Source organism: Toxotes jaculatrix, chromosome 11, assembly GCF_017976425.1.
Source record: "Toxotes jaculatrix isolate fToxJac2 chromosome 11, fToxJac2.pri, whole genome shotgun sequence".
In the NCBI taxonomy this organism is placed as follows: Eukaryota; Metazoa; Chordata; class Actinopteri; family Toxotidae; genus Toxotes; species Toxotes jaculatrix.
This window is the reverse complement of record NC_054404.1, coordinates 11546348-11669181: the sequence shown is the minus strand read 5'-3', so window position 1 is coordinate 11669181 and position 122834 is coordinate 11546348. Positions and strand designations below refer to the sequence as shown.

General features: G+C 41.0%; 12 protein-coding genes across 15 annotated transcripts; 5 read left to right on the top strand and 7 right to left on the bottom strand.

Moving 5' to 3' along the window:
- Positions 1-4920: 4920 nt before the first annotated feature.
- LOC121189639 (cone cGMP-specific 3',5'-cyclic phosphodiesterase subunit alpha'-like) lies at positions 4921-10634 on the bottom strand. Its single transcript, XM_041049981.1, has 22 exons — positions 10167-10634; positions 9785-9937; positions 9223-9312; positions 8925-9065; positions 8681-8755; positions 8515-8579; positions 8328-8394; positions 8164-8211; positions 7902-8051; positions 7517-7660; positions 7366-7431; positions 7099-7245; positions 6826-6933; positions 6624-6733; positions 6412-6499; positions 6153-6253; positions 5906-6013; positions 5745-5808; positions 5570-5644; positions 5387-5470; positions 5062-5212; positions 4921-4961 (listed from the first exon to the last, which is right to left on the bottom strand). The coding sequence occupies exons 1-22, from the start codon at positions 10632-10634 to the stop codon at positions 4921-4923; spliced, it is 2544 nt and encodes an 847-aa protein (XP_040905915.1).
- Positions 10635-12039: 1405 nt separating this feature from the next.
- LOC121189913 (free fatty acid receptor 4-like) lies at positions 12040-13957 on the bottom strand. Its single transcript, XM_041050392.1, has 3 exons — positions 13421-13957; positions 13208-13339; positions 12040-12426 (listed from the first exon to the last, which is right to left on the bottom strand). Exons 1-3 carry the CDS (start codon positions 13955-13957, stop codon positions 12040-12042), a joined length of 1056 nt encoding a protein of 351 aa, XP_040906326.1.
- A 1462-nt stretch (positions 13958-15419) lies between these two features.
- On the bottom strand, positions 15420-19600 carry LOC121189327 (centrosomal protein of 55 kDa-like). Of its 3 annotated transcripts, none has more exons than XM_041049318.1 (10): positions 19494-19600; positions 18587-18753; positions 18177-18356; positions 17569-17625; positions 17158-17308; positions 16760-16886; positions 16479-16662; positions 16310-16384; positions 15877-15996; positions 15420-15682 (listed from the first exon to the last, which is right to left on the bottom strand). In XM_041049318.1, exons 2-10 carry the CDS (start codon positions 18731-18733, stop codon positions 15506-15508), a joined length of 1218 nt encoding a protein of 405 aa, XP_040905252.1. In that variant the 5' UTR covers positions 18734-18753; positions 19494-19600; the 3' UTR covers positions 15420-15505. The 3 variants fall into 3 exon arrangements, with proteins under 3 accessions (XP_040905252.1, XP_040905253.1, XP_040905254.1); XM_041049319.1 differs by having other exon boundaries at positions 15931-15996; XM_041049320.1 differs by having other exon boundaries at positions 15499-15678.
- A 90-nt stretch (positions 19601-19690) lies between these two features.
- Positions 19691-38703, top strand: myofl (myoferlin like). Its single transcript, XM_041049317.1, has 53 exons — positions 19691-20076; positions 20541-20596; positions 20719-20810; positions 23206-23314; positions 23482-23578; positions 23725-23894; positions 24267-24395; positions 24819-24881; positions 24983-25033; positions 25195-25225; positions 25328-25443; positions 25650-25776; positions 25868-25971; positions 26054-26122; positions 26209-26252; positions 26338-26420; positions 26674-26798; positions 26904-27017; positions 27227-27404; positions 27801-27925; positions 28033-28142; positions 28291-28483; positions 28645-28800; positions 28970-29101; positions 29226-29389; positions 29821-29935; positions 30844-30946; positions 31038-31177; positions 31272-31436; positions 31713-31800; positions 32030-32107; positions 32261-32442; positions 32586-32744; positions 32834-32935; positions 33147-33308; positions 33407-33572; positions 33666-33736; positions 33837-33851; positions 33936-34034; positions 34474-34602; positions 34957-35112; positions 35276-35367; positions 35507-35677; positions 35890-36038; positions 36139-36278; positions 36428-36516; positions 36595-36690; positions 36819-36960; positions 37073-37172; positions 37292-37485; positions 37574-37683; positions 37774-37921; positions 38076-38703. Exons 1-53 carry the CDS (start codon positions 19989-19991, stop codon positions 38112-38114), a joined length of 6126 nt encoding a protein of 2041 aa, XP_040905251.1. The 5' UTR covers positions 19691-19988; the 3' UTR covers positions 38115-38703.
- A 1529-nt stretch (positions 38704-40232) lies between these two features.
- parga (poly (ADP-ribose) glycohydrolase a) lies at positions 40233-63455 on the top strand. 2 transcript variants are annotated; one of them, XM_041050583.1, is made up of 18 exons: positions 40233-40378; positions 41104-41166; positions 41393-42061; positions 42217-42349; positions 43020-43142; positions 43275-43355; positions 43850-43924; positions 47415-47507; positions 48741-48895; positions 52436-52515; positions 52630-52690; positions 53240-53315; positions 54639-54786; positions 59035-59113; positions 59255-59363; positions 59991-60096; positions 61320-61448; positions 62185-63455. In XM_041050583.1, exons 2-18 carry the CDS (start codon positions 41138-41140, stop codon positions 62364-62366), a joined length of 2328 nt encoding a protein of 775 aa, XP_040906517.1. In that variant the 5' UTR covers positions 40233-40378; positions 41104-41137; the 3' UTR covers positions 62367-63455. The 2 variants fall into 2 exon arrangements, with proteins under 2 accessions (XP_040906517.1, XP_040906518.1); XM_041050584.1 differs by having other exon boundaries at positions 41101-41166.
- Positions 63456-66283: 2828 nt separating this feature from the next.
- ogdhl (oxoglutarate dehydrogenase L) lies at positions 66284-80196 on the top strand. The gene is made up of 22 exons (XM_041049678.1): positions 66284-66505; positions 66972-67142; positions 67882-67984; positions 69547-69662; positions 69754-69908; positions 70310-70456; positions 70560-70650; positions 70753-70932; positions 71034-71162; positions 71456-71635; positions 71721-71873; positions 72561-72663; positions 72753-72881; positions 73386-73536; positions 75658-75785; positions 75872-76050; positions 76180-76251; positions 76910-77035; positions 77795-77867; positions 77959-78122; positions 78226-78380; positions 78466-80196. Exons 1-22 carry the CDS (start codon positions 66284-66286, stop codon positions 78587-78589), a joined length of 3051 nt encoding a protein of 1016 aa, XP_040905612.1. The 3' UTR covers positions 78590-80196.
- A 686-nt stretch (positions 80197-80882) lies between these two features.
- c11h10orf53 (chromosome 11 C10orf53 homolog) lies at positions 80883-81371 on the bottom strand. The gene is made up of 3 exons (XM_041050428.1): positions 81278-81371; positions 81053-81172; positions 80883-80947 (listed from the first exon to the last, which is right to left on the bottom strand). Exons 1-3 carry the CDS (start codon positions 81369-81371, stop codon positions 80883-80885), a joined length of 279 nt encoding a protein of 92 aa, XP_040906362.1.
- Positions 81372-83148: 1777 nt separating this feature from the next.
- On the bottom strand, positions 83149-88862 carry chata (choline O-acetyltransferase a). Its single transcript, XM_041050168.1, is given in 15 exon segments — positions 83149-83186; positions 83189-83573; positions 84129-84266; positions 84368-84430; positions 84671-84812; positions 84909-85031; positions 85148-85276; positions 85395-85495; positions 85639-85808; positions 85928-86105; positions 86739-86919; positions 87012-87065; positions 87675-87793; positions 88188-88379; positions 88815-88862. Coding segments are annotated over 15 exon segments (2061 nt in total).
- A 1865-nt stretch (positions 88863-90727) lies between these two features.
- slc18a3a (solute carrier family 18 member 3a) lies at positions 90728-92506 on the bottom strand. Its single transcript, XM_041050320.1, has 2 exons — positions 92472-92506; positions 90728-92312 (listed from the first exon to the last, which is right to left on the bottom strand). The coding sequence occupies exons 1-2, from the start codon at positions 92504-92506 to the stop codon at positions 90728-90730; spliced, it is 1620 nt and encodes a 539-aa protein (XP_040906254.1).
- A 10774-nt stretch (positions 92507-103280) lies between these two features.
- Positions 103281-107662, bottom strand: rgra (retinal G protein coupled receptor a). The gene is made up of 7 exons (XM_041050240.1): positions 107532-107662; positions 107011-107167; positions 106337-106458; positions 105564-105717; positions 105326-105443; positions 103681-103794; positions 103281-103424 (listed from the first exon to the last, which is right to left on the bottom strand). The coding sequence occupies exons 1-7, from the start codon at positions 107608-107610 to the stop codon at positions 103281-103283; spliced, it is 888 nt and encodes a 295-aa protein (XP_040906174.1). The 5' UTR covers positions 107611-107662.
- Positions 107663-111002: 3340 nt separating this feature from the next.
- On the top strand, positions 111003-114596 carry lrit1a (leucine-rich repeat, immunoglobulin-like and transmembrane domains 1a). Its single transcript, XM_041050292.1, has 4 exons — positions 111003-111124; positions 111593-112053; positions 112948-113253; positions 113539-114596. Exons 1-4 carry the CDS (start codon positions 111003-111005, stop codon positions 114594-114596), a joined length of 1947 nt encoding a protein of 648 aa, XP_040906226.1.
- A 1489-nt stretch (positions 114597-116085) lies between these two features.
- On the top strand, positions 116086-119444 carry lrit2 (leucine-rich repeat, immunoglobulin-like and transmembrane domains 2). Its single transcript, XM_041050325.1, has 3 exons — positions 116086-116195; positions 116491-117281; positions 118624-119444. The coding sequence occupies exons 1-3, from the start codon at positions 116086-116088 to the stop codon at positions 119442-119444; spliced, it is 1722 nt and encodes a 573-aa protein (XP_040906259.1).
- The last annotated feature ends 3390 nt before the right edge of the window (positions 119445-122834 follow it).

Below are 122834 nucleotides of genomic sequence, written 5' to 3'. Positions count from 1 at the left end.
TAGCTGCAATCTTGGCACGGGATGTCCCACTAGACTTCCAACATGCTGCCATTGCAAAGCCTTCATGTAGTATCATTAGTAATGCGATTAACATTGTTGTGTCTTGTGTTCTCATAATTTTGTTCATTTAGGGCTCGTTTCCTGGTTTGTATGCGGTTTCCATGGCGACTGGTGGATGCAAAATGTGTGTGCACTGTGATGGAGGGGTGTGGGGAAGCCCTCCTGTCATCCTGACATCTGCTCTGCCTCAGTCAAATTAAACCCCGTCCCCCGCCCCCCAACCCCCATCCCCCTCGCCATACCTCTCACAGACAAAGGACAGGTTAACAGAGTCTCTCTTCTCCCATCCTGCTTTGCTGCATGACATCATGTTTATTTCACTTCAACAAAACCACATCAGAAAAGGCACGGCCCTTCTTTTTCTACATTTTACTGCTTTAAAACACTGTCCTCACAGTTTCATTGCAATGTTCTGCTCTCCTGTGCAGGACTTGACTGTGCACAGATCCACTGGGAGCCCTATAAGGTCTTCTTCTTCACAGTCTAATTTCTTAGATCTCTCCAGAGTTGTAAGATTAATGTTTACTCACTGTGCCTGGCAGGCCTGTATGCGTCAGACCCTTCTGGGAAGAAACATGTGCAGGGGGTTTTAAAAGGTCTCTCAATAAATATATGCTGCTCTGGACTTCCAGTCTCTCTGTCCCTGATGTGATTACTCCATTTGATATCCAGTGTCTGTTTACGGTGATAATACAATTTCGCCTGTAAAAATGAAAGCAGGGCATTTGGAGGAGCAGGGTCGTGATATGGGAGCTGTATTGTGGTATGCTGCTTCACTGTTTCAGAGGGAGGGATGGAAGAATAAAGCTTTTCCCAGTGAGAGAGATAATCTGAAGGAGCCTACTTATTTCTGAGCAGGAACATACAGAGAGAAAATGTGGACATGGAAAAGAGAGGGAAAGTAACAAACATCTTTTTTTTTCACAAGCAGCTCTTGGACCAAATGGAGAACACTAGATATTATTGTTGTCCTGCAAGATGATGGGTAGTGTCTGTGCTTCATAAATGCCATCATTCATCGCCCGAATAGAACACACACTGTGCAACAACTATTCGGCCACAGCGATGTCCACAGCTATTGATATGCCTGAGTCTGTAATTTCTGACTTTTGAGGGACTTTCAGGATCTATGTTATCAGTTTTCTGTAACTAACAGTCAACATATGATAATATAAATGTGCACGACTTCTATAATGTGTCTCTATAGCTGAAATGAAACTTTTAGCTCTTCACAAAGAAAACACTCACCTTTTGATGCATTGTAGGTGCGGAAACACCCGTGCTGTCAGACAGTCCTCTCTCATGGGCTGACCTCCCCACTAGAGGGAAATGTAGAGCTAAGGTATGAAGCCATGTCAGGGGCTGATTGATTTATGAGCTCTGAACTCTTTCAAGTCTTCTGATTGAATTTCTATCTCATAAGGAAGAGTTTTGTTAATCAAAATGGACACTGTCATTTCCATTAGAGAGACACGTATCTTTCTTCTTTCTTTTCTTGTTTTCTAATTTTGATTATTCAATTTTAATTAGTTGTGGTTGTAATATCATTTTAAACGTACTATTATACACAACAATTGCTATCTGACAGTGATACAAAACAGAGGTAAACATCCTCCTGCTCCAGTCTCCTGGAGAAAGCAGCACACCGAGTGAACACACTCTTGTTTTGGTGTTGACCTCTGGGTCTGCATGCTGTCTTAAGGGGACCTGTCAGTCCACAAAGCTGGCTTACCTCCTATGACGCGACTGCTGGGCTTTTGTAACTGAGATGCTGGTTCTTGTATGAGCTATGAAGTTTGCACACCACCTGCCAGTCACCTGCCTGAGCCAATCATATCAAAGGGATCATCACTGATGACAGTGACACAAGAACACGTGTCGTCTCAAATGTGCAAAATTATATTGTAATAATTACCTAACACTGTAATTTACAGTCACTGCAGAGAACACACGATGAATATCAATACACACGGTGTATTGATAAAAAAAAAAAAAAAGATTTTCTTTACATTTTGAATTGAATGTGAAACAATTTTTGCAGGGAGACAGTGATACCTTTGCCAGCATGGGATCTTCCAGGGATATTCTCCTATGATGCACCACAACATCTGCTAGCCATCCCAGCTGAGGTCAAACAACATGCCAAACAGTCAAAGGTCAAAGGTTGAAATGCATGACTATGTGTGCATATCTTTAACAGCCAGTAAACCCACAGGAAGACAGAAGAATGTTGACCTTTGTAAAATCCAGCATACACTTTTTTCTTCATGTATTCTGTGTCATCTGTTTACATACCTTGACCAGATACACACACATTTCTATTGTTCATAAAGCTGTAGCCTGCAAACATCTGATGAATGAATACAGTGGGTGCGGAAAGTATTCAGACCCCCTTAAATTTTTCACTCTTTGTTATATTGCCGCCATTTGCTAAAATCATTTAAGTTCATTTTTCCCTCATTAATGTACACACAGCACCCCATATTGACAGAGAAACACGAAATTGTTGACATTTTTGCAGATTTATTAAAAATGAAAAACTGAAATATCACACGGCCATAAGTATTCAGACCCTTTGCTGTGACCCTCATATATTTAACTCAGGTGCTGTCCATTTCTTCTGATCATCCTTGAGATGGTTCTACACCTTCATTGGAGTCCAGCTGTGTTTGATTATACTGATTGGACTTGATTAGGAAGGCCACACACCTGTCTATATAAGACCTTACAGCTCACAGTGCATGTCAGAGCAAATGAGAATCGTGAGGTCAAAGGAACTGCCTGAAGAGCTCAGAGACAGAATTGTGGCAAGACACAGATCTGACCAAGGTTACAAAAAAATTTCTGCTGCACTTAAGGTTCCTAAGAGCACAGTGGCCTCCATAATCCTTAAATGGAAGACGTTTGGGACGACCAGAACCCTTTCTGTGTTTTCAGCTGCAGGGACAGGAAAGATGAATGCGGCCAAGCACAGGAATATCCTGGATGAAAACCTTCTCCAGAGTGTTCAGGATCTCAGACTGGGCTGACGGTTCACCTTCCAACAAGACAATGACCTTAAGCAGACAGCTAAAATAATGGAGTGGCTTCAGGACAACTCTGTGACTGTTCTTGAATGGCCCAGCCAGAGCCCTGACTTAAACCCAATTGAGCATCTCTGGAGAGACCTGAAAATGGCTGTCCACCAACGTTCACCATCCAACCTGACAGACCTGGAGAGGATCTGCAAGGAGGAATGGCAGAGGATTCCCAAATCCAGGTGTGAAAAACTGCATCATTCCCAAAAAGACTCATGGCTGTATTGGCTCAAAAGGGTGCTTCTACTAAATACTGAGCAAAGGGTCTGAATACTTATGGCTGTGTGATATTTCAGTTTTTCTTGTTTTAATAAATCTGCAAAAATTTCAACAATTTTGTGTTTCTCCGTCAATATGGGGTGCTGTGTGTACATTAATGAGGGAAAAAATGAACTTAAATGGTTTTAGCAAATGGCTGCAATATAACAAAGAGTGAAAAATTTAAGGGGGTCTGAATACTTTCCGTACCCACTGTATGTGCAGTCTGAAAACAGATCAGTTCCCAATCAGCATCACAGGTCTCTTGTAAGCTTGTTAGCAGTTGATTAAAAGGTGGTGCTTGGTCAGTCCTGCTCTCTTAAACCCCTCTTCAGCTCATCTCAGTAGTGATCTGTTTACACAGATGCATGTGAGTTGGTCATGGAGTCAGTGAGGTTGCATCTTACCATCAGGAACCTCTTTCCACTCAATCATCCATGTGCTGTAGGTCATGTACCCTGTGGTTACACATGTGCTGCAGCTGAAATTGCTATTTGACCTATGCAGAATGGCTAACATGCACTTTAAATACACAAAGCGGCTGTGATTTGAGAATAAACTTTATTGACATTTTTCATGTCTTACACATCATGATGCTATTGCACATTTAATTATGTATTTAAAGCTATACTGGCATGACAGAGTCAAACTTCTTTGCAAAGGTTGCGATCACTGAGATTTAAATATTAAAATGGGATTTTTGAAAAACACAACTTATCATTTCAAGAAATCACAACATAATCACATAACAAATGTCATCTTGTTGTGTTTCACAGCCAAACAAAGCCATTGCTCCTGCACACTGCGGCTCGTGTCTCCATGTGCTGCACAGTGTTTCCAATTGACACCTTCTTGTGCAATCAGTGGCACATGTACTCTGGACACGCTGACTTATGAGCAGGACGGCAGTGTTTTTACTTTATGTAAGCAGGTGTCTTAAAAAGGAAAGCCCTGGGGCTCCAACTGGCTTATAACCAAATCCAATTCAGTCAAATCTTCTTACATCTCTCACCCATTTGCCAGGGACATATGCTTGAAATTTTGAAATTACTACTTGGAATTAAAAAAAAAAAAAAAAACGCAACTAGTAATTTTGTTTATAAAGTTCTTTCTCTACAAAATAAATATACTTTTACTGTAGTGTTTATATTCCAAAAATATTCAGATAAAACAGTTCAAACTGCATCATATTTGCAGCCTAATTTTCCTATTCACATAATGTCCAAAGCAAGAGAAAGTAAATATATTATATTCAGTATAAATATTCATAATAAAATACAGATATGTTCTCTTTTTAACAACTTAAAGTTCAGCTCAGTGGAGCATTACAAGATAACTGTATGTTCTCAATGGTGCCAAATAAAATTTTTCTGTGTGAGAGGATAGAAGAACTACACATTACAGTATATAAAAATTTTAGGATTTTTGCACATTAGAATTGCCTCGCCTGAACACATGCTCATGCACATACACACAAATACACATCCAGACAAACAGCCACAAGTACTTTGGTGATCTTGGAGGTCTAGCAGATAACACATGTCTTTGACTTCCCACCTTCTTGAGCTGAGAAAGGAGAAAGACAGTGAGACAGTGGTGACAATGCAAATGTAGAATGAGCACGAGGCACGTGACAGCGTGCTGGCTTTCAAACCCCAGCGCTCACCTTGTTCATCTCCACCTTCCAGCCTTTTCTTCTCATCTTCGATGGCCTTCATCTTGGCCTCGTGGACGTCTGCGAGAGCTCTCCATTCTCCTCTGTTGATATTCAAGCCATCAAACATGGGTTTGATCTCTACGTGGAAGCGAGAAAACTCCTGCAAACGCACGACAAACAAACATGCAGATAGACATAGGATGACGGTGTTGTATGAGAAATTGGGAAAAAAACAATATAAAGTATTCATGGTTTTACATATACATACATATACATATAGAGCATCTTTATTTCTATATAAACCCAAATATGTTTTTGTTGTACATCTGGGTACCTTGTACACAAAGGAGCACACAAAATCAATGAAACCACACTGCATCTTGGGAAGCTCATCAGCATGATTTCTGTCCATCATGGGCTGATGAAAGAAGAAATAAGAAGAGATGATGATTGTAATTATTATTATGACAAGATAAAAATTCAGACATTACAAAAAAACAATGTTTAAAGCTCTTACAATAGGCTGCTGGTCAAGAACTGTCCTTTCAAGGTCTCCCTGCTCCCAAAATTCAGCTGCCACCATCAGAGCGACCTAGGACCACCACAAAAAATAAAAATAAAATAAAACAGTTAGGACCAGTGTGTGACTGATGCTTTGTGATCATGTGACAAATCCAAAGAAGGGAACACACCTTGCTCTGAATCTCCCATGGTTTTGTGATGGCTGACAGGTCACAAGCTGTCATCATCATTGCCCTGCAGAAAATACAACGTGACTAATGGATGTTTTGATTTGAGCATCAAAACTATCTCTGGAAATAGTGACACGACAAATGATACATTATGTATTTACATGATAATCTCCTTTCTGGTCGGATTGTTTGAGATGTAGTTGACCTTATCTTTCTCTTCTGGAATCTCCTCCACACTTTCAACAATTTTTTGAAACATTGTTCTTTTCCTGAAAGACGAGAAAGTTGTCAGCTCTTTTTCTTCATAAGTCCTGGAAAATCCCTTACAGCTATTAAAGGTGTTGAATGTGGGACACACAGTCACTAAGCACAGTTGTTAGATGGATCAAAACTCCTGACATTTCTTACTTGAAATAGAGGGCGAGATCAGTGGCAATAATGCAGACTTCAAACAGATGCTGCACTGTTTCGAACTGACGCTTCTGGAGGTTTTGGAAGATATTCAGGTTCTGTGAACAATAGCAGAGGAATGAGGTTAGACAGCAGCCAAGATTTCAGCAAATCCCTGGTTACAGTACAGTATGAAAACATCTGCAAAAAGATTTTTGTCTATTTCAATCCACAGCTACTGTTAAACACAAATAAATATTAACATATAAAGACCCACCTCATCCTCCATCAGAGTCTTACTGTACTCAAGATGATGTCGCTCCATAACTGAGGTGCTGTGCAGTTTTGCCAGTGGGGATGCACTCCTACAAGAGAGCAACAGGGAAAAAAAGGACAATTTGGATAGTATTATTATGTTGAATTTGGTTCCTCAGCATCAATTTGCAATTGATATTAACTAGAAACCCCCCCCCCCCACAAAAATCTTACTTTGTCTGGTAGAGATTGTTGGTTCCTCTGTGGTCAATATCGTGGCAGAATCCAGCAGCAACCATGGCAAAGGCCTCCAGATCAGAGTAATACTTCTTCAGTTTACCTGTCTGTTGAGGAACAGAGAAGACAGCCCTGTGTTATGGCAAATAATAGAATTCATGATAGAAATGACAGAAATGTAAGCAGATGTCTGACTCACTAGCAGCAGAGTGAACATGGTTTGTCCAACATTGAAGCCGTGCCTCCAGTTGTGGTAGGTGATGTCACGGTATCCCCTGCGAACGGTGTACATCCACCGTGTCAGGATCTGCACGACACAAGTGATAAAACAGAGATGATTCTGTTTCAAGAAGTATATCCGCTGAACGGCTTTGACTCAGAACACAGAAGTGCCAGTTATCTCTCTGTACTCCTTGTGTTGAGTGTCTCAGGGGTAGTTTAGAGGCAGTTTCCTGACTGAAGTGTACTGTACCTCAGCTGGGACTTTGAACTTCTCCACCACCCCCAGCTCAAAGAAGCAGCGGATACCACACTTGATGAGTTCAAACTCTGACAAGGGGAAGTCGCTGAAGTGGAACTCATGCAGCTCCACGGTATTGGCTTCGGGGATGTTGGATCTCTGCATGGAGGAAACACGGTGCAAACAGTCCGAACGGCATCACAGACAAACAGAAGTTATGAGGAACACTGCAGTCTAAAAAGAAAAAAAAAGAAAAACTGCACACATCACAGCACGTACCAACAGTTTGTACATCTCCTTCTGGTCACAGTCCTCTGGTGCAGAGCCAAACTTCTCTTGAGTGCTCTGTGGGGAAATGATAGAGAAAAGGGAGCTTGAGTTACTAATCTGTTTTCAGTCTGGCTGAAGTAATATCATAGTCGCCTCTCACCAGGATGGTCTGCACATCAGTTGGTGTGGCCTTGGTCTGGTACATGAGCATTTCCTGGGCAACATCCTTCCTCCATTCTGTCCTGTTCAGTTTATCGTATGTGTCGCTATTCAGAGTGGACCAGCCAAGGAACTGGGTCAGAGCCTAGTGACATGGAGAAATACAAAACCATCAATTTCATAAGTTCAGTTATTAATAATTATATTGAATTAACCAAAAAATACTATTTATTTAACTTAGGAATTATACAGTTATACAGATAAATATAAATTACCTTAACATGGTAATGTTGTGAGTGTATTATAACAGTATTAGAAATATATAATGTTGTGAGGCTTAAACAGTAAAACAAAATGAAAAAAGAGCTAGATATAGTTTTCCATACTTCTGTAATTTGTTCATCATTCTCATCGAAGGGTTTGCCATCTTTTCTGTTGTAGAAAGTGGCAACACCAACGATTTCTTCCTTTTTGTTGACTATAGGGAGCGAGAGAACGTTCTTAATCATCCATCCAGACTCATCCACTGCTTCTTTCTGTCAAAGAATCAATAGAAAATCAAGATTATTTTAAGGATAATGAATGGTGTTGTAAAAAAAAAAGTAGAGAGTTTAGCTGAACTGATTGGTTTTCACTGGTGTGTCTCACCTGAAATAAGAAGTACTCATCTGCTGGTGCATTCATCATGTTGCAGATCTGGGGAAAGTGAACAAAGTTATTTCACGTGTGGTTGGAGATGAGTGGATCAGTATTCAGCTGGAGGTTTTGTAGGCAATGTTTGCACAAAATAATGTGACAAAAGTGGAACTCACAAATCCATTCTCAGCAACATACGTTGGGAGTCCGCTGACCAGAGCCCAGTGGTCTGCAGGAGGGCCGCTGTGAGTTTAGAGAGGAGTGATTAACACAGATTAGATTCCAATTTAACCTCTAAAAACATTCAAATAAAGCTGTATGATCTGGACAGATACCAGAGCTGCCGTACATCATGAAACTTACGGGATAACTTTAATCTCCTCTTTGTCTTCCAGCAAGTAGTCAATAATCTTGTAGAAGCTGATTTCCTGAATGTTTAAAATATAAATGAGTGTTTTTTGTTTATATTTTTAAAATGTTCAAAAATTGGTGCATAAGAATTATGATCCAATCACAGCCCCAGACTTACTCTGCCATCAGGGGTCTTGGGGCCCTTGTATGGCTCCTGTTCTCCTAGTTTAATTGCCCACTCATCAAAGAATTCCTGGTGAAGAAAAGGTCAGAATTATGTTGCTATGTGCTCTGTGAACTCGTGTAAATGCTGCAGCACATGTTGCTGCAGATACAACTGTAGGCAAATGAGGTTGGTGGCAGTGAAAGTGAAACAACCTGATGTTCAAGTTTAAGCTTTTTTCAGACTTTACTCTACGCACCTTATCTTTGGTCATGTCCAGCAGTCCCACAGAGTATCTCTCACACTTGATATAGGTCCTCACTGTGTACAGGGCTTTGTGAAACTGCCTCTCAATATCTGTCAACTCCTCAAAAACCTTGCTGGCTGACCACAGCAAAACCTATGGCAAGGAAAAGAGTCACTGCTTAAGATTTTGTGTTGGATTTGTTATTTGTAGTGCAGCTGGAAAATGAACTTCGAAAGCAGTCGAATATTATTCTACGTTTTTCTTGGGAAAACTAAACCAGACAAATGGATTTATTATTGTGTTATTTTACCTGGCTTCTCCTGGACTCTACATCCCACATGTAAGCAGTGTGAGCTTGGAGAATGACCACAGTAGCAAAGTTCACATATTTGTTGAAAAGCTGTAATGAGAGAATCACATTGCCTTATGAAATGCAGTCACATGTTTCCTTTCTAAACTATATGGCAACAGATTACAATCAGTTTCTCTGACAAATCTTCACATGGGCGACCGCTAGGGTCAGTGTCGCAAAGAGGCCATCGAACAAGACAGGAAAAAATGTCTGACCCCCCACCACCACCACCACCATCACCATAACAAGATTATATGTTGTGCTGTCATAAAAGGTGATCCAAAGACAAGCCTCTAAATATACAGGTCAGAGACAGGAAGCTGGTGTGCTAAAAGTGACCATTTTACAAAGTCAGGATAAGGATATGACCCTCATACTGATCTGTCAGTGACTACTACAAGAGGTAAAACCTTGCAGCCACAAAGACATATTCTCCATCTGTATTGTGTTTGTGAGCCATTCTGGCAAAATATTTTTTTTTTTCCTTTTTTAATTACAAATGAACATCCTCTCCACTCACCTCCTGATCACTTTTTGAGAACTCAGCGGCACCTTGCTTGTTGAGTGCCATGATGACACCGATGGGTTCCTTTCCACTCATGATGGGAGCAGTAAGCATGCATTTTGTGGTGTATTTGGTCTGTTTATCCACAAAGTCACTGAAGTGAGAGTCCTGAAAACAACACATCAAAAAACACGGGAGAGCTATTACAGGTTTTGTGCCAGTTACAAGAACAAGTTAAAACATGTCTAGAACAGATCAAAACTTGGGTCACGTATGCTGCAGCGAGGTTTAGCAGCACTATTACGTCACTGTTCAAGTTACAAATCAGCACGAGAAATGTTTAACATGACAGAATTATAAGCAGATTTAAGATTCAGCTGGTTTTTTATTCACTCACCTTCTTGACATCAGCAACATTCTGAGGCTTCTTGGAGTGTGCTGTCCATCCGACAATACCCATGTCGGTGGGGAAAACAATCTCTACGTTTGGGTTCACAAAATTTTTCTCAAAAGCAGAATTGTGTGTCACATCAAAGAGGATCGTGGACAGCTCAGGTGATCCATTACGAGACCTGGAGCCAAAGAAGCTGCAGCGATCAGCCTGGATCAGCAGAGCAATCCTCTGGAGAATTTTATGCAGGGTTTTCTCCATTGGGTTGTTGCCCTGAATCTCCTTAATAAGCTCGAATATGAACTCAGCCTCCTGGATCATGGAGATGTCATTGTAAGAAGATGGGTCCTTGACCTGTACCTGGTTGTTGAATGCAGAAGTGATCACATCTGGCTTGACTTTCTTTTCGTAGTATTCCTTTGCAAACTGTGGGTTGTTGTCAAGGAACTTCTCTACAGTGTCTTTGTCTCCCATTTTGTCCAAGTTTGGATGAACGATCCCTTCAGTAGCAGCACAAAGATGCTCCCCTCAGGCGGGCACAACTGAATGAAGGAGGAGAAGAGCACAGCAGTAAAGGTGGCCTCCAGAAGATGCGGCAGACCCTACTGAGACATTTCCCCGCCTCCTCTTTGCACTTGGGACCAAAGGAGCAGTTCCAACCTTCTCCCCGCTAACAGAAGGTAGTGAGTGGCTTACTGGGTAAGGGGATCCCAGGGGGAACTAATGACTGTGACGCAAGAGTCATAAAGCCCCTGAGCTTTCTTAACTTGTAAATCCAGCAACTTGTCATTTTAGTTGGGCCAATCCCATCACAGGTAATAGCTGAGTTATGGGATCTTCAGTATGACCTGCAATGTAAGAGGGGCCAGAGAGTTAGACTGGAATTATTCCTGGGGGGAAGGGGTTTCCTGAATCTGTGTGATAATATATTGAGATCACTGGCTCATCTCTTCTCTAAATATATTGTGTATACTGTATATTTCGCAAAGTAACATTAAAAATACTACTGACTCATTTAAAATGTAGCCAATACTATGGTGGAAAGGCACACTGTATGATTTCAGGGGATAAGGATAATACCATAACTATAACACCAAGCAAAGACGGCCAAAGGGCCACTTGATAAAAGCTGTGTTTAAGTGTCTTATGGTGTCTGAGAAGCTTTGTATGAGAGCAAGTGATTTGAGGACAGAATCCACAGAGAATTCAGAGTCAGTTTAGAACAAGTAATGTGGCCTAAATTTCAGAATTCGTCTGCGTTTCTTCAGAGAGAAATGACTGTGTTTAGCTCACAAGCCTTGCTTTTCCTGGCCTCACCTCTAGATAGCAGCCACATTTAACCACTGAGAGGATTAAATAGGATTGTTAACTGCTGCTTGGAGTTTAATTACTCTTGTTGGCAAGCAAACTGCCATTTGTTAGTACGATGAGACAAAAAGTCTTTCCTCTTTCAGATGAAAAAAAAAAAAGACAAGACTAAATAACATCTTAAAAAAAGAGTATTACAGACAATAAAAATCTTTGCTGTTACCACAAAAGATATCACACACAATATTTATTATTTGGCATTTCAAGGGAGGGCAATTTTTTGTAGATTGAAAAGAAATGACTGAACATTACAAAAAGGAAAAAAAACAAAAACGCAGAAACATTTAATAATGAACTATAATAATAATAATTATTATTATTTACTTATTATTTATTTAATTACTAATAATTAACTATCTTTACAATGAAAGATCTGTGAACGGTCTTTCAGTCTTTATGCACCAGCTCAGGAGTACAGCAAACATATAGAATAGTGGTATCTTACATGAGGGGAATATGTGGTCTGTCGGTGCCAGTTTAAATCCACTATTTGTCGAAACAATCATAATAATCATGGAGGCATCCCTTGTCTTCGACGACTGCCACAAGGTTCCTTTCGCTGTGGCACCACAGCAGACCCACAGCAGAGCTTACGCCAGCCGTTCTTAAACTGGCAGACTGAATAGAGGATGGGATTGAGAGCTGAGTTGGCCAGTGTGAATGTTACCACCCAGAAAAACATGGTGGAGGAGATATACAGTTGTCCAAAGAAGTTTCTGGCCAGGATGAGGAACGTGCTGATGAAAATGGGGCTCCACATGATTAAGAAAGACAGCACAAGGACCAGAAGAGTACGGAAGAGCTTCATATCCTGGCGGGAGACGTGGTACTCGAGGGAATCTCCAACTTGGGGCTGATTGTCACGAGTTCGGAGCCTTCGCTTACAGCTTTTAGCAATCTGTAATATAAAATACAATAATATTACATAATACTGTCACTCATGTACTGTGACATTATGTGATGTGGGCAGAAGAGATGAAACCATTTGAGCAACCTGATTGATCTACATATGGATTTACACGTGGGGCTTGAGGTCTTTTATGTTTGCCTCCAATGTGTCTCAAATAAAGTCCTCGCAGAGCTAAAATCAATTTGTGGCTTCTCGTTATTTGTTGTCTGTAACATGTTAATGTCCACAGTGATAGAACTGGTTGCCCAAGGTAACATTGACAGTTTATAGTACAAAGCTCTGAACCCACACACACCCACACTTTTTTCAGCTTCAGTAATTAAGAAAGAACACGCACCTCTGTTGCCACATTGACAGAGAAATGACTTTAACATTCACAAAGGGTACAAAGAGAAGGGTCAATATGTCTGTAACTGAATGGACAAGAGCTAGCACGAATTGTTGAATGAGTGGTTAATGTAGGTTTACAATGCAAGGGAAAATACTTAAATGTATGTTAGCGATCATTGTCAAGACAGTACAGCACAAGTACATATTTATGCAATATTAAAATGAGGCCAAAAAGAAAAAGGGAAGCAAATATCTCAGTCATCAGTCGACAGATGACAGATGATGAGTCTAACGGACTGAAATGTTTTAAAGTTTTAAAGGATAAGGCTGGCAATATTCTAAGCAACAATGAGCTGATCCAGTTAAACAGCCATCCTTTAAACTGTCCCTTCCTTCACTTCCTGACACTTTTGCAAGTCAGAGAGCACAATAAACCCACCTGTAATATTTTGCTGTAACTGACCACGATAATGAGTCCCGGGAGAAGGAAGCACAGGGCGGTAAAGGACACATTCCACACAATCTCACCAGTTGTGTCAGGCCACTTGAGTGTACAGATGTGCACACGTTCCTGTGGAGAAATGACAAAAATATACAGAGAAACATTCACTGATAGAAGGGAAATGGCGGGGAGCTGTCCTTTCATCCATACCTGCCCAGGAAAATCCACTTCCATCACAGTGAAGAACAGACTGAGGGGTAAAGTGGTGAGAGCAGAAAAGGCCCAGATGAAGATGAGGGTGGCAGTCACCATTCTAGGGTTTAGAGTGGGCGCAGTCTGCAGCCGAAGGATTGCCTGGACCCTCTCCACGCTGATGGAGGCCAGGGTAGTGATGGTGACACATCCGCTCATACAGATGACATACATCACAGCGTGACAGGCCGCAAATCCCAGTGTCCAGGACACAGTCCAGCGTACCGCCACTATCATTGGGATCATGCTGACAAAGAGCAGGTCGGCCACAAACAAGTTGAGGGTCAGGATGGTCTTGTTGGCCAGCAGTCTGCGTTCCCAGGTTACCAGGGCTGCAGCTCCCGTGTTTGCTGCCACGGATACCAGGAAGACGGTGGAGATAGCCAAGGTCTCGACAATAGTGGTAACATGATCAGGGTGGTGCAGCTCAGAGAAGAAGGAAAAATATGTGAAGTTTCTCAAGTGGAGTAAATGAGTGCGAGGGTCAATATCCATGAAGGCCAAAAAGGTATTTAGATGTAAGATGCTCCCTGATTTCACTGTGGTGACTACCAGATAAGTGAATGGGGAACAGAAGCTGATAAGGCATTATGTGATACAAGAGAAGGGGGGTGGGGATGGGGATGGGGCATGGAGGGTGGTGACTAACCTTTTTGATGCTGTTTGTTCCAGCTGCTACCTGAAGGCAAGTCAAACATTACAAGATGTTCTTTGTGCTCTTATCTCCTGCTGTGCAGATAAGCATAATTTTAATCTGTGCTACTTCAATGTCATATTACTGCAGCGAATCTCTTTTTCATAGCCCATTTTTGCACTTTGCAAACACTATGAAACACAGCTATACGTGCACACTGTGGTTCCTTAGAACAGCCTTAGATTTAATTACAACACGCTACAGTTGTCGGCTGATTGAGACGACTTCCCTGTGGGTTAATCCCAGTTCTAATCTTCAATCAGTGCACCTGTTGACAAGTAATACTGTGCAAATCACAAATTAGCTGTTGAGATCTAATTATTTGGACACCACTTTTATTTACTCTGTGCATAAGATTACGAGATTTACTTCTTGAGTTGCAATACAGTACCTGATCAGAGGCAGTCCTAAAAATAGGCTTTTCCTCTCGTGCCAACATTAAAGGAACTGATTTAAAAACAGGAAGAGGAGAGATCTACCTTATTAAAATATAAGGCAATAGAAGGAAATATTAAAACACATCCTACTTTCTCTGACGGAGTGTTTGTAATGTCATGTCTGGTGTTAACAATAATCTGCAGGGTCCCAGGGTCTGCACACCCTCTTGGCCAGTTCAAAGTTTTCCTCTCAGACAGGCTAAACTCATATTCAAACCTTCCATGAAGATGTTTCCGTGTGAAAAGTTCCTGAAAGGTTCAGAAAGTTAAAAGGGCTCTTAACCATATTAGCTATTAGCATCTTTTTTTTTAAAGCCGTTAGCCTAGGTCAACCCTTGCTGTCATGTTCCCTTTCAAAGCCCACAGCCACTGCACAGACCTCTGACTACCCATATTGTTGGTTAGCAATACTAATCCATGTCCTCAAATAGCACAGGAAAGGGATTAACTTACACAAGCTGTTTTGAGCTATTCATCTGATTTGACCAGTGTGAGACCTGGGAGAGGACGAGGACCTACAGCAGCATGATTTGACAAATTATCACACAAAATAGAGTGTAGTTAGCTTTTGAGGTAGCTGCTCATAAACTAATAAATTACTGAAATAAAAAATTGGACTTGGTGATGATGCTAGATGAAACGGCAAGGAACCAGTCTTCATCTTCTGTGGAACACACATCTGTACCAATTTTACATTCAACAGGTCAGATATTTCAGCCTGGACTGACCAACCACAGTCAGATGTTGCCATCCCAAGACCCAAACTGCTACTATGGCAAAGAAATCAAGAATAACAACCAGCAACTGAACACTGTAGTTTATTAAATTAACTTGTATCTCTGGTTAAACAGTGTGGATCAAAATCAATCCATATTAAAGAAGATACAGAACTGAAGAGGCTGAAGGCTCAGCTCAGTCGAGACAGATCTCCAGGTGGTTCATCAGTTCCCGGTAGTGACAGGCAGGAAACTCGGCCTGGCAGCCGGGACACTCCAGGAAGCTGCTGTGAGCGGAGGATGTCAGGCTGTCTCTGGAGAGCTGGGAGGGCGGGCGTGTTGCTTGACATGAGTTGCAATCCTGCTGGTCTCTCTAGCACAGTATAAATTGAGTCATCCGTCAGTTCTGGTTAATATGACTCTGGCTGGTTAAGTCTGATTTTCATTATCATTCTTAACCAACAAAACTTAAACCTGCACTAATAAATATATATATTTTTTCATTAATAGAGGATCAAATGACCACAGTCTAATTACAGTTCTAGTCCTTTGCTTATTCATGCCAACCTTTGACTTTGTCACATGAGCTTTAGTTTTTTGCAGCGTCTTCAGGACTCTGACCATTTGCTTCTTTAAATACGAACAATTCTGCCTCTCATCCTCGAGGTCTTGTGAGGAAATCTTGATCTAAAATTAAAAAAAAAAAAAGTTACCATTGCAGTCAAAGCTTTAATACTGCATAAGTGTGGGTGGCATGTTTTTCAGATAAAAAAAAAAATCTCTCCTTTGCTCATGTGAGGGCTGAGTTTCCTTTGGAAGGAAAGCAGAGGTAAGAAAGTATGGCATACCGTTCACAGTGTAATTAACCTGCGGCATCATTAAGAGTGGGTGGATTAGCAACATCCCTCAATTTCAAGTTAACACCAAGGATTTATTAAAGCAAGGAGTATATGGGATCAAATCTAAGATGATTCACTCAAAGTGAGTGTGCCTTTCATACCTGTCGCTCCAGGTCTGCAATCTTTTCCTGGTCTGCATGGTGACGATTTAACATAAACTTCTGAAAGAGATTTGCCTGAGAAGAGAGAAGTTTGGTTTTTCATTCAGCGGATTTCTTTCTTCTTTTTACTTTTCCTACTTACTGAAAAAATAGTTCAATGAAGACGTACCTGCAACTCAAAGTTAGCTGACCTGCGCTTCTCCTCATCCAGTCTGCACTGGAGGTCTTCGGGCTCATCCCTCAGTTCCTCATCCTCAGAGCAACAGTGATCTTCCGTTGAACTTTTTGGGTTCATTTTTTCATTCTGCAGCTGCTGCTTGAGCTCCTCCACCTCCACCTCCCTTTCCCTGCAACTACAAGGCAAGTAGCTGACTACCATCCTAACAGTCTCCAACTTTTCTCCAACTTTGAATGGGACCACTACAAAAAAAAAGCAGACAGCAGACATACCAGTTTTGAGTTATTATCAGGTTCTGGTGGGTGATGTCAACCTGCTCCCTGAGCACCTGCAGCTCGTCTTTGGCTTTCTGTAAGAGTCTTTCATAGTGCTCCTGCATCTGGCGCATTCGCTCCTTCTCTATAATGAGAGAAACAGACGACAAAAAAAAAACAAAAACGGAGAGATCTGCACATTCGCACACAAAATCAAGGATGTCAGATACAGCTTTAGACATGCACCATGTGGTAATAAAACACATGATTTTGAAAGTGCAGTGCACGGTCACAAACTCTGTCATAGTGGGCTACTCCAGGGCAATCTCAATATCTTAAAAACCTTGTTGTGACAGTCTGTTGCCCCTTGTTGCCCCAGTGCTGAGTGCCCACTGCCCACTGCCCCTCTGGCTCACCATCTGAATGGTCTTCATTGTGCTGCTGTGAGCGGGCCTGATTGGCTTCATTCAGCTGCTTCTCCAGCCATAACATTCTGGCCATAATTGCCCTCACATAGGCCTCTCTCTGCTGGTCATATTCCAGCCACTGCTTGTTCTTCTCCAAGGCCTCGGGGGATTGAATAAAAGAATGAGAAGCACATAACAGAGAAGGACAGAAACAGGGTTGTGCCAGGGGGATGGCTCAAAAGCACAAACACTCAGCAAGACATGTACACTGTACACAAGCTCCCCTTCTTACTTAAAAACAACTGCACAAACTCAAAGCAGAAAGCAAAAAGTAACTGAAAATAAAGAAAGGCGGTTTAGGCGTTTATGGAAAAATACAAACAGTCATTTCAAACTGTCTAGCAACAACAAGGCGCTTACATCTCTGAGGTGATTTTGGAGCTCTGTCACAGAGGTCTGTTCATCTGACTTGGAGCCCTAATAGACAACAAGTCTATTAGCCAGCACAGTCTTACACATATGTGAAAGAGCAACTGACCATGTCATGACATTGTGAAATGTCATAACAAGGAACAAAACACAAGATTTGGTAAATACAAAACACAAAGCGTTAGAACCTCTACACTATCCACAATTATACCACAATGATGGTATGCTCTGTGATGGGGTAATGGGTTTTAATGGAGTATGGCGCTTCTCCTCTAAATGGAAGACTGACATTTGTAAACAAGTGCTGCCATCTACTGGCATAAAATTGGTAAGAGACTAGAAAGGTTTGGTAAATCCAGCTCCCTAAGTAGCAACACAACAAAAGATCAGTATTTCTATGTACCGTCTAACACTTTAATTATTAAATTAGAAAAACCAAATCTATTGTGATCGTCATAACTAAACACATACTGTGTGTTGTGTCTCTAGCTTGTAAAGATGTGGTTTGTTCCCTCAGTATAGCAATCAAATGAGTCCTGCTGTACCTTCTTCCTTGCAACTTTGTTCTCAAGATACTGACACCTAGTTGAGACGCTCACAAGCTTATTCTTGATTTCTTCAATCTCTCTGGAATAAGTGGATATTCTCCTCATGGCCACTTCGTCCATCAGATTCCCTCCTTTCTTACTCAGCTGCTCTGAAGGCAAAGCAGTCTTCTCGTCTTTGGCCATCAGCTGCGGATAATTCTCCAGCCTTACAGTTTCAAGAGAGAGGAATCTCTGCCAAAAGACACAGAGGAAAAAGTGGTTTCACTAATGCTTAGCTACCATAAGACACTACCCTTAGTAAAACACACATTGTACACAGCTCTCACTGGAAACACCATTAGGTGGAGTTTACTGTACAGAGAGAACGACCTTGGCTAGTTGACTCATGTTGGGTTCACACTAACATGAGTCAACTCATGAGCAGTAGTGTGGTAGACTGAGCAATAGTTTGACTAAGTTACCTCTACTAGCTTGTAATGTTCTGAATGCTGACGAGACAGCTCAGCCAGGGTCTTCTTCAGATAGGCATTCTCCTTCCTCAGGCTGCTGACAACCATATCAGTGGTGTGCTTTTTCCTGAGGAAACGCTTATATTTGGAGGCCGCCATCTGTCATCTGCTCACAAATACTACACAAGACAGACACAAAAAATAATACATCTAAGATGTTATGTCAGAATATACAATTTCAAATATAAACATTCTGAATGGGTCCAAGTTTATAGTTTGTAGACATTAGCCTACAAGTGAGATTCTTTGGGCAACGGTAGATGATTTGTATTTTTACCTTTTAAATGCCTCTGTTTAACAGATGTTGTGACGGCTGGCTCAAGTTAAAAATAGCTAGCGTTAGCTTAGTAAATAACTAATTCACACTCAGTGGTGATTGGACTGGATTTTAAACTTGATATTGGACGCCCCTTTTCCCAGACAGTAACACTATGCTGCTCAGCAACAACAACAAAAATATTTTACTTGACGTTGTTTTTTCGTTAGCCAGACAAAACAAAGATAAGGCCAGGTAAAGTTAGTTAGACTAGCTAATGTTAGCTAGTGTTAGGTTATAGTATTAGGTTTAAATTAGTGTTTAAACCTAACACTAGTTTTAGCTACAGTAAAGACATTAATAATAGAGATTAAAATCAAACCTTAATAACTTTTTAAAATAACCGATTCACAAAGTCCATTCTATTGATGTCAATTTATATGTTGTTTCCTCTACATTACAAAGTACTGAAATCATAAAATGATCGTGTTGCCTTCAAAGCCCCGGCTAAATGTTCCGCGCCAAAACATTATTTGATCCCTTAGCGATCGTATTTTAGTTGTGTTTATATTATTAAGGTAATATTAAGGTGTTTAGGCTTACCTCTTGTAAAAAAAAAAATCTATTGGAAAATACACTGTTAACATATATTTACTGTTAACGTCTAGATCTGCTTGAATTTCCGACAGCACGGGAAGGAGACATTATTTCCACCACCACTTGGGGGCGCTGCAGTCCAAGAGAAGAGTGGACTGAATCTACCGGTTTACCTGGATGGAGAAGGTATGAAACCGTAGCTCTGCATATTGATGTCAAGTAAATTCGAGTTTTAAGTGTGGAGCATTTTGAAAAGGTAACGAGAAAGGTCGGCCATGCTGCACATGTTACTTTTTTTTTTTGTAAGTCTTTCTCGCCTGTTAATCCACAGCACGCAGGCTGGGAGGTGTATGTTTTATGCCCGTGACTCATGAAGTGAGGCTGCCCTGCGGTATCCGCTCCTCTCCTCTTAACGTCTGTGATTTTCAGTTCCCTTTGCGAGGACCCACCGTCTCTCAGCGGAATATGATTTGCTAGTGTGAATAAACTTGGACTTGGAAAATGCTGCGGGTCATTGTTGAGTCCGCCAGTGGGATCCCCAAAAAGAAACTTGGAAACCCAGATCCAATAGCTGCGGTTGTCTTCAGAGGTAAGAGATGGCACTGACAAATTTTTTTTTTTTTTTTTTTTTGACCTCGGTGAACAGTTTGACTGATCATGCACACAGTATTCAAATTATCATCTTTTCTGTCATCCTGAAGGTTTTGGACATCACTTCTCCACTTAAATATAGCAGAAATTTATGTATTATTCTTTGTATTTTGACAGTGATTCTTGTACAAAAGATTTCATCCTTATAAGGGCAGAATGACCAGCTGTCTCCAAAGGGAGGCAGCTGTTTGGACCAGAAGGCTTGGACTTTTTCTTTCTTTCTTTTTTTTTAAAAAATACTTTTACATTAGATGCTTCTGTGCAGCATGAAATGAAATGTTCCCAGGAAATTGGAAAATGTTTGTTCGGCCATTTCTTTTTGGATGGAAGAAGCTTGTTTGTGTGTTTATTATTGTAGCTGTAGTTTATGCCAATAAATATGACTTTCCTTTTTGCTTGCAGGTGAAAAAAAGAAAACCAAGGCAATTGACAATGAACTTAATCCTGTTTGGAATGAAGTAAGTGGGAATTAAGGTTAGCTGTAATGTGGTAGAGCTACAGTCTGTGGGTTTGCTTATTAGGGAGTGGTTACTGACCTGGGAACTGCAATTACCAGTGTTAAAATTACTGTACATTACAGGTGCTTGAATTTGATCTGAAAGGCTCTTCCTTGGATGCATCTTCATTCATCAACGTGATAGTGAAAGACTACGAAACAATCGGCAAAGATAAGTATGTGTATGAAAAGCATCACACAAAGACACAAAGAAATGGTTGCACTTGCATGTCTTATTGTAATTGTGTTACCTTCCAACATGTGTCCTGCTAAAAAAGCAATACAAACTTAATACAAGTGTGCTCATGACATTTTTTGTTTGAAGTGAATGAATACATGACCCTCATCTGACCTCCCAGTATGAGAAATTACCCAACACTTAAACACACTTCTGAATTTATGGAGGAGGACCACAAAGGCAGGAGTAACTCCCCTATGACAGAGTGTATGCGGTCACCACAGAAACCCCCCTCCCAAAAAAAAGAGAAACACACGTTACACCAGCTGGAGCAGGTGATGACTGAAAGTGAAAACCTCACTGCACCTCAGAGGTTTATCTTTAGAGAAGGTAAATGTGTGGTTATAATCTGTTAAAGTGACTGTTTCTCAGTAACTGTGGCTTGACTACCAATATTACAGCTACTGTACTGCAGTATGTATTCAAAACTGTGGTTAAAAATAGTTATTATGGTCTTTTACTAAGGAGCAGAGCAGCATGTTTTAACTTCACTGAGCTGCATCACCACTATAGGACTCATTGCGACCATGTTAAGACTTGCAGGGTTAGGAAAGGAGGTCCTTTGTCTCCGTCACAGTAGCTCTCCAGCTCTTACGGGAGGAATGTTGCCTTAAAAGGAAAAAAAAATCCACTTCTTCTTAAGTTTCTCAAACAATAAACTCAAACTCATATATGCTATTTATTACTCTGTTTAATTTTCTTTTTTTCCAATATGTTAGGTGCATATGTGCATGGTGTAACACATGTAACTGAGTCATTTTGTCTTTTTGAAGTGTTCGCAAGGTAGACTTAGTGATAACATTTGCGTTCAGTCACTCTAGTGATAATATAAATAATTTACAGGCAGACACAATGGGAGGGGTGAGGGGTGTCTGCCTCAGCCACGAATGCACTTGGATATTTTTCCATGATCACTGTCTGCAACGCATGAATAAGAGAGCTTGCTCCGGCTTGTCATTGGCACATGTTTAGCGACTGTTAGTAGTTTTGGCCTATAATGCTTTGCACAATTAATTTGATACTCAGATGTCCTGGGGTTGGGGTGTGGGGGGTTCGATTGGAAATAGAGGCAACACTTTGTGACCAAGTCTAGAGTCTAAGAAGATTTAGAAAAGCAATGTGACTCAGAGAGCCTAACGGCTATTTAATTTGTGGTACCAAGATAAGCTGTCCCCAGTTGCTCAGCTACCCAGTTTGTTTGGCAAAAAAAAATTGCTTTGTTTAAAAGTGAAATGTGTGTAGTGGAAAATATACCAGTATGCCAGGAAAATTATCCACTGGCTCTTTCTCTGCGATTAAAAAGTCTGTTTCTGTGTCTTCACTGGAACAGATCCAGACACTTGAGACTAGAGTCCAAAGTTTTGTTTTTGAGTTTTGTAAGAGAGTTATGTATACAAATGTTAATCTGTGTAAACCAGTCCTTGCATGTGGCATTTGCAATGTCAGGAGCAGTAGGTTGCTGTACCAGATTTTCCCTCCACAGCTGACCCTGCTTTCCAAGGACTGCCCACATTTTTTCAAGCTCTGTGTAATCATAAGCAGTGGCACAATTTTTGAGAACAAGAGAGAAGGAAAAAAGTCCCAGAGCATAATCATGAATACACTCTACTTTTCCCGTATTGCTTACTTAAAACCCGCCTTCTTGGTTTTATATTTGTCATCCTTTAAACTGACCACAGAGTGCCTGGCACATGCCTGTGGTACTGTTTCCATATGTTAACTGTTTCCACCTTCTTCATTTTTTTTCTAGTGCACTTTTTCCTTCCTGTATAACCAGCTGATCCTTGTCATAGAACAAAATCTGCAAGTTGTTCTCTTGAAAGATGCTATTGCTGCGCTGCCCCATAATGATTCTTTTGCCAAAAATGGCCATAAAAACTGGATTTTGTCAACAGGAAACCTGGCCTTATGGCTTCCATTTGTGACCACGCAATCAATTTAAATTGTGATGCGTCTATTTGGTTTGCAGTTGTTTTAGAAATGTGTTGCAATCTATCATTGTTATTAATCACTGTTGCTACGACTTGTGTTTGGTATACAAAGTAACAATGTAGGTGTTGGTGCTTAGTTTGTCATAATGTGTGAAGAAGTGAAATTGGGAAGTGGAAACTGTCAGCCAACCAGTGCTACCAGCAAACACAGTGACAAGGACTGGGTCCAATTCCCTCATTTCATAATCGCAGGAAAGCATCCTCCCTATTGTTTCTTTGTGCCATTTACCCTTGCTACCCTTTCAAACAAAGGTGATTGTCTCTGTCCAGCTGCAATGATTCGTTTGCTAATGACTGTATGATTCTCTGACCAAACTATTTATGTTTATGTTTGCTTTTCAGATTCATTGGCTCGGCAAAAATCTCTCTGAGAGACCTGGCCAGTGGTCAAGTGAAATCCCTCCCGTCCAAGAATGTGCCCTTGATAAATGAGAAACAACAGGCTATTGGGGTAAAAACCAATATTCTAAACATATTCTCTGTGCTTACTTATGACACCTGGATGATGCCTGGTGTCTGTATAGGTCTGCTGGAAGCAGTTGAATTTCCTGAATCCTCTGGTATATCATCTGGTACAGCAGCGATGATAATGCTAATTGAGAAAACATATTTTTTCAGGCAACCGTTAATTTGCTCATTGGCTATGAGCCACCCACCAACCCCACTCCGAACCTAAACGAGCAGCCTGAAGGAGACACGCCTCATGTGGATGGTGGTAAGTACACAGTTAAGTAGTAGATGGATGGTAGTGTCTGATTTTTTATTTATGCAGGCTTTTCCCCAGTCGGAGGGTGTTTGCTGTCTGTTTATGAGGGATATAAATCCTGCTGTTACAAAGAATGTTTGTGATAACTGTGACAGGAGGCAGCGATGAGGGTGATGAGGGGGAAGCAGACATGGAGGGAGGAGGTCAGGGTGGAAGCCCAGGAGCTCCGGCGTCACCAAACCAGCCTGGGAAACCGAGTCACAAACCAGTCCGTCTCAGCCGTAAGAGACACAGAGCCCTGGCCAATAAGCCTCAGGACTTCCAGGTATTGTTTGGGTTTTGATTGCTCTGTTCCTGGAATAAAAACAAATGCCAGCTTATTAGTGACCAATGTAAATATACATTGATGGCTGGGGCTGTGAAATATAACAATTATCCCTCATGTTAGAGAATTGCAAACATTTGAGAACCCTTTTGTTCTTGCATCAGGTCAAACAATGTCACACCAGTGATTTTCTTTAGGAGCATTTTTGTTGCTGTCATAGGCCCAGAAGTGTATTTGAGCAGCCTTTTGTTTGTACTGAATAAGCTGGTATTTGTCAACCCAAATGAACCAATGCTACCTTTTCAAAAAAGGATCCTGATAAATTGTCACGCTGTTTGTTCACCTGCCTTCACTGTTCCTTGCGATGTCCAGATTCGTGTTCGGGTTATCGAGGGTCGACAGCTGCCTGGCAACAACATCAAACCAGTGGTTAAGGTGAATACATGTGGACACACCCACAGGACTAGAATAAGAAGAGGAAACAACCCGTTCTTTGATGAGGTAACAAGTCCATCGCATCACAAAAACACTTTGCTTCTCTCTCTTTAAAGAAATGTGGAGGTGATCACTTACTCGTGCCCTTTACCTCGCTTTTCTGTTTTTAACATCCTCCTCTCTTTGCCACTTAATGCCCCACCAGCTTCAATAACCTCCTGAGGTATTTCTCTCTTTTTTTGGCAGCGGTGATATGATAGTGGCGCTTGAAGGCAGTGTCCTCAGCTTTCTCCTGTATCTAACTCATCTCATGTCCATTTTGTCTTCTCTTAGCTTTTGCCAAAGCATGAGCATCTCAGTTTCATAAATTGTAAGTCCTATAATGTTTGTCACAGCCACCATAACAAAGTGTGTTCTGACATCAAACTGTATTGTACATACAACGACAGGAGAAAGAGTCATTCATTTATGGGCTTTTCTGTCCCTCAGATGTTTTTCTACAATGTCAACATGCTCCCCTCAGAACTGTTTGACGAGAGCATTAGTCTTCGGGTGCGTAGATAAATTTCTTTTGTAAAAATCAAATGAACATGCTTTTAAAATTGGGGATTTTCTGCATCTGTTGAATCCGTATTGCTGCTTTTTCTTGACAGGTTTATGACTCCTTCTCCCTCAGAGCTGACAGTCTAATGGGAGAATTCAAGGTATGCCAGTTCAACTGCTTTTAAGTCATTATATCTGCTATATTTATCCCAGAATTTTGACCTTTATTGATTTATTACTCACTATTAGGGATTCGATGTAGCAGAGTTGTGGCTTTTATCACCAGCAGGCTGACAGATTTTTTTTTTCATGTGTTACCTAGCTGGATGTTGGCTACATTTATGACGAACCAGGTCAGTCTTTCCATGTAAAATGCATACTTTGTAAAATGGAAAATCTGTTTGTATGTATTATATGTAGGTATTTGAACATGTTGACTATTATACCATGTCCAGGTCATGCGATAATGAGGAAATGGCTTCTCCTGAGTGATCCTGATGACTCCAGCTCAGGGGCCAGAGGTTACCTTAAAGTCAGCATAATTATTATGGGGACTGGAGATGAGCCACCGGTATGAGTACCTTCTTACTCACCATCAGATTCCTCTGCTATATACAGAGCATAGATCAGCACTGAAAACAATCATGACAGAGTCTCCTCTCCTCTCCTCCCCTCCCCTCCCCTCCCCTCTCCTCTCCCCTCCTCTCCTCTCCTCTCCTCTCCTCTCCTCTCCTCTCCTCTCCTCTCCTCTCTTCTCTTCTCCTCTTCTGGCTACAGTCTGAAAGGAGAGAGATAAGTGTGGAGCAGGATGACATAGAAAGCAATCTTTTGGTGCCAGCTGGCATCACAATGCGATGGGCCACTCTGAGCCTTAAAGTCTACCGCGCCGAGGATATGCCACAGAGTAAGTAATCAAGAAGTTCATGACTTTCTGCAGCGTAATGCAGTCAAATCCCTTCAAGAAACTTTTATTAAGTGACTAATTTATGTTGCAGTGGATGATGCTTTTGTTCAGACGGTAAAACAAGTCTTTGGAGGGGATGGAGACAGGAAAAACTTGGTGGATCCATATTTGGAAGTCAGCTTTGCTGGGAAAAAGGTATTTCATGTTTAAGTAAAAAGAAAAAAAAATTAATGTTTAACTGAATATGGTTGATTTGCTGTCATATTTTTTGTTTTAGCTGTGCACCAAAGTCATTGAGAAAAATGCTAATCCAGAGTGGAATCAAGTGATCAATCTCCAAATCAAGGTATAAAAGATGCATATTAATAGGTATCAAATTTCAAAAATAATTTAACCTTCAGCACAAATTAACACACATATCTTTCCCTGTAGTTCCCGTCTATGTGTGAACGCATCAAGCTGACTATGTATGACTGGTAAGAGCTAAAAAATTCCTTCATACTGCACAAGTGACAGTAAAACTACAACCAATATTCCAACACTCCAATTTACTCTTGGCAGGGATCGTCTAACCAGGGATGATGCCATAGGAACAATGTTTTTGAATCTGAGCAAGATGTCTTCCTCTGGTGGGGAGGTTGAAGGTAATTGTGCCGTTTATATTTTTGTAATGATTGTTGTCACTTAGTGTGTTAAAAATTGATATTGGACAATAATATTCATAAAAAGACCTCACGATAAGCTACAAAGTAGATACTTAGATTTATTTGACCTTGATAACAAATATTTAACCCTGTGCTTTGGTTTGTGCATCCGTCTCACACACCTCATTGTTTTGTAAGCCTTGAAACTGTGTGTTTAAACTGCTGTTTAAACTGAGTGTCTTGTGTGTTACAGTGAGCAGCGCAGAATCAGAGGTGGGTTTTCTTCCGGCTTTTGGGCCTTGCTATGTCAACCTGTACGGAAGCCCACGAGAATTCACTGGCCTGCCCGACCCATACGAGGAGCTCAACTTTGGCAAGGTAACGCTTCCCAATCAGCTCGGTGCTGAGGGTTCAGCACTGAGTATAGACACAAGATATTTCATCCTCATCTACCTGAGATTTTTGCATTTGGATGTGTTGCAGGGTGAAGGGGTTGCCTACAGGGGGAGGGTTCTGGTTGAACTGTCCACTCAGCTGGATGGGAAGATTGACAAAAATGTTGATGACATCTCCAGTGATGACATCCTGGTGGCACAGGTATACACTCCATACTGTGCTGTCTTCTGGTATTTTAACTCTGAAGATCAAGGGTTTTAAGAGTTTCCCTACAGAAAATGCCGATCGGTAGGTCAGTTCCTAGCAAAAGTTTTGGTCTGGGCAAAAGTGAGTGAGAGAAAAAAACAGAAAACAAAAATATTCCTGCCTTAACTCCTAACACTGCCACATGTTCTTTTAATTGAATGCAGAAATACCAGCGGAGGAGGAAGTACTCTCTGTGTGCTGTGTTCCACAGTGCATGTATGCTCCAGGAGCCGGGTGAGCCAATTCAGTTTGAGGTCAGCATCGGTAACTATGGTAACAAGCTGGATTCCACCTGCAAGCCCCTGGCGTCCACCACTCAGTACAGCTTTGCTGTGTTTGATGGTACGAGAAGACGAAGTCTGCAAGAATTCACAAAAATGACTCTGAGCTTTATTACATGTTATAATCAGCAGTGTTTTAACTTTTCTTTCTGGCCCATGACTATGTTTTTAGGTTCTAGCGTTTTCATGACACAAGCATTGAGACAATTGGTCTAATTGCTGTCCAGTTGTGAGAATTTAAGAATTCATAGTAGTATCAGTAGAATATCACAACTCTACTGTGACAGTGGACAATGCATGGTTATGTAGTTAAACTATTTACCACACAATAAGTCTGTGTTTTTTTTTAGGGGGTCTTGAAGAGAGTAAGAACCACATGGACAACAAATTTTAGTATGTGGTAAACTTCACAGCTTGTATTGAAAATGACTGGGTATATTTATTTTGTATCCCACAGGTAATCACTACTATTACCTGCCCTGGGGTGACACCAGGCCTGTGGTGATTCTCACGTCATACTGGGAGGACATCAGCCACCGTCTGGACTCTGTCAACATTCTCCTCTCCATCGCTGAGAGATTGGTGAGAACAAGTCACAGTGACACGTTGGTAACAGAATTTCCCTAAATATTGCACATTTGCACAGATCGTATGACTTAGTAATCTCTTTTTACCTTGATTTATTTTAGGAGTCCCACCTCACTTCTTTGAAAACAGCCATCTTAGCCAAGGTGTCAGAGACACGTCTGGTAGAGATTTGGCTGAAACTCATCAACCACATGATTGAGGATCTCAGCAGGTAAGACAGGTCTAGACAGATCCCACACTGGACCTGTGGGTTGCATGAGGTAATGCTATAATGTAACTTATCATTAGATAAATGTAGTGTGGTTATTGCTTTTTGGCCAAATTCAGTTGTTGTTTTACTTTGGTTTGTGTTCTGACAGTTTCCAGCTTCCACTGCTGGAGGGCCAGCCCAACGTGACTTCACTGGACCTCCAAATGAAAAACCTGCGTGATGCTGGTATAAACAGTATCAGAGAGATGGCGAGTCGCATGAGAGAAGAGGCCACAGATGTTAAGGCGACTGTTGGTGACATTGAAGACTGGCTGGACAGAATCAAGCAGCTGGCAGAAGAGGTCGGGAAAAGAACTATTTTGTGGTTGTGTGCAGCTCTGGTGTTTATTACAAGGGTCGCTGGCTGCCAATTCTAGCAAAAATATGACGTTACCTAGCTCAAAAAGATATCAATGAAACTTAAATTATTGAAATGGGTTTTTTTTTTGTGTGTCACCATCAGCCTCAGAACAGCATGCCAGATGTGATCATCTGGATGTTGAGGAGAGAGAAGCGGGTGGCTTTTGCCCGAGTCCCAGCCAATCAGATCCTGTACTCCAACTTCAGTGAGCAGGCCTGTGGCAAACACTGTGGAAAGACTCAAACCATCTTCATGCAGGTGCAAGACCAGTCGACATACATACTGTTTATTGTATGCAGTTGCGTTATGATTTCTAGGGTACTACCATGAGGGATATATAACTCCTATTGTCTACTTGAAGTCTAAGTGACATATGTAATGAAGATTTGTTCCTCCCAAACTAAAAGGATAACTTTGTATTCATCAGTACCCCATGGACAAAAACAAAGGTTTGAGGATCCCTGTTCAGCTGCGGATCAACATGTGGTTCGGTCTTTCTGCCCATGAGAAGAAGCTCAACAGCTCTTCTGAGGGGAACTTCAGCGTGTATGCTGAAATGGTACAGAACATTAGCTCTTTCAAAAATACGTTCGCACATTTCTGATTTCATCTGTGTTTTCCCTGACTTTTACTATGCTTTGTGTAGAATATTGTTCCCAAGCACAGATGTTTTCTCTCTGCAGTATGAGAACCAGGCTCAGGTGTTTGGGAAGTGGGGAACCACCGGACTGGTTGGTCGCCATAAGTTCTCTGATGTGACTGGAAAGGTGAAACTCAAACAAGAACGCTTTCTGCCACCGCGTGGATGGGAATGGGAGGGAGACTGGTTTGTTGACCCTGAGCGATGGTAAGTTTATGTCTTTCTTCATCACACACACACACACACAGCCCCCTGTGACTCATGGCTTGTACTTTTTCAAGTACAAACATCCTGTTATCACTTTGCAGTTGAACACGCTCCAGAATCCTGTTCATTTTTCAGCTCTATCCTTTGTTAATTGGCAGTAATCATAATGACCACTTGTGCCAGCCACAGTACAGAGCCATGTTGTAAACACAATTACAGGAAATGAAAAGGAAATTCAGCCAGTGTTTTGGTTCTTTCCCTCCCTTAATGCCTCCGGTTTCTGAAGTGTTTACATTCTCCCGCTGAGGATCATGTAAATAAAGTCAGCTCTCTGGCCCTGGTCTTTCTGAGCTTGTTAGCATGGTCCTACATAGCTACTATGCCAACAATGCCTCTCATCAACCTGCACTCTCTGGTGGTGTTTTCTGCAGCCTGTTAATAGAAGCAGACGCGGGCCACACAGAGTTCACAGATGAAGTTTTTCAGAATGAAACACGTTTTCCTGGTGGGGAGTGGAAGCCTGCCGCAGAGCCCTACACAGACGTGGTATGACATACGCACATTTAACTTTTGGGACACTATGTAAAAAATGTGGGTGAAGATAACAGGACAAAAGCCTGTTTTTTCTTGCTTGCTTCCAATGTTATCAGTTTCTTTTATGATGTTATGTGCTTAGGAATGGATCTGACCCTGTGTCTGTCTGGCTGTGATGTGTAGCTTCCATTAGGGCTGCTTCTAATGGTTATGGCATCACTTTGGGTATTTGAACAATACCCAATACACAATACCCAGTATTTTTAGTGGATCGAACAACTATGTGTAATGTAGAAGGAGTCACTTGTACTGGTGAACCCACAGGGAATTATCACTCCACTCTACAGTTGCCCTTAGCTCTATGGAGCAGTTTAGCATCTTTCATCTCAGTGTTTTTCTTTTATGGCCCATAGCTTCACTGGTTTCAATTCAGTCTCATTCCAGATGCAGCAGATAAAAAAATCTTATAAACCCACTGCAGATTATCCACCCAACAGAGACTAGCTGGTAAACACATTGAAGCATTTAGCAAGAACCAGATATTTCCCTCAGGAGTTGGTGTTGGAGAGCAAAAACAAAGCTAAAAAAAGAGTAAATATTGGACTTCATCAGGCCATAAGTGGCCAAAGAAATCAGTTAATGCTGGTTTAAATATTGTGATTATTAATAGTAATGTGAGAAGTAGAGAAACTCTTTGAATTTGTGAAACTGTAATCAACCAGTATTTTTATGGATTACTGAGAGCATTTGCTTAAATAGCTTAAACAATCAAATGGTAAATCAATATTGAAAACAAATAATTTGTGTTTATTAACATGGAACCAAAAGTAAATATAGATTTTAATTTTCAAAGAACTTAATTCTACAAATAGATAGTTATCCATTATCCATATACATTAAATAATGTCGTTGTTGTGTAGAATGGAGAAAAAACTCAGAGCCCTGCAGAGTTTGAGTGTCCTCCTGGATGGACCTGGGAGGATGAGTGGAGCTTTGACAGCAACAGAGCTGTAGATGAGAGAGGTAACATGAACACTACGTGAAATATGTAATCAGAACCATCATATTTGAAGTACTGCGAGTCTGACAAGGTCTGTGTGTATTTTGATATTAGGTTGGGAATACGGGGTTACCATTCCTCCCGATGATAAGCCCAAATCCTGGGTTGCAGCAGAGAAGATGTACCATGTCCATCGCAGGAAGAGACTCGTGAGACAGAGGAGGAAGATATCTGACAAAGTGGCTGCCACTGAGGTGAGGATGCCGTAGATGAGAAAAAAAAATGTAGATTTGAGAGATGTTATGAGTGTAGTTTCTCATTCTTTCCTTGTCCTTGTCTCTTCCACAGCGACGAGACCCGGGGGAAGGCTGGGAATACTCTTCCCTGATTGGCTGGAAATTCCACAGGAAGGAGCGTTCCTCTGACACTTTCCGCCGCCGCTGCTGGAGGAGAAAGATGGTCCCATCAGACTCCATTGGAGCCTCTGCCATCTTCAGACTGGAAGGGGCATTAGTGAGAGTCTTACTTAACTCCTCTAAGTATTATTGCTAAATGTGTGTTGTATTCTTAAATGTCCTTATTTGAGGCAGTTGTCATGGCAACGAGAGTTACTTTAAGCCATGTGACTCATATCCTCTCATTATTCTTCTGCACGTGCCTGTTCCCGTCAGATGTTGGCAAATAACTCAGGAAGTTTTTCGTTCTGCATTCTTTTCTTCAGATTTCATTTTCACATTGCAAGTTGTTTGCCGTAAAATGTTCCTATTAACACCTGCATTTTGTTAACAGGGTGTTGATGTTGACGAGAAGGCCAGTAAAATGGATGCCGCCAAACTATTTGGTGCCAACACTCCCACTGTTTCCTGCCACTTTAGCCGTAAGTAGATGGGCCAGATAAGATTAATTTGTGGTCACTAAGGCTAATGAAATGCCTCAAGTTTCTATAAATTTCCTGACTGGTCCTAATGCAAGATAACATTGAATGTCTGCAAATCCTGGAGAAATATGTGCACGTCTAATCAGTAGTGTAGCTGTTGTCCTGTGAGATGTTTTTGTTTTTAGTGGTGGTACAGTTTTGCATGCTGACAAAGATTATCTCCCTGCAGGTTCTCACATGTACCACCTGAGGGTGTACGTGTATCAGGCAAGAAATCTCTGTGCCATGGACAAAGACAGCTTCTCAGGTAAAAATAAAACAGGGAAATTATGGCTGAGTATAAGCAGACAAAGTACAATCCCAGTCAGGAGGAATAAGTGAAATCTACTCGTGAAGGACAATGAATATAACATTAAACACCAATCATTTCAATCACAATAAAACCCTGGTCTCCCTCCAGATCCCTACGCTCATGTGTCATTCCTACACGTGAGTAAGACCACAGAAGTCATAAGGGCCACTCTGAACCCTACATGGGATCAGACTCTCATCTTTGAGGACATTGAAATCTATGGAGACCCACAGACAGTTGTCCACAACCCTCCTGATGTGGTCTTGGAGCTGTATGACAGTGATCAAGTGGTGTGTAATGTGTTTAATCTGCTAAACCTTTGATCAAATCACACAATCATAGAGAATTATTCATTAGTAAAGCAGCTGGAGTTCATAGTGAATATGATCAGGCTTTGCTAAGTCTTTGTGTGCTCCTGCACTTTATTCAATAGGGTAAAGATGAGCCCATGGGTTGCTGTACGTGCCTTCCAGTGGTAAAATTAAACCCCAGTCTGGCCGTCACCCCTAAGTTACTGTGGTTCCCAGTCATCAAAAAGGGTCACAATGCTGGGGAGGTACTGCTTGCTGCTGAGCTCCTACTGAAGGACAAGGTACAGAAGACACTCAAAGAAAGTGAACAGACTGTAACTTCACTGTATGAATCTATATGCAGGAAATAATATTGTATTTTGCCCTACAGGTGAATGACGGAGATCTGCCCCTGGTCCCTCCCCGGCGGGGGGAGAACCTCTACATGGTTCCCCAGGGAATCAGGCCTGTAGTGCAGCTCACTGCCATTGAGGTACTCTCCTTTCGTCAGTTGGTATAAAGTTCCACATTTTACATGATCAGACAGGACCAGCCCAACCCTAAGATTCTGTAAAGATTGTGGCTGCATTTCTCATTTGCAACTCCCTTCCTTCCTAACACTTATCTCTCACCACCATGTGAGTTGTTTTGATCTGCTTACTCTAGTCTCTTTCAAGTGTGTTTATGTGTTTGTTTGATACCAGGTCTTGACATGGGGTTTGAGGAACATGAAGACCTACCAGTTGGCCACAGTTTCCTCTCCCAGTTTGATAGTGGAATGTGGTGGTGAGATTGTTCAAACTGCTGTAATCAAGAACTTCAAAAAGAACCCAAACTTCCCTGGATCTGTGCTGCTGCTCAAAGTGGTACTAACCATAAAACTCTCTAGAGCATGTCCTGTTCCAAATGTTAAGGCCCCTGTGCATATGTAGATTTGTTGAGGTGTATCTTCTTTCTTCCCCAGCTTCTTCCCAAAGAGGAGATGTACACCCCTCCTATTGTGCTGAAAGTAATCGACCACCGACCCTTCGGTAGGAAGCCTGTAGTGGGTCAATGCACCATCGACTGCCTGGACAAGTTCCGCTGTGACCCGTATCGCATTAACAGTGAAGTCTGCATGTCGGCTAGAGGTATGTACACACATGCATGGACTGTCACACATACGTGCACACCCAGCTACGTGCAATAGGGATTTATTTCATCCATTTCCATGAACTTCACAGTGGCAATGATAGCTGCTGCCCAGGGAGATGCTGTCATAGACATCGAGGAGAGACCCATTGCGAAAACTGAGGTAAATAAAACTGCAGTCACATAAGTAGTGTGGCCAGATGTTTACATCTACAGTGTTTTTTTTACTGATGAGTATTCTTTGTTTGCTTCCCACTTTGCAGCTTACAGCAGAAAAGGTGAGACTTCCCCCTTTACAGATAGTCTGCTGATACATAGCAACTCTAAAAATGCTAAGCTCATCATTATTCTCCATTGTATAGGAGGAGGAAGCAGTAGACTGGTGGAGTAAGTTCTATGCCTCTGTTGGAGAGAATGAAAAGTGTGGGCCCTACTTGCAAAAGGGATATGACACATTACAGGTACGAATGTGTTATCACACATTGCGAAAACACACCTGATTTAATCTGTCCTTGAGTTTGTGCTGGTCTTACAAGCTTTGTGACTTTGTGGTTACAAACCCTCTGACAGACAGGGTTTTGACCAAATAGTCCTTTTTCTCACATCGTCTGGAGATAGGAGTTTGCTGTAGTACACATGTAAAACAACAAAAAAAAAAAGATATTTCCTCAGATGCTGATATGAGCTGTCAGACATCAGGGAGATATAGAGAAATTAGTTCTTAGATGAAAAACAATGTGGGAGTTCTGTGAAAGTGTAGTACTAAAATGAAATATATTTAGGTTGAGCCCATAATAATGAAAGTTTGCTTTTGTTTTGTGCGACACATAATGCACAATTTCAACAGATGTAGTTGGTCATTTTCCCTGTGTCTTTATTATCGTGTTATGTGATTTTCAGGTGTATAACTGTGAACTCGAAGAGGTAGAACAGTTTCAGGGACTCACTGATTTCTGCAGCACTTTCAAACTTCAGCGAGGAAAGACAGAAGATGAGGAAGAGGATCCCTCTGTGGTGGGAGAGTTCAAGGTAACAAAGCCAGGTTGTGTGGGAGTATCACTGTCACTCTGTCCTTACACCTGAGCTATCGTAATCTGAGCAGTCACTGAATTGAAACTACTTTTCCTAGCCTTTGTCTGCCCTCTGGTGGATAATTTATGAATTTCAATTGAAATCAACTGATTAATTTGGCGAGACACAAAATAGTACAGGATTTAGCCTTTGAGATATTGGGTCAGGGAAGGAAGCAACTATGTCTGTGAAGGGATAGTTTGCTACAATATGAAGTACTTCTGGAGCTGAAATTTATGTCTGGAGCCATTCTACCCCCAAAACAAGAGGTATTATACGACAAATAGCACTGTCTTCTTTGCTGTTATACAGGGCTCATTCAAGATTTACCCACTGTCTGATGACCCAGGGGTACCAGCTCCACCTCGCCAGTTCAGAGAGCTCCCTGAGAGCGGACCTCAGGAGTGCCTGGTCAGAATATATGTCGTCCGCTGTATTGACCTGCAGCCTAAGGATACAAATGGCATGGTGAGTATTGTATGAAGCTGCAACCGATCAACCACCCTGGTTGAATGACAAATCTCTATCCAGATTTAAGTCTCACAAACTGTATGCTCTTGATTTTTATCAAATGAAAAAGATGCTTGAAGCTAATGAAACTAAGTTCAAATGTTATGCATTCTCATTTCAGTGTGACCCATACATTAAGATTTCCTTGGGGAGGAGAACATTGGATGACAGAGATAACTACAAACCAAACACCCTTAATCCAGAGTTTGGGAGGTGAGACAACGATGCAACTTGCTCACACAACTTTTTGTTCATTTTCCACTAGTTCAAATGATGGTGACCAATTATAAGTTTGTTTAGGAACATAAATTAAAAACAAATACAATGGATGATGTCTTCCCTTTTTGTCCAGGGTGTTTGAGCTGTCCTGCTTCCTGCCTCAAGATAAGGACCTGAAGATTGCTGTGTATGACTATGACTTGCTGAGCCGAGATGAAAAAGTTGGTGAGACAGTCATCGATTTGGAGAACAGACTCCTGTCTCGTTTCAGGTCCTGCTGTGGCCTCCCACAGACTTACTGTGTGTAAGTATATGCACTGTGTGTATCTGTGTGCAGTTGAAGTGTGGCTGCAAATACCACATCGACAGTACGGTGACACACCCAACAAGTTCTTCGACTTCTCCTGTGATGTGTTTTAGTTTCTTAAAGCCAGACCTGTGTATTACTAACTCACCTGCATGCTGTGATTAAGGTCAAATGAGATGGACGGGGTTCTGTTGGTACCATTTTTGCAGGTCAGGGATCAATCAGTGGAGAGATCAGCTGAAGCCTTCTCAGATCCTCCAGAATGTGGCCAGAGTGAGGGGTGTTCCTCTTCCATGCATAGAGGGAGATGGCAGATCACTGTCTTTCTCAGGAAAACAGTACAACCTGCAAGATTTTGGTACTGATTGTTACTATTTATTATTTGTAGTATTTGTAATTGTTTTATATTAATATACATCAAAATCTGTCTTTTGTGATATACACACACGTTTTTGCAGAAGCAAACTCTGTGATCCACCCACACTTGGGCCCAGCTGGAGAGAGGCTAGCCCTGCATGTCCTCAGAGACCAGGGCGTGGTACCAGAACATGTAGAGACCAGAACCCTGTGTAGCTCCTATCAGCCCAACCTATCCCAGGTGAAAGCAACATCGATAACACTTCATTACTTTTTTTTTAGTGGAATTACAAGTAGTTGAGTATGAACATACTGCTCTGTGAAATTAATATTTCAATGTTGTTGTGTAAAAGCTTTGATTAAAAGTGCCATCCTTTTTCACAAATGCAGGGACGAATTCAAATGTGGGTAGACATTTTCCCCAAGAACCTTGGTTTGCCGGGGCCTCCCTTTGACATCACTCCACGGAAAGCCAAGAAGTAAGAAAGTCTTTAGAAAATAATAGTATTTTAACATAATGCACTGAGAGATGATATATAATGGTATTTTTGAAACAGGTACTTCTTGCGGGCCATCATTTGGAACACAACTGATGTCACTCTGGATGAAACAAGCATCACTGGAGAAAGCATGAGTGACATCTATGTTAAAGGGTACAATACTTTTGCTGTTACCTTTACCGTTTACCGGTGCTTTGTGCATGTGCTTTATTTAAACATGTTTTTCTGACCATTGAACTAGTTCACAAGTAGCTAATCTGAACAAAACATATGTTTCCTAGATGGATGCCAGGAAAGGAGGAGGACAAGCAGAAGACAGATGTCCACTACAGATCCTTGGATGGTGATGGAAATTTCAACTGGAGGTTCATCTTTGGGTTTGAGTATCTGCCTGCAGAACAGCTGTGTGTTATCTCAAGGAAAGTGAGTGAGATCATGAATCAGGAACAAAGCATCTAGTGGTTGTTGTTCATAACCATATCATTTTCGTTGTGACGGTATGATGGCAAGAAATGATGATAATGTCTTTGTGCAGGAACACTTTTGGAATCTGGACAAAACTGAATTTAGGATTCCTCCTAAACTGATCATCCAGATATGGGACAATGACAAATTCTCTCTGGATGACTACTTAGGTGAAACACAATTTTTATTAATCACATTTTATGCCTTGAAAAACAGGGATCCATTATGTGCTCTGTATCTATACACCAGAAAGGCACATACTAATTTTCTATCCATATCTCTGTCACAGGTTCAGTTGAGCTGGACCTACTCAATCTGATCCCCCCTGCGAAGACCCCAGAGAAGTGCAGCCTGAAGATGTTGCCAGGGATGGCAGGCTCAGCCTCCTCCAAAAAACCACTACCCAACTCACTCTTCTCCCAGAAGTCTGTACGAGGCTGGTGGCCATGTGTGATTGAACAGGATGGGAAACACGTGCTTGGTGTATGTTTATGTCTGCAGAATAGTTAAGTTAAAGCAGTTAATTTTTTTCCCTTGTCACTGTTTAAGAATGTGTCTCCAAATTTCACAGGGGAAAGTAGAGATGACCTTGGAAATAGTGGATGAAAAGGAGATGGAGGAGAGACCTTCTGGGAAAGGCAGAGATGAGCCCAACATGAATCCCAAACTGGAACCACCCAAGTAAGAAACATGGCTCTCTAAAACAACACTATCAGTTGTTTTACTTGGATTTACATAATGTCATCATTGCTGTTTGTCTCTTTTCAACAGCCGCCCTGACACATCATTCTTCTGGTTTACAAACCCTTGCAAAACCATGAAGTTCATAGTTTGGCGCAGATTCAAATGGATTTTCATTGGACTGATTCTTCTTCTGCTGGTGGTCTTGTTCCTGGGGATTCTGTTCTACTCTCTACCTGTAAGATCTCTCAGTTTGATAATTTCTTTATTTTATTGCTACTGAAACTAACATAAATTTGCTTTATCCATCATAACACTAGTTTTATTTTGTCTAAAACACTTTGAATCTTAATTCAGTGCCTTATCACTGAAATGTATTTTTCTATCCACAGAATTACATCTCCATGAAGATTGTGAAGCCGTTCTCATAAGGACCTTTGCAGTGAAGTTGGGTGACTGTCTGCTGCAGAATCTTCACTACTCACTACGGATGCAATAGCAGGCTGATATTCATCATTTTACTCTCACATAATCAGATGTCTGTTTTTATTTTTTGCACTCACAGTATTATTTGTACTGTATCTCTTGTAAAGCAAATCATATTTCTTATTAACAGTTTTATAAAAAGAAATCAAGAATGCCAAGAATCAGATATTGATCAAGTTTTATATAAAGAAAAAAAATGTTTTTTTATAGTTTGCACAAGTATGAATTCCATGCTAATGTTTGGTAAGCTACCTAAAGAAGCATGAACATAAAAAAAAATCTGTATTGTTACCAACTTTAAATTCGCAATATCGACACTAAAAGTACTCCTGTCCATTTTAGCTGTATGCACATGTAACATGCCACGTCAAAACTGTGATCATCTAGACCTATACTTGTGTGGTTTTTGATTTTTTTTTTTATCTTTCACCTTATACATAAATTCAAACAGGCAAGACATAACATGTAATTAGCTGATGAAAATACTACTGAGTGACATAGCTGCTGTACCAGAAATAAACATCATCAAGAGGTCTTGTTGAGGCTGAACTAGCAATCACCAAAGGGCCAGAGGTTTACTCCATATCATTTGAGTTAACCAGATATAACCTAAGTTCTAAGGCCTTCACTTTCTATATTGAGCTCATTTATTGTGATGTTGTATTTTATCAAATAGCTTACATTTTTTTCTGTGTCAATTACACAAAACAAGGAAAAGGTGGAGAATTGTAAGGCTGAAACTATTTTTTTCATCATCAGTATATACGGCTGATTGTTAAGCAGTGGGGTTTTTTGGCACGGGCGAACCGGGCAGCCGCCCGGGGTGGTATCACATGGGGGGCGGCACAACCACGTGAAAAAAAATCATCTGCGCCGCTAAGCTGTTTTCTGTTATCTATCATATTACTGTGTGGGGAATTAGCAAATTGGCGTCGTCCCCATCTCCCAGCATGCACCACCAGCATATGCATGTAGAAACGGCACCCTGACTCAGTATGGTGGCTAGGTTGGAAGAGTGTGAGCAGTGGCGGTTCTACATTGAATTACTCCCTGGGCGACACCTCCTCCGAGTGAAAGAAAAGACACTTGACACAAACAGCCATGTTTTAACAATATTTATAACAATCTCCAACCCCAACATTGCCAAAACAATTTAGAAATGAAAGTTATCAGAAATTACATTAATATACTCTAAAAGTGGCAAAAATATACACACATAACAGCAGAGAATAATAATATAAAATTAAAACTCCTTGAATAGATTTTTTTTTTTTTTTTTTTTACCTTCTCCCGGGAGAAGGCAAAATACTAGCCTCCTTGACTAGAAGTGCTTTTACCTTCTCCCAGAGAGCACTGTGGGACTTTGTATTTTTGCCACTTTCATGTATATAGAGTATATTTATTCAATTTCTGATAACTTTAATTTCTAAATTGTTTTGGCAATGTTGGAGTTGGAGATTGTTATCATATGAATATTGTTAAAACATGGCTGTTTGTGTTAAATGTCTTTTATTTTTTTGGAAGGGGGCGCTCAGATGGGGTGTCGCCCAGGGTGTAATTCAATGTAGAACCGCCACTGTTGTTAAGTGTATACAATGTAAGAAAAGAGTGAAAAATAACATAACAGTCAACATCCAAAATCCCAATGATACTGAGTTTTTGAGTTTTCTGGCACAAGAGATTAGGGAAAACTGGCAAATATTCACATTTAAGAAACTGGTTCTATTGATTTTTTTTTTTTTTTTTACTGTTTTTCTTAAATAATTATAAATTATTTAAAATAAAATAATATATGTGAATAATCTCCTAATCATTACAGTCATAGTGGTTGGTTTCTGGGTGCTTGGGGAAATGCTGAAGCTGCCATGTACAGTAGGTGTCAAATGGCCAACAGGCAACTTGAAATGTTTTAGTATCTTCCGTTCAAGCCTCCGTAACGATTGCGCGACAGTAAACTGCTTTTCAACCCAGTTGCTAAGATACCAATTCCCGATTCCACCTCTTTTCCCAAGGAACGCGTTTTGATTGGTTACGATATTCCTGCCGTCAAGGCGACGCAGCTGCAAAAACGAAGGGAAAGTAAACCAGTAACTGGACGATAATATTTGGAGTGATATGTGGTCAACAAAGGAATAGTTGCATATGAAAATAAATTTATAATTATGTAATGCATCTAAATCAGGTGCCTTACACAAAGAGGGGCATGCTTGTAAGTTGTGTTGTATCTCTTCGTTTTAATGGAGACAGCATTGCTAGCTTGAGCAGGTTGAATTACGTTGATGCTATCTACAAATAATCGAAGCTAACAGCTAACGTTTTGATTTGTAGCAAATTAAAGCGAAGTTAGCAGAAGATGACTTGTTTTATCACTTGAAAGATGTGTTTGCATCAAGACTAAAGCTAAACAAATCCCTCGGAAAAATTGCTGTGGCATTAATTGTCGAGTAACAGTTAATACCGTGAAGGTAATGTCAACTAACCTATAAGGATGGTTAGTTAGCTAGCCTATTGTAGCTTTGTGAAATCTGCCAGACTTACTGTAAGTCTTTTCTTTACGATCTGCCGGCTGTCACGCGTGCGTTTGTTTGTGCACAGTAAATGTGATATCTTAGGCAAGAGGCTGAACTGAAAGCTGAAACCACCCAGTCCAGCCTTTGATAGCGACTCGCCCCGGCGAGCTGCCCAGCCTCATGGGCTAGTGGACCAAACAAAGCCCTAAAACACCTTCAAGTTTTACTGGCTGTTCTTATAAAAACTTCGTGTGCAGCTTCCGTCCAAGACCAAACATAGAGTCAGCTTTTATTTGACTCTATGTGAAGTCTAGAGACACCAGAAAAAGGGCAGTGTGTACCTTTATCATAACTTAGTGAACATGTATAATATGTTTTTTTTTTAAAGCTGCAGTTTTCAACACTGTTTTTCTTTCTCAAGCAGCTGTTGTTGATTCATCTTGTCTGACCTGTTAAAGATGGATGAAACGATGGATTCTCAAAGAAGGTAAGCCAGTCATATGGCCATTTGGATTTTGTGTGCTCAAGCTTTTTGTTTGGGTTTCTCAGTAACATAAGAAATATTCAAGAAGAAGATACTTGTTAGCCAGAGTGGGTACAAAGTGTACTCTGGGAGGAAGGGAGATAATGATCTGGTAAAGGCTTGGTACTCGGTAGACTGAGACTGCTAACAAATCCTTCACTCGCTTTGTTCTCTTTCTGTTCTGCTGCAGTGTGCCTGCTGAAGTCAAGCCAGACGGTGTAAAGAATGATGTTCCACAAACAAACTTAACAGATGGAAAAGATGAACTTTTTTGTGGACCGCAAAAGTCTGACATCACAAAAGACTCTGTACCAACAGAGAACTCACAAGATGACACAGCATCTCAGAATTCAATGGACTGTGGGTCTGCAGGTGGACTGGAGGAATCTAGCCTTGCCAGCAGCAGAAGTAACACAGCACAGACACACTACTCTAATGGACAGAAATCTAAGAGGCCCATTTCACCTGGCCCCCACCCTGTCAAAACAACCTGTGTTGATACACATTCTCCAAATCCCAAACTCACCCTCTGTCTTAGTAATAGTCCCAGGAAGGGTGTAAGTACACCCAGTGATGTGGAGATGCTGAGTCCTGACAGTCCGATCTGTAAAATGCTCATCAACAACTCTGCAGACAAAGATCATGAAGGCAGTTCCTGTGCCGTGGATTCTGGCTTTGCAAAAGCTCAGGTAGTGGAACCTCAGCAGTTTGTCAACGATTCAGACTCTGGAAGTTCTGCCAAAGAAAGAGCCCATCTGGTTACTATGGGGGCTGAGGATACTGAGGTAGCAGAGTGCAGTGGCTCATCTAATATGAGTCAGGATTTAATTAGAAGCCAGTCGGGTGCAATTTTCGAAAGGTACTTGTGAACAATTTCACTTCTCTGTGCCGCTTATGTCTTTTCCGATAAGAGAATTACCTTTCCTGTTATTTCCTACCTCCACTATGCTCATAGTGTCCTTCAGTAATAGAGTGGTATACTGATATACTTGTTCTGTTTTTTTTTCTGTACAGTATTTCATTTGCACTGCATAGCACGGACAGAAGATGGATGGGAACTCCCATAGATGAGCTGAACAGAATGCCCCAGTGTGCCCCCCCTTTGTCTCACCTGAAAGTAGTGCCTAACCACACTATCACAGTCAGGGTGAGTCAATAGGGTGAGGGTTTTTTTTGTAGGTGGTATATTTTGAAGAATCCTGCAGTCATAAAGAGATTGTGAATCCAGATGTGACTACATTTGATGTTTTAATAAAAGAAAATAAAAGTGGCAGAGGGAGTGTAAAAAGGGCTGTTGAGATATAGACAGTGGGAATGAGGAAGAGGGAGACAGTTCTGGGCAGGGTGAAGTCATCCTCCATGATCCCCTCAGGGCCTCTTGTCAGTAAAGCTCCAATCAGACTCTGTCTCTGTCCTCCACTGGTTGTCCCACAGGAACCGTGTCAATGTTGGTGTGTAGCTACTGCTTGTTCTAACCGTCAACAGTGACTGCCATCTGAGCTATACTCTGCCTATCACACCCTAAATCACAAAACCGAAACTAGAATCTTAATTACAATTTTAACAAAATAATACCTCAGCTAACAGTTTTCACATCTTTAGTCAGCCAGAAAAGGAACATATCACTTAGTGAAACAAGAGTCAAGCTTGGATGCTTCTTATCTATGTATTGAGCTTTAAGATAAGTTTAAGTATTGCAGTACACATCATTTTAATAAGTAAAGTAAAAACAGCTGTCTTGACCATCACTGCTCTAAAAACAACAGTAATCTGTAAAGACATTTAGTTTCTCCTCCCATTTCATTTCCCTGTTACAGACAGACCTCCTCAGAGAGGGAGAGGTCCCTGTCCCGTACCCATCCAAGTTCAAAGATGCGTGGGATGATGTGTCAGTGAAGATGCCCTGCTCTGAGAAGAACCTGTTTCCTATGGAGCCTGAGGTAAACTAATTGTAGTCCTTCTCTTTAGCTGCATCACAGCCTTTTATCAGACCACGCTAATGTACTACAACAAGGTCAGATATTCCAGGAATATTGTAGTAAGAGCAATATGTCAATTGATGTGTCATGTAGGATGGAGTTGGTGTTCAAAGTCGGTGGGACCTGATCCACACTGCCTTGCAGGGAGGGTTCAAAAGTTCTCTGGATGTGAGGGTAAGACACCTTTGCTTGGTTGGACTGGGCCGAATCTGGCAAACATGCTCTATGACCACAATAAGATAAATCTGAAGTAGGTGATTTACAGGTGAAAATACCTTGCATGCATACTTTTGAAGTTTTCAGTCCCCACTGAAATGAAAACCTAGAAAAAAAAAAAAAAAAACTAGATTATTATGCCCCCCTCCAAACAGAAAGGGCAAGACACCTTTTCAGATAAAGTTGGAATGTGCCTCTCAACCATACTGCAGAATTTCTGCTCATACATAATTCCAATTGAACATGCACAGCAGTTTCAAATGTACAAGACTAATTCCACAGACAGCCACTTGGTGGCAGAATTTGCATCAATTATAGCTGGTTATGCCATGCATAAGAAGACTTATCTTATATATTTTTGGAATTAAGAATGCTGTTAATCTTCAGCTGAACAGTTTCATATATTTAAATTCGTTTTCTGGGAATAAATAACTCCTAATTCTCTTCTTCAGGATGCAATACTGAGATATAACACAACCCATGCAAAGAAATGGGACTTCACTGCTCTGAACCTTCTCTGCACAGAGGTAAGCTGTCCAAAACTTGGACTTGGGCTTCCACACAAGATAAAGCAGGAAGATTAAAATCATTTCCCTAGAGCATACTGATCTCACTTAGACATGCTTCTTTGCTGAACATGGAGAGTATTAAATTTGAATCCAAGTCCTTGGTTAGGAAACCTCATTTAAAGAAACACAGTGCCTTTGTTATTATTGTAATTTCTTAATTTGCTATAAAGCAGGCTTTCATATTTGTAATTTAAAAGAACTTACATATCAATAAACACCTCATCAGTGAGATGCAGCCAGTTGTGTGTGTGTCACAGTTGTGCCCCTATGACCTTTCCTGCATAGAGGCTGGTGGTGTTTATCTAACTCAACATAATTAACGTGAGTAATCAAAATAACTGTGCCTTTAAAATGTACCTTTGTGAAGAATGAAGCTAGAGTTGTTATAGTGAGGGGAGTCTGCTCTCCTCTGTTTGGTTGCGAGCCCATCAGTGTGTGTCGTCTCCTTCCATTACCTGGGAATCTCACAGGAGCAAATATGCATCATACAGTTAGGACAGATGATTACAGAGCATGACGGCAGCAGCTGTTGCAGGTGAACCAGGGGAATGTCTTTTTCTTTCTTTCTGTCTCCTTCCTCCTTTCTTTTAACACTCCTTATCTTCTGTTCAGGGACTGAAGTTACTTACCTGTTATTAGAGAAACTGAGTATTTAATTATTTCAAATTCAGCGTGAAGTTTACTTTGGTTGTGAACATTTAGTAAAGTATGTAGTTTATTGTCAGATTCTTTCTAAGTAAGCTGATGGGCTCTTGGTTAGAGCCATTAGAAACGAAGTCATTATTGTAATGGATCTCTTACAATTTAGTTGTAACATTCAATACTTATTACAGTTCAGTCGGGTTGGTATTTGAATCTGACGTCCGTCCCTTTTCATTAGTGGTTACTCAGCAAAAATCAGACCATTCCAAAACAGTGTTGTTTTTTTTTTAATCTCATCTCTGAAATAATTTCTCAGAGTAATGCGGAGCGCTTGATGGATCAATAGCCGCCTGAGCCTTTTTATAGCGTAATCCAGTTTAATTAAAAAGACCCATTAAATCTGTAAAGATGCTAAGCAAGGTCAACAAGAAAGTTGCCCTTCCAGGAGTCTATTGCGTCATAAGCTCCAACTGTCCATTCACTGCCCAGAGCACAGAACTTCCCCCCATTCACCAAAAGTTGTTAATGGAACCCAAACTTTTATATCATGCGTACGATGGAGTCAGTCACGGATAAAAGGGAATAGATACATGTGTATCTATGTGTGTGATACAGAATAGCCACTGGTTGTCACTAGTTTCTGTCATTTTAATTTCTATTTATTGATGGATGCAGTATGAGGGAGCATTTGCAAACACTTGGGCAGGAATGATTAACAGCTGCCATTTCACAGCAGACATCACATCCAAAGTCATTTATCTTTCACACACAGTCTAAAGAACCACATGAACTGAGTTTTTAGTCATTTGCTGGTGGGCCAGCCAAAAAGATTTGAAACTGACAGAATACATTGTGCTGCTTCTTTGCTCACACCTGTTTTTTTTTTTTTTTTTTTTTAATTTTACTTCTCTTTTGCCGCAGTTTGTGTTGAGTTTGAATCCTAACTGTTGCACACTTCATCCGAGAACATCTAATTAAATCTGGAGCAACATTTGTGTAGCACTGGGGTAATTGTCAAGAGGTACATTGCCCCTGGGCCAGTGATTGACAGTCTGCTCAACGTGTAATAGCCATAGGGGGAAAAAAAGGGTTATCCAAATTAGGGCTTGTCTGTAAATTGTCCTAGTGTTTCTCCCCTGCCAAATGAAACTGTCACTGTGTCACTTTCTGATGAATGTCTGAGGGCTGAGCAGGAAAACAGTCCAGGAGTAAGTACAGCTGATGTTCCAGTAGTACATGAGCATTCAGCAGCAAGACAACAACATACTCTGTCCCTTTCATTTATTTTGCTTTGCCACTTGCTTTGCTGCTATCTCTCTCTCACGAATGGTGATTTTAAATGTATTGAAATATGAGAATTTGTTTAGAAGACCCCTAAATAAAAATCTTAAATCAAGATGTGCTTAGGTTGAGCTGCCAGGAAATGAAAATAACTTGTTAAGACCAGAATGATAGAAGATCAGAGTGTAATCGATCATTAGCCTATGCAGCAGTAAATCTGGACTGTCCTGCTGGAGCTCAGTCTGTCATGTGTATTGATGTGAAAGGTACAGTTTGTGTGTGTAGCCCAACCTGTGTGTTACCGTTGTGCTCAGCTGCTGTAGCTGTGGCAAGGCTGGGGGATCATCTTTCCGCCCTCATCCTGCTGCATCACCAACTACCATCTATTAGTCCCACAGGAGCATTTTATGATGTCTGCCAGCTCATTACTTCTGACAGCATTTAGTCAGACCTGCTCTGCAGCCATATAAATGCCCCGGGCCAAATCACCCACCAAAGACTTTCTGTAGAAAATCAAGCCACCCTGCCACTCTCTCCACAATTGGTCATTTGCATTTGCTCCAGAAGGTCCATTTAATCTGTGCAAGCTCCCCCTGCTTACTTTGATAGAATAAGGCAAGTGATTGATGACAGTGACATTCGAAGCCAATACACTCATAAGTGATTGCATTGTAAATCTGGGTCTATGATGGAATAACGGTGTTTATTTTAGAGGGAATTGCAGATGGATGCTGAGGTAAGCTATGGGCTGAAGTATGGATGCCTCGGCCGTGGCGAGCTCGCTCCTAGATTGATGGTAGTTTCCTCTGAAACAGGTTCTGTGTAGTGAGTAGCTCTGCAGCATTTCTGTTTCTTCTTTCACCACTAAAGTGTCGGGATTATTGATATCTGAGGAGTGGGAGTTCTCACTGTAACAATAAACCTCTGTTGACTTCACTGACACTGAGGTTTCCTGTTAGATATGAAAGAACCTTCCTTGGATATTGGTTATTGGGACTGGGTTATGACCTTGGACTCACTGTTTAATTCTTATTACACCATTAAAATTTTTCCATTTAAATTACATTTTGAGCTTTGACAAATAAGTTTATTACCAATTGAAACAGGATGGCGCGAAGAGATGTACTGTGGGAACTGCTGAAATGATTGTTTTGTTGAAAAAGGGTGATAGTAATACATTTATTGTGGAATTTTATTAATCTACAAAGAATTGTACAGAATTGGGTATTGTTGAGTGCATGTTTTACAGAAAATAAGTAATAAAAAAACACAATTTTTAAAATGTATTGGTTGATCAAATTATTTTTCATGTGGTTGTGCCTTTTTGTGAAATTTACCTTACTTAACGTTTTGGTTGGAAACATTAATGGTGTTACAAACCAGTATGTCACCACAGAGCTCATCAGTCACTCTGACTGCCGGCTCTGAGTAACTGCCTGCCTAACTAGGCAGTCAGCTCCACAGAGATATCCCATTTAACAATAGATCTGCTGTATGTCTCTCTTTTTTCCCCCCTTCTCTCCAGTGTCTTGAGCATTGTGAGGCACAGCAGCTGTTTGAGGTCATTTTACCTGCCATGGTCAACCTGGCACTTAGTGCTCCTCGTCTCTGCACGTTGGTAAGTGCAAATTACTCTTTTTGAAAATGTACAGTTGTGTGAGTAAACTCAAAGGAAGGAGGACAGTTGTAAGTGTTTGCGGTCAGCAGGGAGGAGAACCGGAGGGTTAGATGGTACATGTTGTACAGCATCAGCTCATGAGTTACAACTGGTAGATAATAAATGCCCCTTTTTGGTCCACATCAAGATCTGCTTCATTAAAAAAGAGTGCTGAAAGAGGAGAGGTCCGTCTTGTGTCCTGACATCCAGCTGATGTGTTATGCTTGTGCACTTGAGAAAATTCCTCTTACTTTTTGCATTCAGTGCTCCACTAAGCTGGAACTGGTTATGAATTCTAAAACTCAGTCTGTTCCTTTGAACTTCCTCACTAGCCATTCCTCATCTGAGTGGTATGTTTTGGGAAGAGTTTGATATCACCCCTGTCAAACCTCAGAGGCCCTCCCTTTTAGTCACATTAGATGGGTCTGATCCATGTCAGATCTTTCAAATGTCATCCCCCTTTGTCTTCATTTATGTTCTCTGTCATCAATTAAAGCAATGCAAGAATTCCAAGATTGGTATTTTTGTAATTCACTTATCTATTTCAGAGTCTACAGTTTGATTTAATAAAGATAATTCAGTTCCCACACTGGGCAGGATAGGAAAATCCCTCTAGTTGTTACTGGAGACAGAAACCACAGGCAGAACGTCAAGAATGCTCAGCTTTTAACTAAAGGAGGGAATTTCGCCTCAGAATCATTTGTAGCCATTGGATAATGATGCTTTCTGACTATCCACTTTATTTTGCAGAATTAAGCATCGAGGCTAATGTTTATGTGTGTGTTATTAGAGCTGGTATTGATCTGCTAACTGGGCAGCCTTGGGAGGCTCTTCAGCCCTAATCAGTGAAGATAGATGGGCCTCGTGTGTCTGACTGAACGAACCTCGGGGAGAGCAAGAAAACCAGGACCTTAATTACTACCACCCATTTACCTAATGGAACTCTCCTTGTCTCTTCTGCTTGCTAGATTGCTAAACTAATTATCTGCCCCCATTAGCCCTCAGACATACAGTAGCGCACCCACATAACCTTGTATGTGTCTTTAGCATCTGTCCCTGTGTCTCTACACTTCCCATCCTGATCCCCTGTCCATCAGATTTTGTCTCTTTACCTTGACTCCACCCTTTTATTCTGTTCTGTGTTTTAATAATGATTCCTTTTTTTTTAAATTTCTCTTTCATTTTTTTTTCTAGCCAATTCCCTTGCTGAAGTCAAGGATGAACCATTCCCTGACTCTGTCTCAGGAGCAAATAGCCTGTCTTCTGGCCAACTCCTTCTTCTGCACATTTCCCCGACGCAACTCCCGCAAGTCAGAGTACTGCAATTATCCTGAGATCAACTTCTACAGGTAAAAGACACACCATCCCTTGCAGGAAACTGGAGAGACACAATACAATGATCAGTAGCTCACTAGAGTAATTGAGTGAGCTACAGTTTCTAGTATTTTATTCACAAAAGCTTTGTAAGCCATTACTTTAAGTAGGAATAGATCTCAGCGGACTCGGATATTGATCCTGATTTACTCTCATTGGTCCATAAGCTTCAAGTAGAAGCTTACTATGCTGTCGGACAGGAGCATGATTGTACTCATTAGTGTCGTTAAACCTTTTTTTTTAAGTCCTCTGTGACTATGGAACTTGTTGACCAAGTTTTATTGGAATAACAACGAGGTCAGGCTTTCACACAACGTTTTTAGTAGTGTTCTTTCCAGTAACTGGACATCATACAAGATCAGAGATCATTTTCATGATTAAGCACAGTTTCTGTGCATTATAATCTAGTCGAACTTTGATTGAGGGCCTCTGTTTTTAGTGATCCTACCATTCAGAGAAAAGTAAATTGATTTCCATAAGGGGGCACTACTGCCTTGAAAACCCCCTAATACTGTAGATGAGTTCTATGTTTTTACTTTGCCTCTACTTATTTAGTAAATGTCTAGTAACTCCAGTGTGATATTTATGTTCATGGCCATTAAACAGTCACAGCTTGTGGTGTCTCATTTGTTTTTTGTCAAAGCCTATATTTATCTTTTTTGTTTAATAGTTGTGCTATTACAGTGTGTGCTGTAAGTGCCCTTGTCACCTTATAGACTTCAGGATAGGGCAGAGAATCACTTTGAGCTCCATGTTTCTGTTTTGTCTTTATGTGTGTGTGTGTCTGTGTGTGTGGGGTAGGAGTGTTAAATTGGCGTTCTCTGGTTCTACCTACTCAGAACCAGTGGTCTGTTAAGAAAGCCTTAGATGGCTTATTGAAACAAATAGTTTAAACAGAGAGTTTTAAAGTGCACACCTGTCTTATCTTAGCTTCTTATAATCTTGAGGTGTCGTGTGTGGTGTGGCCCATGTTTGTAAGAGAAATGGCTGATATGCCATTGTATCTGAAGTACACAGCCTCTGCTCTGTTGGTGTAACGTGTGCAGACAGCAGCCGAAGGCGAGGGAGTATTGCACTTAGTTGTCTGTTATCACAGTTTTCTGGATTATGTCTTTGTCGATGAGGTTCAGCTTATTCTCTGTTGGGGGAAAAAAATACTTCATTGTTTCTATTTGTCTTGTTTTGTTATTTCTGCTTAAGACATTAGATAAGATGACTTTCAGCACATGTCTATTTGAATCTGATGTGATTATTTTGGACATGAACTCTTCATGCATTTTTTCCGAAGCTGGTAATGGCTAAAAAGTTGAGATGTTGTTTATGGTTGAGGTGGGGTGGGTAACAGAGTTATAATGAGATTTTGTCACCAGTTCTATTACTTTATTTATGGACTGCAGGAACCTCTGTCTACACTGGTCATTGTTCAGATTTCATGTCAACTCAATTTTCCTGTTTTACTTTGAGGCACTGTCTCCTCATTAGTGATATGTGTAATAGCTTCCGGTGTTGTTTCCCGGCATACTGGAGATGTTGGTTTTGTAACACCTTATTATGATAGTACTCTTTGCAGAACATGAAGGCTAGGTTTAGTACTATATAATTTTGATTCCCTGCAATCTGCATGGGCCTGAACTGCTATTCAGCGTCTAATTAGCCATCTGCTGTTCCTTGGGGACTGAGCAGTATTATTTTATGAATCTGAGGGATAGTCATATTGATTATCTGTGATTTTGGTTCACATTCCCTCCTTTAACTCCTTTGTTTTATTTGAACTGGAATCGTACCCTTGCAATCAGTCATCTGGGTGCATGATATCTGTGTCCACATCAAAATGTTATCGGCAGGCTAAGTGAAGAGCCCTCTGTAACAATATAGGCATTGATTCCAGTTGCAGGGCTGGCTGTTTCAGACCCATGCCAGCACTTGCAGGCATTTGGGCCTGCCTTAACTATCAGGATGTCTGCCTGCAGCGAAATACAGGGAGGAGCAAGAGGGAGGAAAAAAAAGTCTTGGTGTTTCTGAGAAGATGAGACAAGCCAAGACAACCAGTGCAGTCTAAAACGGGCCCTGGATCGTTACTGACCCTCCTCCCCCCCCCCCCTTAATTGAGGGAGTGTCTGTCACTTTGCTTATCGGTTACAGTAGTGCTCTGTCTTGGACAAGCAGAGCAGCAAGCAATCTGCTGATTGCTGTTTTGGCAGAAATGTCAAGGTTTGTCCTCCATTAAGTGATGGATAGATTCGAGGGGGAGGAAAGAAGGCAGGAGACTTATCTCTTTAGCTTGTGTTCTCCTCTGTTTGGGAAGAAAATATAGGAATAGGAAACCTACATAGGAAACCTGTTTAACAATTTAGTCAACAATGAAAGCCCATTACCAAGAAGTAGATTCTTTTTTTTTTGTTTTTGTTTTTTCTCTCGCTTTTTTTTTTTGAGTGACCAGGCGATGACCTGTCTCATTTAGAAGAAAATAGCCTAATTGGTAGTGGTGGAACTGTCAGAAACCTTGTCTCCTGGTGCACTTTTATATAGCAGGTAAGGTTACAGTGGATAAGAACCTATAATTAATGTGACTATCCTTGAAAATGAAAATTGCTGCAATATATTTTGTAACTAAACCCTTCTTAATTACTTGCCCTTCTGTCGTCAGCAAGTATGATTTGTGGCTATACTGGAGATATCACCCCCGTCCTCTTGTGTTGTACTTACACTATCTCATAGGCAGGTTGGCTGGGTACATTATGTCAAACTGACACTGACTAAGGGAAATTGGGAGGTGGTGGGGGGTTGAGGAGGTTCACAAAGCATGAGCAAGGCATAATAGTGGGGAAAACACATTTGATACGCAGGAATTGTCTTTAATAAATTAGCTTTTTTCCTCTTCACTTTAGGGCTTTTAGTTCATTGCCTTTTTCATTTCATTTATCCACTCTGTTTTTGTTTCTGTACTTGTCTGGGCAAAAAGCGGTAGGAGGGAGAGATGAATGCTGAACTGTGATTAGTCATCAGCTTAGGTCGCTTTTAATGGAGGGAGAGGACCAGTATGGGGTGATTTAAGCTGTCCACCTCATGCTCTCTCTTTCTCTCTCTCTCTCTCTCTCTCTCTCTCTCTCTCTCTCTCTCTCTCTCTCTCTCTCTCTCTCCCTCTCCCCCTCCCTCCCTCCACCCCAGTTTTTATGGTAACTCTGAAGAACTGAAACAGGGCCTCAGGCAGTGCCATTGTATGGATAGAGGTAGATGGGAGAGACATCGTGCCAGTTTGAAAGCTTGACCTCATTCATGACGTGCTGTAGCATGGTTGTGCAGTGAGCTATAGATAATGACTGAGCGACACATTAGTACCTCTTATCTGTTAAAATGTAACACATCATTTTATTTAATACCAAAAAAACTACATTTTCAGTCAAATGTTTTTGGTCATCAGAGACTCTAAAGACACATTTGCTGTTTAACAAAGTTGGTCCCTTATATAAAAATGGTCTTTGTGAGCTCAAATTCTAATTTGCTTTCTGTTTCAGGTTATTTGAAGGTCCTTCACCAAGAAAAATTGAGAAATTGAAAACTCTGCTGTGCTACTTCAGGAGAGTTACACAGATCAGTAAGCATTAAAAACGTCTCACATGATGTTGCAGCAATTGTTTCTCTTTAATGCTCTCAGTGTTTCTCAGTTGATTGTGATTTTTTTGATTTTTTTTTTTTCTCTTTTTTCAAGAGCCCAAGGGTCTTGTTACATTCACAAGACAAACACTGAACAGTCCTCCAAACTGGGAGAGGTAATGCTGTATTCTACTATGTTATGGATTTAATGATTTAATGAATTTAAAATAAATTAGGATTTGTGTAATAACCCACATGTGGTAATCCACATTAGAGCTGATTTTTCCTTCAAAAGGTGCCAAATATTAAATGATGCTATGTTTTGGGTTAGTAAATGTTCTTTTTATAGGTGGTAACAATCTAAACGAATTAAATTTCTCAACAGTTCGTTGAAATGTCTGTACAACTTGATTAAACAAATTTGAATTGATGTTGTTTGAGGGGACAAACACAACATCAAAACAACATCCATTTCTTTCCTTGCTGCTGTGAGAGATCTTGCTAGAAGGATAAAATAATGGCAACATCGTGCTGTGGGACGGCTTTTTAGCAGGCAGGGTTGTATAACTGAACGGTGCCAAACACAGATGAATTCTTGTGGAAAGACCTGAGGCTGAAGTGGCTGGATATCCTGTTTTAGAAAGTATATACAAGGGGAATCTTTCCACATTAGCATGTTACCTTAGTGTAAGTGAAAAGTTTGCTATCTTTTTTCATTCTGTCAGCTCTCAGACTCTGCTGACACGCCTACACATCACTTGTGAGGGGACGATTGAAGATGATGGATACGGGATGCTGCAGGTAGGAATTCCTCCACAGTTTTGTATCTAATGCCAAGTAGTTATTCAGTGTTTCTGTTTTGCACTTGTTGGTGTGGTCAGACCTGACAAACAGAACTCTGACCATCAACGTGCCTTCCCTCTAGCTTTCAAAGGCAAAAAGACTCTACTGCTTGTTTGAGTAGTTGTCCACTACCTTCAGCTCAAAATCAGTTGCATATTTTGTTTTACATATTTGTCAAGGTTATTGGTTCTCTATCTTCCTGCATTGATTCACCCCATCTCCTCGCTCCCCTCAGTGTTTTCAGGGTGGCTGGTGCATTTTTTTTGCCTGGTTGACAGCTGATGTATACACTTGAGTAGCTCAGAGAGGCAAGGTTGGAGGAGAGGACCCTGGGGTGGGGGATGAGGGAGCGGGAGGCATATGGAGAAAAAGATGAAGAGGGTGAGCCATCTCACTGCGGCGACCCAGTGGGCCAGGAGTCCTGCAGGCAGATTGATGGCTACCTCAGCAAGCTGGGCACTGGCTGTGTGTTGGGTTTCAATAGGGCAGAGTGGGCTGTCATTCTGTCAGGAGGTGAGATTGAAGGGTGAGGGTGGTGAGGTTAGGGGTGAACCAGTGAAGGAGGCGTGGAGTTGAGTGGCTGGTTAGAAAACGTACACATGCACATACAAACACACTCACTGTCACACAGATTGACGTAGCTGTGGGCCAGTGAGCAGAACCCTCACCCCTGACAGGCTGTTTGAAGAGCAGCATTGTGACTTAATGGGCTTTCCTTTTGTCCATGCCACAAAAACATGGAGTGAACTTACATAGCATGAAGCTGAAGCATCAAGTCTAAATATTTCCTGCATTGAAACAGCAGTCCCAGAAAGAACCACCAGCAGCTATATTTTATATAGATTTTATTGGTATTTAACAATCTCTATAGATTTTGTGTGTTGTTTTGCTACAATTTCCTGATCTGATTATTTCCAAGCAGGAAGCAGTGTTATGATGCTCAGGCATTTATCTGTATTAAATGGCCACAGAGGGTGGCAAATAATAAAGAGACAATAATAGTTATTTGTTCAACTAATGGAAGTGACAGTAGCTAAACCTCACAGTTCTTCTCAAGTGCATTGAATGGACAGAAGAAAGGACAATACATTAATAACATTAATTAAAATTTGTTTTGATTATGTGGTCTGGCCAGTCCTATTGTAACTTGCACAGAGTTTGTCTTATTCCTTTTAAACAGTTCAAGAATGTTTGAGAGCAATTAAGAAAGCTATTAGAGGAGGACTGAGAGATTGTGCCATTATGGTTAAGTCTTCCATTCATTTTCTTTTATTTCACTAGGTGGACTTTGCAAATAGGTTTGTAGGTGGAGGAGTAACAGGACACGGGCTGGTCCAGGAAGAAATCAGGTTCCTCATCAACCCTGAACTCATTGTCTCTCGCCTCTTTACTGAAGCTTTGGAACACAATGAATGCCTCATCATCACAGGTATGTTGTCACTTGCTCTCTGGAACTGCTTTGTAAGGCATTAGTGTACAATTACTGTCCTACAAACAAGACTTTTACTTATTTTTTATTCCTGTGTTCTGTGTCTCAAATGTACTTCTTTAAATTAATCTTGAAAAATGGGAAAAAACAGAAATGTATTGTCCACAGAAACAAGATGAACATAAAAAATACAATAGACAATTGAGAACGATAAATGAATAAACACATCAGAATATGTATTGTAATTTATATAGAATAAATAGCCACACACCAATATGAACATATCAAGGTAAGTCAAGAATTCAGCATCATTCAGACAGCAGTTTCTTTAGTAACTGAAGCAGTAACAAGGGTTTGGGACACAGACCAACCCGTAAGTATTTGGACATTTAGACGTTTTTGCTCTTTGGGCTTTGTGCTTCAGCACATTCAATTTGAAATAAAATACTAGATACTGCATTAAAGTGTCACGTCTCTGCATTGAAGGTTTACATCAATATAGAAAGAACTGTGTGGGAGATATAGCCCTTTTAGATATAGCCTGCTTTTTTGAAAAGCTCTTTGGCTGCTTGGGCCATATGCATGGGATTGTTGTCCTTCTGAATGATAAAATGCCACTCATGCGTTTTGATGCATTTGGCTGAATCTGAGTGAACAGATGCTCCTGTGTACCTCTGCATTCATCCCGTTGCTTCCGTCAGCAGTGAACTCATCAATAAATGCCAGTGTGCCAGTTCCATTGGAGCCAAATATGCCCAAGCCCTAACAAAACCACCACCATGATTGACAGATGAGGTGGTGGCCTTGGGTCATGAACATGAGCTGTTGTTTTTTTTTTTCTGCACACTTTCCTCTTTCCATCATGTTGATAGAAGTTGATTTTTTTTTTTTTTTTTACCAATACATAGATCTTTGTTCCACAACTCTACAGGTTTTTCTTTGTATGTTGTTGCAGACTGTACAACATACACCTATATCTATCCTGGAGAACATTCTTGAGTTACTGTGTAGTCATAAAGGGGTTTTTCTTCACCATTCACATGAGTTTCTGGTCATCCACAAGACTACTATGTCCTGGTCTACTACAACATTTTCTGGTACTCTCCCAGAAAATACTGTAAATCGGCCCTTTTGGGTTGGGAGCAAGTTGCTGCTCCAAGTCAAGGGGTGTGAGTATCTTGGGGTGAAAAGGGAGCTCAGCTTAAAGGCCAGTTGATATATGTTCCCCTGCTCTGGAGCTGATAGAGGACATGATTAGGCTGCTGATCCTTTTACCACTGCATCTAGAACCCAGAGAAACTATCGGAAATGGATGGATGATTATTTACAATTCTTGCCAGTTTGGCTCTAAAATTCCCTGTAACACACTTACAATAAAAAGTAATGGCACTCTCAAAGGCATCTTTGTCGTGTCTCCTACTCATGTGCATTCACACGCACAATAATGTCGTAATACGGAAATTAGATATTAGGACAGGTTATTTATATGTTTCCACCCAGTTAAGAGTCTGTGACATGGTGAAGAGAATGAAGCCATTGTAGAGGAGACAGGCAGGGTACAGTGGCTGCCGTGGTGTATCTCACTTATGATGTTATCTGCCAATTAGCATCTTGTGGATGAATAGTTACAGAAGAACAATGTATTTTGGTCATATAAGACAGAGAAAGACGGTTTCTAGCTCTTGTCCCCTTATGCATTGTGTATGCAGTTTATTATGGTTGTACTAAGTAAATACTAGCACAGCTTTTACAGAACCAATAGACCAAGATAAATGGTGCTACCACAATGGGAATACTCTGAATGTACTGCAGCTTTATGTCATGTGGTGCATTGAACCTTTATTCCTTGATATCACTCAGTATTTTGTACTTTCTTCTTTCTCCTATAGAAACCACAATCATCTATATAACACAGGGTAAACTGTTTTTTTTCCATCTCTGAGTTATTTTCTGTTGTTTATTGAGCCCTGTGTGTTATTGGGCTCCATTCATTTTTTTTTTTTTTCCTGTCCTCCCATTTGGTTCGAAGGTAAATCCATTGCATTGATTCAGGTGGGACTGCCCAGTTATCCTTCATTTCTCCCCAGATGAATTGCTCTATTTTTCAACCTCCAACTCACTCTGCTTCGGTCAACCTGTCTAAGTGTTCTGCCCTCTCCCCCGCCCCCTCCCCCCCCTCACTTGACCATCCTACTGTTTTCTTGCCTCTCAACTGTAATACGTTGATTCAAATTTACCTTCATTATTTTGGTTTGTGGTGTTGTTGCCCCCTCACAACGTTTTGAAATGGCCTCAGTTGATGAATTAGTCAATTGATATATGCTCACATCATATTTATTTTAATCCCACTTTATCCAGTTAGGATTGCAAAACAAATATTTTACATCCACTTGTCCTGTATTGGTGTTTATATTTCACCAGGACATAAAATTAGTCTTTAGATTTACCTTTGATTACACAAGAGTCATGATTATCCTATTTGATAAATCCATCCTCTTGACATGAAGACATATATTATAACTTAGCTGTGCACAAACAGAAACTGAAATATAAATGGTGTTCCCGGACATCTGCACTTGATTGATTCTGTCTGTGGACTCTCCTTTGAACTTGTGTCTAGCAAGAAAGACATATGGACAAACAAAGGAAGAGAAAAGGAGTTTGCGTGGTCCGATGGGTACTCTGTGCAAAATCTGTGTTTACTGCTTTGCATTGCTTGTTGCTTATAGGCTGAGTTTGAAGAGCGGTGTCACGAAAGGAAACACCAACATGGTGTTGGAGCCACAATGATAATGTCACCGTGCAAACACATTCAGTGTAAAGATGGACTCCTGTCTTGATTAGTACCTTTCTCTCAGTAAGCCAGGCATTGTCTGTTGTATTGTACTGTGTTGTCTTCTTGGAAAAACCCATCTCTTGCAAGTCACCTTCAGTGGTTAGTCATCGTCTCCCTCCCTGCCTCCCATAATTCCGCCTCCCTCCCTCTTTCCCTCCTCCTCCTCTCCACTTAACTTTATTACATTTTGGACAGAAAGGAATTTATAGCCCAACTAAAGTCACTGCTTCACTAATGGAATGGGCCAGTTACGCCATAGATTCATTAAAACCTTCAGAATATTCCATACACGCAGGCAGTGTTTCCTCTTTAAGTCTATTCTCTGTTTCCAGACTCTTCTTATCTGTCTCTGTTCCCGTCTTTGTTTTTCTGTTCTGTCTAGTTAATCATATTTCCTTCTTTTTAGAGGTGTCTTCACATGGGTCTTGCAGTGCATTTGAAGCTTAAACGTCACGTCGCTTGTTGTCCATAGGCGTTTTCAGATCGGAAGGTAGAGGTCCACGATGTAATCTAGTGATGGAGGCCTGCATGCCAGGATGCTGTAATGGGCGGTTGCCAGAATAAATAGGATCAAGGTTAAGGAGGAGGAAGGATAGATCTGCTGATGGAGAAAGTGATTGGGGTATCCTGTTGTTTGACGTTAGGAGTCGCTAGTGTTGTAGAAAAAAACTTAATTTGACTGGCCCTGACATGTAGTGGCACAAGATTAAAAAAAAAAAAAAGCTCCTTTACAGCTGCGCAAAGCATAATTCTTTGCGCAGCTGTACTGTTGTTTTTTGGTTTATGTCCTGCCTCCAGTACAGCCCATTAGCTTGAGTCATACTTTGACATAGAAAGGCATAAAAAATAATCATCATCATTCCTGTTCAGAGTTCAAGTTTATTTTATAGTTGCAGTATTGGTAGACGTTACATTCTTGAAATTAAATCAAGTCAGTTATAAGAAAGTAAAAGCTCATTTTGAATTACAGTTTTTTTAGGAGATAGTCTAAAGAATGTCATTTAGCATTGCTTTTGAAATACTGAAATCTTTTGAGATCTAAGTCTGAGCACAAGGCTGCTGTCCTGGTAACAGGTGTGTCAGTTAATGAATGCTACACTGATGTTTCGTGGTTTGCAAGCATTTTGCAAATGCGGCCAAGGTTGGCGTCTTCTCTTCCAACCATTTCTTCTTGTTATGGCTGAAAGCTTTTCATTTCAAACCCCAAAGCGGATTACTTATTAAATCAATGGCCTTTATTTATGACAATCCAATACAAGCTGATACTGTGTACTCACATGGGGAGCACAGAAAGCACTAAATTTGATTTAAGAAATAAGGCGCTGAAACAGATTTAGGCCCACTGTGTGCTCTGACTGCTGAATACTGAGTAATGTCATTTTTTTTCTTTGACTTTATTTGTCATTCTGCAGGCACTGAACAGTACAGTAAATATTTGGGTTATGCAGAGAGTTATAAATGGAAGGAGAGCCACAAGGATGAAACTCCCAGGTATTTTTCTCACAAAGTTCAGTTAAAAATTTTTATATTCATGTTTTGATATTTTACACTCAAAATCTTAAATTCAGGCGGGAGGATCTTTCCAAGTCATTGTCATTCCCATCCCTCTCATTGCTTTTCTCGCTTCTCCAGAGACGACTGGCAGAGGCGGTGTACAGAGATCGTGGCCATCGATGCTCTTAAATACAGGCACTTCTTAGAACAGTTTCTCCCTGAGAAGATGACCCGAGAACTCAACAAGGTGAGAGACAGATGCCCCTGTCTGTGTGTTTGCACTGTAACTGAGTAAATGTAGTTATCTTAAACACAATATTTCACATTCTCCAAACAGCAAATTAATTTTCAAAACATTTTATTGTCAGTAGATGATGACGGGATAATGCTATCATGACAGATATTATGCTGTTTTTACTTAAAGCTAATGATTGTGAACTTTGACACATTGTCAGGTACCAGCTGCAAAGATGTTAATTAAAGGCTCTGTGATCTGTAACACCATTGAATTTGGCTCAGGGCTACTGACAGCTTATCTGACCGTACTACACAACACCTATTTATGGTAGTGGTACTGTCATTTACTCAATTCTGTTTGAGGAATTAGGCCAGATATTATGCATCTGTATGCAGTGCTGGATTGCTCATGGTCCAGCCTGAGGCTTACACTTAAACAATGTTACTCATGCTTTTTGATGTCCAGCCCACATCAAACCCACCAAATTAAAAACACTACCACTATATAGATCTCACATAGTTTTTATTTAATTTGAAATTCTAATGTGCAAAGAGGTCATAGAAAAATATTGGTTTTCTCTTGTGTCTTTTTCTTCCTCACCCTCACTTCCTCCTCATCCCTGTGCATTCATCCCAGGCGTACTGTGGATTCTTCCGAAATAACGCCAACAGCAAGCACCTCTCTGCAGTAGCTACAGGCAACTGGGGTTGTGGAGCTTTTGGTGGGGACACACGGCTCAAAGGTATCATTGGCTGAATTAAAAACATGCATCTCAGTAGGGGGAGGGTAAAACTGCAATGTAGATGCATCATATTACTTAAATTAAAAATGTAACTCTTCATTCATTACCGTAATCTGCACTACTTGTCCCAGCCATTGAAGGACATTCAGCTTTCATGCCTCACGGCACAGTCACAGATGCCGGTCTCTCTCTCAAACCCCTCTGGTCAATTAGTAGCTCTCCCTGGGTGTCAGTCAACCCTTCCTTCCCTCCCTTTATTGATCAGCTGACACACATTTATGTTTTCCATTAAAAGGGCGATTGATTACAGGGAAGGGACCCCATAAATCCAGGCTGATGCAGGTCTCTGCAGGCTTACACAACATCACTCTTCATAAGCAGGGGCCGCTTACTGTCCCCTCGAGTACGCCACACTGCAAATTTTTGCTAGTTGTATTTCTAGTCAGTGTCTGACACATTTTCATTTAGTTCACACTGATCATACAGCAGGTCACTAAAAGAGCATCTGCTATGTTGTGCCAGGATTCGTGAAGGCTGTGCTGAGAACACCCTTCCACACTGTCTTATGAATACAGATGTTTGTTTTGAGATTAGAGCAGCACTGGTATGTTTGTGTGTAGTTTCATGTAGAACTGAAGGTGTTAATTTCCTCTGCAACATGCTATGAATAGACCCACTGGACTTGACAAAGTCCCTGAGGATGATATTAGCTTCCGGGGACTCCCGCCCATTAGCCCAGGAATTAGCATAGCTGTTATTTTTAGAAGGCAATAACTATATTTTACATTAAAGTCCCAGAGCTGACTTGAGATGTGGTAGTTACATAAGACTAAGCTGTTATGTTGTTGTAAAGATTACAGAGCTTTTGCAAATGATGGTTTGTTTTGTGTGTTCATTAATCTGAAATCAATATCCATTCTGTTAAATATTTAAAAGTCTTAAGACCTAATTTGCAAGGGCTAAAAGATTGAGTGCAGCTGATGAGGCTATGCTACCAGTGGTGGATTATTTACTCTTCTGATACAAATTGCCCCTGTCACTTGTGTTCTTTTCTGCCAGAAGCTGCACCTTATCTGGATTATTGACCAATCAGTTAGTTACTTTCAGTGGTCAATTACACATTTATGATTTTGCTCCGAAGCTGAAGGATACTAATGACGCTAATACAGTGTATTATTGTTGCCTGAATTTCCTTTATAGCTTTCACTTTCTCTCTGTTTCAGCGCTGCTCCAGTTGATGGCTGCAGCAGAGGCCGGGAGAGACGTGGCTTACTTCACATTTGGAGATGTTCAGCTTATGAGAGATGTTCATGAAATGCACACTTTCCTCACCGAGAGACAAGTCAGCGTCGGTAAGACTTGCTCGCAAAACCAAATATTTTTTAGTAATTTTTTTGTGGGAGGTGTATTTCCTGGCCAAGCTGCAGTCACACTGCTATTATCCTGTGAGCCCTGCCTCTGTTGAGCTGTTACAGTTCATTACATAATGAACAGGAATGGTGATGATATCAGCCACTGTTGAGATTGTTGGGCTCTTGAGGCTCGTACAGCTCATGGAGGTTGTCCTTGTTGGCGTCATTACAGGGACAGTGCACATAAATAACAGAACGCAGTCCATCTGTAAGTTATTCCACCTTATGGGCCATCTCTGCTCCTCAGCCCATCCATTCAGCCTCAGCCGCAGAGTGGATTACTGCCTGAGCTGACCCCAGCCTCTCCCCTCCCCCTCTTTTCATTTTTCTTCCTCTGACATTTATTGAAGCCTTTCAGAGAAATTCCCCTCCAGCCATCCATTTCCTAAAGTGGAGCTACAGAGAAAAAGCTCACGGTTTGTGTGCTTGTGTATGTGCGCTTGATTTATAAATGAGCCCGAGCACACTTTCGTATTTTTTTTTTTTTAGTGCTTTTTTCTCCCTCTTACAGTTTTTGTCTCTCTTGCTTGTTCCTTGACTTGTTCCTTTGTCTTTTTTGTCTACTTCTCTCAAATCCTATTTTATCCCCCCCATATTTCCTCCTTCTCCTGACCCCTGCACCATCCTCTCCCTCATCCTCTCTCTGTCTACCCCCCTCTCTCCACCACCCTCCCAGGGCGGTTGTACAGTCTTTTGAACCAGTACTCGAACGTGGTGTGTAGGAATTGCCGCACTACTCGACCTGATGTCGGCCTCTACCGTTTCATCTACGAGAACATCTCTTCCCCCGCCACTGCCAACGTCTCGGACTCTGCCAAGAATTCTGGGATATCGTCGGTAACATCGGACTTTCAGTAACACGGGGGGAGAGCTGCAACTTAACCTCCCTTCCCCTGTCTCTTTGTGTAATAGAGACTCCAGGTTCAAAAACCTCAATGTGCTCTCAGTCTTGTGCTTACAATCACTTTTTTCTCTCACACACACTCCCTTTAAGTTTGTGATTCCAACACACAAACTACCAAAACACAGTTTTGCCTTTCTTGCTGGTGGTATTATAGGAGACTCGTAGTCCACCACTGAATGTGGTGAAGTGTTTCAGAGACTTATAGCAATAGTAAATCCTGGTTGCTGTTAGGCCTTTCTTTAGACTAAATGTGATGTGGAATTATTTTCTTTTTACATACTAATGACAGATATGGCCAAATAGTCATCATATGCATGGTTGTGGACACTTTTCACTATTGATAATCCAGGACATGATAATCCTCACTGGTTATCTTGTCTTATATTGTGTTTGCTACTTTTCTTTCTTTTTTTTTTTTTTGGATGAGTTGTGAGCTTATGAGCTTCTCTATTTACCATATCCAGGCTGTGGTGAGGTTCCTGAATGCAGAGAGATGATGAAATGCCATACTGTAGTCTATGCATGGGTAACATTTTATTTATCAAATATCCTACAAATATATGCTGCTCTTTTATATCCTCCAGGATGTCGAAGTTCAACACACATATTATCCTTAAGGCTTGTATTAGTACGAGTGAAAATAATCCATAGAAATGGTCGCTGGTATGAGAAACAGATATTTACGGTCATTGTCACCTGAGACCATTGATTCTGTTTTGAGTAACTTCATCATTTTCACATATATTCAGTGTTAAGCACAGTATTGATACTGTATTTACAAATAAAGGGAGGAGCAGGTAAAGAAAGAATTGCACGCAAAATATTTTTATTAATGTTTTTACTCTGCATTTTCTTTGGGGATGTGATTGTTTTTGTTTTTTGTTATCATTTACTGTACTTCCTTACTGACAGTGTGGGTTATATTTAATGACTGATTCAAAAATAGATTAAAGGCTGTAAATGTATTGAATAGCACTGTACTTTAGGTTTTTAGGCTGTACTCTTTTTATTATAATTTCTTAATTAAAGTATATCCTGTTAAAATTGTATTTCCCAGCTCAAATCAATATGATTTACTGACTAATGACCAAAAAAAAAGTCTGCACAATACAGGCAAAACCATAACAAAATCATTTGGGGACCACACTTCGGTTAACTCAAACATTTGTGTTCTCAAGTGTTTGAACCAAAGATCATGTCAACAAGCCATTCTGCAGTATTCTCAGTATGCAGTTTCTTTACATCCAGGTAATTTATTATTCGTAGATCATCTAGAAATTACAGATTTTATTGCAGGGCTGTTTCCTTTATCACAGAGAATTCATTTCTTTTTTTAGACATATGTTTATAACCGTGTCTTGGCAACCCAGATTTGTCACTTAATTTAATGAAATCATACATTATTTAATCATTTGAAATGTGATTGATTTTTGTGATAGCACGTGTACCAAGGGCTGTCAGACAAATTTAATTCCACCTCCAAACATGCTTTATTAGATGAATTAAGGCTCCTAAATAGCCTCATGACGTGGACTTCCATAAATGGTGTGTAGGGTTGGCTCGGGTAAGTGGATTACACATTATCTGCTTCTCCCGCTCTTTGTACAGAGTCCGGCATTGACCAAATGAGCTGTGGACTCATGTAGGCAGTCAGTTTGGTGTGGCAGACCATGAATGGTGATGGCTGCTGTGAGCCTGAGTCACCTGGACATGAACTTCGTTTAGGTTACTGGTGCCTCCTGGGTTAAGTCAAACATTTATTTGAATGTGCCAGGCAAATCCTACAAATGAATAACCATAGTCAAAAACAATAATTGATGTATTTAGACAGTTTTTAGCTTTTGCACGTCAAAAACAATTTCCCCATTCCCCATACAAAAGAAATGTTTCAAACACCAAACAGCTGGTCCAGTCTTGTCCCATAGAGTGATTTAATTATTCTAAACAGGATGTAATTTAACTCCAAGCCCTGTTACCCAGAGGCACAGGTCTTTTCTTCAATGAACACTATTAATAAAACGCCAGAAAGCAACTGGTCTTCACTCCATCTCTGTCAGGCAGTAACGCCACTACAACAAAATGGCATTTCAGTTCATAATTGCCTGACCCTGCGTTCTCCAGGTCAGCTGGAGAGCAGCACCAAACATAGATGCAAATAATGAAACAGAAAGAACTCGATGTCAGGCAACTCTCAGTATTACAGTTGGTTGTTTTAGAGTGAAACCACAGTGAATATATTGTTCCTGTGGGGGAAAACACTTGGTTATATACAGTATGTGGTGCTCCCTGGAAATAAGTAGCTAAATGGTTAAATTAGATGTTTTTGTGTTGTTGAAAGTAGAGACTGCGCTTCATACTGGAACAGAAAACCAGTTTAAAAACCCCATAATGATGCTGTGATTAATGTGATGTTCTGAAATTTAGTCCTACACTGTTCTGTCTGGTAGATCCTCTTACAAGTCGTGCCCACTCCATTTTCCCTGTTTTTTTCAGTGGTGTGTTTGTCATGATGGATAACACTTCTCCTCCTGTGCCAGCAAGTATGAATGATGAAAACCTAGATGAGGAAGAGAGCGGGGTTGGGGAGGGGTAAGGAAAGAGGCTGGAGTGAGGGAGGGCCAATTATCTTATTGTTTAACCCACTCAAGGTAGAAGCCCATCAATCTGAAACCACTTGCTCAAATGACTCATGTTCAGCCTTTATAAAAGTTTAATTGGTTTATATAATTAACACTGAGGGGAAAGACATATGTGTGATGTATCTTAGAAGGATAAAAAAAAAATGAGTGTGCAGGGGCTCATAGATTTCGAGTGACAAGATTCAAGTAAGTATTTGGAATATATTTCCTGTTACTAACAAAACACCACAAACTATAATTCCTGATATTTTTTACTTGAATCACATAAGAAAAAAATACTTCTCTGGAAATATAAGTAATTTAGTTGACTGTTTTTCTTTCTTTTATGTCCCCGTGCTGGCGCGTTTGGCTGTTACCTAGGCACCACTGGCACCTTTGGGTGCCTCATGGACGCTCGCTTTGCAGAGGAAGCACCACCTGACACGCGGGGGGCGTGTCAAGCCGCGGCTGCAGATCTCGGATCGGTGTCACCTTCGCTGATACCTGCCCTACTTTAACCCTTCGGCGATGACAGTAGAGTGAAAGAGCGGTGCAGTCTAAGGTAAATTCCATTTCTAGAAATAAAGCATAGATGACATGTTAAGCCACTGTCCTTTTTTTTTCCCGTCATACCGCGCTTTTGCAATGTCAGACACAAGGGGAGATTATGAGGATTTGTGTTGACGTTGAGGGATTAGTTGTCCAGGCAAATCGTAACAAACCCAGAATTGAAACAGGCAATATTTTGGCATTGATCTGAACAGTAAAGCATCCTGCAGGAAAAGGTGAGGACGTGGTAGCGGAGGGGAACAGGCTGCTGCAGCCTCAGACCATCATACTTGGTTGGACTGTTCGCGGTTACGCGCTTTTTTTTTTTTGCAGCTGGAGAGACTTTGCGCAGGAACAGACGCACAGGCCGTTACATGGCTGTAGTTAGTCTTGCCGTGGGTTCACATTATGCTGCTTCGATCAGTGGAAATATATGCTTGTAAAGGTCATTTCCATAACGCTCTATATGCGCTCTGCACACAACCTACTATTAGGTTGTGAAATAGTGTTTGACGAGTGAATTTCCTTATTCGACGGTAGACGATGGTTTGTAATAAAACTGACGACGACGACCCACTAATCCACGCGTTTATGCGTTTTGATAAATGTCAAAAAAAAAACAAGATGTCTCCATTTGAAGGGCCATTGTAACTATCTCTAACTCTAACTACCAAATTTCTCTTTCTGCATCTCTCTTTCTAGCCATGAGTCAGTTTCGGGCATTAGCGGGTGTGCTGAGGGGTGGGTGTGCTGGGGGAAGCCAGTGGTTGCGAGGGTGTGGAGGGCGCCCGGCCAGGCGCTGGATTGATCCCAAGAGAGGCTGCTCCTCCGGGGCTGCGCCTGTTGTCTCAACAGTGGCCAGTAGCTCCAGCTATGTGGAGGAGATGTACTTTGCCTGGCTGGAGGATCATAAAAACGTCCACGAGGTAAAAGTGTGCAACATGTTCCATTTAGCCCCATATCAGCCAATAACAACTGATATTTAATGTAATGTAGAAATTTGCAGCACTGCTGGAACCAGAGTTGGTTTAAGAGCCAAATTACAATTAACTGCTGTTGCGATTGTTGGTATTGAAATACAGTTCAGCATATCTGTGGTCAGAGGGCACTTACCAAATGTGCATCCAAATGTCCTGGATTCCTGTGTGCCCTTATTCTTGATAGATAAAGTGTATATCTTCTCAAAACTTTATTGATCAATCTCTTCCAATGTGATTACTGATGTGTATAAATAGGAATAAAAAGAGGAATGTGTCTGAAAACAAAATCATTCTAACTCTATGGGCAACAGTGTACTTCATTATTAGTCACTAAGCAGGAGGGATATTTTGGTCCATGTTTGAGATGGACTTGTTTGCCTCTGCTGAAAGTGTGTCTTCCTCTGTCTTCTAGTCTTGGGACGCATTCTTCCGTAACATCCAGGCCCCCGGTCCGTCTGGCGAGGCGGGCGAGAGACGCCCCTCTGCTCTGCTCCAGGGCCGAGTGCTGTCCCACTCACCAGACATGGCACAGAAAGTGGTGGAGGACCACCTGGCTGTGCACACTCTCATTAGAGCCTACCAGGTCCCCCACACTCACCCAGCCCAGCTGTGATAAACACACAGTTATCGACACACACATGCATCAGCTTTTGGTGTAATGTGGGTTTTTTGTTATTTACAAATTATAAGATTGATCACATTTCTCATGGGCATCAATTTAAATGTTAAAGCAATGTCTGAACAGAATTAAGATGTCATCTACCTTGAGCCACAGCCGGCTGACTATTTGTTTCTCTGACTTGTGTGTAAAAAATGCATCAAACAAAATCAACTTGACTTGCCAAAACAGATGCAACTGGCAATGGGAGCTGTTTATACTGTGTGTCCTTGTATTAAAAGGAATATACAACTTGTTTTGCCACTGCACGAGGTTATGCAAATTGGTAGATTAAGTCTAACCTACTTACCCCGGCTGCTTTTTGAAAATGGAAATATCAAAGAGACTACTTAAACAAAACAGGTGGTAACATTTCCCCTCGCCCTCAAATTAATTCGAGGAACTATCCGAGGGATTTATTAAATTCTGTCTTTTGGCAAAGGCGTCACTTTTATTCCCAGCTTGTTGAAGTCCTGATGGGAATGTGTGTTCGCGTGTGGGTACATACACATAAAAGCACTCTCATGGGGCTCTTTTCTGAGGGAGGTTGACCTATAACTCAGTGTTTGCTTATTCTCCAGCTGTTCATAGTCAGTATCATCTCTTTTTTTACCTGCCTCTCTCCATCTCTTCTAATCTCTCCAATTCTTATGTCTCTGAGTAGATTCGTGGTCACCATGTTGCCCAGTTAGACCCCCTGGGAATCCTGGAGGCCGACCTGGACTCCTTTGTTCCCTCCGACCTCATCACCACCATCGATAAATTAGGTGAGCATTCTCAACTCCTGCACGTCACAAATACTTAGCATTAAAACTCTACCACTGAGGCTAGATTTTGCAAATGAATTTCCAAAATATATGCCAAAATTACATTTTTGTGATTTCTTCCTTGGGTGATTATTAAATTACTGACTAGAGATACAAGGTTGTATCTAACTGGACATCTATTTATACATTTTCTGGTTTAGACTTTGTAAATAAGACGTATGGTACCTTCTTATATCCCCCTCTCATAACTAAAGGGATACATAGTTAACCCGCAGGCAGTGTAAATGCTGATGAGATTCCTACTATAGAAGGCCTTTATTCTAATTAAGTCAGGATACTTGCTGTGTTTTCAGTCAAAAGCGCATTATCCTCTTTGGCAGGCTCACTTCAAAAGCTTTATCTTCTTTATAATTAAAATATCAGATTTGTATTTGTTTCAGTTTCTGTATCCCTTTGAGGGCTTTGTACAGCACATACACGTGCATTTATACATGCATTATACACACATCTCTGATCCAGGGTTGCATAACTCATCAGACCCAAGAGTGTAAGTGATATTTCAGTATAAAAGACCCCATCACGTTCTCTGCTGAGCCCGTATATGGGTTGGTCAGCCTAATGCTGTCATTAATCTCCAGCCTAGCTCTTGTCATTCTCCATTTCATTTAGAGGACTGAGGGTCGAAAGATGTGGGACGGCCACAGAAAGTGATCGAAGTCTACAGTAATAGCTAGTAAAGAGGAGAGAGAGAGAGACATAGAAAGGGAGACATTGTTTCTGCTGTTATCAGTGATCAGTCTGTGGCAGGACATAGCGTAGCATTATGTATCGTCACCAGAACTATAGCTCCTTAATGAAAGCTAATGACAGCCTCCGTGGTCCCTTATTTGGTCAGCTGATAGTACAGGAGTCTATTCTTGGCCCCCTTTGTCTTTGCTGTATTCCTAATATGATTTGCACCTGTCTCCTCTTATGTTGCTCGTGATCTTGAGCTTGACCAGCTCTCTCAGGTGGGCTTTGTCAGTACAGAAACGTATATTGGGCCACAGATGCAAATGCTGTATCTCCACAGGTTCTGCTGCTTTATTGCCTACAAATTCATACTGGTTAATAGTTTTATTTTCTACCTAAGCTTTATTTTCACAGTTTCTACCATCAAATCAATCAGTCAAAAATTAAAAATTTGGTCAGTTGCTTCACTGTAGGCCTTTGATCTGAGTTCAGAGGCAGCAGCGCAATCTTATTTAGAGTTGCAGCTAATGATTGACTAATCAGCTAATCAGGTTAGTCACAAATGTTCAAATATCTGCGCTCAAACAATTACCAAACATTTCAGTAATCATAATAATCCATTGTCATACTTTTTAGTTCTCTCTACTATGATTTCTACTGTGTTCACATGAGAGGAAGTGAAGATTCAAGAAATTCATTAGTTAAAGTTGGATGAAGGCAGGTCTCTGTGTTATGAAAGTTATTGTGCTGAAAGGGATTTACTTATATATATATGTATATAAAATACGTGGTAAGTCTGCCTAATCAAGTTTCACATGGTGTTATTGTAGGTTTCTATGGTCTTGATGAGTCTGACTTGGATAGGAGCTTCCAGCTGCCCCCAACCACCTTCATTGGAGGAGAAAACACCACTCTTCCTCTGAGAGAAATCATACGCAGACTAGAGGTATTTTGTTTGTGTTTTTGAGGAAGAGTGAGGAAAATGAGGAAATGAAGAAAAGCCGTAACACCCTATTTTTTTAAATCTTCTTTTTCAGACATCCTATTGTGGTCACATAGGAGTCGAATTCATGTTCATTAACAATGTGGACCAGTGTCAGTGGATTCGTCAGAAATTTGAGACTCCGGGAATCATGCAGTTCACTAATGCTGAGAAGAGAACTTTACTCGCCCGCCTGATCAGATCCACACGGTCAGCAATGAATAAACATCCTCCAACTTACAATTTAGTGACAGCACGATACTTCACTTTTAGTTATTGCTCACATCAGGGACTCACGTAACATAAACAAAACTCTTGTATGCCTGTATATTTGGGAAGATAAACACCCTATTCTTCATGTGAGCTCATTTTCATCTTTGATAAATGATCTTAGAAGTTAATGGCGGTTCCTGGAAGTGATCTGCCTATTCTTGGTGTGCATGTTTTTCTCCAGTGACTTATTCATTTCTTTGTGATAATGTAATAATAGAGTAAATTAATATGTGCTGATTTCCTATTCACGGAGAAGAGAAGACTTACTTAAATACTTGTATGCAAGTTCCCTAAACCTTCATAATCTTGAGCCCTATATTTTTTTTTTCTATGTTTAGGTTTGAGGACTTCCTGGCCAGGAAGTGGTCATCAGAGAAACGTTTTGGTCTAGAGGGCTGTGAAGTGCTGATCCCTGCTCTTAAAACCATCATTGACAAATCAAGTGCTGCAGGCATTGACAGTGTGATCATGGGGATGCCTCATCGGTAAAGTGCATTATACCTTCTGTCACCTCTTAGTTCAGTCTGTGCATGCATCCAATTATTTTCCTCCCATGTCTGATACAGACTTTGTAAACAATATTCCCAGGGGTCGACTGAATGTCCTTGCTAATGTGATCCGTAAGGATCTGGATCAGATCTTCTGCCAGTTCGACCCCAAGTTAGAGGCTGCTGATGAGGTGAAGAAACTGTTAATATGAGACAATGTGGGAAACTCTCAAAGAAGAGCATTTTGGTGATACAACTGATTATTTATTTAACCTCCATCTTTATACCTGTAGGGTTCGGGTGATGTCAAATACCATCTTGGGATGTACCACGAGAGGATTAACCGTGAGACAGACAAAAACATCACGCTGTCACTCATGGCAAACCCCTCCCACCTGGAGGCAGTGGATCCAGTGGTTCAGGGCAAGACCAAAGCTGAGCAGTTCTACAGAGGAGACACCCAAGGAAAGAAGGTAACAGTTATTATATCAGGTACACGGTGGCTAAGTTTATGTTTTGGAAGCTTAATGGCAAGATGCTTCATCTTGTTCAGTCTCTGATGTGATTTTTCCAGGTCATGTCCATCTTGATGCATGGTGATGCTGCTTTCGCCGGACAAGGGGTTGTGTATGAGACGTTCCATTTAAGTGAGCTCCCCTCCTACACGACACATGGTACAATCCACGTGGTGGTCAATAACCAGGTACTGGAGAGACCAGAGTCACTGTAACGTGATCTGAAACATTTGCTTTTATTATTTGCCCACATGCCAACAGTTAGAGCAGTAATACTAAGAATATTGCTAATACTAATAATCTTACTGGTATAGTTATTACTACTGCAACACGTGCTTTACACAATTCTGTTAAAATAATGATTTCAAGCAAAATGGGGTGTTGAAGTGCTTGTTTTACTCAGTGGAAAGTGTGTTATTGCACTAATTTTGATAGATATAAGTAAAGTGATCATATTAAGCATGTGATTGTTACCTCTCAGATTGGCTTCACCACAGACCCTCGAGTTGCCCGTTCCTCTCCCTACCCCACCGATGTGGCTCGAGTTGTCAACGCACCAATATTCCATGCGAACGCTGATGACCCAGAGGCTGTCATGTATGTTTGTCGGGTGGCCGCAGAGTGGAGGACCACCTTTAACAAGGATGTTGTCATTGACCTGGTCAGTGACAGCCAAGTCTTAATGTCTTAACAACTACATGCTAAGACGTGTCCTCTGTTTTTAAGATGTGTGTGTGTTTTTACAGGTTTGTTACAGACGCTTTGGCCATAATGAGATGGATGAGCCCATGTTCACCCAGCCGCTAATGTACAAGCAGATCCGTCGGCAGGAGCATGTCCTGAAAAAGTACTCTGACAAGCTCATTGCTGAGGGAGTGGTGACACTGCAGGAATTTGAGGTTTGTGATCTAATGCTGTTTGCTCTTGTTAAATATACTGTATATTTGTAGCTGCTACTGTATGCTGTTTTATTTGATATCACCCTCCGCTGGACTACGCGCATTAAATCACACTTAGATATTACACTAGCCATCCAGTAAATATGGTGTGCCAGCACTGCTGTATTTGAGTTTCAATTTGCAGACTCAGTTCAATCACCCAGCCTCACAATCCCTCACATAGAGTATATATTGCTCAATGAAGTTGAAGTATACCTCAGATTCTGGCGCCATTCAATGGAATTGCTCAGGTTCTTCATCCAAAACAGAAACTTTGATCGTAACATCCATTCTGAACATTTTTTATGGCACATGTCAGAGGAATGGTGCGGCATCTCTGTGGTGTGCTAGTTCCAGGCTCTTGATGGACATTGTTTTCTGTTGTGTGGCCTGCTATTTGGAGTCTTGCAAAAGCCCCATTTGTAATATAGCAAGGAAAAACCATTACCTCTGGTGGAGCCTTTCCTCCTCCTCCTCTAATATCTCTCTCTCTCTCTCTGTTTTTCTCAGCCTCTTTCTCTCTGTCTCAGCTACACACATTTTTGGTTAGTCAGCTGTAGTCCTTTAATTAAAGTAAACAAATTGTGTATCAGTTAATATGTGGCATTTTTCATTGTCCCTATTACACAATACCAAATGCGGTTGCAGGAAGAAGTTGCCAAATATGACAAGATATGTGAGGAAGCATACACCAGCTCCAAGGATGAAAAGATCTTACACATTCGCCACTGGCTCGACTCCCCCTGGCCAGGTGAATTGTACCTTTATTGTTAAACATTTTCTTCTTTTTCTGTGAATCCTTTCTGTTCAGCTGGAATTTAACTCTCTCTCTCTCTGTAGATTTCTTCACAGCAGAGGGTGAGCCCAAGAGCATGAGCTGTGTCCCCACCGGGCTAGAGGAGGAGGTTCTTCAGCACATTGGCCAGACAGCCAGCTCAGTGCCTCTGGAAGATTTTAAGATCCATCCTGGTGAGTGTAGTTGCTTTCTGTGGGAAAATAAAGCGCTGAGACAGGCTAGCAGCCATGGCAATTGTGATAATAGAAGTAATACTGATATACTATCCTAGAAATCTACACAATGACAAAGGAGCACAACTACTACAATATGGGATGCATGCCCTTGAATGATATGCGAAAAGTCAGTAAAACACAAACATCAGTGCCACAGTTACTTTGTTTTTGAATGTTTGCTTTTACAGGGGTGATATTAAGTCAATTAAAGCATTTCATCTGCAAACACATCCTTTCCTCAATGGCTAGTTTGTGGCCGACACACCCGAAGTGGCTCATGCTAATGCAATTAAAACTGCCACAAGGGTTTTTAATGCTATTTACAATACAGTACGTCGGTCCATTGAGTTTTACACCCCCTTCTCTAGTGCTCTCCTGAGATGTCACTTGGCTTTGTTCTTCTTCCTGTGTGTGTGTGTGTGTGTGTGCGTGCGTGTGTGCGTGTTCGCACGTGTTCTTCAGGTGTGTCTCGTATCCTGCGTGGTCGAGCTGACCTGGTGAAGAATCGGCAGATGGACTGGGCTCTAGGAGAGTATATGGCTTTTGGTTCCCTTCTCAAAGATGGCATCCATGTGCGACTCAGCGGGCAAGATGTAGAGCGGGGCACCTTCAGGTGAGTCCATGTCAACAGAATTGAAAATTCAACAACGCCTCTGCAATTTATATGAATCTTTTTTTTAAGCCTTGGTGCCTGTTAGTATTAACACCCTCAATTGATGCCTGTTTGTATTAACACCCTCATTCACACTACAAGGACCTCCTATTGCCAGCCTCCTACTGTGGACAAATGTACAACAGTGGAGCACAGTTCATTGTATTGAACATCATATTTTTTTTAAAAATGTGATTTTACATAGATTTCCCATATTGTGATAGACAGTCCCCTCCAATATTGAATTCAAATTGGCATATTTGTTGAGGGCCAGCATGCCTAACCAGAGTTAAAGGGGAAAAAACACTCTCATAAAGATAGTGAATTAAGTAATTGGGGGGGTGGGGTGGGGGTGGGTGGCACAGGGAGTCTGTCAGACAGAAGACATCAGCAAAGTCTCCTGGGACCTGTGAAGCCCACATGGTGTTGTCATGATATGGAGGGAACGAGTGACACATGAACAAAACCAGCTCCCCCTTTCACTACGCCTGTCTCATCTGTCCTCTATCATTTCTCCACCAGCCCATCTTTACTGACAACGCCCCCCCCCCCCGCCTACTCCAGCTCACATCAACATACATCACACTAACTAACCAGAGGCTACGGGGCTTTTTCTTTTGCCTCGCATTTACCCGTGACATCTACTTCTCCCATTCCGCTGTCCCCTTCAGAAGGGTAATTTGCTTGCCCTAAAAAAAATAAACGACAGCAGTCAAACACTACATACAACATTCATCTCTGTATCACCTGTTGTTTGGTTCCGATTTTATTCTTTGTGATATCTTTCTTTCTCATTATACCTCAGCTATACTTTACCACCTTTACCGCTTTTTTCTTTCTTTTTTCATCCCCCACTACTCTGTTTCCCATCTTAGGAGCTGAGCATATTGGCATGTTACAGTCGAGTGGGCCTGCTTGCGTTTCTGTGATGTACGTAACAGCGTGGACTAATGGATTCAGTTGTCGTGTTTGGGTGGGTTGCACGCGTTGCGCTGTGCACCCCGTTCCCTGACTAATGGGGCCCCCAGGCAGAGGAAGAGTGTGTGTGTTTTTGTGTGTGTATATTTGGAAAAAAAAAACAAAAAAGAGAGAGAGGTGGGCACACAGTTTATGAGGCAATCCCAGAGAAAGACCTCATTCTCGTGAGGTTTTTTGGGTCCTCTTTGGATTGTGCGCGCACAGATTGAGAAAATGAAACGTGAAATTATGTGTTACCTCAATTAATGCTGGATGGTCTTGATTTTCTTCTTTCATCAAAGGATTTTGAGTAAAAAAAATGTATATCCTGCAGATGTGGAGCAAGGATCAAACAGAACAATTATGCAGTACATTATGTGCCCTCGTTAGTCCATAATTGTGGATGATATTATTCAGATGATTCAAATCATGACCATCTAATCTTCTAGGAGGTAATATATCACATTCAAGATAATAATCAATAGATTTTGGTTATTTCCTGCAGGTCTTCCTTCTGACAATTACATAACCTCTAGCACTGTGTGTGTGTAGATGTCATTCGAGTGATGCTAAAGGGGTTTAAGTGATTGTCTGATCGTGCTGGTTTTGAAGGCTGATTCCTACACTGGGAGCGAGTGGACTGGCAGAGCTTGTTAACGCTTGGCTCTTTGCTCCCATCAACTCTTGTTGGGCTTCAAGCTGGCTGAAGATCAGTGGAGAGGAGGGTACTTCTCATGGCGTGTCTTTATGGGCTGAAACACGAGCTGTAGTGTGTGTGTGTATGTTTACCATGCATCTACTTGGTCAAGAGCCTTTTAAAAAAATCACAACTCTTATTTAAGACAGCTTCATGTCCAAAAAATCTTCTGCAGTCTTTTTTTTTGTCCTGGATTAATCATTTAATTATTTATCAAGCAAGAACCACAAAAATTTTGTTCTTCCATCTTCTCAAGTGTGGCATTTTACTTTTTTCCCCATCTTTTTCTATCCTTTTAAATTGGATTTTTTTATCTGTTTATTTTTTAACCTTTTATAGAATAAACAATTTTCTAAAAAATGAAAATAATCAATTAGGTACCAAACGCAAATTGATCTTTCTGTCTCTGCCTCTCCAATGTTTCGCAGTCATCGTCATCATGTTCTGCATGACCAAGAGGTGGACAAACGTATCTGCGTTCCCATGAACCACCTGTGGGCCAACCAGGCTCCTTACACCGTCTGCAACAGCTCCTTATCAGAGTATGGAGTGCTCGGTAAGACTGAAGCTGCTCTGGAAACTCAATGTGTTATAGTAAGTCTTTTTTTGTTTGACTCTGTTTGATGATGACTGTGATTTCAGGTTTTGAGCTTGGCTTTGCCATGGCCAGTCCGAACGCTCTGATCTTATGGGAGGCCCAGTTCGGAGACTTTCACAACACAGCCCAGTGTATCATTGACCAGTTCATCAGCTCGGGCCAGGCCAAGTGGGTCCGCAACAATGGTATTGTCCTCCTGCTGCCACATGGGATGGAGGGGATGGTGAGAAGTGAAAATCAACCAGGCTATAGATCTGTAGAAAATGGAATAAGTCATAAGTATATGTCATTCTGTAGTACTCTTCTTCCATTTTGTCATTATCTGTCCTATTCTCCTCTCTTCTTTCCTCAGGGTCCAGAACATTCATCAGCTCGACCTGAGCGCTTTCTGCAGATGAGCAATGATGACCCTGATCACTTCCCTGTGTGTTCACATATACAATTTACATTATGGCTCAAACGGTTACCAGTTTGGAGGAACATGATTACCCAATGATAAATGTCAAAGAAAATCTAACAGTGTGCTGCAGTTAACATGCAGTAGCTTCCTGTTTTATTGGCTATGCTTACGTCATGACCACTTAAGTGATGATTGCAGATTTCTTTAGAGCTGAAATCTCTCTCCACTGTAGCCTCCAAAGTGTTGGTATTCAGCTTTAACTCGGGTCCAAGGGTCAGCTCGTACGAGGTAACATTCAAGGAGGGAGCCACAGCGGGCTGTATCAGCAGAAACTCACCAGATTCATCTTCAAATGGGATATTGATCAAACTATTAGTGGGAGCATACTAAGGGATTAGCGTTCCCTGTCCTGTGTGTGTGTGTGTGTGTGTGTGAGAAAGAGAGAGAGAGAGAGAGAGAGAGAGAGAGAGAGAGAGAGAGAGAGAGAGAGAGAGAGCGAGCAAGAGAGAAATGCACTGATGTACTCAAGCGTTACACCTCCTGCCCAATTATGAGAAAAAAACATGAATGCAACTAGCACTATAACTTCATAATTTTGTGTATATGAAGTTAAATTTTTGTTCTCAGATTCAATAACCTTTATAGTTAAGTTGTAATTGATTTCTTATTTTTTTTTACAAAGGAGTTCAGTGGAGATTTTGAAGTCCAGCAGCTGTATGACTGTAACTGGATCGTGGTCAACTGCTCTACGCCTGCTAACTACTGTCATGTGCTCAGACGACAGATTCTGCTGCCATTCAGGAAACCGGTAAAGTGTAGCATCACAATATTTTCACTATATTTGTATCTGTCTTGTTTTTACTTTTTTTTTTTTGCACAGATTGCATTCAAATCACACACAAAAGCCACATCTTTCCTCAAAAATAAATCCAAAGCGTACTTTAAAAAGCCCAGTTGGTGATTTGACAGGACTTAGAAGATTTTAGAAGACATCTGTCAAAATTACTGTTATGATACAATACTATATCACAGCCATGCTTCAAAGAGAATTTCAGTTTGCAGAAACATGCATAACCTTGTACTTTGAACCCCTAAAGTTATACTAGTTTAGGTTTAAAGTTGAGGGATGTAAAGCATTTCTTTTTCTTTTTTTTTTGTTCTATGTGCACAGTTCTTTTTTCAGTCTCTCTCAATTTTCAGCCACAGTGAATATCTTAACTGATCCCCCATCGCACATAAATGCAATGCTTTGCGAAGCATGAGAAAATTACTTCCTGAGCAAATTAGTGAGAGGGCCAATAGGGGATAATATTGTTTGTTTTTTATGAAAAACTCTCAAATTCTGGGCTTGGTTGGCTGAGCACAAAGGGTTTTATTTATTTGATTGTTAAAGAAATGTTTTGTTTTCCCAATGCTGATGTTGCGTGCTATATGGTGGCAACAAATTAGCGTGAAAAGAGATAAAAACTTTTATCTCTGGAGTTTTTTCAATGCGCACAATGAAGATGCGGATGACAGAATCAATCTGTTGTTTGTTGGTGACAGAAACCTTTTCCTTTTTTCATAGCTGATTATTTTCACTCCAAAATCCCTGCTGAGGCACCCGGATGCAAGGTCCAGTTTCGATGACCTCGCCAAAGGTGAATTTTTTCTTAATCTCTGTGAAATGTTACATAAGAATGTGACATAAATGTTGGTGCACCGCTGTAGCAAACATAAAAATGTCTGCAGGCACGAAATTCAAGAGGCTAATTCCTGACGAGGGCCCTGCGAATCAAAGCCCAGGCCAAGTGAAGAGGGTGATCTTCTGCACTGGCAAAGTCTACTATGAACTGGCTAAAGAGAGGAAACAGCAAAACTTGGAGAGAGACATCGCCATCATCAGACTTGAACAGGTGTTTAATGCCTCTCTGCCTGAACATGTCATGTACTGTGGATTTTGAAACAGATGCAGTTTTATAATTTCCTCTTCCACTTATTTTTTTGCTCCCCCCTCAGATCTCTCCATTCCCGTTTGACCTGGTCAGAGCAGAGGCAGAGAAATATGCCAACGCTGAGCTGGTCTGGTGTCAGGAGGAGCACAAAAACATGGGTTATTACGATTATGTCCGGCCACGTTTCCTCACAGTGGTGGCCAACAAGAGACCTGTTTGGTAAGCGCCTCGCTTTATTCGTTCATGACAGAGGTAAACTGGAACAATCCGAGAATCTTTAACAAATTTTCCGTGTTTCTTTCAGGTACGTAGGACGGGACCCTGCAGCTGCGCCTGCAACAGGCAACAAGTCCACCCACGTCAATGAGCTGAAGAGGTTCGTGGACACTGCTTTCAACCTGAGCGCCTTCCAGGGGAAGGACTTGTAATTGAGAACCAGGATTGAGGTGCAGTTTCATCTCCAACCACCATAGTTTATAGTCTTCACATAGCACAGGTTTACAACTTGTAGATTTATGACAATCTGGAGCATAGTCTGGTGTTATCATAACATAATTTTTACCCCCGATAACCTTATGTGAAAGATAAGTCTGCAGCACTAATTGACTTAATGCCTGAATCAGACTACACCACATTTATATCTTTGAAAATTATGATTATGCTCTGATTTGCATGAGACATGTCAGACTACATGTTGAATCCCAGAAGGCACAAAAAATATGGACTAGGCTTTCCATGAGATGTCCTGTATGTAGAATCAGTTGTCTTTCACTGTAATGCGCTGTGCATAGGACAGCATAGCAAACTGTTGTGGGTCATTGCTCATTGCTGTTGCTTGGTAATGCCCCATGTCAAATGAAATCAAGTAATTTTTATTTATAAAGTGATCACACTTTAACTTTATACCCTCAATCTGCAGAGGGAAAACCTCCACAAAAAAAAACACCTTGTCTGTGGGACTGGGTCATTTTTTGGGACAACATCCTGTATCGATCGTGTGTCTGATCTCGGCTTTACTGGTTGAATCTGCGCTTTAGTCAACCTAAGTAACACTTGGGCCTTTGTGATGGTTTTGGTACAGAATAAGTACAGGTATATGCCATTAAATGTTGCCTACAGAGAACAAGACCCATACATTTTCAGCCTCTAAAGGGTGCTAAACCTCCAACACCTTTATTTCAAAATAAAAGTTCCTTACAAAACATTATATACAAACATTAAATATAATCACTCAGTCACAGAATTGTCACTGTAGATGAGTGGTGAAGTAGCAACAGGACACTCTTTGTACCCCTTATGACATTCACACACCAAAATTCAGATTTATGACAATCACTGTTTTTGCAGTAGCTGTTGTACTGTAGATATTGATGCTATGCAGAATACTAGTATATATTTATAGCATTGATTTTTGTAGATGAATAGCAGAAGCTTACACACGAATCGCCGACTGGTGTTCTTTAACAGTGAATGTGAATCACATATCACAGGTTTAAAGACTGTTCTGAAATTAAACACAAAAGTAGGTTTTAGTGCCTGTATTTGCTTTGGCTACCTTAGCTGTTAGTGAAGGAGTGTATATTTATTGTCACACCTCACTTCACCAGGAGACATGAGCCAGCTGGCACAGAGACTTGCAGCCACGTTTTCTACTCCAGCTTTCTCTTTGGAGGCTGAGGGATGAACACACATACACACACAAACACAGCAAAGCCTTGGATGCTTTGAGAGCAATACTGACGCTTGGTTGTCACATTAAAATCCCAAGGTATTTAACTGAATTGATCTTAGTTACTACGCTGCTTAGAAATGCTCCATAAAATTATGCTTTCTCTTTAACTCTGTTCTAGCTTTCCTTTTCCACTTACAGCTGGAAGATTTAATCACGCACAAACTTCATTTTCTATATTTAATGACTTTTTAGGTTTATGGATTGTACTTTATCAATGGAAAAAATACATCCACATATCTGCATAGGTACTGAAACCTATGCACAACTTAACAGGGTTTCACTTGGACATATGCAATAAAATAAAACTGGACATCATGCAATAAAATATGTTTAAGTTCAATAATGTTATTGTGATGTTTTGTTGCATATGATGCAAGACATTTGATTTGTGAGAAAAATGGTTTCCTGAAACATTGGTGCACAACTTATATGGTATAGTGTGTGAATGGTAGAGTGTATGAATGGAAAATATTTGATGCCACTTCATTGATCCCTCACCTATCACCTCTGTGCATCATGTATGTACCCTGTTGCCTCCAAGTCTGCATGAAGTAAGGTGAACTACACATAGCTGACGTTTGTCCCTTAGTTTGTGTTAATTACATAAACATGATTTAAGAATATGTCCAAAGTAAAGCCAGAGACAACAAATGTGTTGAAATAAAATTCTGACACAGGCCCCCTCTAAAAGACTGGGCCACAGGATAATGCAATGCCACTTCAGTGCAGATTACCAACACCAACTGACAATGAATGTGATAAATCTGGGGCAGTTGCCTCCTTGGCCCAGTTGGTAATTCTGCCTTGGCAACATAGTCCATGCAATTAAACCCAACACAAACAAACACAAATAAAAAGGCAGTAAAATGCGTTTTTATGCAAAGTAACTGTAGCTTATAGAGTTTGTTTGTTTGTTTGAATTAGGAAACAAAGCTCTGTATGAACATATTTTTATTTATTTTTTATTTAAATGCCAGTCTCTGTTTTCTTCAGTAAGCGTTCTCCACAGCAGCAACAGCTTCTCTGCAAACAGGATCCAGTTTTCCATCTCCACCTTCAGAGTAAAAGCACAACAGGTTGCGAGGCTGTAACATCACACACAGTTATGACCCTAATGTAACGTGTAGTCTCCTTTCTCCGTCAAAGAAAACAAACTCACCAAACTCCAGCTGCTTTATGTGACAGGTGAAGACGAGCTCCCCATTGACCACGAGCTCCACCGCGTTCCAGTCTCGCGTTTCTTCTAAGATACACCTGTGCCCGCGCGCCGTCAGAGCGGCTGCGGACATATTGGACGGACAATGTTTGACCTCAAAGAAAACAGGAAGGAAAGCAGACGACATGCTGGCGTCCTAATGGGACTCAGATGGGAAAAGAAACGTACCCTGGAGACCCTGCAGACGGAAGGTCCTGTGTTGTACAACTCCGCTGGATTCATAAGGTCCGTAGCGAAGTGTCACCCGCGCGTTTGCCGGCATTGTTTGGTGTGGTCACCTGGGTAACTAGCACACGGTGCACCTTATGCTAACAAGGCCTTCTTGCCACCATGTGTTCAGGAATGCTAGTTGCCCCTCTTTATCAAACAAACAAGCTTTATACATCACAAGTCATAGCAAACAGGAGCTGCTAATAGCGAATTTAATTTTCCAAAAAGGAAACAAATATTGGCTAAAAAAAAAAAGTCACTTCCTGTTTCTTGTAGAAGTTTACATTTGTTCGTATAAGTGAAAACGTTTAAGGTTTGTAAGACTTTGTAGAAAAAAGCTCATGTATAAACACACAGTTCTAGGCTCTGATTATCCTACTTTTCAGTCAAGTCTGGCAACAATTGAAATTAGTCTTTTGCACAATACTGGTGCATTGTCCCTGTAAAATAGATGAATAAACAAATGCATTTGGCATAAAGGTTGTAGCTACTAAGTGAATAACTTGATAAAAATTAATTGTGGTGATTTTGTTCTAATCAAACAGACATATTCTGATTCCATAATGCAACTGGTCCATAAGCACTGATATGATCTGTTGCTTCAGCACCTGCAAAGTGCATTAAGGGGATGTGTGTGATATTTTACATATTGAGCAGAATGAGGGTAGGGTTTTTAAAATCATGTTTTTGATCTATAAACAGCAAAATGAACAAAAGTTTTTTTTTGTTTTGTTTTAATCTTCAGCTATACTCTGTAAATACAATTTGACATAAACACAGTGATCACCTCTGCTTAGTAAGTTTCATATACTTACTTTTCAAACTTACATTTACATCTTGTAACAGTTACATCCACGTTATATCATACAAAAATAAATAACTTAATTCATATTCTGCTCATAAATTTACAAATACACAGTTGATCACACATAATATTCTTTGATAAACTAAAAAGTATCCCTTGAAAATTTTAGTTGCTTTTTGTTATGATATACACAAACACAGTGTCTGTTCCAGCATGTGGAGCAGAGTACTATATGAACTGAATTTCTAATGATACTTTTTTTAAACAAATATTTTAGCACATATTATTGGTGCAACAAACAACAAGTTATGAAGACACCATAAATGGAAGTTGCATAGAAGATTGCCGTTTCACAATGTACCATGATCTTCAGAACAATATTAGATAGCAGCATGCAATTTTGCAAAATGACAAACTGAGACAAACAGCCGTTTGTCATAACTCAGAGGCTACTTCTGCCTTGTCAAACTGACTCATAGGCTTCATGATGCAGACATGTAAAAAGGGAGAACGAATCTTGAGTTTCTTTTTTCCATTTTGATGTTTCCTCATTTCCCACCAACATTAACTGTAGCATTGGTTGTCATCCAACAATCAAATTATTCATAATTATTTTATTATTATTTATTATTATTTCTTTGGCTGATTTGTCTCAGTTTAGTACAAAACAACAATCAAAAGCTCAAATTTGGCTTGAATTTGTATCTATGCACTTTAGCTATTTTGGTAGACATTTCCATTCCTGCTGTATATTGGATATTTTTTGTGACAACAGCAGAAAATGTCATGTTTAATAAGCAAACACCTCTAATATTCTCCAAGAATAAGTAGATTAGATGGTCGCCATCACTTGATACATTTAACTATACTGTATATAATACAACAGCTTCACATTACATTTTGTATCACAGTTACAGTGTCTAGTTTGTGAATGACTCAAGAGAAGTATATTATTGCACCACAAAAACATATAGTTAATATCACACCACCACTATTTTGACTGGCACTGACAGTTTCCTATGATTTACTTCCATTCTTCAGAGCTTGAACCTCTCCCTGTGATGAGGTCTGGGTCTGAGCCTCCACTTTAGTCTGGTCTGGTGTCTTCACCAGAACTTGTGGCAGTGTTTGCTGATTCTTGGTGCAGTCAGATGGTCTCTGCAGTGTTTTGTTTTGCCAGTTTGTTTCTGTTTGCGTATGTGTCTCCATTGTCTGACCTTTTCTTTGCTCGGTTGGATTGGAGCCACTGTTGCATTTATTGCACAGATCCCTCATGTCCAGGAGTCCCTGCACCAGACACTTGACAAATTCTGCTGAGCATGTCTGTGGGCTGTCGTGGAAACTGGACACAGAGAAAATAATGTGGTCTGACTGAGGATTGTAGCACGCGCCATATCCATTTGGAACCACGGGTCCGTAGCAGCAGAACATCTCGACAGTAGTCGGGACCTGAGGGAAAAGAGAATGTTTCAGTGCTGTACAGTACTATTCTACTCAAATCTCAAATACTTCTGCAGTTGGAAAGGTTTATATAAAACTCTTAAGATGGGTGTGTGTGGTACATTTTGTTATGTCAGTTATATAAACTGACTAAAAGTGGCAGGCCGAGATATCCTGACTTTTAGGAAAGAAGTTGGTCAAAACTGCTGGATCCCATACTTCCCATAATGTAACTCATAAGTATCTTTTCTGTGAAGTACCTTGGTTCGTTAGCGCCCACTTCTTTTCAAACCTTACGCCTTCAGTTTGTAGAGCAGACTTTCTGTTGAAAATTTTAACTCTCAAGTCTCAGCACAAGCCCAGAAAACATTATCTGGGTTATCTTTTCAGACTTTAGAAACTTTAGAAAGCTCTTCCGCAGCCACAGAGGACTGTAGAACTGTTTTCACAGGCTCAGCAGTACTCCTTGGGACAAGTAAACTGTACTTCACGTGTAAGATTTGTGCCACTCTAATATATTTTTGATTAAGTATAGTCTCATTTTAATGTTTTAAAATCAGATACCTGACTTGTGGAGAGAATGAACTGATTACTGATGAGATAGGCTTCGTCTTTGAATATTTCCGGCTTCTCTATCTTCAGTTCATATGCAATTTCACGCAGTCCTAGTAGGTGATTGTCTATTGCCATCCCTGTAATAGCCTGAAAAACAAAACGGGTAAGGATGTTAGTGTATTTTCTTTGATAAGCAAAATCCACATTGTAATACTGTATATCAGTGGACGAGGTTAGAGAGTAGTTACCAGAATAGTATATTTTGTCTGTGCAGTTATGGCACCTTGTAACATCTCCATCTTTTCTGTATCCTGGAGATGTAAACAACAGAGAATCAATACCAGGCTGTTAAATACTTCATTTACAGTGAGTTTAGTTTTTTTTTATGGTGAAGAACCTTACCACAGACTTCAGTAAAAGATTGAATCACACTATTAAAATCAAAGAAATCTGACAGTTTCAATATATTATCCAAACTGAGTTTTTACTCTTCAGCAGCATTCATTTAACACGGACAGAATGACTGTCGCATCCACACTAAAACATCTTACACTTGTGCTGAGCATCCCATCAGTCATTGCTTTGACAAAGGCCAGGGCTTCGGGTGTGGCTGAGCGGATGTTGTCCACTCGGCCTTCCTGAAAACGGCGTATGGAAGCACTCTCATAGGTTGACACTGGTCTACTATGACATCTAGAGTAACATGCAAAGAGAAGAACTAATATGTTGCGTGGCCGAGGTTGATGTAATGTTTGAGAATCATTCCTGTGACATTTAGCTATTTCTTACCGGTAGTATGCTAACTGAAGAGCAACCTGGATATAGGCATCTGGGCTCATTTTCTGCTTCTTGATAAACTCCTTGCCGTACTCGTAAAATTTGTGGACTTCCATGTCCAGATTTCTCACCAGCCTGAGGCAAATTAGAATAAATCCTGCTATGATTTGATAGCTACAATATCAGAACAGAACAGAATACAAAGATGTATTCATTTGTTTGATTGTACAGAAAATGCAGTAAGCCCAGACCTGTGGAGTTTGTCACCAGACGAGGTGAGGAGTTTGTGAATCTCTGGAGTACATTTCCAGCGGAGTCTGCGTGGTGCAGGCAGCTCGCTCACACTTGCAGCTCTGACCAGCTTTGATGGGCTGCCAATCCTGATGTCAAATGGGAATATAATATAATTTAGCATATTTTTTTCTAAGCATAAACCAACAAATATCACACACACACACATTTTGCATTTCCAAAATCCAATTGCATTCCAATTCTTACATGTATTTGAGTAGATACTCTGTACACTGCACCAGGACGATCCCTTCAAATGGTGAATGTTCACATACGACTCCACAGCAGCCGTCAGCTCCTATAACAAACTGACACAGTCATGCTATCTTCAGTTGAGTTGCACCAAACAATTTTGCAGCCAGTTCACAAAGATAAATCAGGGCACACAGTATGCAACAAGTGAAAGAGACAAATGTTAAAGTGGCCTGACTTGATAACCATGCTCACTGACCTGCATGGGCTTGTCGTACCAGCGGTTGCCACCATTCTTGGCCACTCCTCCTCCGTGCAGCATCATCATGGCGCGTGTGGTGTCACTTAGCTCAGGACCACTGGCGTCATCCAGACAAACCAGGCACAGACAACGCTCGATCATGTCCAGAGAATCTCTGTTAGTAGACTCTAGAAAATAAGGTTAAAAAAAAGTCAGTTTGGTGGGACAGACAGATCTTAAGACTCTGAGATCCTCTTAATTTTAGAGGGTTTTATTGGCAAATCTAGAGCCTCTATTGAAAATGTACCTCTCATTAGCACACTGCGAGATTCTGCCCACTCTGTCCGTCCATCTGAAGTGAGAAGACCTATAGGTGGGAGCCGCTCTTCTTCACTGTCAGCCATCTTGACAATCTTCTCCAGCTGAGTCAGCAGATCTCTTTCATTCAGTCGGCGGAAGTTGATCACGACATCCAGCACAAAGAACTGGGCAGAGGTTTAAAAAGTAATTGCTGCAGCTAACCATTAACAAGCCAACAGTTCATCCAGATTATCTAAACCACTTTATTTATTGTAGCTTCATTGATGTGTTTCCAATACCATCTATTATCTTGGTTAGTAGAGTATTATTATTATTACCTATAAGAATGATTGCACCTCTGTGGAATTGCAACACACTGGAAAAGCACCAGTGTGCTGAGCTGTTAGTTGCTCATTGGGAGATAAGTTAGCATTGTGCCTGCTGAGCCTGGTTACTGTGCCATCAGACACAAGTGAGTGAAGATCCATATGTTCTGTGGTGACAGGGACACAGATGCACAGTCTAATTCTTGCTGTTTACATACATGGTCTTTGTCAGTTGGGAACCTGGAATCTGATTTCGACTTCTGCTCTGTGTTAGCTTGTTAAGCATTAAAGTTCATCTTTGATCTTCTCGACCTTCTGATGAAGACTGTGTGTCATAGTGGACCTTTACTTGGGATTGTTTTGTCACGCTAATATTTCCAAAATCAAGAATGTTATGCTTAACTTCTAAGCCAGCATGGGTGAGAGGTCCTGACATTGATAAGCTTTTGTCAGATTCTGTATTGGTTTTTCAGGATTTGTTTTTTGTCTGACCTGATTTTTACAAGCTACAATGATGTGTTCAGGCTCTGGCATCACACTACTCTCCTGGGCCACCAGTGTGTCCCTCTCAGGCCCTGGTAGGCGGTAGGAAGTGAAGAGGCGATAGTACTGTTCCATACACAAAGGGGTTCCAGCCAGCTGTCCCCGGGCGTAGTCCGGAGGCAGGGCACGTCTACATACATGGACACACACACACGCACAGCTGTTACACCTTTTTTTGCACATGCTGCCAACTATCTGTGCTCTCATTGTGCATTAACTTACGCATCAAGAAGAGTTTTGTACTCCAAAACTCCAGAAATTAAGTGTGCAGCAAACCTAGGAAAGAAAAACATTGCTTTGTTACATATCTCACAACACACACACACTTATTGTACTGAATCACTCTTTCTCTCACGTACTCTGTATATTTGGGGTATTAATTCCCTGGATTTGGCCTAATTCTTGATTTATTGTGTAGCTGTGTCACACATAACTTAAATGCTCTACAAGCCAGTTCCAGATCAATACCACGTTAACCAAACCACAGCCTTCATTGTCTATTAACCTTGCCACCAGTAGCCTGGCCTGGCCTCTCAGCCCTCCGGGTGTTCTGGGTAATGACCCTATCTGTCAATGTGTAGCAAGGAAGTGTTCGGTTTTCTGTAATCGATCAAAGCCGGTGTCTGAGTAATTTATACAGTTCACTATCACTTCTCAAGTGTCATGTCTTGTAAAATGATAATTTTTTTATTTTTACAATCCATGGCAGTTTGACAGCTTGTTCTTTTACAGTGTCTGTTGTAGATGATGGTCAACAACAAGACACAATGCTGAAATAAAGATCACTTCCACTTCTGGAGGACAATGTATTTGTCTGTACTGTCAGAGTTACACTGTGAGGTTTTTCTCATGACTCGTTTGTCTCCTTTGTGCAGGGTCTCATGCCTTAAAGAGTCGATGGGAGCCCTGAAGTTCTGCCGTGGGAAGACCATCGCAGGACTGGAGTTGACGGGCAGAGCCAGTCTGTTGTTCAGGTACATGTCATTCAGCCAGTAGTCGTACACCTACAGCAGGAAACAGAGGGATTCACTTAAAGGTAGAATAGTAATAGTGATCTAATAGGAAATAAAGGAGGAGCATTACATCAAGCACAAAGAGGCTATCAGACTGAGATTGATTGATACGTCTGCCTAGAAGATTTGTTTACATCAGTAATGTTTGTGAATAGAGATGTAAAGCTGAACTATAATGTGATTGATAGTCATATAAAATGCAGTTTTTTCATCAACTCAAAATTTGTTATGTATATAAATTATGCAACACATTTCTATAAAAAAATATCAGAAAAATCACTGTTTGGCCTTTTGAAACTATGTATTCTAACCACAGTGTTATTTACTGAAGAGTTTGCCTGAACTTTAAAAACGAAGAGCATCTTCACCAGATCATTTTATTTACCCAGTTTGCCTTGTTTTCCCTCCTCTCCATGAGTTTGCTCTGTAGTAGCTCCCCCACTCCTCCAGGGGCTCCAAACTGCTTCACTGCGTTTTGGGTTTTATTAAACTGTTCCTCTGTGAGCAGGTGCTTCATGCACCTCAGGTACATGTCCAGTGTGTCTTTCAGGGTGGGGAGCGGCAGCTTGGGCAGGCCCTGAACAGTGTGGCAGGGGGTGAAAAAGTCATCAAACTCTCATCATTGTAATTGTACTTCTGTACTGAGAACAGCTAAATTTGTGACAATACATGAGCTTAAAGCATCTGACACATGCATTACATCATTACAGTACTTTAGAGAAATAATTGTACTATTGAACTGAGAACAACTTCTGTCCAAAAACACTTCACTTGACTCAAAATAAGAAAATAGTTCAATTAAAATTTAAAAAGTGTAAAAATTCTTATAAAATCTCATGGATTCCTTCTTGATTTTTTTTCAGAAAGCTACTTTTATGTCTTAATCTTATTAATGTTCTTTACTTTAATTAGATTTTTTATATTCCTAATTCATTGCAAAACATGATTTCACTCATACATATTCAAGTGAAATTAATTCTATATCCATATAAGTCATATATAAGATATTTACATCTCCGCCCCCTAAAGCTTTGGAGGGCTCTCGGTCCAGAACTGGCATGTTGGCGGTGCAGAGCGGTAGTCAAGCAGGTCGACTCATGAGACAGACTCTGTGTCCACAAATAAAATAATATCAGTATGAAGTTGTGGCAGGGGAAAGTGCTTTAAGATAACTGAGCCACTGTGTGTCAAACTGAGAGCATCTGTCTTCAGACGTTGGACTCTTGTTGGAGTATTTAAGACAAATGTAGAAAAAAGTACAAGAATGCGCGTAAACAATGCAAGACTTTAACATGCAGCATGATCAAAATTGTCTCGCAAGCCTGCACATTTGATATTGACATGCTGCCATAGCTAAAACGAATATATTAGTAGCCTAACAAAATTTAGCAAATTTGAATAATCCCATCACAGAAGAATTAAACATTTTACTCACCAGCCAGAGAAAAAGAAAATAATCAGTCCCACTCCTCCCGGGGCTCAAACAAGAAGTTTAGGTTTGTCCGTCTCAACTCGAATCCATTTCTGCCCGAAATTCATTTGAATTTCACTACTTCGATCCTTCATCATTTTGAGCATCTTTGAATCACCAGCATGGCAAGTGCACAACTCCCTCGCTGGCTCAGGAGAGATGCTGAGAGGGTACCTCACCCTCCTGGCAGCCTGGCTCCTCCCAGAAGTCCTGCTATTCGCGGAGAAGTTTATTTGGCACTTCACATCTTCACCCCACCTTATTTAGACACGCACTGAGCGCCTCAGATGCTCAGATGCTGTGCCGAAGAACAATTAGGATGCGTTTTGCATGGACGTCTTCCTTTGGCTTTCTGAATTTTTAACACTTTTTCGTCGAGCAATTTGGGCGCATTACTTCCACCTCACTGCATCTGACTGATTTAATTGGCGTTGTGTATTTAAAATTAAATGCAAAGATTTGTATTTTTGGACAAGCGCAGGTGCTATGAAAAATATTTACTTACACGCAAGATCATCCTCGGGATTCTAAATGGTCTTTTAATTCGGAGAAATTACTTTCTCTATAATGGACTTAAGTTCTCACTTTCGGCTGCTTACTAATGAGATTCAGAAAACCACCTCACTGTAGGCCTTCATAAGTTTGATATTCGATCTTTTAATTAATCAAAGGCATTTACGTTTTCACGTGGAACACTTAGGCTTTATTAAAATAACTATATTTTAAAGGTATCATTATAGTACAATGATAATTTTGTTAGTGTGGAATCCTTCACCTGTAGAGGAAAATAAAAATGTCATATAGCGCAATAAATAATTTGATTTATTGCTTAATTAAATAAATAATTTCCATAAACAGTATCATTCACATAATATTGATTTAATTATGTACATGAATATACATGTATGTACAGTCGCAGATCAGATAATGAGGCTATGCATTCCAGAAGTACATCATCCAAAAGAAAACAAAATAAATAACAAGACGCAGATTTCAGGTCGTTTCCATCTCGTTTATCTCTCTACAACTGCAGTGTGACACACGGTATTGCATATTGAGTTTTAGCAGCACAACCCTGGCGAAAGGAATACAGATTACATTAAAAGACGCATACATTATAATCGTTCTTTTGTTAAAATACATTTACACGTAGTCCCTGAATACCATATGAGTCAGTTTCTGATACAGTGATAAATACTGTTAATGAATAGACATTTATCTCAACAAATCTTTCACAATACTCTTCACTTTAAGATGAACAAACGCCAGCGAGCGCCTTTCTACCGCAAAAGCTTGAAGCTACTTGATTTGACAACACCCGGAGGAACTGTCACCAGAAGCAGTAAATAATTGATGTTGTTACACAATCCTAATCGTGTTATGCAATTGATCAGACAGGATGCACACAACTCTACATGGGCACTTTGATAGTTTTACACTCAGTTAAAGGTCTTTTACGCGTACTCTCCTCCTGAGGATTCCTCCTCTGAATAGGACCGTTGCGCAAAGGTCTCAATGCCATTCTCGTCGATCGTTGTACACAAACCCTTTTTCTTCTTCTCTCGTTGCTCCATCTTAATAGTATCATACAGTCCCGTTGGGCCATCTTCCAGGAGCATGTTTCGTTCGGAGAAAGAAGGCTTCATCTGTGTCACGTTCTTCAGCAGAAGGAGCGCCGGTGCGTAAAGTACATTGGCGAGGCCCATGCCCAAGTTGAGCTGAACAAAGCCCAGGTCGTGCACTATCTGTCCAGCCACCACGGGCCCCAGGGCGTAGGCCACGCAGTAAGAGATGTCTGCGATGGCGTACACGCTGCCATACACTGACACATGTCTCACATCCACCAGGAAGCCCAGTGTTGGCAGGAGCGCCGTGTCCACGAAGGCGATGCCAAAGCAGATTCCGCACAGCGGGATCATGAGCTGCCCAAAGTTTTTACAGGCTGGTACTGTGCAGGAGCTCGCGCCTATGAACACCATGCCTATAGCCCCATAAAACCACTGGAGGTGAGGGTACTTGGCTGCTAATTTGACAGTGAGGTATACACCTAAAACATGAGGGAAGAAGGCAGGGAACCATGTCATACCGATCTCCCACTGGCTGGAATGCATGGTTTCCTCCATCCAGTTGGCGATAGTGGGCTCAAGGAAGGCAAGAGGGATGTTACAGATAGTCAGAGCACCAGCCACTACAGCTATATAAGGATCAATCATCAGTTTATATATGGGGGTGCCCACTGGCATGTTTTCTCTTTCTCGGTTTGAGAAGGGTTTCAGCACAGTCAAACACAATACACCATCAATGAGACAGATACAGGCCAGAATCAGGAAGGGCATCCGCTTCCCTGCGAACTCATAGAGGACCCCTCCAAAGGGGGGCGCCACAAGGCTTCCAAAAGAGATGAAAGCCAAGGCAATACCCAGCGCTTTGCTCCTCTCTGCCTCCTCCGTGTACTTGTCGGCGATCAGAGCGATCCCTGAAGTGTCCGCGAAAGCCGAGCCGAGGCCCTGCATGCTGCGCGCCAGGAACAGAGTCGCGTAGTTCTCGGCGAAGGCAAATATAAGAGTGGAGAGAAACATGACATTGAGCCCGATGAAGAGCGGGATATCATACCCGACCCTGTCTATAAACGTGCCACTTAGCGGGTTCACCAGGAGCTGCAGGATGGCCTTGGAGGCAAAAAGAACGCCTATTTGTAGGTCGAAGTTCCCTTTGGTGACTTTGTGGATGGTGCTGTTAGTGGAGTTGGTGTGCAGTGCAACATCTTGGGTTTGATCCGCTGCGTTCTGTAGCCCTTCGAGGTAATCGGGTATAATTGGCACAATTACCATGTAAAGCATGTTGTCTAACAAAAGTGCTGTACAGACTATTACTAGAATAATCCGTTTCTGCCGCTCTGGGTCTTGGATTACATTGCCCAGTTGTTTAGTTCTTTCACCCACCTGGGACAGTTTGGAGGCGGCAGATTGTGCCAAATTAGTGCCTTGTCCCTCTGTGGTCTCCCCCGGCTCCATGATTTCCCCCTTCTCCCCTCTCTGGCTCAAGTCTTGTTTTATAAAAAAAATAAATAAAGTCGGTTTCCCCCACTTGATTTGTTTATAGAATTACGCACGCCTGGAACATTTGTTCCGACTTTTTATTTTCTTCTCTTATCCAGCACCGGGATCGTTACTAATGAGCTAGATAACTTTCCTCTGCTTTACCTCTTCTCTGTCCCCTGCTCCGTCCGTCATCGCACGCGCATTTCCACTCTCGTGACTTGGACTCGTTTTATCCCCGTCGTCCCTAGTTGCTTCATTGTCTCATATCCCGTCATTCAGGTGACGCGCTGGTCCCGGACAGCGCTCACAGGTTGGGGATTCACCTGCAGCTCACAGCGCCGGCTTCATCAGCGCACTCGCTGCTTTAGGTCCGTCTGCTGCGCCCCTCCGGCTCCCAGACGCTCCCAGCTGTCTCCAGTCACCTGTAACGCTGTGAGCTAAGTCATCATTTCACATCAGCCGGACTGGTTTTTGTCGGCCGTGGAAGGAATACACACTGCAGTTTGTTGACTCCCATAGGTGTCCCCCTCCCCCCTCCTTTCTTCGCCGATGGCTGTGACGCACAGTCCTGCTGCTCTCCAGCAGATCTTTTATGCTAATTAAACACAGAATCCCGAGTGCACACTGCTGTCCAGTCAGTTGCTTCAAAGCAGAGCCCACGGTGCTTGCTTCAGTTTATACTTATTAAGGTTATACTTCATCTTTACAATTTTAAATGACACTTATCAGCAGTTTTATCAAATCTAAAAGTAGGATACCTTTTATAGAATCGGTAAAACTCTTGCAATACGGCGCAGGTTTCGCTTTTAACTTAAAGTGGACTCAGTGACATAAAGAATCCTGTAGCAGCGACACTGCTGCAAAGAAATATTCATACAATTCATCGTCATTTACCAAGAACAAAACTGTTTCGTTTCAGCACCACATTCCCGCGGACAGCTCCACAGAGGATGTCACTAGAAGCAGGACTGATGAGATGAAATCATTTACTCTTTCCGGTTTATTTCCCCACAAACAGAACCTGCCGCTGTTCTTAGTTTCCAAAAGCTAAACTATTGGTGGGAGCCGAGGTGAGTTTAGGTTCAAGAACGTTGCATCCACGCTGCTGAGGTGTAACACATCTAAAACAGTAAGAGGCTGATCGTGCGCTCTCACCTCCCCGCGTGTATGAGATAAATGTGGCTGAAACTGAAATATTTTGCTTCTGCTTCTTTGCTTTTGAACCATGTCAGAGCCAGAACAACCAACAGGTTCATGCTTATCATCTAAAGTTTAATGTTTTATTTAACCTTCAGCACCAACTTCCTGGTAGCTTTTCTTTGAAATTCGTTCTTTTGCACAAAATGTACTTTTTCTTGTCTTTCGTTCTTTCTTTTTTTTTTTAAAAAACAAATTTAACCTTTAAAATAATCTCTCAACATTAACGCTGAGTACATATCGCTGCAGTAAAACCTGTGAGAATTACTACTACTCCCATTTTTTAATAAAACTTCAAGGAATCATATTCCACTTTCAGCCTCAGTGAGGCGAGTGCACTGGGGCTTTAAATGTAGCTGGACACCGCCATCTACCGGTGCGGAAAAGGTTCAGCAGCTGTCACCGTCATTTACTGTGCTCGGTGAAAGCAATTTACTAATGGGGTTAAATAATTTGATTTCAAATGCAAATCAACCTCTAGAGAATTTTCTTGACTCAACTATCACACTGGAATCAGATGGGTTTATATGGGATCTTTCAAGATATTGACACTTGTTAGATTTACATTTAAAACAGGAAAATTGGATTGAAAATTATTTAAGGGAAGTCTTTTTTTTTAGGTTTTGTTTTTTCCTTTTTTTCCAACGCTTTATTCTATTTGTTTTCCAAATAAATTAAAACGGTGGCTACAGATTAATGATTAGATCTGAAACCTGAAACAGAGAACTATTGACATCTGGTGGAGGAAGAATAAATTAGTCAAGGAACTCTATATGTCCTTGTACAGCCAGTAGATGTCCTCATATCCTTATACATTTTTAGTAGACAACAGCTATGCGACTATAGGATTTCCAACTTTATCATTTTATGTTTGTCACAGAAGAGCAGTGTTCACATTATACTCTATATCTTGTAGAGAGGTTTTGTTTATCAGACCAAATCTTACATCGGATGATCCAGTCACACACTGAGCGGAAAAGTCATTTTAATTGCAAGATAAAGATAAAATACATTTAAACCAGGAAAACACAAATTATCGAAATATTAAAAGGTGTCTGAGCAGATTTGTATTTAATCAAAATATGATTTGTGATGTATTTTTACCCAAAGCTCTCTTCAGAACATGAGTAGTGTTTAAGAAGGAGTCATTTATATGAGACAACACCAGAAAAGAGGCGCAAACTCTCAGAAAGCCACAAGAGGCAAGTAAAGTGATAGAAGACGGAGGCTCAGATGTTGTAACTAACAAGCCACAATATAGTACAGACAACAAAGGTCCAAAGGTTCATTTTATCCATCCATCCAACAATGACTTTGACACTGTGTTCAATAAGAATATTCTATCATTAATGCAGATAAAAACAAAAACAAAATGATAAAGAATGGCCTCAAAGTAACTCTGTTTGGGCTTATTGTGGCAGTGTCTCTCTTTGGGTAAGATATTTTGCAACACCACCCCATACTTTTTCACAGGCAGTCATGGAGAGGATGGTGGGCGGTGTTTGGCCTGTATGTAATGCCTGGCCAATGCATAGTCCAGGTATTACAGAACACGCACTTGTTTTGGAACCTGGAAAACACATAAGCTGCTAAAACCAGGAAAACTGGGAAAATACATGTAGTTAACATGACTGAAGTAGTGAGTACCGAAGTTAAATACAATTAATTTACCTTTAAACCACCAAACACACTGCTCATTTCCAGTGCCTTTAAAGTAAAATCAGAGAAATCCAGCCTGTGGTTTCACCCTAGAGCTTTGTTTGACGTAGACGGGCTAAGTCCAGGCAATAGATGTTAGGAATGTAACCAGAAAGGGGCTCAAATTTTTTCAGTTTTATTTTTAGATGAAACGTTACGTCACATTAGTGAGAGAACAGCTTTGATAATCACATTTATTTCCCTCACTGAACATACTGTAACTGGAAAGCTTAAGCAGAATCATGAAGGCCGGAACTCTGCGTTGGCTTCTGGTTCACCCAAGAGACCGTGGTGCTCGATCTCTCTCTCTCTCTCTCAATTCAATTTATTTCAATTTAATTCAGTTCAAAGAGACTTAATTGGCATGGGAAACAGACATTTATATTTCTAAAGCATGTGTGATAAAAATGTGCATAAAACATAAGAATCGTGATTTTGCTGTTAGAAACATATACACAGATAATTGGTGGTTGCACTGAAATACATCTGGTCACAGCAACTGACAAATCTCCCTTTTATCTTTACACATTGCTGTATTTTACACAGGAGTTGTGGATTTTTTTTAGTCTTTTTGGGTGGTTGTAATCTGTCTTGTCTTTCTTCTCTGGGGAGCCATGTCTGCCTGTGGCGGCTTTTCCCCATGGCGCGGCTGAGCTCACTGAATCTGTATGTGGTCAAGGATTTCCTTAGTTTTGGATCGGTCACAGTGGTCAGGTAATCTGCCACTTTGTATTATCTGTTTAGGGCCAAATAGTATTACAGGCTCTGCTTGTGTTTGAGGCAGAGTCGCAGAACTAGCAGGATAAGCGGGCTTCTCTTTTGGGTCTCTCAGTAGATGAGGGCTTTGTTATTGAGCGTGTCAGGGTCACTTTCTATCTTTTTAAGTTTTGTAATTGGGTATGGGTATCATCCTAATTCTGCTCTCCATGTATTATTTTGAGTTTTCAGTTTGGATAATTCTGCATGAATGGATTTGCAGAACTCTGCATGCAGATCTTGGTTTTAGCGGGTGGAACTTTGTTTAGTTGTTTTGCCAGTCAACTCTTTATTCTGGGAAAACGATCTGTTTTTAGTTCAGTGTCCTCTTGACTGTCGACGAGGGCGGAGTCTGCCCTCATAACTGGATTGGCTGTGTTAGGGGATCAACATTTTTTTGCTGTTTTCCCAGTGATTCTGCTCTGATCTGATTTGAAACTAGCTCAGGAGATTCAAGATCACCATGTAATCTTGATTGGTTGCCAAAGTATTAATTTCTAACGGTCGTACAAAATCCCAGGCCACTGCAGCCAAATGCACACAGCCTAAACGTCAGAAATAACCCAGAGGGACTTGAATGATTACAATACTAAGTTATTTTTTTTGTATAGTGAAATCTGCAAATAGTTTGAAAGTAGAAATGGACTTAACATTTATAAAATAGCAACAAGTTGACTACTGCAAAGGCAAATTCCTCAACTATCAAGACAGTCAAAGTTCAGATGATTTGCATTCCTGCTGTAGTCTGCAGTGGTGGGAGATGTACTGAAGTCCGTCACTAACAAAAAATGCAGCAATACCAAAAAGGCACAACACTAAACTACAAATAAAAGCCTTGCATTTGAATTTTATATCAGTAAAGGTAAACAAATGACAGCAGTGCAATGTAAGAGCAGTCACTGTGTACTGTATTCTAGGTTCTGTAGGTTTTCTAAGGAGAGAAAGAAAGAAAAGGAAGCAAGAGAAGAGGGAAAACAACAATGTAAAAGTACTCATGAGGGGGTGGAGTTTAGGCTGTCTTTTGGGGTTAATTTTTGGAAATACATTTTCAGCCATGCTAGCGGCATGGCCTGCAGAGATGAAAAAGTTAGACAAAGATCCGCTGACAGCACAGATAGCTCCCAGCAAGTTTAATTTAAGAGGAACATTCTGACGGAGATCTTTGTCAGGCATTGTCAAACAGACATCACAAATAGGAACAAGCGTTATATACAGTACATTTGCATCTAAATTGCAGTATCAAGGGCTCTGCCTTCTAATAGTCAAATAGATGCATTTATATAAGTGTCCCATATAGAAACTCAACGGCCCAGCCTACAGATGGACATGGAAGGCGATACAGAACTAAATATATATCCTTTAGTTGGATACTGCATGTATACTGCATTTGAACTGTAGGGACTGTTGATTGATAGGATAATCCATGTAGCTGAATGGATTAAAAACAACCTCGTCCCCATGTGCGAAATCCATTCATTTAATCAAAGCATAGTTTAACTGCTGCTTCTCGTGCTCACTGGGTGAATTCATAATTGACCGTCAGAATTGCTTATGCATGTACCATCCCTGCACGAACAGAGATGTGTCACCTGTAATTTCAGTGAATTAGCAACAGTGTAGGAAAACTGCACCTCCTCATCAAAGGTTTTAAGTTATATTAGGCTGAAAAACATCTAATCAAAATGAAACAGCGAGTCACATCCCATGTGTGACATTTGCTGCTCAGCACAAGATGTTCTATTGTGTATTACCCTACACCATGTTGTATTCTGTTGTGTGTGTGTGTGTGGATATGTGTCAGTCAGGGTGTGAACAGGGTGAGTGGTCCCAATACCGTCCACCCTATACTGGTCAAAGTGAGCGGTTTAATGAATTAAAACAGCGATTTCTAAAGAGCAGTGACGCGCAGCTCCACTTTAATCCAGATTACACTGAAAGACTAATCCTGTAAAAATACTGTTTCTTTAAAACAAATGTTTTTTTTCTCATTGTAATATGTTAGGTGTGTATTTGTATCTTTGTTGTCTTAAGATTGAATGTGGAGACAAAATTGTCACATATCCATTTGTTTCATGTAAATCGCACTTTGTACAAATGGTGTGATTTCTCAGGTTCAATGAATTGATTGAAAGAGCAGCTGTGTTCAGCATTACCACTGATTGTCCTGTGGCTGCTCAACAAGAGTGTGTGTGTGTGTGTGTGTGTGTGTGTGTGTAGTCTTATGGGGTTGGGGTTATATAATCGGCTTCACATCTGACTGTCAAGATCACTGTTGGAGTAAAGGAAAGTGTGGTCGACCTGAGGCAGCAGATTGACATTTCACCTCATTTTTGAGCTCGACTGGGCCCGAGGTCGATCACAAAGGGTTGAAATCACCATCTGATTCTACCAAAGATGGAAGCATAGAAAGTGGCACTGATTCGGCAAAATTATGCACTTCAGGTTGGGCAGACTCTGTTCACTTCACCCTTCACTGAACAGCAAAGGGGTTTTGTACACAAGAAGGATTTAGAGTAAGACTGGTGGGGGCAACTGGGCATGGCTGCAACATTTTTTTCATTATGTAGGTCTTTGCATCTTTCAGTTACACCATTTTAAATGTAGCATAAATGTTGTATTTCCAAGTAACACTACATTTTGTTCTAGTTACCATCAACACTTCTTCAAAAAATTCTATTTATTCAAATTTAGTTATTCTTTAATTATGTTTTTCCTGAGTTAAATAATAGCTTTCTGTTAACAATGTGTGAATTAAGTGTGTGCATGCATGTTCATGTGTAACATGCCGGTGTTTTAGCTGTTACCATTCTATGCCCTGATCCTGACAAATTTCCTTATCTTTGTTCTGTGCGACTTCCCCCAGTTCTAGCAACTGGTCAACAGTTAGGTAATACAGCGTAACATTACATTAGCACAAGTTAACTTATTTCGCTGATTCTTCTAATTTAAGATTGAAAATTCACTTACTTGCTGCAAGGTTGATAGTTTTGGGAGCAGCCATACAAAAATCACATGATCTGTTGCTTGTTGTTGATTGGGGGGAATTGACAGTGTTACCAGTATTATCCTATGTTACAACCATCCTCAGCAGCACTTGTATTATTTTTTCCCCCTCGTTGCTCAGGGGAATGCTGATTCATTTAACTTCTTCTTTCTTTCTGGAACAGTCCTTACTCTCTTTGATTTTACCCCCTGCACTTGTGCGCTCATGTTGCTGTGTAATCCTCTCAAAAAGCCCATATGAAAACTTCATTGGTTGACCAGACATAATCCTCAGTGAACTCTAAGTACCTGAATATGTTTGATTGTAAGAGAGGGAAAGCTGATGGGGGGAAAAAAAACCAAACTGTGGTCTCCTGCCAGACATTTGGATTCAAAGTATAACATAATCCAGCAGTCATCTGACGTAAATCTCTGGCCAATGTGGTTCAAATAATTAATCTGTGAACATCATCTATGACGACAAAACATTATTAGATACAAAATAAACTCTGAACTTGGAAAAAAAAGGTTTAATTATCACAAAGTAAACCCTAGTCTCAAACATTACTATAGTATGTGTCAGGTTTAATTTATTGCATAGTACCACCAAATGGGTGAACAATGAACCACAGCTACTGATCTATCTGATCTACAGTTGCTTTGCTAATGATGCTCTGTTATTTTGACCCTTGGAGAAATTGTAGTGATTTTTATATTAACAGCATTTACCATTTCACAGAAGCCAAGATAGATTCTTATTTTGTAAATAAAGAAGATGGATGGGCTTACTACTAATGTACTTTTAATGTTAATTTTATTTTTCTAGCTATTTATTGCACAGTGTTCTTTAAAACTCTAAAAATCCATTCATGTCGGCAGTTGATCGTGGCCTGCAGTGGTTTACGAAGCTCCATGTGTCCATCAGTGTCTGGGGACTATGATGTTCACATCATGAAGATTCTGGTGGAAGTTTTATATTGATTATAAGGAAAATAATCTGTTCAGTACTCATACATGTAAGCTAAAATAATCCTTATTTTAAGCACATTTCATGACATCTGAAAGGTCTAATCCGTAGTGTTTTCCTGCAGATGATTGAATTAGCTGGAATAAGTAAGAATGATGCTGACGACACAGGGGCTGGGTTTTCCCACTGCACATGTGTTATTACCACACAATTATGCAACAACTCGCTCCACTGACAGGCTGTTGTCTATTAATCTGCTTAGAAACACCAACTGGGGGCTTCTACTGTACGCCGCAACCTCTGGGTGTTATCTTCGTCATACTGATTGAACGTCTGCTTCACTTCAATTGATCTGTCACACGTGTAGTGGTGGAAGAAGTAGAGATGTTTAACTTAAGTATAAGTAGCAATAACAGTGTAAAAAATATTCTCTTACAAGTTAAAGTCATGCATTCAAAATTTTACCTAAGAAAAAGTACATAAGTTAATAACCTGAACCTGCAAAGTAACTAGTAACGCAAACAATCAAACAAATCTAGTGGAGTAAAAAGTACAGTATTTTCCTCTGAAATATAATGGACAAGAAGTAGAAGTCGCATAAAATGGAAATACTCATGTTACCGACCCCCACTGGCCACACCAGCACTGTGGATATTCCAAACGATTATTTTAATTAGTAGTAGTGGTTAACATACGTGAGATGTGCATCCCACTGATTCTCTGACATTGTAGAACACAGAGAAGACAAACAGACAAAGAGCTGAGACAGTGTTAATCCTTTATTAATTATCCAAGGATTACTGGATCTCTGCCGGTTGTCATCATTTTAGGTTAATCACATTCTGTAAATTATATACAGCAAGTGAACTGACAAAAAAAAAAATCCAATTTATATTTTTAACACATAACAATAAAATGAAAATACAAGTTTTCAAAGGTAAAAGGATTTCACAGTTACCAATAAGTATACAAAATCTACACATAACTAAATTGTACAGCATGGGATCATTTTACCTGATTAGGAGAATTGTGAGAGTGTGAATAGGCCTGTTTGTGCTGTTTAGGATTTACATTATGATGTCATAAATCACATTCATGCAACATAGTGAAGAATGAAATCCCTTTAAATATTCCATGTATTTAAAAAGCATCCACTTTCACTTGTATATGAATGGTTCTTGTAACTATGTTATTCAATTTAGAAACGCACCCCACTCTGACCCCAAGTCTGATCATGTGTTATATGTTAACATTCCTCATTACATCTGTGCTATACCAAATCATATGCTACATTAAAACAACATCACAACAGTGGTCTATACGTCACAACAAGCCGTGATATACTGAGTAGCTCAGGGACGTTTCACTTCGGGCTGACAACCCCCTTAGCTGTGATTTAATCTGCCTTTCGGCGTGTTGTGAGCTTTTGCTTTTATATAACAGTTACAAAATATGGCAATACTTAAGTTCTAGACACATTCCAATTAAAATCGCTTTTACTCACATTTTCTTAAAGTATTGTTCTTATAAAGAAATAAGTCATCCACAGTGCCTGCACATAGTGCAGGGCAGCTGCAGTGCAACGCTCTAACTTATTTTACCTTTTTTTTTTTTAATCACCGGTTGATTTCATTGTTTGGCTATTTATTTACATTAATATGTATGTTGCCATTTATTGTGCAACCACTGAAAAACTGTCCAGTGCCTGTAGGATGACTATGCGTGTAGGTTTGCATTGGTTTGCTTGGTGTGAAGTCAGGATGTTGCCTCACTTTCTCTGGTTTCGCACTTGTGGCTACTTACGGCCACGGTTGTTTCAAAACCTGCGTCAGGTAGTTTGTGAATTGTGATGCTGCAGAAACAGAGGTTAATATGTTTCCATGTAGCAGTTTTTCAGCTTGCTGACTTTATTTCCTCTCACACACAGTGATACTGAATTGTGTAAAAGAATTAGAAATCATCGCAGTTACGTACGGTTATTATATCACGGCTACCATCCTATCAGATTGCTTGATTTGAGCTATCCACTTTATTACTGGTTTTTGAAACCTACTGTAAGAATATTGATTATATGATAACCATTATGTTACTGTGTATTATTTAACACTTTGCTTTGACAATACATTTCAAAGAAATGTTAAAGTAAGTTAAAGTAAGTGTTTGTACGGATATAGAATCATACATACGGATACATAATAATTGTATTTAATGATATTCACAAGTTTAATAAGAATCAAATTGTGTCTAAGTCTAAATTTGAAAGCCTAACCTTTACTAAATCAAGAGTCATTTCTAAATTCAATTAAATAAACAGCACTACTTCGATCTGACTTCTCTTACTTAGATGTTTTTTCAGTGTTACACAGACTTATGTCGCTATTTCATATGCAAATCTCGAGGCGAGAAGCACGTCCAGCAAATCTACAGCCAGTGACTAATCTCTAACTTGTTGTGGGGGTTGTGCATTGAAGAATGGTCCTCTTGTTTTGTGGATTAGTGCAGTTCTCTTCTGGATACAGAGATCACTTATGACTTTACAGAGCCTGATGGGACATCAGTGGCATGCACACACTTTCACATCTCACTGACAGGGGCAATAAACAAGGGAGGTGGCCTTCTTGACTGTCCCTAGCATCAATCTGTGACCTCTGTTGACTATTTTTAGCTGAATTAATTTATTTTAGGGCACTGAAGACATACTATAGGATGATTGACAGAGCTTATATGGCAGTCTCTTGGCAACAGAGGTGTTGGACAGTGGAGTAGTTATTTATATCATGCTTCAGCCAAAAGAAAAGGCATTCTACATTGATGCTTGGGTTAGATACCTAATGTTCTTGAAAAGATTAAATGCCAATATTCGCTATAATATGCATAATTTGGTTTTAAGGTCCATACTACTTTCTTTGTAGGACTCTTTGTATTTTAAGTCACCCAACATGGATGTTATTTGTTTACAGTAAATATTTCTGAGGATGAGCTCAAAATGAAAGTCACCCCCCTACTTAGTAAAAGAAATTACATTAAATTTGACATTGAACAGAGAAATCATGTGTTTGTTACAGAAGTTGCCAAATCCAAAGTTTTTGTCTACGTGGTGCAGTGAACCTCTCACAGGAAGAATTGTTTTTTGTTTAAAAGTTATTTCACATATTTTTTTAATATGCTAATTCACTTTTTGTTTTACGAAATCATTTACGAAACACAACTGGAGAAACAGTGAACAACAAATAGGACAGATGTGTGGGACAATGGCTACCATTGTTCAAGACACAACACATGCACGTACACGCACAAACAGAAACATTTAGGTACCTGTGAGAAACCACCAGGACAGTAAGTGTGTGTGATTATTGCATGCTTAGTTTATTTGGACTTGTTCTCAATTTGAGGCACATCAATCTTTTCCCCGGTGAGGAACTGCCAGATGCCTCCTCTGTAGTTCTCATTTCCCAAAGCGTACAGGAAGACATTAAAGGTTGGGGAGGTCTTTGCCAGGATAGGAGCCATCTGCAGTGACAGGTGCAAGCACAAAAAAGGTTGTTAGTGCTTAAAAAGACCTTGAGAAGCGTTACAGATTCTCATGAAACAGTCATCAAACAAAGTCAGGATTCTTTGTGTTTTACACATTTGAGGTTAAATATTTCACTGTATGTTTAAGTATATCCAACATGAAATAGTGAGCAGATTATATGAGCTGCATTTCAAAACATATGCATTAATATATTTGAATTATGTTGGAGAGTATTTGTGTTAATGTACTTACCATCCTGAGCTTAGGGGAAACCAGGTTGGCATTCTCCACCGCGGCATAGAAAGCCAGGATACCATAGGGGCCCCAGCAGAACAGCATAGTCTTAAGAGGAGTGTTGGGGTTGAACTACAAAGGGGAAGGAAAGAGAGAGGCAGAGGAGGAGGGATAAACATGGAAAGGAATGAAAAGTGAAGAAAAGAGAGGGGACGGGGGAGGGGGTTAGAACAAGAATGATTAGTTACTGATCAACCATAAAGAGTGAAGGAGACAAAAATGCCTTGTGTCATGAGGTTTTTTACGTGGGGGCGAGTCACACGCCTGGGATAATGTCTGGGAGAAAAACAGTATCTGTGTTAAGATCATTCAGGCTCAGCTAGGAAACAGAAACAGCTAGTGAGTAAAGAGGCAGGTTGTTGTAATCCAGGGGTCAAAGTAGCCATTATTCTGAGTTGGAGCGTTCGCATGCAAAGCAAAATTTAACCCCTTTGTATCCAGTTTTCCCCTTTTTCTCCCCCTTGAGAAGCTTTAAGGTTGGAAAAAATCATTTTATTCCAACTCTCCATTGAAGCTACTGAATATGATTACACTGAATGAAATTCTCAATTCATTCACCTTCAGTCAAATGGAAATATTCTGGATGTCTTGTGCATCTTTTTTATACACATTTGCCCTAAATTCAGCCTAACATGTTTGGGATCTTTGAAACCTTTAGGATCTCCTCTAGAATTTAAAATAAAGTCCCACGTTTTTGAAAAAACAATGACAGCATGAGTTTGTATTGACTGGCCCACCAGCGGGAGTCCAGAAATGACAAGCCAGAGGTATTTTTGAGGATAGACGAACAGCAAACGCAACTTCATACCCCTTCTTGGCCACGTTTAATGGCTTACATGTGATTATATAATTGCATTGTTGTGGTGAAGAGCTTGGTGTCTCTCCTCTGCAGCGTTTGTGTTTGACATGAAAGTGTCTCCAGCCAACTCGGATGACTGTGAGTAATGGGCTTATGCAACATAAAGTGAAGCAACCTGATTCAACCCCCGAGGAGCTCCACTCTTGAACTCGCTATTCACAGTTACATTGTTCTTCTCACTGCACACCAGCTACTGCCCGCATTCCCAACCAAAGCACCCGGTCTTTCCCCTGTGGCAATGACCTAATATATGTCACAGCCTGCATGCCCCCATTTACAGACTGTTTTGTTGCTCTGAATAAGGGCCATGTGAGGAAGTTGGGTTTATGGTAAGGATGAAATAGATGTCCATATAAAAACAACTCCCCCGATTCTTTCCAGTGTGTGACATCAAAACAGGAAGTCTCTTTACATGAATTGTATTGTATTTGTAAGGATTTGTGCATTATGTTAAACTCTTCAGCTTGTTATAAGTGCCAGTTCCTTGGATTTATGTGATTATGAGTAATGTCTAAATAGCTCTGCATCACGCATGCAATAAAAATTGGGTTTGTGTCTGAGTAACTGAAGCAGCTGCCTCTATGTTGATATGAAAACAGAAAATTGCTATGCCAACTTGAATCTGAAATCTCAGAGTGTGGATCTACATCTGTTTACATTTTAGTATACTGAATTCCTGCTGAAGGCACCTACTTCAGATCCTATATTGTTGGACTTTGTGGACTTGTTTTTTTGTTTACTTACCCTGGGGTTTCCAGTCTTCTTGAATTTCTGTGCAATGGACTGGTAAGAGGACATGACAACGAACACCTGGATGGCCATGTTGAAGATGCTCATGGGGATCAAGTAGGACACGTAGTTTCTGTGGAGACAGAAATGCAAAAAAAGCTGTAAAATCAGTCTAAACTTCTTCTGTTAGGGATAGAAGATACCAAGAAATCTATGTTTATCTTGATGGCATAGTGATGTATGTATACAGTACCTGTCTCCCTTGCTGTAGTCCAGAGTGCAGCAGGTCCTGAGGGGCTCATAGTCGTACTCTCCCCAGCCAATGAGGGGCATGGCAGACCAGAAGGCAGTGAAGAGCCAGATAAATATAGCCAGGGTGATGGCGCTGCTCCACTGCAGCTTTGTCCCTGACAAAAACAGGGTCAAAGCATTCATCATGACTATCCCCAAAAAAACCCACGCTTGACTGCATTTTTTTCTGTTTTTTTTAAAGGTCACGCTACTGCTGAGGCACCTCTCTTTGGTCATAGCAAAGCCAGTATTTAATTATGCAATTAGAGCGGTTTGTTTTAACATGTACCAGAGTAACTCAGTGTCTTACTGTCTTATAACCACTGTAAATGAGAGCTGCAGTTCATGTGTTGAGTCACCTCCTTCTTCCATTGTATCCTGCTATTAAGGATGGCTAAAAATAGCAGTGGGGCTAATTTTAGCTCTCAGTGGTATAATGTGAAATAACATAAAAAGAAAGGGTTTTTTAATTAACACTCAAGTCTCCTATTTTAATAGTATATTCTGTCATTATTAGTCTTTGTTATGGTGATTAGAACAGTCTCTGGCAAATATAAAGACAACAGGCCACTTGTTGACCAGCTGGCCTCTTCAGAATATCAAGGTCTTAAGATCAGGGGCTGACAAAGAACAAAAACCTGTTATGTGTGTGTGGGGGTCTGTGGGATGGAGGAGGTAAAGTGAAATGCATTTGGTTTTGTCATTGTGCAGGAGCTGAAGGAGGTGCTGACTTACTGGTGCAGTACTGGTGGTATCTGTCCCAGGCGATGGCAGCGATGAAGTGGATGCTGGCGAGAGCTGTCATGAATCCCTGGAAACCGTGAGTCTGGCATCCGTCAGAACCGTAAGGCCAGTACCTGGAGACAGAGAGAGAGAGTGTGTGTGTGTGTACAGATGAGCTTGTTTAGTCAGCAGCAAAGAATCAGTAAACACCGTTCCTTCAGTGTGAGCTCACTATGGCAGTGTGCATAAAAATAATTTCTGTTCTTGACAAAACTGATGTGAGGAAACTTTCAGGCAACAATCAATTTAGGTATTTCAGACCATGGATATTTATTTTGAAAAATAATAACAATAACAGTATATATAATCCCTGGACTCATGAACACTGAAAGCAGCTTCTCTCATCTCCTGATTACAGCTTGAAAATCCTCCCCTTCTGCACATCATGACACAGGCTTCAGCAGTGTATTGACCGCCCGCCCCCACCCCGCCTCAAGCCCCTTCCCTCCACTGTACAGCCGTGATTATTCCTCCTTGTATTGATTATAAGGCTCCATGCACATTATCCATCTCGAGGACAGGTATCCAGTTTTTTCAGGGGTATTAATTGCTCGTTACTTTTATTTGGCCACATATGGTCAGACCTTGAAATTCATTATGAAAGAGGTGGTGGTTACATCACTCACCTCAGAAAGCTGGAGAAAGCGGCGACGGTGGCGTTCATGGAGATGCCCATGTCAGCCAGAGCTAAGCTGAACACTAGGAAATTGCTGGGGGTCCTCAGCTCCCTCACTTTGAGGAAAGCAATGACTGTCACTGCATTTAGAAAGAAGCCCAGCAGACCTTGGGCGGAACAAAAACAGACAATTAGAATCATGAATGAGAGCAGTATGCGTCGATGAATGGAAATCTGCGCGCACAGGCGGTGCTCATTGCGCCACATGCAGCACCGTGACATGAGAGTAAACATTCGCGCTCTCTCTCAAACATCGCAGTCATTTCTATGTTTACAGTTTACAAGTAGAGGTTAATGTGCGAGTTTAAAAGAGAAAGCTACAGATCCTTTTCCTTCCACAACATGATACTGTCGGTTACCGAGAGGCGTCAAGTCCAGTCATAGGTTAATGTTACACACGCACACACACGTACACCCACAGCGGGCGCAGCCCTCGTAGTATTTGGCTCTATTCCAGCGCAAAACACTCACCCTCCACCAGCAGACAAGATCCCAGGGAGAACACATCAAACTCGGAGAAGCCCTCCGGTAAAGGGTAAGACGAGACCATCCTGAAGCCGATTTCCCTCAACAAAGTGCAGCTGTCACACACTTTTCACTCCTCTCTATCCTGCTCGTTTACGATGTGCCTCAATGTGACTGAAGAGAGCCCGCTTTTAAAGGGGCATTTCACGTGAAAAGCATGCACTGTATTATGTAAAGCCCCCCTCTCTCTGTTGCCCCAATCCGTGCAGGAATGTCTTAATGAACATAACCACACAAACCGCAACCCTTAATGCGTATTTGCCCACCGCAACAGTAAAGCCGTCAATTAGTTACACAACAAGCCTTTGTGTCTGTGTCCCGGTGAGGATGCGGTCGCTGCATGTCAGACGACCAGGCGACACGTTTGATGCAGCCTCACAGGATCTGTGTCGCTTTAAGGACACACAACAGGTGTCTCCTCCCTACCAGAGCAACACTCACTTAAAATAAGGAAACAAAACCCACAGAGATTCCCTCCATGTACAAAAATAACAATTTAATTGTTCATGGACTTCCATGTTTTATTTGCTGCAGCCTGTCCACAACTGTTTGATTCAGCGTTGCATCCATTGGGCTGCAGTGTTCAAAAATATGCATGTGAATAGGTGTAAAGGCACTGGTTATGTGCTCTTATCTGCAGATAAAAGATAAGGATACATGATTTATTATTTCCTGATTTCAAGTCTCCTATATGCATCAGTGCTTTGCAGCTTATTCACAATTTTTGTTAAAAAAACAAAACAAAACTGTGTCTTATGTAGTTCAATTCATTACAGTAACCATGCCCACTCACTGATTAATGACACATAGTGATTATTATGAATACATGACAGAGGATCCATGTAAGTATTGTTGTTCTGAACCTTTTATTAATCCTTTGACCTCATATGGCAGTGTGGTCAGCATTTGTTTTGGGGACATCTTTTGTCTTTTGTTGTTGTTGTTGTTTCCAGCAGAGAATAAAACTTTTGACAGACACACTGACCCCAAGGGATTAAACCAACTCTACAATCTGCCGGAAATGATAGAGGACAAAACAAAATTGCACTTTTGGAACTGCAGACACAACATGTGTCAACAGAAGCGTCATTCAGTCTGGGGTTTGTCTGTGTGACAACTGACAGAATGTAGTGTGCAATTAAAGAGTATGTTCCAATTCAGTTATAGCTGATCGACAAGTGTTTAAATCACATGAAATCCTGATATCATACTTAGCCTTCAATGGGTTTGTTATGTTTCAGTTGCAACATCATTCGCAGCTTTTCATGCCATTAGGGCTGGAGGGGAAACAAGCCTGACATTGTGTGGCTGAGGTCTGTCTCAGTCACAGGATTATAAGATCAGGAACCTTGTGAAATATAGGTGAACATGTATAAAGTGCTAAATCATATGGCAATGCAATGGTGAATCATGTTTTTGTTATTGGACACTTACTTACATCTACATCTTATGACAAATGACTAATTTGGTATATTCATATAAAATCTTGTGTAACAATAAACCAAAACAAAACTGAACCATTAAACTACTTGTTAGACTTGAATATGGAGACACTGTGACAATAGACTGAATTTCTTTCCTTCTGACGTTGATGTTTTGTCCTCGGTTTACCCTAACACGAGTTTGCAGTATGCAGTTTTCACATTTTTGTATGGGCTTTTTTTTTTTCAGTGTGAATTTTCTGTCTTAAAATTGGTCATACAAAAAGCACTGACAAATTTATCCCACCCCAGATTAAATAGGGTTAAAAATAATTCCACATGTAAAGTGATGCTGATAAATAAATACACTACTAATATTTGAATTCATTGATATTTTCTGCTGAAGGCCCTTGTGCAATGAAGTTCTTATGAGACTTTTTGCACACTAAGAATGACATTGCATCTCAAATAAAGGCCAGTCCATTGGTTCATACAATATAAAAGGCCGGCTTTATTGGCTTCAGTAAATAAGATTAACGACTTGCAGTGGAATATGGAATGTTTAAGTTTTTCAACACGAGGGAACATGATTGCTCAACACATTTAGAGCCTCAGCACAAACCTGCACGGTTCTAAAACCATGCCTACTGAAAGACCTGTGACTCAAAGGGATTTTAATAGAAATAAAACTAAAATATATCTATGGCTGAATGAAGATGCTAATATATCAGAACGAGGCACATACAACACACACAGAACAGTTACGCACAAGCAGAACATTTTTAAATGAAACAACTTTATTCATCTGTTATTGTTAATCTATAAGGTTCAATTATCTCTATTAAACTTTTTTTTTTATGTGTATTGAAACCTCTGACCTGGCTCTGTGGTAGAATGTGGGTCAGATGTGAAGTGGGTTCTGGCTGCCAAGTTATTCAAACACACCAAAGGCCTGTGTTTCGCCATCTCTTCAGACCACAGTCAGCACTCTTTGTTATGCCAGCCAAGTGTAACACTGACCTTCCAGAGTGATGAAATACAAGGGGAATATAAGGGACAGGTGCCAAATAACACATGTTGTATTTACCTACGTTGCAAAACAAAAGCTTTACGAATGGAGGAATTTTTTTTCTCTCGTAGTGTTGGATTCTGTCCAAATTAGTTACTGAGGTGAAATCTAAAGTTTCATTCAAACTGACTAATTACATTCCTTACATTCCTTACTATTAAAGTCTTCTTTTGTTCTGACAGCAAGTGTTGGATTAGAAAATACTACTTAGTTTCCTGTCAAGCAATAGTCTTTACATGTGTAATTTATATGATTGTCAATTTCTCATCAGAGCTTCAGTTCTCTTCTTCTCCTTATTTTGAATGAAAGAGTATATAAAATATGTATTTGAATATTGCTGTTTGCTCTCTAACAGTAGAGTTGCTTTTTGCTATTAGTTGCTTTGTGATAATAATATTAACAGGACTCTTAATAAAAAAAGAAGGATGGCAGAGTCAGAGAATGTTAAGTGAACATCTGCTGAGTGCACAGGCCCCAAGGTAGGAGCCACAGGCTGTGGTATAGGGGCCACCGTGTGGTAAAACATAGTGCTGTCCACTTACAGATTAACAGTCATGGCAGGGCTCAAATGAACAAGCTACATTTGAGGGAAAGAAAAAAAAACCATCCAAACATCACAGTGGATTATGACCATTTCGGAAGTGTTTTTTTCTGTTAATAAATAGGGACGTCTCTGCGCAGCCTATCGGATTCCGGGATGCAATACGCATCCAAATGAAAAGAACGCCAGTCCTTTCGCTAATCCTTGTATATCCTTTTTATCTCGGGACTCATAGCAGTCTGATCACTATGGGACAGCGAAGCGGTGGGACAAAGCCATGCGGATGATATTCCTGTAAATGAGAGAAAAAAGCAAGTCTGCCTGACTTCAGTGGGCGCAAACTGGGCGCATGTAGACAACCTGCGTATGCATACAAGTGGGCCAAAATGTTCCTCGTTCTGCTCCTGGGGCTCTACGTGGCCACAGGTGATCTTGCCTCCCCAGTGAGCTCCTGCCCGTCGCAGTGCAGCTGTTTTTACCACAACCTGAGTGATGGATCAAAGGCCAGGTAAGGAGGATGTCCAAATTATCTATATCCAAACATACTGTGATGTAGTCTGGTTTGTGCGCATAGACGCATTTTTTAGACAGAGAGGTATTTTCCTAACGTGAGGGTAAATGTTTGCTCAGTGGTGAACACGTGTACAAAAGATAATTCAGGGAGTGCATGTCGGTCCAATTTTATTTAATGCAGGATTATCTCTCAAAGGCACTTTCAGCCTCCCCATCTATGCGTTTTATGTGTTTGGATGGATTGGGGAATGAGTATTATTCAGAATTATTAGCCAGAGGATTTTTGCTGCCTGTGAACTTACCATATATTTCAGTGTCCAAAACATGATTTAATTGAAGACTTTAATGGTCATTTTTTGTAAACTGATTCATTTTTCATGTATTTTGTAACATTGGGGAAATGTGCATAAATTATGATGAACGATGTGGAGGTGAACACAAATTGACTTTTCCCTTCATGCAGGAGCGTGATTTGCAATGATCCCGAGATATCTCTTGTGCCTGTCGGGTTTCCTGTTGACACGTCCAAGCTGCGGATTGAGAAGACGGCCATCCAGCGGATACCAAGCGAAGCCTTCAACTACCTCTCCAGTCTGGAATTCCTGTGGATGTCTTTCAACACCCTGTCCGCCTTGAACCCGGACAGTTTCCGGGGATTGTTCAACCTGGAAGAGCTTCGTCTGGACGGGAATGCCCTCACCGCCTTTCCCTGGGAATCTCTCATGGATATGCCCAGCCTCAGACTTCTCGATTTGCACAACAACCAGCTCACCTCGCTGCCCGCGGAGGCCACCACTTATATCAAGAACCTCACCTACCTGGATCTGTCCAGCAACAACCTGCTGACCCTGCCGGCAGAGGTGCTGGCCACTTGGCTGGCGGTAAAACCAGCGCAAGGGCCAGAGAGCTCCAAAATGATACTTGGTAAGGGATGATGCACATCCTGACATCCAACTGTCACTCACCCAAACATTTCGGTCCTGGTTTATGCCTACTGCAACTGAGAATACCTAAAGCGCGCCGTTAAACTCCATGCGTAAAGGAAATTGTTAATTAATTTTGCGCAAAGCAACATTCTTGAACAGCAGCTGGACAGAACAGCTGATAAACAACACGTCACAATGATAAAAACTGTGACATTCATATTTCAAGAAGTTATTTGTTTTGTAAATGAATGTAACAAATCTGGCATTTAAAGACCAAGCTGACGCTTAGCATTTATAGATAGAACATAAACGTTTGGTAAATGGTTTATAACACACTATAATGTAGTTATAAGCAGATATAAGTGTTATTAATGTATTTGTCAACAGCTATAACTTCTCCTGTGGACAAGTGTAATCTGGTGTATAAACAAATAATGAATAACAATATATTAAAACAGTTATAATAATATAAAATTGTATTTATATTATTTAATAGGATACAATTTAATAATTGTATTTATAGGAGAAGTCATAAATGTTGAGAAATACTGCACGTTAATAAACATTTTAAAATGTGATCATATTCTGTGTTTAGCCCATCTTCATACTCAGAATAATGGACAGCTGTCCCAGTTTCAGCTCTAAAGGCTGGTGCTTTGGTCAAGGGCAGGTGGGTGAAGCGACAGCAAAACCTGACCGTGATCACTAGGCCATCATCATTACCACCATCATTGCCATAGTCATGATCAAAATGTAGTTTATGAATTAAATGTTAATCCTCGTACAGGATTAACATCCTAACAGTCACACCAGCCATCTGCAGGCTGGTCTATTGCTTTACAGCTGGATGCTTGTCTTTCTCCTGTAGCCTCACTTGTACCCTCACCCTCAGGTCTCCATGACAACCCCTGGGTGTGTGACTGTCGGCTCTACGACCTGGTTCAGTTCCAGAAATCTCCAACTCTGTCAGTAGCGTTCATTGACACAAGGCTCCGGTGTTCGGCTCCGGAGAGTGTATCAGGGGTTTTGTTCAGCGACGCAGAGTTGCGGCGCTGTCAGCTCCCACGTATCCACACCGCTGTGGCAAGAGTCCGGAGCGCTGTTGGAAACAATGTGCTGCTCCGTTGTGGGACCATTGGAGTCCCCATTCCAGACCTGACATGGCGCAGGGCAGATGGACGAGTCCTCAATGGAACAGGTGAGTTAGCAGCTCTCTGGATCTCTGGGTCTTTCACTGTTTTGTGCCTGAGATAAGATGCTTTTGTCTGCGCTGTAGTGCTGCTGTTAATTAAACAGAGGGCAACCAGTGGAGATAGTAAGGTTGTAAGTCTGACTGACAGCTGGGGCCACAACAGGGCGTTACGCAACACTGATAACCTGCTTACCGTCTCATTGCACATTTCTCAGATGCTGCAAAATATTTTATTGTCCTTTTTGTTATCATTGTATAACAAACATATTCTCTCCTCTCTGCTGCCAACAGTCCAGCAGGAAACCTCAAAGGAGGGAATCACCTGGTCCATCCTCAGTGTACCAGCTGTGTCCTATCGTGATTCAGGGAAATACATCTGCAAGGCCACCAACTACGCAGGGAATGCTGAGGCTGTCATTTCTCTCATTGTCTCTAACTCACCAAAACCAGAGGGGAACCAAACCAGCAATGACAAGAAAACCAAAGCCAAGAAACCCAACCAGATGGGCAAAGCTGCCTACCAGGAGAAACTGGTGGCCAGATATGTGGTTCCAACCTCCTCCCCTTCATCCCTGGATCCTGGCCTTCCCCCTGGGGTTGGTCCTGATCCTGGACTAGCCAGTTACAGCCTTGCTGACAGAGCGACACCGGGGCCTGCCACCTCCTCCAACCCAGATGTGCTACTGGATCTGGAGAAGACAAATCTAAGCAACTTGGCGGCCAACACCTCGTCACTGCAGCAGGACCCGGACAGGGTGGTCCGCTCAGTAAAGGTAGTGGGGGACACAGACAATACAATTTCTCTGAACTGGAGAGCCCCTAAAGCCAAGAACACAACAGCATTTAGTGTGCTGTACGCTGTGTTCGGAGAGAGGGACATGAGGAAGATCAACGTTGGGGCGGGACAGAACCGTGTAACCATCGATGGGCTGGTGCCCAGGACCAAGTACATTGCCTGTGTGTGTGTGAGGGGGCTGATCCCCAAGAAGGAGCAGTGTGTCATATTTTCCACAGATGAAGCAGCCAGTGCCACTGGCACCCAGAAGCTGATCAATGTAATTGTGATCACAGTGGCTTGTATCATTGCGGTCCCGCTCACCGTCATTGTGTGCTGTGGAGCGCTGAAGAGACGCATTCAGAAGTACTGGGGAAAGAAATCCAAGGACATCCAAGATTCATATGTGACCTTTGAAACACTGTCGCCTGGCACGAAGGCCAAAGGGCTCGAGGGCGAGTATTTGAACAGACTGAACCCGGAGGAGTCCAACAGGCTGCTGTCAGCCCGCTCCAGCCTGGACTCTGAGGCCACAGCTAAAATAGAGGGGCAACCTAACGAGTACTTCTGCTGACGTCATGCTCCAGCTCCGGCTCCCGCTCCGCGCCATCTTCCTCGCACTCACCCGCATTCGCGTCCCAGTCAAAACCCCAACACCCATTTGCATCCACATCATCACCCCCATCCCCATCAACATCCACATCCATATCCCCAACACTACCCGTACTCTCACCCTCTGCAACATCCGGACGTCAGCCCCCCTCCCACCCGTTCCCACACGCCCCCACCATGGGAAGCCCCACCACCTGTTCCTCCTCGCTGGATAACACCACCGACTCCACCGCCACAGAGAGCCAGCTTCTATCAAAGGACCTTTGCACGCTGCACTATCATGGAAATATCAGTTTAGAGAATATTTAACATTTTAACTAACTTGTTTTAGAGTCTATAGAGTGAAACTCACTGGACTGTCATACATGTATCCAACGCATTAATAGTAAGACAACAAACATCCAAGCACACTCATACTTTTCTGTCTAAAAGAATGTTTTTATCACTAAGCCTGTAAGAGAAAACATGTGAAAAGCTGAAATAATCATTGTAATTAATATTTCATTTCACTTGCAGGGCCCAGCATCGAGACCTCTGCAACCTAATCTGATTTAAACGGGACTCAACGGTAGATACTCCATTGTTTATATCATATATATGTATGTGTATGATTTGTAAATATGTTAAAGGATGATGTACACTTACATATACAGTTAAGTCTGTGCCTCTGTATATATCTGTCATACGTTCTCGGAGAAGATATACACACAGGCATGGTGAAACACTCTGGTGAATGGAGAAAAAGCTGGAGCTGGAGAGAAGTACAAAAAGGACTGAACTATGACACAGTGTAAATAGGGTGGAAATGATGCACAATGAAATGTTCAACAATTTCTACTCCCAGCAATGAGATGCATACTGAAATATCTCTATGTACCTGTTTTGTGCCACTTAGAGGCATCATTACCCCATTAAATGTAGATCTGTTCATTCCAATGATATTATTTGAATATAATTAGTCAAATAAACTTTTATATATACATATCCAGTTAGGAATGCTGTGTGTTTTTATGTCTCTTGTTTCCACCTCACCATATTCATCACTTTTCAACCTCTATTCTGAAAATAATCTTTTGATTTGGTGTGCTCATAGCTGGTCAAACTAATTTTGAGGAATGAATTTGGGATCCACCAAGTGTCTAAGACTTAAAGGTATTAAATCGGTCTTAATTAAGGGTTTGTGATGTCTTGTGATGCATTAGTAATTTGTTATTTACATTAGTCACGAGTTAGGAAAAGAGGTTGAAGTGGAACCATCTTAAACCTATAGTGGGTCAGACCTACTAACACCGCCATGTGTTAATCGTTCGTGTCTTCCCCAAGAATTAGAAGCCACTTGTTCAGTACACGGAACGTCAGGGATTAAAGCTTAATAGGCTTCTCTCCTCCGCCGCACTCGACATGTCTTGAGCGCGAATGCAGTCCTCTACTTTAGGTAATTTTCGCGGACTATGGACATAATTTGTTACCTGCTAGTTATAGTTTTGTTTGACATTCAAGCATACGAAACTTATTCTCCATGTTTACGCGGGTGCAGCTGTGTTGAAGACCGCCATGGAAGGTAAGACCTGACTTCATGTACTCCAGTCTTCACCAAGGCAGAGGTATTCTTAGCCTATTTAACTGTGTCAGTAGGTGACGGTGTATACACCGCTGACGGAGTATATGGTTATTTAATAAAATTGTTTTTATTTTCTCCGTAAAGTCGAGAAGGTGAACTTTGGGAGCTAGATTCAGGGCTATTAGGCTCTAACCTTTGGTCCTAAACAGCCACTACAGGCGGTGAAGCTGTGTTCATGAGGCATGAGGCGACACAGAAAGCAAATGCTCATTTATACTCTTCCCTTTAATCACAGGTCGCTCATATGTATGGAGGAGAGCGCGTTTGGAGCCATACCAGAGAACCTTCCAGATGATATGACCAAAATACGAATAGAGAAATCTCACTTTACTGAAATACCCAGAGGGGCATTCTCAAAGACGCCCGCCTTGGAGAACTTGTGGTTGAACTTTAATGATATCACAGTCATAAACTCAAAAGGTCTTGAGGGTTTGGGGAACTTAACCGAGCTCCGTCTGCAAGGGAACAAGCTGCGTTCAGTACCATGGACAGCGTTCGAGGACACGCCGGCCCTAAAGATCCTGGACCTGAAGCACAACCAGCTGGACGTCCTGCCGGAGCATGCGTTAAAATTTTTGCCAGGTCTGACTTACTTAGACTTATCCTTCAATCGGCTTACGGTCATATCGAAGGAAGTTTTCCAAAACTGGCCTCTTTACCAAAAGCTACAGAGCATGGGAGAGCGGGAGACGACCACTTTCGGCCCGAACGTCGTCCTGGCGCTCCACGACAACGCGTGGCTCTGCGACTGCCGCCTGAAGGGCTTCGTGGAGTTCATCAGGTCCCTAAGCCCCCCGATTATACTGATGAACTCTTACTTGACCTGCTCAGAGCCGGACTTTAGGGCGGGCAAGTTTTTCCATGAGATAGAGCTGCAGGCGTGTATGAAACCTTTGGTCAGCACCCCGTCCTCCAACATCAGCCTGCCTCAGGGCACGAACCTCACACTGCGCTGCCTCGCCAAGGCCAGGCCAGACCCCGCGGTGTGGTGGACATATGGTCTGAAGATAATCAGAGGATTTCATGGTAAGAGTGTGACATCCACAGCGTGTCATCCACACAGCAGCTCGAGTGATATCTTGCGGTAAATTAGATACTTAAGCACACATTTTAATCGCAGAGCCCTCTAACCCCTCCTTAAGATGAGGAGGGTTAAATCTAGATATTGGCCCATCGCGAAATAATCACCACTGATTCTCTCAAGCTTCACAACACCATCAGTGTTGATTAAGAGTGTTGGAGATTATAGTTCACTGTAGCCTACCTAATGTCAACCGTGTTGGGATACTGTGTAATTAAGTAAACCTCTGCTGCGTCATTAGACTTAACCTTTACAGATGACTGGTTAGAGTAGATCATGTCTGCCAGTAACCACACCATCATAAACTAATATAAACCCAGCTGCTGTCACTATCAACACTTCTGTTGCTACTGGTAACAAGTCATCTATCGTATTATTTTAGATACAAACCAGTGATGGATAGAATAGCTAAAAGTGTACTCATGTAAAAGCACTATTTATACATAATGGCGCCCTATTTAATAAGGCACCATGTTAAAGTGGTTTAAAGCTTACTGGCTGTAAACTAGTTACGAAGTGATTTGTTAATCATTGTAGCTATATTGTAAGTCACTGATAAGAAGATCTTTTGGGTTGATAGTTTGTCAAAAATCTTCCTCCTTGGTGGGTCATTTTAGTCAAGTCAAGTTACTGATAAAGTATTTAATAAACAGATATTAGTGTGTAACCATCAAGACTGTTAGTCAGTCACTTGTAATTAAATTTAATGTTACTGAATGAATTTTATTGTGGATGTTCTGCAGCTGTGTTCCAGAAGGTCAGAGGTCAAGTGGTCCATTGGAGGGACCTTCCTGATTAATTAATGAACAGATGCTGATGGAAGATGATAAATGCCAGTCTGGCAACCCAAACTTCTTCAATGACTTATAACTGATCTTTAAATTATTGGTAAATGATTTATTAGTAATTAAAAAGTGGATACTTACAGTTTATGCACCATTTCCAAAGAGTTCTTCATATGAAAGAAATAGAAAGTTTCACTTGGTAAAATGAAGCACACTGCTGCCTCCTTCCCACCGTTTTAATCCATGTGGACATGACTGATGTTGTTTTGATCCACACCATCTTCTCATTAGTTTAATATATACCAGGACAACATTGCCACTCATCATATTATTGTTTTTCCATCTCAGATTATATTCTGAGGTGGAAATAATTACATGAACTTGTTGTTCAACTGTGGAAAGAAGGTCTCAACATAATTACCAGAATGAGTTTTTACAAACTGAGTTTAATTGTTTGCATGTTCTTTAAAATAACATTGGATATCCCTTGTTGTCCTCCCAGAGTCTCAGGAAAGAGTGGATGAAGACACCATTAGATCCCTCCTGGTGATCCCCTCTCTCCATGCGGCTGACCGTGGTGTTTACACTTGCACTGCTGTCAACTTCATGGGGAACTCCTCTGTCAGCATCCTCCTGGATGTTCACTCTCCTGATGGCTCCCACTCATCAGGCCTCCCTGGCATCCCGGCTGCATCTGGTGCTGACAATGAAAACGTCTACATCGACATCCGCATCGCCAAACAGACAGTACGTGGCATCTCCATCGAGTGGTATGCTGCCTTGGACCGCCCCGCCGAAACCTGGTTCACCATCCACTTTGGCCGCGCAGATGCTGATAAAAAAGAAATGATCTACATCGGCCCTGGGATTCACTCTTACTCCGTCTCTGATCTGATGCCTGCTACCAAATATGAAATCTGTGTAACCCTTAAGAATCAGGCGCCTCGTCCAGGCCAGTGCATCGTGTTTGTAACAGGAAGTGACATTACCGAGATGGAACAGAGGGAGAAACTGATTCATATAGTGGTGATAGTTTTAGCCATGGTGCTGGCGGTGCCTATAGGTATGTATGCTTGCACCACTGACACTAGGTTTACCTGTCTGGAGGGGGTCATGGAGTCCTGGAAGAACCGGCGGAGAGAAAGCAGCTCTTCGGGGATGGAGCGGGAGAGGCAAGGCACCTTCGACAGCCTGCAGGCCGCCAGCGACGAGGGCCTGGTTAATAAAGAGTCCAGTGAAGACAGGAAGGTGAGGAGGAGGTCAGATGACAGACTGCATAAGGGCAAAGCTGACCACAGCAGACTCACAGCTGAACTATATTAAATCACTGTTTTAAGGGAAAACATGACACTGACCTTGTAAAAGACCCATTACTCTGTATTTGTTCTTTTTGTAAAATAGAACAGAAAAAATAAATCCTTTGCGTGATACTGACTTTGATACTGACATAACAATATTATTCAAAAGAATGACAATATTGTCTGTCTTGGTTTTAATCTCATCTCTTCCTCTGTTCTAGGCCGAGGAGTGTGTTGCAAAGATGTGAATGATGACCATAATGTCGAGAGTGTAATTCAAGGATTTGCACCAGTGTACAGAATGTGCTGCAGTTTGTTTCTGTCTGAAATAGGACGTTTATCTTGTTATCATGATGTGATATTTAAATGTAAGTTATCACACATTTTAAATTGCTGCTTTCTGTTAAGCCTTTTTGATTGACTTAAATGAAAGAGATCTCAATTTCTGACTTTGTGATTTTTGTGACTTTTTTTTTTTTTTTTTAAAAAAGGTTTTTCAGTGGTAGGTGTATACTTTTCTTTGTGATCTAATTCTGTGTTAGCACTGTAGTATTGTCTCATGTATTTATATTTATGTATTGACCCATTGATCTGACTGATTTGGTTTTGGCTCATCTTGCTTACATTATCCATTAAGTTGTCATATTCATACTGTAACATGATACTGGATCTGGAGAAAGAAATTCTCTTAAACCAGATGGTGAGTACATGAAATAATTAAGTGGTTGTGTATTTTGTAGATAGAAAATGTTTTCATTCAATTTTCTACAAATCCTAATAATTCAGTTTGTACATACAGAGTACATGAATACGCTGAATGAGTGTCAGTTACTAGTATAGGTTAAGAAATGTTTTCTACTTTTTAAAGGTGTTTTTGTTTATGTGTGTGTTGGGGGTCATACCATGTGTTTGGCGTCATAGTACCTTGGCATAGTACTTTGAAAGCAGACAGAACCTTAATTCCTTGTCCCTTTTATATAATTGAAGGTTACTGGGCAACACACATTACCACCCAATTTGAATTAAATTGATTTATTGTTTGAATTGTGTGCATGTGTGTAGGTGTTTTACTTATCATCATCAGGGCTATTGCACCAAGAGCTTGAAACTTAAAATCTTTAACAGAAAGCCTTTGTTACAAACTGTGGGGTTTGCGAATCTTGTGAGTCCCTGAATTTTATGCAAGTGTGTTACTAAATCCCTGGAGTAGTCCTTCAAAGCATTTTTCTGCGTGTTCATAGGCCAAAACCTATTCACATTGTATCTGCATTAAATTAATCAGCAACAGAAGTTTACTATAAGCAACTTGTGAGGACTGAAAATTCAGTTGATGAAGTTCTGTATGTGAACTGTAAAGCTTCATTAACATATGTTTAATCCTCTCTGAATCACTGTACATGTACGTCACAGTTCTTGCCTCCAACTTCTGCGAACACAACACACAGAAGCCATGCGTCACACATGATCTGTGCTGACCAACCCAGACAGATGGCACATCGGATATGCCTCCACCAATGGCATTGTTCATTTGACATAATGCCCAAACACTGGCATCCTCTCTAATATCCCCTCCTGCCGTCACTTTATGATCAGATCACACGAGCCCCCTCATCCACCTCCATGTGTTGTCTCCTGTGACGCAAGGAGATCAGTTCATCTCTGCTGGGGACCGCATCTATTGACTTAAGATGAGGGTTTTAAACGACTGGCTGAGATTGGCAGCTCTCATTTCTGGAGCACAGACACATCTGCTTTCTTGCTTGTTCGGATGTGTTTATATGATTTGCGGGTGGGGGTTTGATGTTGCTTTTTGCTGTAATCCTTATCCATTGTGTATAACACAACACAATGCGAATTCTATAAACACTGAATTTCAGCCATTTCAGCATAGAACACATGAATTACACCTTTATCTGGACTTATCTTATTTTTCTCCTCACATACCCTCATGTTGCATAAAGCAATGCATTATTTAAATGCTACACTGCGAAGCAGCTGCTGATCTCTTGGACAGCAATGTACAAGGATCAGAACTTAGCCCTGTACACTAACCCCGTACTCATGATGTTTTCTTTCTTAGCTTTTTTGTTTATCCAGAAAATAAGATGTTTCATTTACCTTCCAGAACCTCCATTGCTTCAAACACATACAGGGATTTTTGAACCCTGTGCATAGCTTTCTTTCATTCTAAAGCATCAATGCTCTTTGCAACTTTCAACTCTGTAATCCTCTATCAAATAGCCCAGTAATCCTGGCTGCCTCTTACATGGCATAATGCATGATCATTTGGGCTGCTCCTCATATTCCCTCATTTCACTTCAGAGCATTAACAGCTTGCAACATTGAAAAGTGTTTTGTGTGTTTGCGTGCGTATGTGGCAATTTTGACCGAAAATTTGTGTTTGGTTCCTCAAGAATCTTCGGGAAAGTGTTTGCGTGAAAAAGCAGCACATCTCGCATTTGCAGAAAAGCATTTGTGTGTATAATCTGACTCAGTTTAGGAGGCAGTTTTTAATTTGTCAAATAATAACAATAAAATAAATAAACAACAACAAAAAAACAACAAAACAACAAACAACAAAAATCCCCAAATCCACTCTGTGTCATCATGACCATGTGAAATGTGCCAGCTGAGGCTGCAGAAAGTTTGATGCCAGTCACACATATCTTGTCAGTCCAAACTAGATCAGGGCAGATGGACCTTTGGTTTTTTGCCAGCGATGCAATATTGTACAAAGATGAACAAGTTGGTCCTTGGATTACAGATGGTAATCTGCAAATTTAATGTTTTATGTAACTTTGAAATAGTGTGCATGTTTGGCTGATGTCTGCACAAATACCCGGCGAGTGGTTTGGTGTAACTTCATAATTGGTCGTGCTCACATTGACTTTGGAGCTAAAGGGAGCAAAAGGGCTTGTATCAGGACAATATATTACATATTTGGAGAACATCTGGTGAGGTTTTACTAAAAACAACAGCAAATGTAATATTGTTGTGTAAGGCCTCATTCATACATCTCATTCCTGCTCCAATAATATGCATATTCCTGTTTTTCTATCATTTTCTTTAAGGATTTGGGAACAGTGATGTCAAATCTTTTACACACCTTAATTTGCCTTTCACCTGAGTGCTGCCATGCAAGCAGCTTCTCTTTTGTCTCCAGAAGGGGGCAGTACAGTACATTTGCAGGCTCATTAAGGAGGTGTTGGTTTTAAGCTGATAGCAACAAAGCCGTCTCTCTGTTTCACTGTGCCTTCAAGGCTACAGTCTAATGATCTGAATGTCCTGGATGCCGTATGTTCTAATCCTGGACAGCTGTAGCTGGTTGTGACCAGATACACAAACCTGACCCACCAGCAACCTAAATATCTGAGTGAGTGAATTACACGTTTCTAAAGGAAATAAGTTACCTGCT

Bases quoted from the DNA above. Each gene is read 5' to 3' on its own strand.
- myofl (XM_041049317.1), top strand. From the start codon at position 19,989: ATGCTGCGGGTCATTGTTGAGTCCGCCAGTGGGATCCCCAAAAAGAAA. The intron at 23,895-24,266 runs GTATTGTTTGGG...TGCGATGTCCAG, and splicing joins ATAAGCCTCAGGACTTCCAG to ATTCGTGTTCGGGTTATCGA. The intron at 35,113-35,275 runs GTGAGTATTGTA...TTCTCATTTCAG, and splicing joins CTAAGGATACAAATGGCATG to TGTGACCCATACATTAAGAT.
- parga (XM_041050583.1), top strand. From the start codon at position 41,138: ATGGATGAAACGATGGATTCTCAAAGAAG. The intron at 43,143-43,274 runs GTAAACTAATTG...TGTGTCATGTAG, and splicing joins TGTTTCCTATGGAGCCTGAG to GATGGAGTTGGTGTTCAAAG. The intron at 59,364-59,990 runs GTGAGAGACAGA...CATTCATCCCAG, and splicing joins TGACCCGAGAACTCAACAAG to GCGTACTGTGGATTCTTCCG.
- ogdhl (XM_041049678.1), top strand. From the start codon at position 66,284: ATGAGTCAGTTTCGGGCATTAGCGGGTGTGCTGAGGGGTGGGTGTGCT. The intron at 70,457-70,559 runs GTAAAGTGCATT...CAATATTCCCAG, and splicing joins ATCATGGGGATGCCTCATCG to GGGTCGACTGAATGTCCTTG. The intron at 75,786-75,871 runs GTAAGACTGAAG...CTGTGATTTCAG, and splicing joins ATCAGAGTATGGAGTGCTCG to GTTTTGAGCTTGGCTTTGCC.
- LOC121189913 (XM_041050392.1), bottom strand. From the start codon at position 13,957: ATGGATATTGACCCTCGCACTCATTTACTCCACTTGAGAAACTTCACA. The intron at 13,340-13,420 runs GTATGGATGAAA...ATTTCTCCACAG, and splicing joins AAGTGGATTTTCCTGGGCAG to GAACGTGTGCACATCTGTAC. The intron at 12,427-13,207 runs GTGGGTTTATTG...TTTATATTACAG, and splicing joins GTTACAGCAAAATATTACAG to ATTGCTAAAAGCTGTAAGCG.
- slc18a3a (XM_041050320.1), bottom strand. From the start codon at position 92,506: ATGACGGACGGAGCAGGGGACAGAGAAGAGGTAAA. The intron at 92,313-92,471 runs GCAGAGGAAAGT...ACAAGACTTGAG, and splicing joins GGGGACAGAGAAGAGGTAAA to CCAGAGAGGGGAGAAGGGGG.
- c11h10orf53 (XM_041050428.1), bottom strand. From the start codon at position 81,371: ATGCCGGCAAACGCGCGGGTGACACTTCGCTACGGACCTTATGAATCC. The intron at 81,173-81,277 runs GTACGTTTCTTT...ATATGTCCGCAG, and splicing joins CCGTCTGCAGGGTCTCCAGG to CCGCTCTGACGGCGCGCGGG. The intron at 80,948-81,052 runs GTGAGTTTGTTT...TTTACTCTGAAG, and splicing joins CATAAAGCAGCTGGAGTTTG to GTGGAGATGGAAAACTGGAT.
- LOC121189639 (XM_041049981.1), bottom strand. From the start codon at position 10,634: ATGGGAGACAAAGACACTGTAGAGAAGTTCCTTGACAACAACCCACAG. The intron at 6,934-7,098 runs GTACAGTACACT...TGTGTCGTGCAG, and splicing joins AGTTCAAAGTCCCAGCTGAG to ATCCTGACACGGTGGATGTA. The intron at 5,471-5,569 runs GTAAGAGCTTTA...TTCTTTCATCAG, and splicing joins TTCTTGACCAGCAGCCTATT to CCCATGATGGACAGAAATCA.
- rgra (XM_041050240.1), bottom strand. From the start codon at position 107,610: ATGGTCTCGTCTTACCCTTTACCGGAGGGCTTCTCCGAGTTTGATGTG. The intron at 103,795-105,325 runs GTAAGTAAACAA...TCCCCTTTGTAG, and splicing joins AGAAGACTGGAAACCCCAGG to TTCAACCCCAACACTCCTCT. The intron at 103,425-103,680 runs GTAAGTACATTA...CTGTCACTGCAG, and splicing joins TTTCCCCTAAGCTCAGGATG to ATGGCTCCTATCCTGGCAAA.
- lrit1a (XM_041050292.1), top strand. From the start codon at position 111,003: ATGTTCCTCGTTCTGCTCCTGGGGCTCTACGTGGCCACAGGTGATCTT. The intron at 111,125-111,592 runs GTAAGGAGGATG...CCCTTCATGCAG, and splicing joins AGTGATGGATCAAAGGCCAG to GAGCGTGATTTGCAATGATC. The intron at 112,054-112,947 runs GTAAGGGATGAT...CCTCACCCTCAG, and splicing joins GAGCTCCAAAATGATACTTG to GTCTCCATGACAACCCCTGG.
- lrit2 (XM_041050325.1), top strand. From the start codon at position 116,086: ATGGACATAATTTGTTACCTGCTAGTTATAGTTTTGTTTGACATTCAA. The intron at 116,196-116,490 runs GTAAGACCTGAC...CTTTAATCACAG, and splicing joins GTTGAAGACCGCCATGGAAG to GTCGCTCATATGTATGGAGG. The intron at 117,282-118,623 runs GTAAGAGTGTGA...TTGTCCTCCCAG, and splicing joins GATAATCAGAGGATTTCATG to AGTCTCAGGAAAGAGTGGAT.
- LOC121189327 (XM_041049318.1), bottom strand. From the start codon at position 18,733: ATGGCGGCCTCCAAATATAAGCGTTTCCTCAGGAAAAAGCACACCACT. The intron at 16,887-17,157 runs GTGAGCCAGAGG...CTCTCATTATAG, and splicing joins CAATGAAGACCATTCAGATG to AGAAGGAGCGAATGCGCCAG. The intron at 16,385-16,478 runs GTACGTCTTCAT...CTCTCTTCTCAG, and splicing joins CAGCTAACTTTGAGTTGCAG to GCAAATCTCTTTCAGAAGTT.